The sequence below is a fragment of the Sebastes umbrosus genome, chromosome 13, assembly GCF_015220745.1.
Source record: "Sebastes umbrosus isolate fSebUmb1 chromosome 13, fSebUmb1.pri, whole genome shotgun sequence".
Classification (NCBI taxonomy): Eukaryota; Metazoa; Chordata; class Actinopteri; order Perciformes; family Sebastidae; genus Sebastes; species Sebastes umbrosus.
The window spans coordinates 15,736,119-15,861,555 of record NC_051281.1 but is presented as its reverse complement, the minus strand read 5'-3'; the positions used below and the strand labels follow the sequence as shown (position 1 = coordinate 15,861,555).

Sequence of the window (125,437 nt, the reverse complement as noted above, 5' to 3'; positions counted from 1 at the left end):
CACAGAGGAGTAAAGAAACCAGAAAATATTCACATGTAAGAAGGTGGAATCGGAGAATTTTTTACTTTTTTTCCCTTAAAAAATTACTCAAATGATTAATTGATTATCAAAATAGTTGGCAATTAATTTAATAGTTGACAACTAATTGATTAATTGCTGCAGCTTTAAATCATTCAAATAAAAGAAACATATAGCATAGGTTAAGGGTTTTTATACAACATCAGCAATTGATCAATTACGTACATTAAAGATTGTAATGTAAAATAAGCTTTGTTAGTAAATCAAACATAACAGACTGTCCCATTGTGGAGCATCAAACATTAACCTTACATCTGTTATGAGCTCAAAACTGAACACTTCCTTTCAATTGTTATCCTCTACCCGTGCTCGTCATTAAAGCCTTTGTTGTTAAAAATAACTTCTCCTCAGAGGAAAAGCCGTGACTAATTCTTAGGAAACACATGCTCAATCATGAACACCACGGCGAGGGTTTCCACCTTCAGCTCCACTCATGTCCGCAGCCATGCAGCACAGGCTCAACCTTTCAGACGGAGAGGTCAAGAAACACTTGGTAAATCATTTCCATGTTTGCAAAGAAGCACATGAGGTGGACGTGCACACCTCATATATGCTGACTCTGTGTCTTGGAAACAATGGATAAACCCTCCTACTGTTACTTGTTTAAAAGCATTTCATGGAGGTATTTAAACTTTTAAGCCAAAGCTGAAAAACTTGCAGTTATGTGATTTGACTAAAAGGGTGAGTTGCCAAGGTGATGAATGCTCCAGTAGACCCAGCAGGAGATCAGCGAAGAGAAACCACCAACAGCCAAATCACTCTGCTGAGCTAGAAACCATTACTGCCCCTGTTCACCCCGAGTACAGTACATAACGGCAAACACCTTACATCTATTTACCATCATAAATATATATATATATATTCAAATATTATTATTATTATTATTATTATTATTATTATGTGTTATTTTTTATGTTATTCAAAATATTGAAACCACTTTAGTTGCACTTAGTATATTAAAAACTGTACTTAAAGCTGCAGTGGGCAGAATTGGAGCAAATATGATTGAAAAAAGTTATTTTTATAAAACGGGTCACTACATCCTGACAGTAGTGCATGAGACAGGTAAAAAAATCATGTGCATCTATGTCCTCCGGTGCTCCTAACGGCATCTGCAAGATTTCACAGACCGGAAGAAAACAACCAATCAGGGCTGAGCTGGAGCCTGCCGTCTATGAGCAGCTGTCAATCACTCACAAACTCCGATCAAACGGTCAAACTAGGCAGCGCTGATCAAATATGAATCAATATTCTGTTACTGTAATGCCTATTTCTCGCCTCAAATGTTTTCAGAAACATCTTGTAGTGTACTGTTTAGCTGTAAAACGAGAAAGTTTGTGAGTGAATAAATAAATAGGTTAATATTCAGTGCAACATCCGTTCTAGTTGGGAAGAGTTTTCCTCCGCCTCTCCTGTATTGCAAATTGTACCCAATGTCATTTTTGTACTGGACAATGCCATTACTATTGTAAACACAGAATACACTGTGGTCATGGAGCGCTCTGTTGATTTCTGCTACTCCTCTATTGAGCTCTGAGTTCTGTTAGTATTTCTGAAACGTCAACTCATGGTGTGCAAATTGTGTGTCATTGAAAAGATCTCAGCTTTTGTTTGCCTTTTGAGCTTCTGCAACACAAAAAAAAAAACAGATAACAGATGCTCAAGATCAATAACTCCCCAGAATGTCAGGGTTGTTATCTTTCACAATGACTTCCTGTTTTGTGCACTTTGATTCCTCAAGACAAAAATGTCAATATCAGCCAGCGTTGCCTTTTTATGAGCGCATGTTTTCTCTCTAATGGGAACACCGAGGTTGAAAAGACGTATGGGCTGTAATCCAAAACAGGCTACATTATAATCATATGGATTGTACTACATACTGTATATAGCAAGAATGTCTCCACTACGAGTATGAGATATTTTTTTCACTTGGTTGCAAATGTTGTGAGCTCTGTTCATACTTGTACTCACAGTATACTCATAACAGATGTACTAGAATCAGCAAGTACTGTCTTTGTCAAGCATGTTGAATTGAGTAATTAAAAACAAACTGACATTATACAATGATAATATTTAGGTTAATAATGTGTGGCAACTTGCCAACTTCCTCTAACAGTCAAGAAATATTAAATAATGGATAGTCATTTCAATAAGCATTAAGTTAAATTATTGATAGCAGAGCAAAAGACAAAGAGATGTGCTTCTATTATGTACAGTGTAGTTTTGTCCTTCTTTTACACCGTGAATAAACAAGAATATGAACTGGAAGAAAAAGAAGCTGAATACATATAAAAAGCTGTCTGGCTGGTGTGCTATAGTCCAAGTCAAGAGAAGCTCCTGTTTAATTGTGAATTTGAACTGCATGATAAAAGCCGCTTACATCTGTGTTCTGTCATTTGGCATCATGTTCATGTCATTGAACACTGGGAGGATCCACTACACCAGCTGCTCTGCAGCAGAGGATCTAAATTATAATCAAAGAAAACTGGGCGTGACTGTGAGGAACTTAAGCAGCAATAACAACATGAAAAGCTGAAAGACAGGGTATGATAAGAACTGTGTTGCACAACACCTGATGTTGACTGTGAAATCCTCCCTGACCACTGTCTAAAAATCTGATGACTTGTGTATTCTCCAGAGGGATCCTCCTGTTTTTCTCAATCAACTTCCAATCCTTTTACATTTCCCTGTGAAATATCTCAATTAAGGCCGTCACGATATCAGATTTTCACTACACAATTAACGTGGCCAAAAGAAGTGACAATAACGATATTATCGCGATGTCTATAGAAAATTAGAAAAAAATAAAACCTGAATCAGTTTTATTTGCCAAGCACATAAATACAAGGAATTTGACTCCAATTGTATGCATCTCTCTAAATGTACTACACAGAAATAGAAATAACAGCTAGGGACAAGGACAACAAAGCCGGACAAATAAAGGTAAGGAACAGAACGGACAGGACAAATCTAAAAATCTAAATAATGCTATCAGTCAAATTCATCTTTAACTTTGTTTATTGTGCGTTTTGTCTCTTTTTATGGCAAATTAATGACACTCAAATTACGAGTGTAGGGAGGTGGAGAGAGAGTCTGCAACCATAACTGTATATATAAAATGATTTCAGAGGCGCTGGATTATTTACACAATATTATCATGTGTATTATTAACATGATATCAATATTTCATTTTTAAATATCAACATGGTTATTGTCAATACAAAAAACAGTTTATTAAGATGGAAGGCACGTCTGCACTTCCTCCCACTGTACGCTGGGCTGCCATCTGGAGAATTTGACGTCATTTGGAGCTAGAGTCTGTGCAGTAGTGATCGGGTGGTGGAGCCGCGGTATCGAGGTCACCCACCCGAAGCATTCGCGCACAGCCACAGCTAGTCAGCGTGAGAGACTCAAAGCTGCCAATCATAGCGTCTCACCCTCTTTTATAGCATCAAATAACTAATTAAAACCAAACTTATCAGAAAAATGAACACTTGAACATATATCAGCGTGATAAGAACTACCTAAATTGACAGAAACCATCTTTGGGAAAAATGTATTCGACGTGTACTTTGACTATTTAGTTTGGCTCATGTCCCATCCGCTAACATGGAGGAGGTGGGATTTATGACCTATACCGCAGCCAGCCACCAGGGGGCAATCAGGATGTTTTGGCTTCATTATGGGGAACCGTCATGTCGTCCATCTTTATATACAGTCTATGGTCAATACCGGTTTATCGAGACACCCCTAATCTCAATATAACACAGGTCCTGTATGTGGCATAAGTTACATTGGTTTGGGGAAAAGGCCCTTTTTCCAGGATGCAAAAACATACCTATGCAAACAATATTGAGAAGTATGAAAAGCTATTAAAATGAAAAATGATTTGTATTTTTTATCCAGAAAAGCACCTCATCAACCGAACTTTGATGAAAAGAATCCTGAACAGAGAAGATAATTGCTCCCATGACTTCCATGGTTAACTATGAGAATAATTAATTAGAGAAACAGTCTTTTTCTGCTTCTACGTGACTCTGACTGGAGACCTTTTGCTCACCGTGGCTCTGAATACAGAGACTGTGCTCCACTAATGAGCAGTGACGTGCAGCCCCACTGGCCCATGGTGGGAGAGGATTGCTGGCCTTTCAGGAAAACAATGGGCACATAGAAGCCTCCCTGGACTGGATCTATGGGGTCTCGTCATGCCCTCACTGATGGGCAGGATAAAGGAAGATAACAACAATGTGTAAATAAATGGATCAAAAAGAATAATTATTCACTGAAAAAGAAAAAGAATAGCAACTGGTCAAAGAAATTAAAAGAGTTATTCCACCAATTTTATACAAGGATTAGTTTACCCATCATAGGGAGGACTGCACAGACTGGAAACAATCGTATAATGTTGGCTCTGGAGGAGTTTTCTTAAGTCTGAGAAAACTAGACATCATCCAGGTATCTTGTTTTTTTATAACAGATAGCCTGTGTTACAAACTGGGTGCATTGAGTTTGAAAGATGTGGGCGTGTACCAGGCTATATCTTGTAAATTACTATGGAGTTGCATTAGGATCCAGCATTTCCGGAACTTGACCCATAGGGACTAAAAGTCAGTGTATCTCGGCCTCTTTTAAATATATGTATGTCTTTTGCGAGTCTCCTACACTAAATTGCTGGAGTGCTCCTTTAATTAAGATTGTGTCAATTGGTTCTTTTATGTGCTTGAAATGGGTGATGTCCCACTGGTTTTGTGTTTTGTTAAGTAAGAGGGAAGAGATCAACTTTCATCTTCAGATTTAAGAAATGGGGAAATGTGAACCTCACACCCCATGGTCCATCAGAGTATGTCTAACCTTTATCTAAAAAAACTGGACAATACTCAATGGAACAGCCATGCCAACAAACCAGAATCAGAAACAGGTTTATTGCTAAGTAAATAGCAAATAGCCTATAGCTTTGTGAGAGTTATAATGTGACTTTGACTGTGGCGTTATTTTGTAATTGGTGTTATTTCAAATATTGGGGACAATACAACAACAAATTCAAAAACCTGTCTCTAACAGACAGAGAAGCTTCATAAAGACAGTACTGGGCTATTGTTTTGGTTTTCATTTCATTGTAAAAGCGTCATTTTGTCAATCCCTGTATATCCATGACACTGTCTGGAGTGCTTAGAGATACAATTTTAAAAAAGGAAAAAAAAGGAAAAACACTCTGATTCCAGCTGAATATGAATATGTTTTGGTTTCTTTAATCCTGTATGACAGTATAAGCTTAATATCTTTGAGTTGTTGTCTAAACAAGACATTTGAGGACGTCATCTTGGGCTTTGGGAAACACTGATCAACCATTTTTCACCATTTTCTGACACTTTACAGACTAAACAACTAATTGATTCATTAAGAAAATAATCGACAGATTAATCAACAATGAAAATAATCGTTAGTTGCAGCCCTAGTCTGATCCATACATGCAGTGGCATTACAGAAACCTGCTTAACTCTCTCCCAGTTGTGTTAATAAAAAAAACTATGCTGCCATCTTGTGGTGGTTAATACAGGCGCCTCAACAACTCTGTTATCACATAAACCTCTGCACTTCAAGAAAACTAAACACATCTGGACCCCATGTGAAGGTGTAGAGGTGAACCATAGTCCTGCAAACATCTTCACACAGAAAGGGAGTTTGTTTATAAGGTGGTTCATGTTTCTGTTCAATGCAGACAAAAAGACATGCAAAAGGAAAAGGGCTGTAAGTCAAATGTCCAACACGTGGAGGCGCTGTAGCTATCTCCTATAGTCACCACCTTCAGCATCATTCAGAGGGTTTAATCTTTATCAACACATTTAGATCTCCCTTTGACCTAGACCTACTCCCCAGTTCATCCCTTTCTCTGTGTGCTCCCAACTGGTTTTATAGGCTACTTGTCACTTAGTTTTCTCAGGGTTTTTTTTTTTTACAAAAATTATAACAAGTATAGTATATAGTATAATAATACTATACTATACTATATATATATAATATATATATATATATTGTAATTGTACGCATGTCAGTAGATTATAGTCTGTGATTCAGTACATTGTGTTAGATTTGGTGGAGCCACAGGCCTTTTTGATGCTTGTTATACTATATATACTATATACTATACATATACCATACCATACATATACATATACATATACATATACCATACCATACATATATATATATATATACTATACATTGTGTTAGCTTTGGTGGAGCCACAGGCCTTTTTGATGCTTGTTATACTATATATACTATATACTATACATATACCATACCATACATATACATATACATATACATATACATATACATATACCATACCATACATATATATATATACTATATACTATACATTGTGTTAGCTTTGGTGGAGCCACAGGCCTTTTTGATGCTTGTTATATAGTATAACAAGCATCAAAAAGGCCATACAAACTATAATCTGCTACTGACATGCGTAAAATTGAAATTAAGAGGGCTAACTGCAATGCCATTGAAAACTAATTTGCAGCACCAATTTAATGGTGCCTTTTTTTCTGTACATGTTATATGTTGAGGTCACATTATGGCACACAGAGATGAATTAAGTCTGTGTTATAGGAGCAGACCTGTTGGATTTGCAGGTTTGGTACCTTTCTCTGATTCTTCTGAGATGCTTTGATGGAAAACTCTCTGCAGATAACCAGGACAGACAGACCTGAACACATAATGGAGGGTGGACTTGGTGGGGTGTAGTCAGTGGTGCAGCTCTTATTACTCATTGGTTGCCTCAAACACAGCAGCTCTCCCTTTTCTCTCTCTCTCATAAATGCGCTCCCACCGTCGACCAGAGCAGATAATCACAGGCCACTGAGAGAGAGAGGACACACCTTCAGCTGATTTTTGCTCACAGTTTACTCGGGGGATGCGTTTCGTTTCACGAAAAGGTGTCATCAAGATTTGAGTCGTGTTTTCAGCTTCTCTATTTTTGCGCATAGGTTATCCTGAGGCTGCTTTGCTCCAAAGTCGAAGATGACTGGTGTTTTTGAGAACTTAAATACTGATATGCATACGAACCAGATTACCTCAAGCAATTACCACAGCTTGCACAAATCGCAGGAGAGCCCGACTCTGCCAGTGTCCACGGCCACGGACAGCAGCTATTACAACAGCCAGCAGCCTGGCCATTGCGCAGGCTCTCCGTTTGGCCAACTTGGCTCCTACCAGTACCACGCCAACGCCACGAGCACTGTGCCATACAACGCCAAGGCATACGACCTTGGTTTCAACTCAACGTATGGTGCATACAGCTCCTACGTCTCCAACTCCTCTCCTACTCCAGCAGATACAGGTAAGGAAGCTCTTAAACAGATTTTTTTTTTAAATACATTTTAATTAATTTCATGCTTTTGTATGTCAAATGTATGAGGAGCAATTTGAATCATGCATAACACATAATGAACTAGATAATTAGCCTATCATTGCACACTTTTGCACAGATGCGCACTAAACACTGATGGTGACTGTTCAGTTAATGTATAGGCATATTGTTAAACACAAAAATACATTTTAATTAATTTCATGGTTTATTTTAAACCTCAAAAGGATCTTATTGGCATTAAATGTATGAGGAGCAATTTGAATCATGCATAACACATAATGGACGAGATAATTAGCTTATTATGTGTTCAGACATCATTACACACTTTTTGCACAGATGCGCACAAAACACTGATGGTGACTGTTCAATTTATGTATTGTTAAACACAAATCTCAAGCAAACTTCTGATTTTTTTTGTAGGCATTATAATAAACAAATCTGATAAAAAAACAAACAAATTAATTATCAGGTGTTTCCCTACACATATCTGCTAAACACTAACAAATAAAAACGAACTTTTGCACAGATGCGCACAAAACATTGATGGTGACCGTTCAATTAATGTAGGTATATTATTAAACACAAATCTCAAGCAAACTTATGATTTTTTTATAGGCATTATAATATACAAATCTGATAAAAAAAAAATAATAATTATCAGATGTTTCCTATAGCCTACACATATCTGCTAAACACTAACAAATATAGTGGGATAGTTTATATATTATATTATATTAGCATTCTCTGATATATGAGTTATTAGAGGAGAAGTGAGAATGGGGTATAAGGAAATATAAGTTTTACTTCTACCTACTCCTTTTCGGACACTATTACTCTTGTTTTTTTTATTATTTTGTATCTGTTTTTATTTATTTTATGTTCGAAATAAAGTCTTTCATTCATTCAAATAAAAACTGATAAATGCGTAATAGTTTTATGCTGTGAATAATTTTTTGGATGTTCCCTCAGAGAAAGAAGAGCGTGAGCCAGAAGTCCGGATGGTTAATGGAAAACCAAAGAAGGTCAGAAAACCTCGAACCATTTACTCCAGCTTCCAACTGGCTGCACTTCAACGGAGGTTTCAGAAGACGCAGTATTTGGCTCTACCAGAGCGGGCTGAGCTGGCAGCCTCCATGGGCCTGACGCAAACACAGGTGGGTGCATGTAAAGACATGGATTCATGCAATGTCAAATAGACGATACGATACGATACAACTTTAGTTTGCACTGAAATTCATTTTGCATCCATAGGCAGCTCAGTTTGAGAAAAAGTACACATACAATAGACATACTGTTACCATAGACAGACAGACAAAAAACAAAACACATCACCATTATTCATACATAACCCATTACAACAATTACCATCTGTCCTCTGGATTTACACTTACTTTATACATCCTATATTCCACTTTATAGACTGCACATATGCACATATTACATTTATTTATTGCACATACTACATTTATTTATTGACGGACTGTACACACTATGTTCACCCATTCACTCTGTATCTTTTATATCTCTATTTATTGTTTTATAATTCTTGTATACCTTTACCTCTCCTGTGTTTCACTCTGTTTCCTGATGTTGCTGCTTTGACACCTGAATTTCCCTCCGGGGATTAATAAAGGTTCATTTTATCTTATCTTATCTTATCTTTAGCAGTATATTAATTATTATTTAGCAACAAGATGGACTGATGGACAAAAGCCTTCTTTAACCTGATGCAGGTTAAATGTAGGGACTCTGAATCTCCTCTTGGAGTTGCAGAAGTTGATATTTAAAACATGTCAGGGATCAGAAGAGATGCTGTTGGCAAGTCTGAGCATATACTCTTGTTGTGAGTTGCTTGAAAGGAGGCTGTCCCAGGTTGGCCAATGATCTTCGCACAGATTTTGATTTGGATATAAAGTTTAGTTTTACGTTTTAAAGATATACTACTGGACACTCTGAATCACTAAAATGAAAAATAGAAAACATAATCTGGCTACTGGCTCCAAATGATCTGCGAAGAAAGTAAATGCTGCTGCTGTATCTTCTTACAAGTAAATTCAATGTGAGGGGACCATGATAGGGTGGAGTCTATATCATAACTCCCAGGTATTTGTTTGAAGAGACCTGTTTAATTATAAATATCCACTAATGTGAAGAGAAATTAAAAACTGTGAGGGGATGATTTGAGCCGGAAAATAATGATTTTAGTCAATATCCTCAGTAAAATATGGGGCACCGAGCACCAAAAACAGCCATCCTCAATCAGAACCTGAGCTTATTGCTTGACAATCCATTGACAAATGGCACATCCGTGAAGAGGACCCACTCCCTATGTAGATATGAAGGGCTCATTCTAAGCTAACGAAAACACAATGATTTTCAGTTTCAGGTGATTATACACTAATGAAAACATAGTTATGAATATTATATTATATTTCTGCTAATAGATCCCCCAAAATGTTACACACTGTTCCATCATCATTATTCTGCACATGATTATGGCAGATTACGCAGAAACACACTATAATGAACATATTTTCAGGTTTATTTAGGGTTTCAGACTTTCCACTATGTCTTGAAATCAATGACAGTTTGTATCTGAATAAATAAATAGGTTAATATTCAGTGCCTCTGGCTCCTGTATTGCAAATTGTACCCATTGTCATTTTTGTACTGGACAATGCCATTACTATTGTAAACACAGTATACACTGTGGTCATGGTTCTGCACGTGATTATGGCAGATTATGCGGAAACACACTATATTGAACATATTTTCAGGCTTATTTATGGTTTCAGACTTCCCACTATGTCGTGAAACACAGTATACACTGTGGTCATGGAGCGCTCTGTTGATTTCTGCTACTCCTCTGCTGAGCTCTGAGTTCTGTTAGTATTTCTGAAACGTCAACTCGTGGTGTGCAAATGGTGTGTCATTGAAAAGATCTCAGCTTTTGTTTGCCTTTTGAGCTTCTGCAACACAAAAAAAAACAAGATAACAGATGCAGAAACAGACTATATTAAAAATAATGATTGTATTGTTCTTTCTCCAGGTCAAAATCTGGTTCCAAAACCGACGCTCCAAGTTCAAGAAGTTGTGGAAAAGTGGAGAACTCCCCCCAGACATGCTTGGTGCTTCCAGTGAATCTCCCCCCTGCACTCCGCCAACTACTGCCTGGGACTTTCCACAGACTCAAAGAATGAACAGTGTCAACTCCAGTTTACCTCAGAGCAGCAGCAGCAGCAGCCCTCCCAACACGACTGCAGCGCCTTCATCGTTTTTGGCCAACTACTCCTGGTACTCCACCACGAACTCTGCTGCGCATCTGCAGCCTCTCATCCAGCATCACCACAACAACGCCATAAGCGCTGGGACGATATTCTGAAACAAAACAAACAAAATCGGGTTAAAATCGGACAATACTGGTGAAAAAAAGCTAAAAAAAACCCTAATATCTTCATTTTACGGACCTCGAGTGTGTGCGTCATAACAACTTTACGCGCCATAAGAACTTTACGCGCCTTAAGAACTTTTACGCACAAGCATCTAGGAAGTTAATGGAGCCAGACAAGGCTTATGGATTTTGCCAGTTTTTGGTAAAATGGGTAGTCAGAGATTTCTACAGTTATTTTTGTATTTATTTATTTTGTTAATGTCGAGGGATGAGTGAACCACTATTACCCAAAGCAATCCACACAGTGTGGGCGCTATAAGCCTACTTTTACGTCACTTTTTTCTTCTTCTTTTTTTTGCCATTTTCTGCAAAAACAAAAACATTCATCTGCAGGACACGCTGTCACAAATGTAGCACAAGTTTAACTGTATCGTGCCTTTTTTCTCAATATGACCTCATTTTGTTGTGCGATAAAACAGTAATTAATACCTTTTATCAATTCCTTATTATGTCATTAGTTGATTTGAATATAGGCCTACTAAGTGTCTGAATCCACGTTTGTAAATATTTTACCACAGCTTTTTTGATAGCCCATGTCGCTTTGACTCTCTTTTTTTTTTTAGGCTATTTGGTGCAAATCCATTAACCCACCGTAAGCTACTGATTGTCCTACCCTCTGATTTAGGCTACTTGTATCACACTTAATTGTATTTTTGTCTTATTTATTTTAGCAGTGTTCCATATATGGCCAGACGTTATTTAAATAAAAATGTTTTCTGTGAATTTTGCATCCCTCAATTTCTTTAAAAATGGTTTCTGTGCATTTATTTTTCTTTTCCTAACAGGCATATGTATGACTGCCTTATTAGTTTTGCAATGAGCCTGCATAGGGATTTTTTGTTTGCATGCATTCTGTTTGTAGTTTATTTTAGCCTACTTTATTTTACAGCAATTCAGGCTTTTTTTTTTTTTTAAAGCATACAATTAATGCATGATTTTCCCACGTCAAAATAGCTTTAGCTATTTCAGAAAATGATAGCTTAATATTAAAAACTTAACCTGTTATGGGAATTTAATACAACCAGGATGACACAAACATGTTACAGTGATTTATTTAAACTAGTTACCTGCTTGTAATAAGGCAAGGCAAGGCAAGTCTATTTATATAGCACATTTCATTAATTTAAAGTGCTTTACATATATAAAAGCAAGATGAAAGAGCACAAAGTGCATAAGATAAAAAACGAATAAAAGAATATAAAAGTATAAGTTAAAAGAGAAAAAATTAAAAGGATATAATAAAAACAATCAAAATACAGTAAAGTGCAGCATTTGATCAATTAAGAAAAGTGTCTGAGAACACTTTTTGGTCTTGAGTCTAGATTTGAAAGTGGCCACTTGTTGGTGCATCTTTGATCTCATCTGGAAGTTTTGTGAATAAACTGAAACTCTTTAAAAAATGACCCTAGTGGGGAAATTTGCAGTGTACAGCAGCAAAGGGGATAGTGCAAAAAAACAAGATGCATCAGCTAACACAGTAAAAAAAAAGAGCTAAACAAAGTGTAACAAAATATGAACCATTTAAATAGAAGGAAGTATAAAAATAGGAGTAGTATATACAGTATTGACAATAAACAGACTATTAACCAAATTGCACAAGTGGAAAATGATATTGCACAGTGAGAATGAATGAATGAATGAATGAATGATTGAATGAAATTCCACCTGTAAATATCAGGTTATTGTCAGTTTTTTGGTGTGTATGTGGTCTACTAGCAGCAGTGCTGGTGGTGGAGTCTGACTGATTAATATTACAAAGTTAACCTGTCTTTAATATACAACCAGACTGACACAAACATGTTACAGTGATTTATTTAAACTAGTTACCTGCTTGGAATAAGCTGAAACTCGTTGAAAATTACCAAGTAAACGCACACCTGTAGCTGCGTTGCTAGGCGACAACCATTTTAAAGGTCCCATATTATGCTCATTTTCAGGTTCATACTTGCATTTTGTGTTTCTATTAGAACATTTTTACATGCTGTAATGTTAAAAAAACAACTTTATTTTCCTCATAGTGTCAGCTTGAATATACCTGTATTTACCGTCTGTCTGAAACGCTCTGTTTTAGCACATTTTGACGGAATTGCGACAGAATTGCGTTGCTAGGCAACAGCTTGTGTCCATGTGTACTTCCTGTCAGCTGATGACATTCACATACACTGCAACAGGAATAAACTGGGACACATTTATAATGTTTACGTTTAAATCTGTGTAAATGGTCTAAATATTGTATATTTGTGACATCACGAATGGGCAGAAATCCTGACAGCTTGTTTCAAATGCAGAGTTTCTGAATAGGGGCTGTGTGTATTTCCCTGTGGATTGAGTGTTTTGGTACTTTCACAGTATTTATATAGGACTTAAGCCTGCTTTATAATAATAAAAAACATGAAAATCTCACTTTTTTATAATATGGGACCTTTAAGCTAGTTAACTTTTAAGATAGCTAACGTTACACTGATTAAAAGCTATTTCTTATATACTAATATGTGGGTTTTAATTAGTTACTAGGTGCTATCACAAGTGTGGAGATTAGCGTACACAGCTGTTATTTTTACCCGGTTCAGTCAGCAAGATGATCAGCCGAACCGTGGCTCATTCAGGGCAGAGACAGGCCGAGGCAGGCAGACAGAGAAGCCCGGGGCTCAGCGCTCAGAGGACGGGGAGGCGACACAACAACACGCCCTGGCATGCGGAGAGGAGGGAAGACTTCCTCAGACTCTGTGGAGTCAGGGAGTCGCTCTCCAGACGTTTTATGAACTCAGACTAACAAGAGAAAAAGGAGAGGAACTAGGTCCAGAGACAGCCTGGAGCTACTACAACATCATGGAAACATTTCTCAACAAGTAGGCTGACGTTAAAGCCTCTGATCTCTGCAGACGAGCAGCTTGACCTACATTGTTTATGTGGCTCATGCAGGGCCTGCTGGCTAGGTATAGCTACATGCTTATGGAGGACTGAACCTGCCAAAATAAAAATAAATTAATTGATAAAATGTGACATGAATTGATATTTCTGTTTTAATTTGCTTCTTTATTTATCTTTGTTTTAATTCCTGTATTTATTTACTCTTCTGTTGATTTTTTCCCATAACATATTCACTTTATGTATTTATTTTTATAAATTCTTTAGTGTGTTTATTTTGCATTCATTTTTTTCTATTTATTTTTAAATGTGTATATTTATTTAATTTATGTTTTTAATTTTAATTTATTTATTTTCACATATATAAAACTGCACAAAATCCAGTCAATGAAAAAAAAAAAAAAAGTGTCAGTATAGGTCAAGAAGCCACAGGCTTATACAAAGGGCCTCCCCCCAACCCCAGGAGAAAAAAAATAATATCAAAAAAGGAAGAAAGGTCTAAAATAAAAAATTTTAAAAATACAACAAAAGTTAAACAAAAACAAGAAGTAAACAAAAAGTGCAAAAAAACAACCAAACAGTGGAAAGCAAATCAATAAAAACAATGAAATACATACAAAAAACAGTACAGAAAAAAAGAAAATGTATCTAAACATTTATTTATGCATGGTTTTCCCCTTTGCATTTCAGCCCCTATTTATTTCCCAAAACTTATTTGTCTGTATTCTTTTCTTTATACATTTCTTTATGCATTTCTGCCTCATAATGCAAATGAGGGGGCTGTCACTCTGGTGTCATTCATAAATAAATACAAAATAGTACAAGTAAATAAAAAAAATAAATGCAAAACTAAATTTTAAAAAGAATAAAAAATAAATACATAAATAAATAAAAAGAAAAATTAAACAGCAGAGTAATACATAAGGGAATCAATACAAAGATAAATAAATAAAGAAGCAAATTAAAACAGAAATATAAATTGATGTCACATTTTTATCAATCAATTAATGGCTACATTTATTTTCAATATTATTTTTACTGCATTTAATGACATTTATTTATTTATCGAGTCATTTATTTATATATTCATTTATTTTTTTATTTTGGCAGATTCCATCCTCCATACATGGCAAGGCACACGTCCAAAAACTAAATATATTGCTGCCAGGAAAACCTTTTTTTTTTTATTTTAGATATTTTATCAGAGCTATTTTGACTCAGAGGGGGGCTTATTATTAATACACAGTCCCATCACTTAGTTCTCATTCATGATCATCACTGTCTATCCCACACGCTTCCCTTCAAACAACCACGGGCCATAAAGTGGGATCGTTTCCTTGTAGCCTACAACATAATTAGGACTGTAGCTTGTCAGCGGTTTGCTATATCTCCATGATGGAGCTGACAGGAGCAGATCTCAGGCTCATGCTGCAGGTCTGTGCAGCGCACCAACACATTACATCTACACATATAGTTTGGATAGTGTGGATAGTTTGCTGCAGATTTAATTTGTCTATACTGTTGTAATTAAACAGAGAGTATAACATGCATGACAGACCTGCATGATCACTGCACCATTGACTGAAATAACAATATTAGCTGGTTTTCACTTATGTGTGGTTATGACAGCTGTGAAGTAATCAGCACAAATGTATGAATATGCTACTATTTATCGATTTTGTCCTAAAAAAATAATATAAATAAGTGATTTCTGGATGTTTTCTGTTGCTCCATATATATATATATATATATATATATATATTGTGTGGATGGTTTGCTGCAGATTTTATTTATCTATAATGTTATTGTACAGAGAGTATAACATGCATGCTGCATGATCACTGCACCCTTGACTGAAATAACAATATTAGTTGGTTTTCACTTATGTGTGGTTATGACAGCTGTGACGTAATCAGCACAAATTGATGAATATTACTACTATTTATCGATTTTGTCCTAAAAAAATACTATAAATAAATGATTTCTTGATGTTTTCTGTTGCACTATGTGACTTCCTTGGTGAATTACAGCCACTGTGGTTTTAAAGGCCTACTTTTGCATTTCTCCAGGCAACTTGTAAATGCCATACCCCCCTATCCTAATTTATACCCTGATCTGTAATTTCATCCACATTTGAGCATTCTGGCTTTCAAATCTGAAAGCCTGCAATTACTATATAATTCTTCGCAATTTTAGATGTCCTAATATGGGGTGTTATTTTTACACAAGACAATTTCCCGCTAGTTCAAGCATCAAAATTGTCAAAGTTGTATGTACATAATAAATGGGGAATATATCAATGCATATTTTTTTTTGTGCCTAACATCTTGACTCAACGATAATTATATCCGTGTGGAGCCTACGCAGAATTAGCCTGAATTGCATGGTAACTGCTGCTTTAAATTTTAAAAAATTACTCATAATTTACCCCAAAGATTACCAAGATCTCGAGTGCACAATGTCATCAGCGTAATGAGGAGTAAACATTTATGCTAATAATCCTACATTTTTTTCCCCTAACGGCTATAAAGAGGGGAAATAAAGCAGACATTTTCCAGTCATATTCTGAACTCTGCTGCTATAGCTTAGACACCAACACATGGGACACATTTAGTGGGATTTAAGCGCTTATCTTGTGTCTGCTGCTGCAGGATGCTGCAGGATGCTGCTGCTGCTCATCATGCTTTCATGCTGATTCCTGCAAAGACTGAGCTTGCCTCTTCATTTTCAAGCTGAAAGGTGTGTATTAAATGTTTATATCTTAAATATGCACTGGAAGTACGATTGAATGCATGTCAGATAAGAAGCAAAAAAAAACAGGAAGATTCATTAGGCATCCTTTTATTCATGCATTTATTTATCTTAATGCTTAGTCAAATCTGTGACTCTTTCATGATGTAAAACTAAAGATCTTGTAACTTTGATTTTAAAAATAATCCAGTGTATTTAATGTGCTGCTTTTGGTGAAAAAAGAAGTCCTATAGTAAAAGAAAGCTGTAGAGGATGTAAGGAAAAGGAGGCAACACATTTTCTCTCATCTCGTCGCTGCTCTCATTACTCTTACATTGTGCTTTGCTAATTTTGAAGCCTCTTCGCATTGACACAACTCCGTGATGTACACCTGCAAGCAATTTGCCAGCCTTACACATAAGGCTAAGTCTAAGGGAACAGTGACGAAATGGCAGCTCACCTATTTCGCTTTTTCTCCCCCCCTCTTCTCCTTCCTATTGCAGCAGCACATTTTCTTTCAGAGCACTATCTCTTTTGTCCAAGGCAGAAAGATCCTCCGTGCGAGAAGAGAAAAAAAAATGCTCATAATTACCTCAGAGATAGGAAACTGCATTAGAATAAATAAGGGGCGAAATTACTGTAATTATGCTGTGGTTTGATGGGCTCAGCTCGTATAATCAAGAGGAGAATACATGCGAAATAACGCTGACCCTCTTGGATGTGCAGCTGCGCCTTTCTGGGTCTAGGTAGGCAGATTTATGTTCACAGCAGCACAATTCATATTCTTTCTTAATGGTATCGAAATATAGGCCTATTCTACTTCTGTAGGCGTGTGCACAATGGACCGTATATGTTCTCAGTTTTACATTAAAATAACAATAGAGAGGGATGTTATACAAGGAGCAGACATTATAAACTAGGCCAGAGCTTATTTCTTCTTAGTCCCTCTGAAGATGAATATATATTTTTTTAAACTGATGGTGTTGCTGTATCAAAACTGTGCCAGCATAATAATAATAATAATAATAATAATAATAATAATAATAATAATAATAATAACAATAACAGCAATAATAATAATAATAATAATAACAATAGTTATAATAATAATAATAATAATAATAATAATGATGGTCTGATTTGCCATTTTAACATAAATGAATAAATGAAACAAATAAGAAAATAATTAAGTGCTGGGTTATGATGTGATGTATACAGGCTAATGCCTGTCTGGGTCGTGTTAAAGAGAAGCTTTGCAGGCCGCACAAATTGCATCAAATTTGTCAGTGCAACTGCAAAATATGTATTTATTCATAGATATATTGCAGCTGGAGGAGAGCGAGTATAGGCTACAATTGGCGCATCTGAATTTTTTTTATTTCATTCTTTGTTTCTTCTCAGGCATGAACATTGCCATTTCCAGATTCATCGTTTGTTCTGTTTTCTCGAATATTTTGCCTTATTTTTTTATATTCTTATTTTCTGTTATTTTATTTTTTTTCATTTTCTTATTTTTTTCATTAATGGGTGTTTTTGCTCAATGTATAACCAGTCCAGTGTTAATGGTGTTTGAATGGACAGGTTAATTCCACCATGTGTGAAAGGCAGTTTGGCATTTTCTAAAAAAAATCCTAATAAATAAAATGAACAAAACACATTTTTAAAAATTATATTTAACCAAACTAGTGGAATTTTAACAAATTTTACAATAATAAAAAAAAATAATTAAAAAGGCTTACTGCACGATTGCGTAACTAGAGTAAATGAATAAAGTGTGAAGGCCTTTGAACTTTTTCACTTTCACTGATCTCCATCTGATCCGCCCTCTGATCCAGTCTTTTTGCAGCACCTGCCTCTTGCGCAGATTATTCACTTAACACACACAGTTGATCTCTCCCATTCAGGGCAGAAAAGAGGGATTGTAGACAAATAGAAAAGAAGATTATCTTTAAGAAAAGCTGAAAAGAAATAAGCGATGTTGTTGAATGAATCCAGGTCTCCCGCACCGCCACGGTTTAATCCCAATAATAGAAATGATCTCGGCCAAATGAGGTTTCTGCCCTTTTTTTAAAATTCATGTTCTTTTTTGTATTTTCCATTTAATAAAATGCAGCAGTAAAAGACATTTTCGTGAGTCCGATTTTCTTAGATGCAACGTCAGATTTCTATAATTCTTATAGGTCACTCCAGATGTTTCACAACATCTGCAACCAGTGAGCAGCTCAGCAGGAAAAGCATGTAGGCTAAACGCTAAACACGACCATAAATCTAACCGACGAGCCTTTTGCAGCTCACACGGTGTCTGCTACAATAACCAACATGATACTGCTTTGTGTCAGCTCACATTAAACCTGCACCATGCTGAAGCCTTTTCTTTTCACATGAGAGGAGGAGGGTGGTGGAGGAGTGAATGGTGAAGGGTTGAATCAGACACCTTTTCTTGACATAATTTAAATCATTATTTTACTGCTTTTGGAAATTTTGCACATTATGTACATAAACTTCAGAAACAGATCAATAAATTAAAGTGATCAATACAAAACTAAATATTTTCTATGTTGACTAAACACATCTCGACGAATACAGAAAGCCTAAAACCCTTTTTCACAGCGTATCCAGTATACAGCACAAAAAAAACTGAAAATTATGTACAAAATACAGTGACAAAGGAGCTGCTCACCCTCGGGATATTTTTTTTTTCTTCTTCTAAAAGCAGCAAAATTGTCAGGCCTTTTACATTTTTCACATAACATTGGGGCATCACGGCATAGAAAAAGCTTTGCTTGCGTTAGTGCAGCATTAACAACACAGTGTTGTTATTTCAAAAAACACACTTACAAAAATGAACACAGACTGACCTCGACAGAAAAAACTAGTCTGAATAATTTAACTTAAATAACAAACACTTAAAACAACATAGTATAGCGATTTGAGGCTTTTTGCACAATATGGTTGAATGTGCTTTAAGCATAATTATGGAATTTATTAAGTATTATTTGGTTAAGGAAACACCCCTATATGGCCAGATTTTCACTTTCACTTTGGGCCCAACACATCTGGTGTAAACAAACACGTGTTTTTCTTATAATAAACAGAATAACTCACACAAATATGATTTCATACTAGCGATTTGAGGCTTTTTGCACAATATGGTTGAATGTGCATTTAAGCATAATGGTGGAATTTATTAAGTATTATTTGGTTAAAGAAACACCCCTATATATGGTCAGATTTTCATTTTCACTTTGGGCCTAACACATCTGGTGTAAACAAACACGTGTTTTTCTTATAATAAACAGAATAACTCACACAAATATGATTTAAAAAACAAACAAAATAGACACAAAAGGGATAAACAGCAGCCCCAAAAAAAGGATCCATTGGTCTACTATTTCCTCTGACTGTCACAGACTTGTTGCCCTTGGACACATTGCCTTTCAGTCTCTCAGCTTCTTCATCTTCCTCTTCTAGCTGCTTGCTGTCCTCCAGTATGAGGAGGAGGCCACTGTTGCAGCAAAACTCTGGGGTTGTTGTTGTTGTGTATTCTCAGTGCTGAGAACCCTTCACCATCCAGATACACTGAGCCATGGGTGTCTTTGAGGTCTCTGTTCACATGAGCTGTGACTGTTGCATAGACTCTTGGTGCGTGGTTGGGTACCATGAGGTGTAGCTGGGAATGTAAGATCCAGTCGTCCCCACCGAGGTCTTCACGGTGGTCGGAGAGGTCCACACCGGAGCCACCACCGAGGGAGAACCGCTCGACAGGCCGCGGCCGGTGGCCAAAGCGTTGGCGTCGATTGTGCCACCGCCTTGTTTCATCAGCTTCTTGAATTTAGAGCGTTTATTCTGAAACCAAATCTTCACCTGCAGGGAACAAAGGAAATCATTAGAAAATGGACTGTTATGGAATAATTACGCACGTTTTACGCTCGCATGCAGCAGGTTTTATCATACAAAGTCAAGAGTAAAAAAACAGGCCTATTATATATTGCCCTTAATTATGTTATTACTGTGTTATCATTGATATTAACACATGAATGACATGACAGGGTATAGGCTAATATTCAGACAAACAAAATAAATCCTTAATTTGGTGTCAAACGTTGAATATTATTGATTTGATATGTTGTGCCATATGAATTGTAGTAATTGAATAATAATAATAATAATGATAATATTAATAATAATAATGCATGTGAAAACAAATTACATTTAAAATGTGTAAAAAAAAAATGCGTGATGGTTTATTTGTTTAGCACAATTTAAGACTATACAACATAACAAAAAAATAAATGAATAATATAAAGTGCAGGAAAAGGTAAGAAAAAAACCCACTGGGCTTATCTGAAGCCTCCACCTTTAGAGACAAGATTAATATAAAGAAATAATATGACTACATAATAGTGATAACAAAACAATTAGGACAAGATATATATATAATAACAACAATAACAATAAAGTAAATATATATAAAAAAGATAAGGTGCTGCTGCAGAGTGGAGCTATTTCCATGGATATATTATTGTTTGATATGTTGTGCCATATGAATTGTAATAATAATGATAATAATAATGCATGTTGTGAAAACAAATGACATTTAAAATGTGTAAAAAATGCCTGATGGTGCAGCTGCAGAGTGGAGGTATTTTTCCATGGACTTGCCTGTGTCTGAGTGAGTCCCAGCGACGCTGCCAGCTCAGCTCTCTCCGGTAGCGCCAAATATTGAGTCTGTTGAAATCTCCTGTTCAGAGCTTGAAGTTGTAAACTGGAATAAATAGTCCTTGGTTTTCTAATCTTTTTCCCTTTCCCGTTGAATCGCACCTCTCCACCTTCCACCACTGTGTTTTTCTCTGCTTCTGGTGCTGAGAAACAAAACAGAAAAGAGCAAAGAGAGAAGAGAAGACGAAAAAATGAGGAGGTCGTTGAAGCCAACAGTGCTGCATGCTCAGCTATGAATACTCCAGCTCCAAGTTTTACAGCCTGTACTTTAGGTATAATTACCCTTAATTGCATACATTGTTTATAGCGTTACGCAATAAATAATTACCAGAGGCTAATTCCAACATCTGGGTCGTCTTTTTCTCTGCAGCAGAGGACTGTATATACAGATTTGGAAAGAGCCTGTGCCAACAAGTTCATAATTTAAGATGCAAAGATGCTGTTGCACACTTACCTGTCTCCTCTAGCCGCGTCTGTGTGAGCGCAGAGCTGTTTTGGTAGGTCTGTACTGTGCTGAGATATGGACTGGTGGAGTGGCTGCCGACGGAGTTCACGTATGGATAAGCCAGAGATCTTGGAAAAGACGAGGCTGGACTGTAGCTGTCGTGCTGGGTATGACCTGCAGAATGTAAACAGTGCATTGGGTAGTGTCCGTGAGACATGGAGGAAGGAGACATTTGTTGACTCGGGGGTCCAAACTCCATGAAAACGGTTTTTCCTGAGGCAGGGCTATTAAGACTTTCTGGGATTGTAGTCATTGTCATCTCTTCTGGCGGATCCCCTCGTCTCTCCTCTTTTGTTGTTTTCCTTCTATGATCTCAGTGAAGGATGGGTCCCAATTTAAAGCCGAACTGATTTTTTCTCTTTCCATTCATAAGAAAATGTAGTTTGTTGCATGTGAAAAGTCCTAGGTGTGATGCTGTGGGACCAAGACAAACTCAGCTCAAAAGGTTTGAATCTCGGACTCATGAATATTCATCAAAGACTGTCGCTGATTGGTCCACTCTCTCCAAGAGGGAAGCCGATTGGCGACGCTGGGGCTGGGTCCGAACAACCTGGGGAAGTCAAGGAAAAACCACCAAAACCTAAGATTCCTCTTGACATGGCAAGATTCACTATTATTGGTTTTATTATTATTATTATAATAGGAAAAGCACCAAAACCTAAGATTCCTCTTGACATGGCAAGATTCAGTGTTATTATTATAATAAAACACATTATTATTATTTACAATTCTTCAAATAAGAGCATCATAACATAAATATTAGGCACCAAATTTCCCTATTATTGTTATTATTATTATAATAATAATAGGAAATCCACCAAAACCTAAGATTCCTCTTGACATGGCAAGATTCATTATCATTATTATTATTATTATTATAATAGGAAAAACACCAAAACCTATAGATTCCTCTTGACATGGCAAGATTCATTATTATTGTTTTTTTTAATTATTATTATAATAATAGGAAAACCACCAAAACCTAAGATTCCTCTTGACATGGCAAGATTAATTTTTATTGTTATTATTATAATAATAATAATAATAATAATAATAATAATAATAGGAAAACCACCAAAACCTAAGATTCCTCCTGACATGTCAAGATTCATTATTATTGTTATTATTATTATTATAATAATAATAACAGGAAAACCACCAAAACATAAGATTCTTCTTGACATGTCAAGATTCATTATTATTGTTTTTATTATTATAATAATAAATATTATTATTATTTACAATTCGTCAAATAACAGCATCATAACATAAAAATTAGGCACCATTTTTTTTTTTATAATATTGCATACTATACCACAAGGTGATAACACCTGATCCATGTTGTCTCAGCACTATCCACATTTTTAATATTTAATAAAAAATAATGTCATCGGTGTAGCGCTGGGTAATACAGTACAATCGGGTTTTGTAATTGTATTAAAAAGGCCTTTATATGTTAAATAATATTTCCAGCCTCGTTAAAGCTGCTCTCTTTTCTGGCTGGCCAGTTTGATTAAAGCTCTTTTTTGATTAAAGCTCTATCTGGAGGAAGGTGTATATTAGCATAACACTAGTGTTCAATTTTCATAAGTAGGTCTGTAATTAGTCATGTATTTAACACTTGGGTCTCAGTTACACCTGGCAGCACGTGGGACGGTAAAAACAGCTCGTGCTCTGATGTCAAATGAGGTTTTGCTGGTTCAGGTATTAAAGGCCTAATGAGGCTTCATAACGCCTGGAAACATATATAGATCATCAAATAGCACAAAACAATATTTTCTGAATTAACAGACACGTTTTAAACAATTTCAAACAGTTTTAAATATGAATTATTTCATAACAATGTGATATATAATGGTGCAGAATTGTTGGTTATATATTTTCTAGCTTCTCTCAGAGCTGTTCCCTGTTTTATAACACAGCCACGAGTGCGCATAGGCCCTATTTTCTGATCACGTTTAAATGCTTTTCCAAACGACTTTACGCACCTTCTATCGCAATCAATTAATGGCCACAGTTTTGTTAAACACTGGCACCTTTGATTAGCATGAATCTAAGTGAGGATGGGGGGTGCGGCCAGCCTCCCACAGACCTAACAAGAATAATTATCCATGGCCATTTGATTTAATTGAACTGACGACTGACAGGAGACGTTTTCTTTCTTGAGCTGCAGGTTTAGACCAACTCAAAAAAAAAGCCTCAAGACAGGATCACTGTGTCTAAGTATAGAGTTTAAACCACAAATAAGATCTTTAATTTCAATCAGCATACTTACTTTAAAAAAAATCAAGTGATGGGAAAAGAAGAAGCAGATAAATCCAGAGAGTCTCCGCCTGGTGAAAGAAGAAGAAGAAGAAAGTGTCCAGGATGTCTTCATTTTATTAGGATTCATTTGCAGGCTGCAGCTCTTGTTCTGGTGTCTGATCCGAGTAGAAACACAGCCCATACTGCTCCACACACAGCTCCTCCATCTCCACCTGAATAACAAATTATAGGCAGTTAAATTCCGTCACTGTGATTATCAGTGTAATTGCATAATTAAACTCAAAACAGAGCTTTGCAAGTTGCACAAAATGTGTTATCAAAAAATGCAGGCGCGCGCTGACATCACTGCACGTGTTGCCACCGTGTGCCACGCGGCTGCTGCGGATGGATGCCTGGATTTAAAGATTTCTGTGCAATATTAAGCTGCTATAACGAAAAGCTGGTCCCTTGTTGTCCCCCCCTAAAATAGGCCAATTTGAAGTGATTTCTCTCCGGAATTACTTTGGAAAAAACGCTTCAAGATTTCCTCTATCAACAACGACAATGATAATGGTAGTACAACCAATAATTATCATCTTCCAGAACAGAGGACAGATTTTTTATGGGTACTTGGTGGGTGCGACTGATAACTGTCATTATTTTCCCACGATTATAGTATCTGCAAATTGACACGCGGCTGTGACCAAAACCATTAACTAGAATAGAGGCATGAAAAAGTGTAAAATAACACCACGAGTAATACTAATAATAGCAATAATAATTACAGTTTTTTTTTTGTTGGATTCATGGGGCTTCAGAGCAGACTCACCAAATATATGCCTGCATAAATCATCATTTTACCAACATTTACAAAGTGTTTATTTGATTGCAACCTCAAAGGATTAACTCTTTATTTGAGGAGATTTTCTCCAGTGTCATTAGGATGAGCATGGCGTGTGATAATATTACCACTTTAATTTATAATGTGACTGGTGCGTTCACTGCAGGAGGTGCAGGCCACACAGCAGTGCATCCTGCAGGCAGCATCCTGCAGCCAGCAGCAGCATCAGCAGCAGGGCTCTAACTAGCCACACTAAAAATAAAGTCCTCCATGCATGGATGGAGCTTGGAGGCAGCACTCATTAGGAGTGAGTAGCTCTGTGGCTGAGGGTGTTTTAACACCTGCTGCTCTTCACCTGAGGGTTAGTGCAGAGGTGGAGAGACAGAGAGAGGAGGGGTGGTGGTTGGTTGGGTGGGTGGAGGTGGTGGTGGAGGGGTAAACGGGCCAAGATGTCACAGACTTCATTTCAGTCCGGTGATCGAAAGCCCTCCTCAACTGCCATGCCAACCCACATTTTCACAGCCACCACCAAATATTATCCCGACCGCGGTGCATTGGTAAACTGTGCGTCCATGCTGTGTTGAAGGCACAGCTCCATGTGCAGCCCTGCAGACTCTGGATGGGAGCAGTGATTAATTATTGTCACTGGAGGTGCAGTTTTTTTTGTTTATTTGTCCCTTCCTTATAGAGGAGATAATGCAGGTGTTTTTATTATTGGATGGATTTATGTGATTTTTTCCCCCCCCTGATGACATCTAATAATTTCTGCAAATTAAAAAAGAGTGTAAAATTACAATTTCAATCATTTTCCACAACTATTTTTTTAAATGAACTCAACATCATGATGCAAAAATATATCCATCTCAAATATACTAATTCATAGCAACAAAAATAAACTTAATACAGTATAGCTCATCATGTTTACCACATGATCTCCAATGCAAATGTAATTTCTGTGAGTGACTTCCAGCAGAAATCATGTCACACTATATGAAGGTGTTATTTCACTTTTTAAAAGCGGTGGATCAAACAAGTGAAATTGCCTTTTGTTCTGCTCTTCCTCTCTGGCTTTGCTGCTCACTGCCATCCTGTAATTTGCAGCAGCAGCAGCGTCAATGAACGCAAACTAGATGCACTACAATTAACTCGATTCACTGTCTATTTTCATGTTCAATGTGGCATCAAAATGTGAATTGATTTTGTTTACTGAGTAACGTGTAAACAAAAAAATAAATCATAATATCTGAGAAACTAGATTGTTATATTGGTTAATTGATTGCATTATCATAAGGGCCAGGAGGGACACAGGGGGAAAATGAAATGATGTGAAGGTTTTTTTTTTATTGTTTTCAGAAAATACAGAGCAATAAAAATTATTTTGGACAGTAAAAAACAAGTTTACTGTCTCACAATAATTTGATGTGTTTAAACACATTATTGGCTACTTTACTTTTGTGTGATTATCAGATTTGAATACTTTATTTAATTAATTTTATTATTATTATCTGGTTTCTGAAATTAAATTACACAAAGAGTGATTGGTGCTTTTTTTTAAGGGCCATATAAATTAAGTATTTATTCAAATAATTTGACTTCTTAATAAAAATGTTTCTCATTTGATAATAATTGAGTGTTTATAAACATCAGGAATATTGAGTGATAGCAGGCTCAACTCCTGTTTCAAATATTGGGGTTGGGGGCTACTATTTTGTTTATATTTGGATCACATATTTTGCCTTTAATACCTACTAAAAAATAGAATAATTTCCCTTTGACTGACAAAATATTTTAAATGTTTTCTACAGCAATTAAATCATGAAAATGTTACTTTTTGTTGTTGTATTTTTTAAATGTGTGAAGGATAATAATGATAGTTTTGTTTGCTTTTAGGCATTGATGACTGTAAGGAATCTGCATCCTATCAGGTCGGGATGTACTGACCAAATGCTGCTGGGACTCCAAACTGGACTTGTTGCTCTGTAGACGACTTCCACCGTCATTGAGTCTTGAAGCCTGGTGATAATAGAAATAAGGAGGCATTCAATTAAATACTAATAAAAATAGTTTTTTTTATCTGACATTTTTTTCCCTCCTTCATACATTTTGTTCCTTATCACATACAGATTATTTTGAACTTAAGTGAACCTTTTATTCCCAGCAAATTAAATCTCTAACGGCAAAAACTTCTTCTGTGGATGAAAAGGACTCTATAATCAACACGTGAGTAATAGGACTTAAAGCTGGTCATTGCAGAGCTGAGAAGTCATATTTCAACTCCTTTTCTCCCCCCTTCAGTGTTCAGAGCAGCTCTCTCCTCAGAAAGCTGGGGGTCACGGTGTGGAAAAGCCCCCAACGAACTGGTAGAAATGCTGTCCCCATTACGGCAGCAGCAGGGGTCAGGCCATGGCAGCAAGCATCCAACCTGCCCCGAAATTGGCTGCAAAATGACCAATTACCTGAGTGAAGGCTGGGGAGAAAGGACTTGGAAAAATATGGCTTTTACTTAATTCAGCTAAACTGTAAAAGAAACTAGTGTCACATTGACGCTTTCGTTCTGGCTACATGTTACAGTTTCCTCACCTGTTAAGAGTGAAGATCAAATCGTCAACTAATCAGAAAATCAATTTTAAAGATGATCGAAATTTAATCAACTCTTAGTCGTGTAGTGATGGGAAAAGAGCCGGAGGAGTAGAATCCATATAACACAGCTATAAGCATGGGGAATTATTTCTCCAACACTAAAACAACGATTGATTAAACATCTTTACATGTAGGTCTTATTGAATTAATTTCCCCTGCAAATGGAAAACATGCAAATTCGCCAATTAAGTCATTTGCCCATGGAGAGCCGGGCTGCTTGACGTTCAGCTGCCACTGCGCCTTTAGTCTGAAACCCCTTTTTAGTTTTTGTTAAGAGTTAAGTCTCCAACAAAGACGGGAAGGAGGTCAGCACTCAGCCAACACCTGAATGCGCCTCTCTTTTTTGTGCTCCCCTTGATCCCCACAGTCTGTGCCTGTCATTAGTCTTAATGATGGAAAATTGTCATGTTGATACAAGTCTTGCTCTCCCCCTCTCTTCTTTGTATAAGTAGAAGGTGGAAGCTCCATTCGTAACAAAACCGTGGACACTGCATTTGTGCCGGGGGAGAAAAAAGGCTTTAGATGCTCTTTCCATAGCTGGGATAATTATTCCTACTGTGACCTTAATGATTCTCTCTGTTCATCCTGCATCTCATCCACGCGCCAGGCCCTCAGCGGAGCCCAGTGTCAGGGAATATGAAAAACCCATATAATGAAACCATTTTGGCTGATGGAAAAAAAGGGCTACTGAAGCTGCACTTGCTACAAAGACGGCTCAATTATATGAGTAATTGTGATAATTTTCCCTCCATTCACTGCTTTCTCTGAAAGGTAAAAAACACAGATGCTGAAAGGGAAATTACTTGGACAATATATAATCTGTGAAATGGTCACAACAGAAAAAAAAAAGATGACTGTAAGAAAGTGTAGGGACTATAAATAGGTATGTTAATGCAGGGCACATAAACACACCCTTAGAAGCTCAGAGCACTACGCTGTCCAAGCTCATGTGAATAGAAAAAAAACAACAAATGACCATTGAAAAAAAGCATGATAAAAGTAGATATGCAGCTGCCAGAAAATTAAACCTCCTTCTCCTTCCAATTGACAAATTTCAGCTCCTGAAAATGCACCCCCATAGTTGGCTATCATTTGTTGTTCTCTGACAGGAAAAGGATAATTACCTCTCTCAGAGGCAGGAGGACTGACATGCCCTTTAGACTTTGCCATGAATGCAGAAAGCTTGATAGAAAGCTTGAGGAATAATTTTCTTCTTTGCCTTTCCTTTATGTTCAAGAGCATGTTTTGTTCAGGAGAACTTGGAGATGGCAGTATTGTAGAGTGCATTAAACCATGGGTGTTCATACTGTAAATATGACATCCGCCGTGCCTATCAGCTTCTCCATTCGAGGGGAAAAACTCTGAAATGCATTAAAATTTCAATTTCATCTCGCCGGGAGACAGGCGAGATAGTGAGATATGCATTACTTTTTCCTTTCACAGTGGGTATTGGATTAAACATTTCCTCTTCCTTGCTGAAAAAAAGAGCTTTCTGTCAGACAGGAGTGAGGCCGCAAATTCAAGTTTTGTGGAGAAAGAAATTCATTGTATTCTACGAAGAAGTGTGCAACACATGTACATCTGCATGAAAGCAAATGCTAAATTAACTTGTCTTGTAAGAGATCTCTACGCTTTGTTTCTGCCGATACGATAGTTAGATAGATCGTTTTTCTCTTGCATGTTGTTTCATTAAGTCCACAACCTCTTCCCCCAAAAGTGCATTTTCTTCCCCAGAGAAACCTCCCACATGTACGGACGCCGACCCCTCAGGCCCTGCAATCTGGAATAAATCTTTCCAGACAAGCCGACCAACATTACAGCCTTTGCAGCTCAAATACTTGTATCACACTCAAATGATGAGTCTCTGTCACACACCATGTCATCTGTTTCACCCCAACCCTCCAATAACTTCCGTCCCATTGAGCAGCCTCGTGTGTTATGGGGGCCAAGACAGCCAGAGACCCCCTGGTCCTACCTGATTGTGCCTCCTGTAACACGGAGAAGCAGCCTGGGCCCAACACCAGCCTATACTGAGCATCGCTTTTTTGTGTAGCACACAAATACACGCTCACAAATACACACACACACACACAAACCACCAATCTCAATTCAGTGCACCCCACTGTGCACTTCCTGACAGCCTCCAGAAATGTTTTCAAGTTGTCAAGTCTCTGCAGTAATAGTAGTGGAGAATACAACAAAACAATAATCATGTGATCAGAAATTTAGCTTATGTAAAGACGGCGAGAATAAAACTGTTTGGGTTGCTTCTTACAGCCTCTTTCATTTGCTGTTGTCACTTTGCTTCACATTGAAATCTGCCATAATGTTTTCACTATTTGGTCACTTTGACACTGAACCAAATTGGCTCCTTAAATCAAAGTCTTTGAGTTGCAGCAGCTGATATTTGAGCACAAATTCATTTTTACAAACAGATTTATTTAGCTTGACAGAGGTAAGGGACTGTATAAAAATGATTAGGGAGAGGGGACGGCTATGTGTTTTTGTCTTTTTGCTGTAGGCTGGGAAACCGGACTTTTTTTGGGAGAGCGTTTTCTCAGCCCAGATTACTATTTCATATTTTATTTATTCTCACACATATCAGGCTACAACATCATCTGATATAACTTTCAACATTAGTGATAATAACGGTTCATTTAAAAGCTTTCGGTTTGAAAAAAGCTGTAATGTTCGTTTAACAGGATGCCTATGCTACGCTAACGTTGCCAAAAGCAAATTCTACTTGGTGGCTACGTGAAAGTTAACGCTCTGTTAACACATTAAGGTTTAAAAAGCAGTAGGCCATCTTAAAGGAACAGTGTGTAACATTTAGGGGGATCTTTTGGAAAAAATGGAATATATTAATCATAACTATGTTTTCTTTAGTGTTTAATCACCTGAAACTAAGAATAGTGTTTCCGTTAGCTTAGAATGAGCCCTTCATATCTATATAGGGAACGGGTCCTCTTCACTGAGTCCGCCATGTTGCTCCGCCATGTTTCTACTGTAGCCCAGAACAGAAAAACCAAACACTGGCTCTAGAGAGAGCCTTTTATGTTTTGCGTTACCTGAAGGCCACCGTAGTTCTCCGACACGCTCTTGAAACTGCGATAACGTGAGCCTACAGTAGTGTTATTATGGTAAGGATGGCCTCTGAGCGAGGCAAACGGTGTTAACATGGTTTTGCACTCGGCGGCTCCCGTTACCACAGTCTTTGAAAGGGAGGAGTGAGCGGAGGGGTACTCAGTTGGTTGCAATCTGCACACACCACTAGATGTTGCCAAATTCTACACACTGTAACTTTAATGCTCTGTTAACATATTAAGGTTTAAATAGAAGTTCACAATCATACATTATTTATGCCCTTTTAGTTTCTAATGGCAAACAAACAAATAGTTCCAACTTAATGATGCTGTATTATTTTAAGACACTGGAGAGAGGGTGTTGGAATAATTTTCTAAGTCAAGAAGGTGATCCAAAGAGAATATGAAAATCATCAGAGAGGGTTTTTACTTTTTAAAGATATGACTCAAGTTTCAGCTCCCCTCACCACCCCAATCATTTTTGTGTGCTGTGCATAATGAAACAACACTACACTAAAATAATAATAATAATGCTGCTGTGGTCCGGTGAAACCCTTAAAAGTCTAACAATCGTCATTTTCACATACTAGATAGTTATTTAATCTTTACATGCTCTTCGGTGGAGGGTCTAAAGATAGCATGTGTTGCATGCTGCACAAATTTTAAAGCCCTGTGATGAAAATATGCAATTTGTGATTTTATATAAATAAAACTGCAAACTCTGGCATAAAGAAAGCTTTTAAAACCCTTCAGTTAAATCCAAAATGCATGTTGGTCAAGCCAAAAGTGAAAGGGGGCTGCTTTCCTTAGGGGCTGTACGAAAATTATTAGGGTGGGGAGGGGGGATTGAACGTCATAGCTCACTTTTTTTAAACGTAAAAACTAAGACATTATTATTTTCTTTGGACCTTGTTCCTTGACCCAATATTCCAGTAATTCCTTACATGACGCTTATAACATTTTTTGACACATTAGCCATGTTTCCATTCAATGGTTAAGCGAATTTTAAGCACACTTTTGAAATGCTGCAAAAAAAGAAAGGTGAATTTGGCTTGTTTCCATCAACTGGTTTTGAGCGAATAAACTCGGCTACAGCATAATTTGGTCAGTAGTTTGGTGCTATAGGCTACGCATGGTTGTAATCCGCCAGTAAACAGATCTTAGAAGAAGTAGAGGCTGCGAACCAGAAACAAAACAAGTCGCCTTGGCTATCTAACCCATGTAGGAGAGAAAAATGGAAAAAGATCATCAGGAATTTGTTTCAGTATTGGTCATGTTTCATGTTGTCTGGAGACGAAGACAAGAACTTTCCGATTGTTGTCCTCATATGGAAAAATTGACCTTTAGGTGCACACTAAATCCATATTTTTGATGAAAATATTTGCTCACATTTGTTTTTTTTTAAATAAAACAAAATCTAACCCTCCCTTCAGCAAAAAGTAAAAATATCCCATCATTTTCATACTGTCCCTAACCTCACAGTTTGGAAATATGTTTTTTTTCCCCCTGACAGTGGCAGCATGAAAACTCCTGATCATACACGCGTGATTCATAGATTTATAGGCATAAATGTAGGGTCTATACTGCTGCACAGACACTGACCCTCAGAGAGAGGTTGCCTGATTTTGTTCTTCATCGCCAGCAGTCTGATATAAACCAGTCTGACCTACAGCTGTACCTCACCGATATTACTAGCCAGGAACAGAGAGCCTCGTCTTCCAATTACACCGCTGCACCGCTGCCTGAAGCTCAGCCATCTATGGAGAAAGCTAAGACAAGGCTGTCAGAGATTTTAATAAATGTAGGGAACACTGCATGGGAAAAGTGTTGCTGTCTCAATAGAGTGACACAGACAGGCCAAGGCTGTCAATGGAGCCCCTAATGACAGAGTAAGATAATGACAGACCCCAGTTAGAATCAGCAGGAAGAGGAAGATCAATCTGCAGCCAGAGAGGGAGGGATGTGAGGAGGGGGACCAAACTGTGGGCTCTTTCTTTTCTATTTTCTCAGTTTTAGCTCATCTCATACATATATCTCTGTGCTGCAGCTGGCTCCGCGTCGTGGCGGGGCAGCTCTGCATTAAGCGCACAGTGGATCAATAGCCATTACAACTCCCTCACAGCCTGACACATCGCAGGGCCACAGTTGACATTTCACTCAGGGCCGCATTGATCCCCAGTGCACAATATTCCAGCCCCCAGTTAGTGGCCGAGCCTGGGGTCTGGCTGGAATTGAAAAGCAACGGAGGGGGGTGTAAACGGCAGAGGGGCGGCTAACCAGCTGCACCGCGCTACAAGTAAACAGCACACCCCTTGATGCATTCCTCATTTTCAATCTACTGGTTTTCCTGCCACTACTGGCAATCCGAGAGGCTGTATCAGAGGATCAAAGCTTGACCTTATGTGAATTATTTATACACGCAGATCAGTGTATATGTGTGTGTGTGTGTGTGTATCAGGCAGAAATAGCCACACTGACATCATTGTTGATAGCATCTACAGCATTTTGCAGACCAGTGGAATCTGGTACAAAAAAACCATCTAAAATAAGCATCTAGTGTAATCAAAAAGTGGGAGTTTCCAAGAAACCTCAAAATAAACACGGAAAAATCGCAGACAACACAAAATTAGAGTTAATTTCTTTTTAATTGCCATCTGAGGCCTGAGATGCTATCTCTGTGGTCAGTTTTACTTCTGCAGAATAACCACTAAAGCTGGTACAGTGTTGAACTCATTCACTCATAGAGTAGCTGCAAAATGTGTAAATCCTTATCCAAAAATATAAATAAAAGTTCAACAATATCTAGTGTACGTCTACAGCCACATTAAAGATGTCAAGACGACCTTATAACAAAAATATATTACAAATTCATGCAATACTATTTCTGTATTGCATGTATAACCTGCCTCTCTGTCGTTTGTATTGTTTTTGCCACAATCACGTTTTTGAAAAGAAAACATCATCTATATCGTCATGAAAATGTTCCTTATCTAGTGCACAAAAGCTTGTGTGTTCACTGTGTGAGTTCTCGAAGCGTTGTAGTTAGATAGGGGGGAAAAAAAGGGATGTTCTCATAACTCCTCTGCCAGTGAACACCGCTCCCAGGTTTGATTTCTAAATTGCACTTCATAATTGTAAGAGAGGGGAATTCCCAGATAAAATGGCTACAAGAGATTAAATACCTGTCAGGTGTAGTGTGACTGCATTGTTCACTGTGAAGTATGATGGAGGGAAATTTCTGTGGAGAAGAAACATAAAAAAAAGTGTTATTTTCTTTTTTTCTGAACAGTTTATCTGAACGATTTCAGTCTTAATAAAAGATGCAGGTTGTTTTCTACTTGTTGTCTCTACTGTATATTTAATGTATGTGTGTGATCACTTGTTCAGAAAATCTATATTCAAACCGTGCGCCCTGCCTTAACATCAGATATTGAAAATCTCTCACACGTGAAACCTCTGCACCTCCTCCTAACATGTCTAAAAAAAAATCACATAAATAAGTTAAATTATAGGGATTCACACTATAAATATATCACAGTTTACACAGTCTACATGTGAAGGCATGAATGCATTAGATTACAGGTCTAATGCTGTAATTGAATTCTTGCTCTGGGCAAATTTGATTTAATCAATTGCTACCACCTGGCTCCGTGTTTGCAACAACACGGGAGACCGCACACACAGAATCAGAATATAAAAAGTGATTTAATAAACATTAAACCAAACAACAGATACACATATGTGCACACCTTAAATATCGCTGGACACAGTGACACCATAGGGCAGAAAAAGACCTGCAGCTGCCTCTGAATCAGATCTTTAATTTCTATGTGGTCGGATACAATGCCTGTCGTCACATAGTCTGGGGTCATTATGTACTGGGAGAGGGAGAAAAAAAGAAAGTGTACATGAAGATGAGAGCAGGTCTGCAGTCACAATGCTTCCATTTAACATGGCGGATTGATGGCGGGGGGTTGTGGAGCGGCGTCTCGCCCTCTCAGCCCAATCGTGCGACCCGGGACGGCCTGGCAGAGAGACACCGGAGCCCCGCGGGCTGACAGAGGACTCTCCCCATCAACACTCACATAATGCTGCTTTGGCACACACTCACAAGTAAGACAAGGCTTTACTCCGAGAGCTGCTGGCACGAGTCCATGTGGACGTTTGCCAGGGCAGAGGATACACCTAATGTTTAGAGTGTGCATATTGTTTGAATTGTTAACTGCCACACAGGATTAAATACAAATGTCAACCATTATATTGAATTTATAGGGTGAAAATCTGTAATTTATATATCAATTATGGATTTGACAAGCCAGTTTTAGCATTGGTGGAATGTAACTAAGTACATTAACTCAAGTAATGTACTTTAGTACAATTTTGCAGTTCTTGTACTGGAGTATTTCCATTTTTTGCTACTTCTGCTCCACTACAATTCAGAGGCAAATGTTGTATTTTTTTTTTACTTCAGTACATTTTTATTACAGTTTTAGTTACTAATTAAGATTATTAATACAAAATATAAATCCACTTATACATTATTATATATTATTTTAGGTTAAGTTACCCAGCAATATATAAAGTATGACTATGTAGGACATTGGAGCAGAACAAAGGAGACGGATGTCAAAGAAGACAGGAATCAGAATCAAGTTTCGCCTTGAGATTTCTGACAAAAAAATTTAATTTGAAATGTAGCGTGTACAAAATGTTTAAAACTCAGTGGTGGAAGACATAATATACAATATTTACTCACTTTTATTCATCTTTTACTTAAGTAAAAAGAGCAATACTACTACTACTAAAAAAAACATGCTAAACTCTTGCTAACTAGCTCAGCAGAGTAGCAGTAGGCTAACTGCCATCTCAGCTTTTGACTTCTAGTGAAGTTCATGCGATTTGTGGTTAAGCGACCATAATCACATATTTAATTGTGTTAAATAGCAGATTTGATCATTAAATTGATTTAAATATACTGTAAATATTAACAGCATATGGATAGACATACACAAAGTTGTTAAAATGAACAATAATGCTAACATTAATGCGACGTACACATAGTTATATAATATATATGATTTAGAAATGGGCCGTTCTGTAAAATTAATACTTTTACTTATTGTACTTTAGGCATATCTTGAGGTGACACTTGATTCTGACTCCTGTCTTCTTTGAGATCCGCCTTTTTTGTTCCGCTCCAAAGTCACTTGTTCGACTGGTCAATTACTATGTTTTTCTCTCTCGCATCCTCACAAAAGTCAAAATAGATGTTTTCGCAGCTCCATCTTATGACGATGTTTGTGTGAATTATTCAACTTTTGCTTTTTATCAAATAACAACTTGAAATACCTTTAATGCAAAAAATAACAATTGAGGGACAAGACTCAAACTCACTTTCCATACGTCTGTCATCTTTCTCAGAAAACTCCAACATCATTCACCTCCGTTGTATTGTGATGGAAGCACACAATGCTTTGATATACAGTAGCTAGTGATATATTGCATGTGTGTTTTATATTAAGAGCTTAAGGGTTGAGTTTCACATTGAAGATGACTGTTGAGAGTCACCTTTTGGACAGTGAAGGCAGCACTCTGCCCTGACTCTGCTCAACAGGAAACACCTGCAGAGAGCAACACATGTTGGTCTGCAGGGAAACCTCCGCTGTCTAATCTTTGCACTGATGAAATATCCCTGAGTAAAGAGAACTGTGACCTTGTTCTGATCATGTGTAGCTCTGGATAACGTTCAAACGCACCACCAGGGAAAGCCTGACGGAGAGGCATGTAGTGTTAGCGGAGCTTTTTTGAGCAGCTTGATGGAGGGCAACAAGCTGAAGCCTGGGAGGAGCTTTAGCTGTGCAGGAGCTCTGCTTCTTCAGGCTGTGTGAGAAAGTTTTCTCCCTCCATGCAGCCTGGTTAAATTAGCCCCAGAGCCAGAGTGTGGACAGCAGCTGGAGTGCAAGAGTCAGCTCTGGCAGTGGTGATAATCAGCAGGGAGGATGTGGAGAGAGAAACCCTCAGGGAGGAGGGGGATGGCAGAGAGGAGGGGTGGTGGTGGTGGTGGTGGCTGTGATCTTACAGGCCCAATCAGAACCCAAGTGGAGCCGAGGCCTCATGCAGTGTAACAGCACACCATCGCGCCGCAGCACTCAACATCCTGGACACAGAGCAGGTCTCCTCCCTAACCGGCTGCTTAACCCTTTCAGAGTGTGTGTGTGTGCGCAGCTCCCCCGGCCCTCATTCGCTCATCACCGCACTAATCAGCCTCAGAGACAGCAGCTGCAGGGAGCCCCACTCCTAACCTGGGCTGGAGAGGCTGTTATCCTCAGCAAGAGGACTGCAAATACAGAGCTTAGTGTTCTCAACAGGGACCGCAGAGCATCCACATGTCTGACACTGGCTGCTTCCTCTATTGTGTCACAGTCAACTCAATCGTCAGACAGGCTAAACAATGTCAGCAGATAATGTGGCTATTTATCAGACAGCAGGGGTGGAAGACATACTCAGAGGATCCTTTACTTAAGTAAAAGTAGCAATATTAAAATCGAAATCCATGTAATCACATGCAGAAATAAAAGCATGGCACAGAAAAACCTAACTAAACTAAACTAAACTAACAGCCAGCCACCAGCCGGTGATCAAGATGTTTTGGCTTCACTTTTTGGTATAGATATTATCTATAAAACCAATGTGTTTATGATTAAATTGAGAGCATAGAATTGTCTATTATTATCTAGTTCTTATTGTTGCTAATTTTGCTCTCGAAGTGCACCGGATTGAAGCATTTAACTTTAAAATGTAGCTAGCAAAGGGGTAGTGTGAATATTCCTGTGTTTTTTCATATTGCAATATATATATAGCAGAAAAAAAATATTGTAATGTCAGTTTTTTCCAACGTCGTTCGGCCCTAATTTGTACATTAACAGAGATGTAGCAGAGTATGGAAGTGAAAACAGTGCTCTGTTTATTTTAATGTGAAAATGCAATAAAAATAAGTTGTCGCTAAAATCAATGAATAATCGGGAAAATAATCGGGATCTCAATATTGATCAAAATAATCGGGATTATCATTTTGGCCATAATCGTGCAGCCCTACTAACACATATATAAAAACAAAAACTTCAACCTTCATTTCATATAACATAGCCTATGTTTATGTGCAAAACTTCAAGATGTTGCACCAAAAAGTAGAAGAAAGAAATGCTACAAGCCCCAGGTTTATTCTGATAAATCACTTTTGCCTAAACCATAGAAATGTATGATTTCCATGAAATCAGCAAGTAACATGAGCAGTAACTGATCTAAAAACCAGGAGTAGGCTTGTAACTGCACTTTGTCGCAGAGAAACAGCAAACTAGCCGGCTCCGCCACATAATGTGAAAGCTAACTGGTGAGGTCGTCATTGTCGTCATAGCTACCGTTAGCTAAAGCTCAACGTCACTCAGCTCTCTGCCTCTGTATGGTATGTATAATTGTATTATGATCATTGATGCAATGACGTATACACAGCATTTAAATGCTGTTATTGGTCCAGATGAGGCTAATTTTAACTACTTTATATATTGCTGGATAGTTTCGTCTACAACTATACATTATATTTTATTTGTTGATCTTCTTCTAAGTACAGTAACCACCTATAGCTTTCAGATAAATGCAGTAGAATAAAAAGTACAATATTTCACTGCAAAATGTAAAGGTGTAAAAGTAGAAATAGTCAAGTAAACTACAAGTACCTGAAAATTGTACTGAATTGTGTATTTATGATGTTCTTGTTTTCTGTCCATTTATTGCACTGCTCGAGTGACCACAGGTCAACATTAAATCAGTGTGAGTTTAAATAAAGCACTGATTAAAAAGAATAATGTACTGTAGTAGTAGTTCCTACAGTACTGGTAGTCGTGGCATATCCTCACTAAATCAGACTGCGGGTCAAACCAGCTCAGAGGTTACACGCGACCAGCGGTTCATCAGCGTGTGTATGACACATGGACATGACGGAGGGTGAGGAAGAACGTCCGGACAGGTAGGGTCAGAGCCAGGTCTGATTACACAGCTGCTGATCCTCCACAAAAACCCAGAGACAAACCAGCACCCCATTCCTGCTCCGGTCCTTGAATCCATCCATCCGCTGATGAAACAGAGCCAACCTCAGATACTCCACACTGCCTCGTGGTGAGGGATACAAAGTTTCGTAAGAAAACACTAACTTAGGTTGACTTTCTGCAGAACAGTTTGTTTTTGTGTCGCTGTGTAAAGGCAACAAATGTGTTCAGAGTTCACACAAATGAATTACTCACAGTCAACGTCTAGTCCAAGAAACACTTCTACCAAAGAATTGAGTGATACTGGCAGAGCCGATGCGATCTCCGAAGCCCAGCTTGACATGACATGAAGCAACGATTTTATGTTGTCTGTCAAATATACGGGGAAAGGAAAATCAATGCAACTTGACAGCATTACATAAAGAGCTTTTGTGCCTTGATATTTCTTTTCTGCCAGTGTACTTTTGTCTGGGGTGTACAGAGTCGTTCTCAAGGCCCAGGGGGAGCAGAGCTGGCGAGAACAATGTGGGAACCCGAGGAGGAAACTGCACATGTTGTCTTTTCTCTACAGTTTCTGCTGTGACTCCAAAAGAGGCTGCATCTTTACAGACCATTTCATACGGCAACATCATCCATCAATGCAGACAGCTACAACTGCACCTTCTGCACAACTTGACCCACCGAATTCTTCTGAGATGGAGACGTTCAAAATCAACAGCGCCATGGATGTGAAACCCTTCAAAATACGGGATTAATGTGCAGGATTGTGATCAAATCAATTTAACATTGTTTTTGGAAATGTTACACTCAACGTTTGTTTTCCTAATCTCTCTTCGTTATTTTCTGCGCTGCCAAGTGCATTTTGTGGCCTTGTAATGAGCATTTTTGTAAATGAACAGTGATACACTGTATAAATTGCTAAATTGACATTTAAGTGCACAATTGCATCAAAACACTCATTCAATATAACCAAATTAAGTGCATCCATCTGCACATCATTAACTACAGGAACAGTCCACATTTACAGTTTCATGGAATACGGGAAAAAAGGTTTGTGGGGAAACTGACCACTTACTGCAGCAGCGTCCATATAATCTGATTACGGCTAAAACCAGAGTTTAGTGCTGGTGACGAGGCTACGAGCGCTACTGACTGCCCAGGTGCAGCCAGGGAGAGCTGGGTGTGTCTGTGTGGCCCTGCATCACTCCAGGCTTCACCCTGCAGAGCCTCCGCCATGGCTGAATGCAACCGCCTGCCCACTCTCCCCTCTCGTCTAGAAGAGGATCAGCGGCGGCTTAGAGCTGCCCGGGCTGGGAGGTGAACAAGTGGGGCTTTGAGGAGCCCTCTGCCAGTCAGACGGAGAGCTCCAGGCCTCCAGCCCTCAGGGGTTAACCTCTCAGACTGCCAAGCAAAATACTGCAAGAGTCTCGCAATTACAGAGACAGTCAAAGGCCACACGCAATTTCCAGAGCTATTTACACAGTTAGACGGCCCCCCTCCAGAACTGCCAAAGAATAGGCAGAATTAAGACGGTAGAGAGGTACGCTAGGCTTTTAAATACACTTTGCCCTCCTATAGCTGCAATTCATTCACAAAGAAACTGATGGCTAACGCGAATAATAGAATATGTCTGCAACGCCTGACGCATGCAGCATATATATAGAATACAGATACATTCAAAAATATGTTTATAAATTCAGAGTTTACACGCTTACAGGAACACCTGTTACAATATAAGAGGGCTCAAATAAAGGTTTTATTAATGAACCTTTGGGAAGCTTAAAATGTTGGATCAGCTTAGTTGTAGGGGTTGGATGATATAGATTAAAAAAACAAACACAATATTGATATATAAAGTGAATGATATAATAAATTAGCTGAAAAATCAATGGAGAATTTGTTAATAGATTAAAAATTAGCCAGGAATGTTTGTTTTTGGCTAATTATATTGATTATATTATATTACATGATATATAAAAAAAATCCAATATTGCCATAAAACCATCCTGCTAATGATTTTCAACATTGCTCACCATGGTTTGAAATAGTAGTTCTCGACCTAGGGGTCAGGTCTGCAAATTAATCCAAAATAGATGAGGGGTAACCAGATGAAAAAAATCCAACTCGGTATCACGCCAAAGCGCCTGTTCACCAAAATATAGCGTGTCAGTGTCAGGTTTTCTCGCCGAGGCTTGATTATTACACACGTGTATGAAGGTGCAGTAACAGCAGGAGGCAACAAAATCACTCACTTAGGATTAGGCAACCAAACCACTTAGTTAGGTTTAGGAAAAACGTCATGGTTGGCCTTAAAATAAATACGTAAACTAAGTAAAATATGTATGGAAACAACGAAACAAACATACAGAAAATGCGTCACTAAAAAACACGTCACAAACGTCACTTATAAAACAAAACACCGGTTTCGAACACCAGTCTCCTGGTTGAAAGTCCTGTGTTTGTTGGACCCATCCACCTCGCCTTATTCTACATCACTTTTTATGTTCACACTAAGAAAATAACTTGTGATCAGTAGACACATCGCTTAATTTTAAGGGGTCACAGGCAGAGGTTGTGAACCAATGGTCTAAGTTATTCTCATGGTATATATAGTCTATAGTAGGGCTGTGTATTGGCAAGAATCTGGCATGATATAGTATCATGATACAGGGGTTACAGTTCAATATATTGCGATACTATAAGCAGGCGATATATTGCAATTTTTTAAATCTAATTTTAGGAAAACTGTCACAGTATAAAGAAAACCCCACCATATGCATCCAATTAGAGTAAAAAAAAAAACGTTTTTATGCGATCAGAACAGTGGGATCTGCATTTGCATTTACAACAGTACCTGTAGCATCCAACATCATAGCACTAGTTTGAGAGGACACATACACTGAGAGGGGGCATCTCTTTGCAGATAAAATAAAGTATTTACTGAGTTAATCTTTGCATGCAAACTATTAATTAAAAATCAATATAGTTTTTGAGAATCGATACAGTATCACATAACATAGTATCACAATATTCAATATTTTCTTGCATCCCTAGTCCATCGTGTCATTTATTGGATGTACTGTGTTATATTGTAAGCATCCACGTCCCCTGTATTAAACAGTGTATCCAGCCACCTGGCTTGGTCCTGCTGTGCAGCAGCCTATGAGGTGGTCTGTAGAAGAACTAGTTGTCGCTCCTGGCAGGCCAGTGCAGCGGTGCTCTCGGTGGACCGCAGGGGCCCCGGCAGCCTCTAACCCGCACAGCTGTTCTCCAGGTCTAGAGCCTCTCCAGAGCCCGGCAGTTCCTCCTGCTTTGGGGACCGCCCGCCCAGGGGGCACGGAGCACTAATAATAACAACATCCAACATGCAGGCCCGGGGTCAGACGCAAAGCGTGACCCTCCCCATCACAGCACCAGAACCTGGACAGGAGCCAGGACACAGAGCCACGCTGCAGCCTGGGAGAGCTGGGTGAGGAGCGGGGAGGGGTGGGTCTGTGGGTGGCTGGAGCTTTCAGGTCTCCTTTCACTTCCTGCTTAGTGCCCCAGCACCACCACCACCATTTTGGGGGTGGAGGAGGGTTTGCAGAGAGGATCATTATGCAGGAGGGAGGGACAGGTCTTTGGATATGGGTGGATTATATTTGGAAGCTTGTAGGCGGTATGGTGGCTTAGATTTGAAAACGTGGAGACTAGATGATAAACGATGAATGTCATACCTGAAAAGGATAATGTGCCGATGGCAAACTGCTGAAAATAGCAACGAGGCGAAAGCATTTCGCTTCTCGGCACCTGCGTTTTGCTGTGGCTCACCCACACAGGCAGCACTGAACTGCAAGAACGTAAGTATCTTAAATGACAGAGTGGAGAGGCAGAGCAATATCTGCTCATGCATCTAACTGGAGCTTCTGGGAGATCCTGCTGGATTTAACACTCATGTTTATAAGTAAAATACATTGTAAATTGTTTATTTGGCTTCCAAATCAACAGATTAATCAAAAAATTGTGACTTAAATCAAAGAACCCATGTGCTTCTCCTTGTATGAAAACTGAAACAACAAATTCCTGCTCTGAATAACAATCCTGAGTTTGTTATGTTCAAGCGTTCAGAGTACAAACACAAGAGCTCCTCCCCAGTCAGGTCTTACAGGTCGGCCAGCGGTGCACTTGTGGTTTCTCACACACTCCATATGAGGGGGAATGCTTGGCCCTAATTAGCACCGAGCATCTGGCAAATGTCAGTGTGTGTCTGTGTGCAGCATTCCTATTTACTTAGTAAGCTCGCTGGAAAAAAAACACGGTGAGAGCGTCGCAGTGTTTCAGACCGGGGTCCTGGGAGTGTTTTGTTATCATATTGTGAGTGACATATGTGTAATTTAATAGCAGTCTTCTCACTATCCCCTGATTCTTGTGTACGGTTAAGGTTTACTGGGCATTTCTCATTCTACTGTAGGTCACACCCCACCAGCATATCCATTACTGTGTTAGCTTAGGACACTTGTATAAATCTTCTGAATGGCCTTCGCTACTGAATTTGATTTTGTCATCTCACTCCTCTTTAGCAGATCTGTTACTTAAACCGTTCAGTATGAAATGGATAATGTTGCCTGTCTGTTTGCCCTGCAGCCAAATAATATTTTAATCGCTTGTGATTGTGGGGAAGCAGTTGAAACTGAGAACATCACATATGAAGAGAAAGTTTAAAACGGCACATAATCTGACTGGATTTTGGTTCCCATGAACGCAGCAGAGAAACAACCTGTCTTCACATGTTTAGCTTCTACTGGTGTTATTCAGCCCGTTCGCACGAAAAGGCGTATGAATGACACAATAATGTGCAAGGCATTTAGTGTGCTGTGATGGTCAGCACAAAATCACTTCGTATGTAATCCACGTAATTGTAAACTGGGAAGTATAGAGACCGGCAAACCCCGCATAGGGAGGAGGTCGGTGTGGAGGGGTGGGTCAAAAAACACAGGACTTTCGCCCAGGAGACCGGTGTTCATGTCCCGTGTGAAACCACAAGTCAACATTGATTCATTTGTCACGTAACTTCCTTACTTAAGTTACACCACTTCCGATGTTATTTTGACCCAAACCGCGATCTTTTCCTAAACCTAACTAGGTAGTTTTGTTGCCTAAACCTAACCAAGTCGATCTATTCCTAAACTTAACCAAGTAGTTTTATTTTGAAAAAACGGGAGCAGAAATTGAGACGTGCATCATGTGTTGCTAGGAAGACACATGAAAAATACATTGTTGAAAGGCGTGCCGAAGTGTCTATGCACACAAATTAAATAGATTCAATTTCGTAACTATTTCACAAACTGCCGTGAAACTGTGTTGTTTGTACGCCATGTAGTCTGTACTGACTGCAATGTAAATACATCCGCGAACATATGCTACACTCAGAGCTAGTGATGTAGAATAAAAAGCGAGAGACCACTTATAGCGGGCGGGTCCAACAAACACATGACTTTTAACCAAGAGACCACAGTTCGAGAACGGTGTTTTGATTTGTAAGTTACGTTAGTCACATGTTTTTTAGTGACGGGTTTTCCATACTTATGTTAGAGCGTTTACGTGCGTATTTTACTTAGTTTATGTATTAATTTTAAGCCCAACCGTGACGTTTTTCCTAAACCTAAACTAAGTGGTTTTCTTGCCTAAACCTAAATGAGTGGTTTTGTCAATCTAACTGCGGACGTTACCATAGATTTGATGCGTGGCGTACAAATCACAAGCGAAAAGTGGCGTACAAATGACACGCAAAATGTCCCTGTAATTTCGTGTTATTTATACGCCTTCCTGTGAGACCGGGCTGTGTTATTCTACCTCCTGACTTTTAACATAAACTAACCACATACACACTCAAATACTCTTTGTACACACTGATCACAACCATAACACTCTACTTGCCTTTTATACAAAGTTGAAAATATTCCAACATGTAAACACCCAGGTGAAACAACAAAGATAAGAGTTCACAGTAGTTCAGTGGACTGGCTCTGAAAGCTACAGTACAGAAGCAGACAAGTAGAGTTCAGTCGAGTCGGCTTGATCGCAGCCGCGATCTCCAACCTGACAAGATTACACAGAGGCTTCCTGTCTCCTCGGCCCCCGATACCATCTCAGTCTGACTTCTCGCTCCCCTCCCATGCGGCTCCGTCCCAGCCTCAGATAGCACCAATTACAGCCTAATGGGACGGTTTTAATTAGAAAACTACATCTAGGAGAGCACATGTTCGTCCAACTCCACATCACGGCTCATTTGAGAGATTAATACGGAGGCAAGGTCGCGCAGTACAAGAAAAGTCAATGCTGAAAAATAACAGCAAGTCAAGGAGGCCATTCATGTGCAGATCAAAACTAAAAGCCCACCCTTTGAGTTTTCTGTTGATTTTTTTTTACAGAAATAACTTCACAATTAAACCCTCCATGCTGCGCAGCACATTGGCACATGAATGTTCTTCCAACTAATAACTAATTTTCTTTTAAAGCACACATTGAAAATTAGTCCTCCATGGCTTTAGACCAAACTTCCTGGTAGATGTTAATATGCCATATTTTAGTACTACACATGGAGTAAATGAAAACCAAATGCCACAGCAGGTTCCAGTCATTGATGATTATATGTAGCATGATGACTCAAAACTCACAGGGCCATTTGCATTTGTTCAAGTCAATTAAAAAAGCACAACAGGAAGAAAGGTTTTCAGTAAGCTACATCATCTTCATCGGGCTGTAATGAAGGACAGGATTATTTCTGCAAACACGCATCACTTGTGACAAAAATAACACGTCTCGTCACGCAGCTGCTCGCTCACTGTCAATCACGATAACAAAATCCAGCGCTTTATGTGCACTAACTGGTCTATTTGTATGTTATCTAAATAGAAATCTGGCTTAATACACACTCGATTTCGAAGTGCACCATAAACCCAAATCATTTAGCCGACAGATGCAATCATAACCACGAGCTCTGGTCGTACACAGATGGAAATCAATTATCGTGAATATTGCAAAAAAATTAAATAAAAACACTGGCATATTCAGGACTTATTCATTTCATGCACATCTGCCATTTATTCTTCATCATAATGAACATTTGCATCTGTTTATTGCAGGAGATTAAAATGTCCTATGTAAAAACAAACCCTAATTTTTGCTGCTATTTTTAGATTTGCCGTCACTTAAGGAGATTTACAGAAACAAATACTGTTTAAATATGCACTGCCAGAGGAATCGTGTCATGTTTATGGAGAGGGGAACTATCAGACTGGACGAGGGAGTTCTAAACTATCAACACCACCACTTTCATCACATCCTTCACTTGAGCAAATTACCATATCAGCAACGTGATCTGAAAGCAGTCCAACAAACCACAATCTCTGCCTTCTAACGCACAATTAAAAGATGTCAAACTCGGTTTCTTTTACACTGTTTTGGTTCTGGCTGTCAGCGCATCAAACATTATCTTAAAGAGGACTCATTTAGCAGAGAAAAGGGACCGGGCCAGGTTCACTGACGGTGAAGAGGGGGCTCGGTAGCCTCGGGGTATGTGGGTAAGCAAGGAGCACAAAAGAAATGTGAACACGATAAGAAAAGCAGTGATGGTGGGAGGGGTGGTGGGGGGGTGGCTGGCTCTCTCCTGGGAACCTGGGGGCTAAGACGCTGGAGCTCCTCCACACAGGTATCATATTCAGCAGGTCCCTCAGTACAGCTGGGCTCCGGTCCAAAACTCCCTCACTGTCTGTCTCAGTGGAGAGATGTGGAGGCGCCATAAGGTAACAGTAGCAGAAAACGCCAACAGGTGAAACCAAATATTCAAGTCAAGCTTGATACTGTTGTTGTGTCATTTCACAGAATAATGGCCTTTCTGCCTGCTTTAATGTAAGTTACATGGAATTATTTGCATGATTAAACTTGCTAGGGAAAAGCGAGGAAACGCGAGCATTAATGGATGTTCCTCCCCTTTTTTTTCTTGTGAAATAATAAAAGTGAGAGAGGGTAGATTGAAACCCATGACAGTTTCAGACATAAATCAACCTCCCACATCTCCACTCTGACACAACATAATAGACAGACTGTGTCCCCCCTTACAAAAGCGCAGTGACTGAGGGCCCACTGCTGGATCCACTGTAATAGCCTCGACTCCAGAAGAAAGTGCACTGCCTTCTTTAGATTTCAATCCACCGCACCTGAATGGCTGATAGACTGCAGAGGGGGAATAAGCTGAAATAGATGTGTTGAATATTGCACTTTTCAGCCTGGATGTAGCTTTGTTTTTTAGACATATAGACACTTCTATGACATCTTAAACACTAGAAGACAGAAATGTTCTTCATGATCAAGACAGGTGATGCAACAGCTTCGTAGTGTATTTCATGACTACAGCACATGGTATTCAGTTTGGATTGAAAATAAAGCTGCCTTCACATTACACAAAAATTATAATTTTGATCAATATTGAGATCACGATTATTTATCACGATTATTCATAGATTTTAACAACAAAATATTTGTATTACACTTTCACATTAAAATAAACAGAGCAGTGCTTTCACTTCCATGCTGTGCTACATTTCTGCTAGTATACAAATTAGGGCTGCATGATGTTGGAAAATACTGACATTGCAATATACTTTTTTTCTGCAATGTATATTGCAATATGATAAAATACAGAAATATTCCCCCTAAATTTTGTAGGCTACATTTTAAAGTTAATTGCATCAATCTGGTGCACTTCGAGGGCAAAATTAGCAACATTAACAGGCTAGATAAACAATTTTATGCTCTCAATTTAATCATAAACATATTGGTTGCATAGATAATATCTATCCCCAAAAGTGAAGCCAAAACCTCTGGATCGCTGGCTGTTAGTTTAGGAAGCACTTCATTTGATATGCAGAGTTTTCTATGAGCAGAGCACGCATCAATATCGCAGGCGATCATGTTCTTTTAATTGTGGGAAGCCAAAATCGTGATCACGATTAATATTCGATTAATTGTGCAGCCCTACTTCACAAGATTTGCTCTACACTCAGCGCGAGGTGTGGTGCAGAGACTTGCAGAGGCAGCAGGTAAAATATCTCCCCAAAAAGAGTGTAAGGAATGCCATTCACTGTTTCTAGGCAACAACAACAGTTGCACATGATTTCATTGGGTGAGCTTTGAAAGGTCAGCGGCAACCAAGGTCAGAGTTGAAATAATTTGAACTTCGAGCGCCGAGTGTAGCGCTTCCCTCTAGTCGGGCGGCATCACTCTCTCCATAGGAAGACAATGGCAGAGTCAGCGCAGAACGATTTCATCGCTGATCATGTGTAGACAGCTTAAAGGGAATACAATTTAAAAAGTCTACAGAGAGAAAACTGTTGCTGATTGTTTACTAAAAAAAGGTATTTTCAAAAACACCACTTGTGATGTATCAGAAGTAGTGCTGTAAGTAACGATTCATTTAATTATCGATTAGTCTGCCAATCAACTATTGGTCCGACCAACAGTCCAAAACCCAAAGATTTTCAATTTACTGTAATGTAATGAAGAAAAGCAGCATATATTCACATTCACACAGAAGTTGGAACAATAGCATGTTTACTATTTTTTGCTTGAAATTACTATCTAAATCGCTCCAAATTACAATAAATTTTTGGTCTATTAATCGACTACTCGTTTAAGCTCTAATCAGAAGTGCATACTCCATACTGAACCGAGGGGCACTGCTTTTAAAGTAAGACAAAAATCAAGCACAGTAACAACATGTTTCAGGTAAGATCACAATTTTGGTTGTTAAAAATTACTAAATATTATGTGCAGGGTGATTGCTGCTTTATGAGCGGTTATGTGCCGGACTATTCCTTGGTTAGGACTCAGCTGGTTGCTGGGCCACTGTTCATCTAACTCTGTGCAAGAAAGCGGATGTGCATATTGGTGCCTTCAAATGACACTTGTGAGCTCATGTTTACAACATGAGAAGTCGTGTACACTATATGCTCGGCGTTCAAGTGCTTAAGTCGTGAGAAAACCGCTGCTAAGCAACGGCAATATTAACGTTACTGTCGGCGTCTCGAAGCCACAGAGGCTAACAATTAAGCAAGCGGGTAACATAATGTAAATGCAAATACATAATGACAAGATGAGGCCGGAATATCAACTTTTTCCTTAGACATATTATAAAATTACAAAGAAAAACAATAAACGATGAAAATTACAATATATTAACTTATTATGCACCGAAAAATTAACTTCCATGGCCTCCGCCATTTCTGACAACGTTGACAAACACGTCACAACTCGTAACCTCTGAGCTTTCAGAAACTTTCCACTTACGAGGTCATGAATACCACAAGAGGGGGGCGTTCATATGGACTCCTCTCATAAACACGGTAAACACGATCCCATTTGAAGGCACCATATTTCCCAAAATGCCGAGCTTTTCCTTTAAATAAAACAATCTCCTTTATGCTTTGAGTATTTGCAGACAGGTGCAATGTGACATGAGGGCCAAGGATAGACTTAGTGTGTGAACTGTGGGGGTAATAATTAAGCTTCTGTAAACTCCACTGTGTGGTCTGAAGGAGCAAAAGGGGTTTCACAACCTTCTGACAACTACACAGAGGCCTGCAGATCGTCCAAACAATCCACATCTACACCAGTTTGCTCACCAGATACAGTATGTAAGGACTGGAGTAGGGGCATCGACATGCTGCATAAAAACCTGACGATGATGGCTCTATTAAACAGTCGTGTACTGCTGGTGGAATTAATGAGATAGCACATGTACCTACTAAACAATAATGTCACTTCCCACTAGCAGGTCAGTCGGCTGAGCTTGTGCAGTGCAATGTGAAATGTGCACTCACAGCAGAAAAAAGCAGAGAGAACTACAGTGAGATGAGGCCCCTTGTGGCCACGAGTGGATTCAATCAATCTGAATTAGAGATGTGAAGGGTTCCAAGGTTTTGTCTTGTTTCATGTGAAGAGGGGGAAAAAATTGAAAATTGACCCGGCAGCCTTCATTTAGTGACAATGTGCTAAAGTATCATAAAGTATGATGGGTATTCATCACAGTGATCTGCACAAGCGGGGGCAATACAGTGGCCCAAAGGTTTTCAATTGAAAACCATAATACTCATTAGTGTAACACTCAACATCAGCGGCAATCAGAAGTTGCATTAGCCGTGAGAGGGTGCCTGGACAAAATTACATCTCTCAAACGGCTCAAATATATAAAACACATACTGGAAAATCCATTAATCAGGCTAGCTGGGATCTATAGCATAGGGTTATGCACTGATATTTCAAATCCTATATGAATGTCTATAGATTGTCTCCTTAGGCCTCATTTAGGTGACACTCAAGTGTTGAACTTTTCAGTTTCTACGGCCCCTGACAAGCTGACCAAATAATGTTTTCTTTGCAATTTCACGTTATTCATCATATAAGGGAGGATGTGATAATTCCCTCAAATATAACGATACGATACTTTATTGTCAGACAGATCTGAAATGTGTTCTGCATCACAGCAGCTCCATTTGCAACATCACAAAAAGGACAAAGACAAGAAACAAGGATACGTACAATTAAACATTACAATCACAGAAGACGATATTCAGGGCCCTTCAACGTACATTTGATCTGGGATTAGGCTCCATATTTAGTTTTAGGATTGACTGGTGTACGAAAGAGTGCTTCAGTCTAACCTTATTAAATCGTGGAACCCTGTATCTAAGATTTGATGGTAACAATTCATATTCACTGTTCAAAACATGGTTGGGGTTAGAGACGATGGTGTTAGCCAACCTTAATATATTATTATGATAGGCTGATTCATAGATTTTCTCAAGGGGTTGACCTACAATCTTTGAGCAGATTTTCATTTGGTGGAGCAGTTTTGAATGCTAAAGAATGCCGCAAACAGAATAAAGGAAATAAGTGAATCATTAATACAACATCATGATTTTCAAGCAACAATAAAGCAATAAGTCAAATATCCTGAAGTGTTTGAGGAACTGAAATAACAATTTATTCAACTGATAAAGGGAACATTTGGAAATATTTACAGCTAAGGACCATAGTGTGGTCTGTCATTGGGTTTAAATTAAATTATATTTAATTCTGCATCAGTAGCCTATTTTATTAAATAACTTATTTAATACTCACACTATGTTATGCAAATGCCTGAGATTAATATGGAAATTAATAAGATATATAGAGTGAGATGACTGAATTGTACACTGATTTTTTTTAATTGACTATATGTATATGTGTTTTTGTATGTGTATATACTGTGTGTGCGTACATGTGTATGTATGTATACAGGATATATATATGTATATAAATAGATTTTATTTTATTTTATTGTTTTTACTTATTTATCTATTTTTTGTATATAATATGTTTTTCCTGTATCTACACTGGCTTATTTTATATTAATATTAGGTTTGTTAAATTTCTTTGTACTGAGAATAGATAGATAGATAGTAACTTTATTGATCCCGAGGGAAATTCAAGTTTCCAGCATCACAGTTCCATAGTGCAAAAACATGTTAGTAAAAAGGCAGTAAAAAAGTTAGTAGTACACAGTACAAACCACAAAACAATATACCAGATATAAAAATACAAAGAGATGAAGAAAACTGTTAAAAGTGAATATAGTGCAGGGTAACAGCTGCGATACACGACTATTAAAAAAGTGAATATAGTGCAGAAGAGACTGTTAAAAATGAGTATTGTGAATGTTATTATTGGGGACGTTTGTGAATGTTTGTTCTATTGTTTCAAAACAAAAAAACAATAAATAAAATATGGAAAAAAAAACATATATAGAGTGAGATTGGGGAAGAGCTATGGATGAAAGAAGTTAAGTCTACTAGCATCTCTGAAGTCCCTCTAAGGTAAACCAGGTAGAGTTCTGGCTAGCAGTAACAGGTTTTACTGCAGCAGCCAGGCTAATTGTATAACTACTGTAACTACGTATATGTGACAAAAGTTGTATAAAGACACTTGTGACTCCAGAAGGAGCTGCACTACAAGTGTGGAAATACATTTAATATTCAGTTTCCGTTAGAAAGAGTAAGTGAGCTTACCAGACCTTTGTAGCTGCTCGTCTCTGCTCGAGGCTACTAGCCGCTACTAGCATAACCATGGTAACGAACCAGAACCTCACAGGTGTTGGAGTTGCATTGTGGGTAATGTAGGCGCCATGTTTTGACAGGGAAGAAGAATGGGCCAACCATAATAAAACATATCTAGGGCTCTGCTGCATCAAGTTTAGTAATGTTTTAGCCATGTTAGCTAGACCTTTTTACTTTTTTTTAAAACTTTTTTCATTTTTTCTTCGACATACCATACTATAAATTTATTTTCTCGTACTATACCATGACTTTTTTTTCGACTTACTATACTATGACTTTTTAAAAAAACTTTTTTCACTTTTTCTTCGACATACTATAAATTTATTTTCGACACAATATACCATGACTTTTCATTACTTGATATACTATACTATAACTTTTTTCTTACTTTATTACACATTACTTTTTTTTACCTTTTTGACATACTACACTATGACTTTTTTTCGACATGACTATTTTTTTAACTTTTTTCGTCATTCTGTACAGACTTTTTTTTGACATAGTGTAGTATAGTATGTTTTTTTTAGACATATTATACTATGGCTTTTTAAAAAAAAAAAAATCTTTGACATACTATAAATTTCTTTTAAAAGTTTTTTCTCGTACTATACCATGACTTTTTTTTTTTTTAACTTTTCGACACAATATACCATGACTTTTCATTACTTTTTTATTACTTTATTTAGTTACTTTTTGACCTTTTTGATAAACTATAGTATAATTTTTTTATTACTTTATTACACATAACTTTTTTGACTTTTTTTCGACCTTTTTTTTTTCTTTTTTGTCATTCTCTACTGACTTTTTTTTTAAATAGTATAGTAAGATTTTTTTATACATATTATACTATGACGTTTTTATGACTTTTTTTGAATTATACTATGACTTTTCTAAAAAACTTTTTTCACTTTTTCTTAGACATGCTATAAATTTCTTTTAAAACTTTTTTCTCGTACTATACCATGACTTTTTTTTTTTTTTTACTTTTTTGATTATTCTGTACGGACTTTTCTGACATAGTATAGTATCTTTTCTTTAGACATATTATACTATGACGTTTTTATGACTTTTTTTCGACATACTATACTATGGCTTTTCGATATACTGTACTACTATACTATACTATGACTCCTACGCAAACTTGACAACATAAACCATAGAAATAAATTAAGGACACTTCTATTTTGTTTCTATGACAAAAACATTCTAAATGGGCCCTTTTGTATTCCTGTTGCAATGTTTGCTAATGCAGTAGATGACAGGAAGTAAACTTGGACCAAAGCTGTTGCCCTAGGCAACAGAATGGCAATGAGGTTTATATTCTGTGAAATATCTCAGCATCTTCTTGAAGGGATGGCACCATTTTGTACAGATATTCATGGTTCCCAAATGATGTATTCTATTAACCTAACTGAGTTAGGTCATTAGATGGATTCCCATATGTCATTTGGTACAGAACGTCTTGGTTCCCACGATGAATTGTAAAAACGTTGATCCCCTGACCTTTTGTCTTGCACCATCATGGAATTGCATTGCTGGACAACAGCTTCGGTTCATGTCCTTCCTGTTAGCTGATGTCATTCACATACACTGCAACAGGAAATAAACTGAGACACATCTGGAATGTTTACGTTTACCAGTGAAAGGTCTATACTTTGGTTTATGACAAAACACATGAAAAACTGACATTCCCATCGTCCTCATCTTTATGTTTTGTGCTAATTAGCAAAATATTAGCATGCTAATACTATACCATTATACCTGCTAAACATCAACATGCTAGTATTATCATTATGACCAAGTTAGCAGGCTAATCTGAGCATTTCAAATTATTATTTGGCTACAGTGTGGCTGTAGACTCTTAATCTGTCATTCGTGAGTAAAACTATTATAGAGATGTTATGGAGTACTTTTATTGTGCAACATCCTAAAGATATGGAGTATTAGTTAGCAGCATACATCTGGGTGACAGGGTTGTTCTAATTGACTGCCTATTATGTTTAGTTATTACTTTATCTGTTGTCTTTATTCTTTGTTTGCTTGTCTCCTTGTGTCCAAATTAAATTCAAGCAAGTTTGTATTTGTTTTATGTTGTACGGTGTCAAAATGTTCAAATAAAAACCTAAATGAAAAAAGATACAGAATTGCTATTTTTTATTTTTTTAATCTACAATAACAATCACACCATTTGAGCAATATACAAAACGTATTTTTTTTATTTTCAGTATGAAGTGCTTCAAAACACACATTGGGAACTGTTTTGACAAAAGATCTTAAAAAATTGTCTACTGATGGAGAAGAAGCAGGGTAGTGGACCTCCTATCACCTGTGAAAAATTACACATCAGTTAATCCCACACAATGTGATTACACTCATGGGACAAACAGGAAGTCTCAACCCTCCAGCTGCACCATTCTCCTCTACTGTATCAACATCAGCTGGGAAACAGACAGATCTTCTCCACTGCAATCTATCCAACGACTCAGCCACAATAAACCTGTAACACTCTTTAATTAAAACAGCGATTTTGTTACATCAAGTTTCCTCTTGGTTGCAGCTAAAGTCTGTGTTGTTGTGGGCTTTGTACAGACAGGGCAGACCACCTGTATGATTGAGAGGGGTGGGCTCCAGGCCGGCAGCATCTCAGAGTCTGATCAGGCCTGCGCCGCAATCCTCTCAATGATTCTCCTGTAGTCTTCCACAACGACCTGATAACTCTTCTCCAGCTCCTCGTGCTGCGTCTGAGTGTCCATCTGATCCATGTGGGACACCAGCTCCTCCGGCCGCAGGCACTTCCTCATCTTCGTCAGCTCCCTCTGGTTCTTCTGCACATCAACGGCACAAAATGCACACAGGTGAGGTGTTAATTCAGTTTGGTCACCTCCTCCAATGGTATATAAACTTGCTCAGTAATTCATCAGCATTTAGGTACTACTTTCTCATAAGGAATATGTTATAAAGGATTTATAAGTAGGGCTGGATGATATGGCCAAAGTCTTCTATCACAATATAGGTAATTCCATATCTCGATAACGATATATATCACGATATAGCATGTTTTCTGGTAGTTCAATAAATAAATAAATAGTCTATATGAAATAACCACGTGGTAAAGCCTATTTTTTGTATATACTCCTGTGTGAATTAAATTCTTGACAAATGAAAAGTATGGAGTATTTGTAAGAGTATTTTCTCATTAAATTAAAAACTTTATTGCAAAATGACCATAACCGCTTCAAGAGAAATTATAGAGAAAAAATTAATATTTCCAGCTATACACCGACTATGTTTACATGCATGCACACAAAAACAGAGTAATTAGACTAAGACAATAGTAAGATTTAACGTTTGATCAGATTTTCTGAGAAATCTGAGTTTGTATGTGCTTGTTATTATCAATTTAGATGACGTGATTGTATATCAAGATATCAATATTATATTTCATCACGATACGATTCCATTGAAAGACAATAAATTATCATATCGAAATATCGCCCAGCCCTATTTATAACTACAACTAAGCTAAACTACTATAACTAGGCTACAACTAATTTGAGAGATATGGATAAGATGTCAGAACCGAGACTGATGTATATTGCACCATATTGATAGTGGTTATGGTGGCGATAATCATCATTACCAATGGATGTATCTGATCTGATCACTAACTTCTGCTTTTGGATCATATTCGGCCTGTTACTAATAGCCTAATATGAACTCTTCACTGAAAAACTGTTTTCTGCATCAAAACAGGAAGGAAGTGGTAAAGTAGTAAAGCCTGCCTCTTGCTTGATTTCCTTGGCTGCCTGAGTCAAGTGTGACACTGACGAGAGGTGTGACTCCGCGCCTGGCACTGAAAACTTGAGAAAATGTTTGACTTTTATGCACATCTAAAAAAAAAAAATCGGTAGAAAAACACAGCGCAAGAGAGGAACGCACGGCAGGAACGCACGGCAGACGCGCTGTACCATAGGAAAACAATGGTTTTGCGGGCAATGCATTTCTAGCGACGTGTCCCAGTGTGATCAGCACCTAAGTGGTTGAGATGTCCATTGAGGGATCTTTCTGCATGATGAATTAAAGACAAAGTATGTTATGCAAGATAAGGATATAGACCAGGCAATGTACCTGGCAAACAAAATGGTATTAATGGCTTATTGCTGATCTTGAAAACATTAGCAACTTATTTATTAACAATTAAGGAATCCATTAGTTACAGTTTATAAAGTATGCATTATTAGAAAGTGGTACAAACAGTGGAAGTTCTGAAAGGTGCTGGATATGGACGAACAAAGTACACATTCACTCAGTCGAGTGCAATCTGCTGCTTGAAAAATCCTGCACGCACATGTATGCAGACGTGCTCCCTGGGGAATTGGGGGTAAGAGCAGAAATGTATAATCCCCCTCACATTCACAGAGCAGCGGCTTCTGCCATTCGACTAACTACATGCTAAATCTCCTCAGGGAAGGAAAAAACGCTCTGCATCTGGCCACCAGATCTTTTCTTGCCACTCTCCCAAGGAATTCCTACTTCCCGCTTCACCACATAGGTCATTTCCACGTCAGACTCTGCCTTTTTTTGGAGACATGTGGTTACTTCGCTGACAGCAAATTCTCTAATGGCTGGTATGCAAAGTCTCAGCGAGCAGCTCAAACATAAAATGTCTCAAGCAAAACAGGATGTAGGGTGTTACATGTTGGTGCACACAGATCTGCTCAGTATTTCCTACTGTCAAGTCTGGTGAAACAGAATCAGAGAAGCTTATGATATTCTGTTCGCCAGGCTTAAGTGTGTTACACTAAATCTCTGAAACTCACATAAAACTTGGCCAGAAGAACATGAGAAAATAACAAAAGCGATTTCATAAAATTGCACTGTTTTCCTGATGAAGTTCGAAAAAGCGCTGCCAGAGCAAAGCTACAGAAGTCTGAATAGAGGCAGCTTTCTGACAAAGTGCTTCAAACACACTTTCATGAAAATTATTTCTCCCAAAGAAATGCAAATCCTGACTAATGACATGTGCCTGAATAGAAAAAAGCTCCAGCAGCAGCAAAACCTCAGATGCCTGGTGCGCCCTATTGTGGCTGCAACAATACGGCACTAGTAATCTATCAATTTTAACGGGACTGAAGATCAATTTTTCCGCTGTTTTAAAAGGTAACATAATAAACAGTGACAATACGGAGCTGTAAGCCGATCAAGTGTATGCCACACACTTGGCTTCCTGCACCGAACAGCTGTAATGTTATGCTAACAAAAGGTAGAGGACAGCACACTGGATTCTTGTTTGATAGCAACAGAGTTGACATTCAGATTTATTTCTGAATAAATCAGGAAATCACTTAATCAGAAAGTCATTCTGCATGCACTTTTTTAACCCCTCTTCACACTGGCATGTGAGCCACTCTGAAGCTGTGATGATTAAAAGCTCACCCTGTATGGTCCAAATAGCCTCTTCTTCACCTCCAAACGGTATTCTCTTGCTTTTTCTTCATCACTCATGTCTGTTGCTCTCAGACGCAGGATTTCATACACCCGCCTTGCATGTTTCTGTAGAAAAGGAGGAAAAATTATATGTAGAAAACTGGTATGCCTCATTGTGCACAGCACAATAGCTACAGGAGGTTCTAAGCTATTCAGGGCTTATGATAAATCAGGCCTCTAGTTATCTGTTCTGAGGAGAGCAACGTTTTCTCAAGAAAAGCCACCGCGTAGTCCATTTACATCACAGTTTCCACGCTATGATAACCAGTGACATGAAACAAAATAGAATCAAATAGTAGTTTTAGCAATACTCTGATCAAGGCCACCGTTCTCTAGTCTCAGAAGGATGTGATTGATACAATTCATGAGTTTATTTGATGGATACAGGTGAGTGTAATGATCAGTGAAGGTCTCCATCTGCTGCAGACCTGGTAATCCTCATGACCAGCTACGTTTACACTCAAACATAATGTAAAGCTTAAAGCTAGAGTCTTAATGTTGAAGCGGTTGCATTTGGGATTAACGGTCAATTAATGGATTAGTTGACAGACAACAATTTTGATAATCCATAAGTCATTTATCAATACAAACATAATGTGGTTCCAACATCTCAAATGTGAAGATTTGCTACTCTTCTCTGTTTTATGTAATCACTGTACAATGAAAATTTTGGAGTTTTGGACTTTTTATCTGGACAAAACACGAACTAAATTGGGGTTCTACAAAATTGTGATGGGCTTTTTCCACTATTTTCTGACATTTTATAGACAAAACTATTTATTGAACACAAACAAAAAGAATCATCTGTTGCAGCCTCATACAGCACCTTGTTAATCTTCAACTTCTCTTGAGCCTCTTTGGCCATGTCGGCTGAGAAGCCGAGGTGCAGCTTGTCCGCAGCGAAGGACGGCAGGCCTTGACAAAACTTGACCAGCACGTAGTCTCTCAGCTTCACGTAGCTCTCAGAGGGATCCTCAGCTGATAACAAACACAATTAAACTCACTTAACAGTTTTCAAATCATTTACAATATACCTCATAGCTTGGGTCAACACAGTTTATATAGTGGTCAGAGGGGAAAGGATTTTTTGGTCTACAAAACAAGACAAAAACTGACATTTCAAATCTTTTCATAACTTTTTCAAGAAGCTAATTATAACTAACAACGAATAAATATTACTCGAGGCCGGACAAACTTTTAACAGGAATGTTGTGCCTATTCAGCTGCTAAATGTTAAGTTCTTTCTTGAAAAGGATTCCTCTCTCAAAGGACGCCTCTTTAGTATTCATCCTCTGTCTCCATGCAAAGAAACTATTTCGATCCAACTAGTTTCAATAGAGCCTCGGCACATTCTGGTATACATGCCAGCCCTCCAAATGAACTCAACCCCTGGATCCACCGACTGCAGAGAGAAATCATTTTAACTGTTTGTGGGAGACGTGAGGATCTTAGATTAAATGTTCATCCTTCCACGCCTTCTTCAACGCCGTAAATGTTCAAAAAAAAAAAATCAAGAAGCTCACCTGTGATGTCTTGCACTTTGGGCAGGCTGCAGTAAAATCTGTGCACTGCCTCCAGAAGCTGAGCTCCATGACCTTCTCCTTGGAACGGAGGCAGGATCAACATTTGGCTGTTTAGTTAAAAGTGCAGACGCAAACACAGAGCCAATGAGGAAACAGGTTTGTTCAAAATTAGTCACAAAAACAAATTTATGTGGTAATTCTGAGCAGGAAATAATAGATTTGTTATCCTGATCCACCAATGCAACAAATCAAATCACATCAAAGGCTTATCTATAAAGTTGTTTTCAGATACAAATCACCCTGGTTTGGTAATGAAACAAAATCTGGTTGAATGGTTGGCTATATAAGCCAGTAATTTGGGCTCTTTGGGAAGAGGATAAAGAAATGTATAATTTTCCACTCCTTTTCCATACAAAAGAATGGGAAGGCACGTGCTGCCCCGGCAATTACCTTACACGTGGTCGGGTTTTGTCTGGGTACACGTAGTAATTATAAACTGTCATGTAGCCAACAGTTGCGTAGAGAGTCTCCCCATCTTTATTGTACTTTTCAAATCTGCAGATAAAACACAAAGGCAAACAGGTCAATTACAGGCACACTCCCATGCAGTGTCCATTTTAGCCTCTCTGTTCTCGTGCCCACCCCTCGCCCCCCGCCTCCCCTAACGTCAGCATGTTAGAGCAGCCAGGCCCCGATTGGTACACCTGCTACAACCTGAATACATTATGCACTTAATTGGAGTACTGCAACTTAGAGGAAGAGAAGGGGTTGGAGGAGGGACTGAGCTCCTCAACATCACTTCAGTCCATTTTCCCCATTGTCAGTATTAATAGTTGCCAGGGTAAAGAAAACACTGGCAGAGGCTCTTTTTACTGTTAAGACATTGTTCAGTGTTTCAAAAGACAACAGTATTCAATTCAGCTCTTGCCCCTGAAAAATCTGAAAAGGGCTTTTGGCACAAAGGAAGCTCTTGCCTGATCAACAATTCTCCTACAGGGGAAATATAATCAAACTGGCCTGGTAATTGGTCACAAGCGCCACAAAGGGGGGCTTTGTTTTTCAATGACACAATAAAGGCTTTAGGGTAGGGGTGGGCGTAGAGGAGGGTGTGTGTGGGGGGGTATGATGTCAATTAAGGAGGGCACTCACACAAGAAAGAAGTCCCAACGATCGTCGTCTGCATCGATGTAACTGGCAGTCTCTATGAACCACATGAGGAAGGTCTGCAGGCGCTCGTGGTACTCTTGGAATCCCGGGCAGGTGATGTCAGCCTGGGGGCGAATACGGCAAAAACAGATATGGTTTATGACTTACCCAAAACTGCATGGGATTATCATAAAGTGGGCATGTCTGTAAAGGGGAGACTCATAGAACCCATTTTCATTCACATATCTTGAGGTCAGAGGTCAAGGGACCCCTTTGAAAATGGCCATGCCAGTTTTTCCTCGCCAAACTTTAGCATAACTTTGGAGCGTTATTTAACCTCCTTTGTGACAAGCTAGTGTGACATCGTTGGTACCAATGGATTCCTTATGCTTCATAGTGTCATATCATGCCAGTATCTTCACTCTAGCTTTAAAACGGAGCCCGCTAAAACCTAAAAATCACACATTGTGTTTAGTGGTGTTAAAACAAATTTGCCTTAACGTGTTATTGTCGCGTTTACTTTGACAGCCCTAAAATGAATATGATCGACGGTGTTATTGACGTTTAACAACAGCCAGCCAACAGGGGGCGGTCAAGATGTTTTGGCTTCACTTTTGGGGAGCTGTCATGCCCATGCGCGCGTACCCTATACTGTGGAAACCTGTGAACAACTTTCCTGAATGCTGTGGCTGCAGTCCAGACTAGAAGAGTAATATAATGTATATTTCTCTGTCATAAAACAGAGAGCAGATGGCAAAATGAAAATGCACTGAATTCAGGTGAAAGGGAACTTTATTTTAAGTCTTATTTTGATGCAAAAAGATTTGTAAATTAGCAGGAATGTTTGCACAACATGAAAGTGAAAGCAGTGCTCTGTTGATTTCATTTTGGGTAAAAAGTTTTGATACAATTTTAGTTATATTTTGCTTATAGTGAATAAGGACCAGTTTTATTTTGATTCAAAGATTTGTAGGCTACATTAGCAGGAATGTAGCATAACATTGAAGTGAAAGCAGTGCTAATGTGAAAGATCTCAATATTGATCAAAATAATCCTGATTATAATTTTGGCCATATCGTGCAGCACTAGTTTAGAGTTTAATCTCATCCCTGCCTTTAAATCAAAAGAGTAACGGCAACTATAAAAAGTTACAGACTGATATCAAAAGCTTGGTGAGGCAGTGAGTGATGCTTGTACCTTGTGAATCTGGTACGTGAGGTCTCCTGCCTCCTCGCTGTGGACTGTGTACGTGTGAAGCAGGGTGCCGAAGGGCTTGAAATTGGCGTCCTTCTCCAGCAGCGAGATGAAGTCGTCAGCGTTGCAGGTGAACCCAGCGGGGACGATTTCCCGGATTTTCCCTTCGATATCATCTGGCTGGAAAACACAATGTGCATGAATTTAGTCAATCTAGCATAAGTTTGTAAGACTTGTTTTCATAAATGTCACCAGTGAGGTGTTTTTAAACATAGCCTTTGTCTTGTAAACAGATTGTATGTTCATAGAGGTGGAACAAGTGCAATAAATGCTATAAAATAAAACTGGAAGCATACAAGTTTTGTGCCAATGAAAAGAAAACCATTAGGCAATTAAAACTGTCAGCTGAGCAGAGACCACAGCACCCCCCATTCCCCCTCCCTCCCTGCTGAAAAGACCACTTAAATCAGTACATTTACTACTTATGTTAAACCATGAATATGTGATGAAGTTGCCACAATAAACGCATTTCTGCTTCTCACTGGGAAATAAAATCGTATGAATTGATCTCAACTTAACAAACCTTTGGGGCATCCATAATAGAGGCCTCTCCTCTAATCCTGCCAAGTGAACCCAATCAAATGAATTTGCCCCCGCGCTTTTCAAAGAGCCTCGGAGACAAAGGGGCCCTACCCTTGGACTTTTTACTCAGTGCAACCTGTGGTTAGTTCAGCTGTAATGTTTGCATTGTATCCATTTCCACAAGGATTGACATGAGAACACTTTGCTGAGCAGCCCTTTCACACCATTTACATGTGTGATGGGCATTATTTCAGCACAGAGACCCTTGCTGCTCGGCATTGAAAACTGGGAAATGAAGAAGGTCTGAGCAAAATGCACTACAAAAGGCTAATACAACATACTGCTAATTCCCCCTCCTTTCAGACATCAGCTAATATCTAACTGGAAGTAATGCACCTGCAGCTGAATGCCTCTTAACCATTGTAATTGTTCAGCCACATTTCTAAGGAACAAGGAGCATACTTAAAAGGCCATGGACAAACAAGTCCCTTTGTCCCGAGCACTCTCCTACATACTAGACACTAAATTGCACAGCCTTCCAGAATAGATGCCTTAGTTTGGCATGAATATAACTTAACAAAGTACCTTTAGAACATTTTGTTAATGTCTTTGATTTCTAACAATAAGCACAAAGGGAGTACAAACTATCTAATTTGTTGTGTTGGTGTTATTTCATCGCATTAATCTACTCCAAAGACCGTACTACATTCAAAATTTGCAGTCATTTTTTCTGCTTAGAATTATTTGTAAAGTATTGGCTTCATTTTTTTGTAAGTTACACATCCATATTGATTATGAATGTAATAGAAATAATGACATAACTACTATGAGCATTCAGCAGTTTCCAGCCCATGCGCACAAAAGGCCTGGCACTAAAAATCAGCATTTTCTGTGAGAGGTCCAGCGCCACGGTGTTTTTGGCTGATTTAAAGGGGAGAAGGTGATGCGATGATGAGAGTCTTGTATCAACGTGGCAGCTGCATAAACTCCATCTCTACCTCCCTCTCGTCTCTCGCGCTCTTCTCTCACCAGCTGCACCGCACCCCGACCGTCCACATGCACTCAGAGACAAACACTCTTCAGATGCAGCCTGAACTCTGCTGCTCCCCTCGCTCGCTCTACCTCTACACCAGCTGCACTCAAACCCTTAACAAGGTGAACACTCAGGGGTCAACGCTCAACACTAAAGTAGTGGCACACAGACAGACAGTAAGCCAGCCATCACATTTCAGCCTGAATATCAGCTTCAAACTATGTTCCCAAAAGTCTAATGGCTCTCTTTAGCTTTAAAAACAGTCAATTGGTTGCCATGGAAGTTTTTTTTTTTTCCGGAGTTACCAGAGATAAAAGTAATGCCTATCGGAAGGAAACATGGCTGTCACCATGGGGTTATTTATAGGGATGCACCGATACCGGACCAGATATTGGTCTGATACTGACTTGAATAGCTGGATCGGGTATCGGTGACAATGGAGCCGATATATTCAATTCAATTCGATGTTTATATACTATATACATTATATACTGGAATTTTGATTCCTGTTTAAGTTTTGACTAATTTGTTGCAATTTGTAATTAATGTAAATAATTCCTGTTAATTTTGAAGATTCTTTACCAAGTTGCTGGCGTGCGATTTATTATTCTAATAATAAATAACAATTCGGTAAATGTATATCTAGGTTATGTATTTATTTGTTACTAGGGCAGTCAGTCGATTAAAATATTTAATCACGATTAATCGCATGATTGCCCATAGTTAATCGTGATTAATTACAACTTAATCACACATTTTTATCTGTTCAAAATGTACCTTAAAAGGGAGATTTGTCAAGTATTTAATACTTTTATCAACATGGGAGTGGGCAAATATGCTTGCTTTATGCAAATGTATATATATATATTTATTATTGGAAATCAATTAACAACACAAAATAATGACAAATATTGTCCAGAAACCCTCACAGGTACTGCATTTGGCATAAACAATATATGCTCAAATCATAGCATGGCAAACTCAAACCCAACAAGCAACAACAGCTGTCAGTGTGTTCACTTGACTATGAATTGCCCCAAAACTGCATGTGATTATCATAAAGTGGGCATATCTGTAAAGGGGAGACTCGTGGGTACCCATAGAACCCATTTACATTCACTTATCCTGAGGTCAGAGGTCAAGGGACCCCTTTAAAAATGGCAATGCCAGCTTTTCCTTGCCAAAATTTAACCTAAGTTTGGAGCGTTATTTACTCTCCTTCGCTACAAGCTAGTATGACATGGTTGGTACCAATGGATTCCTATGGTGTTATAGTTTCATATGATAGCAGTATCTTCACTCTAGCTTTAAAACTGAGTCCGCTACAACCTAAAAATCTCAAGATGCTTTAATGCGTTACAGAAATTAGTGCGTTAAAACAAATATGCGTTAACGCGTAATAATCGCGTTAAATTTGACAGCCCTATTTGTTACATTTAGTTTTACAAAGTTAGGAAAGCAATGTTTAAGTCAAGCCATATGTTGCCTTACACATAAAAGAATGATCCCAGTCACTTCCACACAGTGAGGCATACAGCTTATTAATTAAACACTGGTATCAGATCGGTACTCGGTATCGGCCGATACCCAAAGCCCAGGTATCGCTATCGGGACTGAAAAAGTCTGACTGGTGCATCCCTATTTATTTATAATCTGAGTGCATCCACAGAAACACCAAATCCTGGTGAGTTTATAAGTTGCTCCCACTACCACCAGTTGAAGGCCACATTGTCCAGGGGGGGAGCCCCTGCTGTTCCCAGACAGGACAGATGTCCCAGAGTTGAATCATCTGACCTCAATAGGGGCCCGGGCTACTTCTTGTATTCGTTTTGCGTGTTTGTCGCATTGACAGCTTCAGGAAATAGTCAAAGCTGCCAGTGGCCTTTTGTGAAGTCTCAGAGAAGGAGCTACCAGGACATTAAAGCATTTCAATTTACTGTCCGTTTTTGTCCAAATACTGGCTGTTGATATGTAAATTATTATGTGTGGCAATTAAAAAAAGCAGAAACTTTTACATACTAAGCAGCGCAACTCTCAGAGGAACATTAAAACCAAGTGTCAAGTCATTAACAGAGTAATAAAGTTCCATCATTACATAAAAAGGGTTGTCTCGCATTAAAAACCTGAATATCATAAACCTACTGAAGATATTCTACCTCAACAATTTTGATTGTTGATGACTTGAGCAACAATTCGCTCAGTGGAAATATATATACAAGATATCCAACCGTGTCACATTACTCCTCCCGCTGATTCAATCACACAAACCTCTAAAAAAAATCAATGCCTCACGTTAGACCCCATGTACAAAACCTTTTTAAAAACCTCCTCTTCCGACAGGGAGGAGTAGGATTAGTGTGCTGGCATGGGGGGGGCCGCGGTGGGCTCAGATTTAGTCTAACAAAACAGGAGATCTCTTACAGGAATAATGCCACCACCCAGAGAGCCTCTGAGTTACTTCAGTACGTGAAGAAACAACATTATGGTGACAAAAAAAAGAGCACCTTAGGTCCATCTACTCGCTGTAAAAAATAATTGATAGCACAATCCTTCTGTCATACAATAACTATTTCACAATATTATGACACATAAAAAATGAAATCCTGTTCCATTTTCATTTTTGCTGTCGCCTGCTGTTAGTTTTTCCAAAACACAAATTATATGTGACACGGGGTATCAAAACTAACATTTTCACAACTACACGCAAAATACGCCAAATGTCTTTTTCTTCATTTTACCAACATCCTACAGTGCTTTATAACAGCCTCCCCTTGTTTTGTTTTTTTATGTTTTACTGTTTCGCAATACTGAATTTTAGAGGTCATCAGAAAAACCTCTTTAATGGTAAAGTAAAAACAAATCTTTATATTAATAATATCAATAGTTTGTCTATTCTTATCGATTATAAATGTAAATAAATGAGTAAGTGCAATAAATGTAAATATTAGAAACATTCATTATAATTAGATTAGATTCAACTTTATTGTCATTGCACATAGTACAAGTACAAGGAAATGCAGTTTTGCATCTAACCATAGTGCAAACTAGTAAAGTGCTGATAAGACAGTATATACAAATGAGGATGTATTGGTGTATGTGTACATATGCATATACTTAAAGTGTAAGTGATCGACATGTGTTATATTCTGATGAATAATGCAATACAATGAAACTGAAACTGAACATTATAACCTTCATGAAGGTAGCATTTACTGCAGGGTCCACATTAGTTTCAGTCAATAACTGTCTAATGCACGGTGTCTCTCAGCCCTGGCACCCTGTAGCTCCTTCAGAGACTCCAGAGACCATTTGGTGGCCTCCCTCATCAGTGTCTTCCTCAAGCAAATGGCATGAGTCAGATTACAGCTGTGCCATATTTTTTCAGTTTGTCTTAAATTATTTACCTCTCTGACGTTTTGCTTGCCACCTTACCCTGATTTAACCTCATCATGGATTTGTTTACAATGGTGCGTGTTTAATGCCTGCAATGCTGGAGCAAACATTTCTCATATTCGGGCATACTTGTAGCAAACAGGTGCCTTCTTATGCCAAGTTCACACCAGAGCAACGGCCTGCAGCGAGCTGCCATGCAATGTCTACGGAATGAGCTGCGACTCTTTAATTCTGCGGCGAAGTACGGCCAAACTAAAAGTTGGGGAAAGTTGAACTTTTATTGGTGAAGTGTGGCCAGAGAGGACCTGCAGCCAATCAGGAAACAGACCCTGTGACATGTTGACCTTTGTTACAAAGAATTTCTTCCCGCCTGAAACACATGAACGCACCTCCAAGCCGCAGAAAAATGTGATTATCACTTTGCCGCTGCCTGGTGTGAATTCTGTTTAACATCCAGCAGACACAGAGTAACATACTGTAACATCCCATTGGATTCCTGTTATTAGCCACCTCATGACTGGAAGCCCAACATTCACCCGCCATTAAGCTTTGGTAACATTTTGGCAAAATCTCTTGGTCTTCAGCTGCTGGATGCTTGACTTTGGTTATCAGTCATCAACTAAACTAAAAAAAAAACTTCCAACTAAAAATAATGTTTTCCAGTTAGTGACATCACACAATCATCACCTCAAAAATTTGGTGAAAGACTGAGTTAGTACCAACTTCATGATTCAACAGCACGTCAAAATCCCCCCAAGACCAGACAATTGTGTTAAAGCATGTTGGAGCAGCTTTGATAAAAACGTGTTTAGATCACACCTTGATTCTTGTGCATGTTTAAGGGATATGTTGTTTATACTGGTAGACAATAAGCACCACACATGGCTTTGTTGAATACTCAATTCATTGGTCAATTACAGCATTTTACGGTCTGTTATTTCTGAGTAGCAGACCGCTGCTAGGGCAGTTCTGATCATAGACTCTGGAGGACAATTTTTAAATCAACATTTTGTGTCAAATTATTGAGTTCTTTTGTAAGTAGCCATGTAATAAGCAGGATAATGTACAGCGAGCGGGTCATTATGGGTGGTGATGCTGGACCCCGATGTGCTGTACATTATCCCTTGCACAGTTACCCATCATCATTGCAATAACACAAGAAAATGGCTCTCACAAGTATAATAAGCAGTGATCCCGCCACAGCACTAATAGTCACATTTAAGGGTGCTAGAACGTCTAAATTAAAAGGGATAAAGAAATGCATGTCCTACCTCCACACAATCAAACACCTCGGTGACTTTTGAGGCATATTTCACTTTGAAGAGGGTGCTCAGGTTCCCAGCTGTGTAGAAGAGCTGTATCTGAAGACCTTTGTATCCAAAAGCGACCTCACTGCAGACAAAGTGATTAGAATCAATAAAAAGGTTACCGATTTAAAAAAATAAATAAAACAGTGGCTTGCAAACAGAAAATAATAAAACAGCCAACACTTTATGCTTTGTGCAGTCTAGGATGAATTCATATCACGGGGGCAATTAATAACATCTGATTATTTCTATTTAATGACATTTATTAAATATACACCTGGAGTAAACTTACTGTAGGTCCGTCTGGCATTGCATTGCATTGTTTCTTTCACCACTACATCACTGGCAGTTTATAGCAAAATAGATTTCATCATTATGCAACTGTGTGATTGAGCTTTACTAGCAATTACGCTTGCTGAAATAATTAATGCCCCAATTACCGAGTTCCCTTTGAGCTGATTGCAGCAAGTGCAAAAATAACCAATCCTAGTTTTGACTAATTTGGAAATGCAATTTAGAGCATAACGACACGCGACTGTAAGCCTACACACAGACACAGGTGTCACTGCCAATAATGTAGTGAGCAGCAATGCCTCTTTGTGCATCACATTAGGGTTATAATGGGACTAAAATAACATGCAAGACAGATCTTTGTTCATGTTCACATGATTTAACCTTTGCAGAAAACATCAAATCTGTAGCGGCACAGTTTTCTGTAAATACTCAAAGGGATCAGCAGGTTACAGGGAAAGGCAGGTGCTTAAAGGTCAGAGAAAGTGGTTTGGTTAGGTAAGGTTACTGAATCAAATCCCTGGCTTCACCAAGCCAACCCACGTTTATTGATTCACGATGTGATAATGATGCGATTCAACACTGGAGAACATGCCAAATCCAAAATAAGTATGCTGGAGCCCTCGCTGTTATCTCACTGCTAAGCTTTTATTCTTTGAAAATGATCCCTATTTTCTTGTATCGTGTGTGACACACATAAAGCTGGAAGCTTGGATTCCACAATCTGTGAATTTAAAGCCAATGTTACAAATGTGGCAACAAATAGAAAGTGAATCAGGGGTGTTTCCGTCAGCTGGGTAAATAAAGTGTCTACCTGATTATAAGGTTCCAATGTCAGGGGAAAAAAACCTGGAAAGAGAGCTTGGCTGTCCAGATCTTACTGCTGTTGGGTAGGTTCTTCTGTTCTGGCTCATATGAGAGAGTATTTGCTGCTATCCGAAGCAACACAATGACAGAGAGGTGCCGATAACGGTTCTCTTGATTTATAGCAGAGAGTCTCCCCTATGGATGCAGCTGTGCGTTTGACAGTGCTGGGGAAAGTTATGCTGGAGTCGTCATTTCCATCCAGCTTTTCTAATTAGATAATTCACATAAAAAAGTTTTGATGGAAACGTGTTATAAGAGTAAGGTGGGTGCGATCAGAGCAGACAGATGTTGCCGATCAGAACAGAAGAGAAATTAGCAGTAAAGTTGTCAAGTAGTAGTGATGTACACTACAGTTAAGGTTTCAGTTTCTCTCCCCCGTTGCATCCTTCTACATTAATTAATGGTCTTGAACCACCTTTTCAATACTATATTAGGTCGGCCTACACAACAGTTTTAGAACAAGCTATCTAAAATAAATCTATGTGCAGCAGAGTCAGAGGTGAAAGATTATTTCAGCAAATTATCTGAAGATGAATCGACACTCCTTTGCCAACGATCGCACCATTTTAATAAGCAGGAATTGAAATTACCAACAATTGAATCGTTAATTGCAACTATTTGTATGACAATTAATCGTCAATTAAAATTTCATAATTGTGACAGCCCTTTACCCGAAACCAAAACATTTCTCAAATACCTCTCAAGAAACCACTCTTGTCATTTTCCGGCTCACGTTTGATTGTATATGACCACATATTTTCACTGAGGTTTGCAGCACCTTTCACAAATCAGCTACTATTTTATTAGTTTGAATTCATGCTACAATTACAAATAGTTTTTAGATACTTCCATTTCACATGTTATGACTGAGGGAGGATTTTTCTACTAGCACTACACTAGCTTATTTAAAGTCAACCTTTGATAAAAGAATTGTGAGTTTATCGAACTATGAGCCACGTATTACATATTAAACTGAATTGTGAACCGTCATTATACCCCAATTCCAGACACATTTTAGTGTGAACAGGGCCACAGGATTCGTTTCAGCCAAATTTACATTAAAAACCTATCATCAAGGTGCCCTTGGGCAAAGCACATTGGCCCATTATTGCTCCTCGGTGTCTGCTAAAAGTCAAATGGTTAAACAAGTTGTTCGTGGCAGTTCACAGGTGTGAATATAATATTTGGATTGATGTAAAGCGAGGCATGGCCTTCTTTGCTCAGGGAAAACTATGTGAAATGTCTGTATCATTATAACAAGTAGGGAAAAATAACAATGACAAAAAAATACTCACTCGTCCCCATAAATTTGGTGGCTGTACTCAGGGTGGAAAGTAGTGCCATCATCCTCAATATCCTCCGGAAAGCGAACTGGGAGAAGACGGGGTTCAATCAGTTTAAGTCACAAAACATTGTGACTGCACACAAATTAATCATATTCATTTACAAAACATATACAATAAAGCAAAAATAAACCTACCCAGCTTCAAGCATATAGCTTCATTGGTGTCACACTTGTATTCAGCCAGTTTCTTCTCCATGGTATTTACGGCTGAGGAAACACATAAACACACAAACCATGTGGAAAATTAAGAGTTTTCTTGTCAGTTTTTAACATTAGTTGTTTTTCTAAAGAACCATTCTCTACTTCTCCATTTAATCTTGAGAGTTTAATGATTTAATCTGTTTCTCGCTGCACAATAACAAGCGGTGCAGGTTTCTTAAAAAGAAAAGCAAATCTCCAATGATCACTGAAACGTTACCAGCGGATTGATACATCAGAAATGTTTAGCAAGCTGGGTATCACTCTGAAACAAATGTGATAAAATAAAACTATTTAGATTCGAATTTAAATCAAAACACGGATCAAAAGCAGACAGCTAAGGACCCAGCAACCATGTTGGAGGCTCTGTGGCAATCTGGAGGCCAACCATACCCATGTTTTCTGGAGCTGCACTAAACTAAAGCCTTTCTGGAATGATGTAAATGTAACTATTAATGACATTATGGGATATGCTATTCCAAACAATTGTGCTGTAATGTACCTAGGGAACATTGAAGAGGTTGTGCATAGAGCAGATAGATATCTGGCAAAAATTCTGCTTAAAGCCAGCAAAAAAGCTATAAATGAAACCGGTATAAAGCAGAACCTCCAGAGAAAGATCACTGGTTTGAGATTGTCTGTGATATTTTTTCAATGGAAAAACTGACGTACCAACTAAAAATTAAAAGCAATATCTTTGACAAGAACTGGGAAAAAATGATCATTTACATGGAACATTAAACATGATGCATGTGTTGTTGGAGAATATATTCATGTTTGACTGCCCCTGACAACTGTTTTTGTTAAATGTTGTACTGTTAGCCTTTTTTGTTAAGTGTTGTATTGTTTGTTGAATTCTGTATGGATGCTCATGATGTTCAACCCAGAGCTGAAAATGCAAAATAAATATCAAAGTTAAACAAAAAATAAAAAATAAAATAAATCAAAACACGGAGATGAAGACACTGTTGACACTTGAGTACCTCTTATATAGGAAATTATTTATGTGACAGCTTCAACTTGATTTTAACAGATGCTCCTATGCCTGCCTGATGTTATCAACACTTCTTCTGTCATCAGAAACATGCAGGATAAAAACACAAGCAGCCCATGCTGACCAATCACAGTACTTGTGGACTCTATAATAATCCCCTTAATCCATTCCCAACTTGTAGGTACATTAGCTTCATCTAAGCACTCCATGGAGTAACATAGAAAGGTCATAAATGGCTTGAAAAGGTATAGAGCTAGATTCAGTGTCCTGTGTTTAATATTAGCTGCTCTACAAGGATAACGTAAGCAGGTTTGTGTAAGTTATGGCATGTGGGAAAAGGTATAGAATAGAAAGCTTTATTGTCATTGTATTAAATACAACGAGATTCACAGTTGCCACTTCTGGTCAGTGCTTTAAAACAAATACTTAACAAGACTAAACGAGGCAGATAAAACATATAACAGGTAAAACACACAGTTATATAAAGCAAATAAAACAGGTAAAGTAGATGTAATAAATACATAGAAACAGAAGTGTTACACTAGAAGTATAAAATATAAAAATAAATGTAATGTAAACAGAGGTAATTGCAATTGTAAAATAGGTAGGGTGGATGTAATAGATAAAATGTAAACAAAGGTAGTTGCACTTGAGGTGTATATTGCATCAAGGATATATTGCACATTTATTTTACACACATTATTGTCACAGTTTTGATATTGTTGTTGTTTTTTAAACTTTGATATTTATTTTTCATAAAGTCTATATTTTATATATTTTTTTTATTTTGCATAAAGTCTTGATACAATATATTGCATGACTGAGTCAAAACGTATAAACACATTATTGTCACAGTTTTGATATTGTTTTTTTTGTTGTTTTTTAAACTTTGATATTTATTTTGCAGTCTATATTTTTATTTTATATTTTTATATTTTTTTTTTATTCTGCATAAAGTCTAGATACAATAAAAAAATAGATGTAATGTAAACAGAGGTAACTGCACTTGTAAAATAGGTAGGGTAGATGTAATAAATCAAATGTAAACAAAGGTAGTTGCACTTGAGGTGTATATTGCATCAAGGATGTGTTGCACAGACAAATGTATTTCACATTCAGTGCATTAACATTGCACAGATGTATTGTTTGTTCAGTGTCCGTATGTCCCAGGGAAAGAAACTGTACTACCTACTCAAAGTAAGTATTTCAGCATCCATCCATATACTCTAGGCACGCATTCAACTGGATATCCAGGCGTTACATAAACACACAAACACACTGCATGCTATGACAGCCTGATAACATGCTGCTAGCAGGCCCTTCCTGCTGCTATACAATGTACCTGTTAGCTTAGCCAGCTATTGTTGTGAACACATCACACAGGCTCAGTTTACAACTCCAGCGGGCTTCAAGCGGGACGTGCATGTGTCGGTGAATACGCATTAAAACGAAGACAACAGTATGAAAGCATGAAAGCGTTTTAGCCACTTACCCGCCATTTCTGCACCCTGATGTGTGTTGTAGCTGTGTTGTCCCAAAAGACCCGCGGAATCACGAGCACTTCCGGGTCCGGGTGCTTCCGGTTAAAACCGGATGTAGTTGTTTTTGTTTTCTTAATGCTCCTGTTAGATTTTAATAAAATTTACCGAAAAAAAGCCTAATTTCTTTGTATTTATGAAAGAAATGGAATTGTATGTGTCAACAATTTCTTTCTCACATAACAAAAAAGCAATGAAAACAATGAATGTATGCAAGACCTTTAATGTTTTTAAGTGACATTATTGTCATACTCTCACGTGGTCTTTTTTATTATTATTATCTACTTATTTATTTATTTTTATTGTGTGTTTTTTTTTTTTTATTATTTCTGTCATCCTTTTGTGTTTGACCCAGCCCTTTGTTTATGTTTTCGCAATGCTTCTTTTGTATGTAAATGTTTTTAATGTTTTCTGCTGTTACTATGTATACTGTAATTTTGAAATAAAAAAAAGATTTTAATAAAACAACTGTTAAAGTTTTTATTAAAATCAGTATCTTTAAAAGTATGAAAGGAGGGTACCTTTTACACTTTTAAAGATACTGATTTAAAAAAATAATTGACTATGATTGAAAACTTAAAACTCAAATTCTTAATTGGCAAAAACTATTAGATTGTTTAGACATTTCACAAATGTATTCCAATTGTTTAACCAACAGACCATCTATTGTTTGTTTTGTTTTTATTTATCTTTTCCTTTCCCTCCATTTTATTTGTGGTATTGTTTATTTTTATATTATTTTTATACTGTAAAATATATTTGCTGATTTTTTTTTGTAATAAAAAATCTGAACATGTTTATGTAACTACTGCCTTGAACTTTAGAAATAAAGTATGAAACAAAGGGAACAGCTATCAAGCTAAACTAATAGAACAAATCGAAAATGTATATATATAAACATATATATATATACATTTATATAGTCATAACTATGTTAGCAAATCAATTTAAGAATCCTGAGATATCATTTTCTTCTTTTCTGGTATTTTATAAAGTGAACAATTAGCTGGCTTAAAAGAACACCCTCCTTTTATACTTTTAAAGATACTGATTTTAAAATATAATTGACTGTGATTGAAAACCTTAAACTCAAATTCTAGATTGGCAAAAACTACTAGATTGTTTTTAGACATTTCACAAATGTATTTCCAATTGTTTAACAGACCATCTATTGTTTCTTTTGTTTGTATTAATCTTTTCCTTTCCTCACATTTTATTTGTTGCATAGTGTATTTTATTTTTATATTATTTTTATACTGTAAAATATATATATTTTTTGTAATAAAAAAAACTACTTCCGGTGGAAACCGGATGTAGTTTTTGTTTTCTTACCGGCTCCTATAGATTTATATAAAACAAACTGTTAAAGTTGTAACTTTACTACTATTATAACTCCGTAATGTGAATAAACATGAACAAAGAATTACTGGAAGACAGTGAGGTGAGTTCAACGGGAAAAACGCCCTGTTACAGACAGAAATGAGTTATATAGTATTTATTTTAGTTATGGATTGATTTCAATTTAGCATAACGCTAATTGTTTTGTTTTTTCGATTAGCTTACCTAACTAGCTGTTCACTTTTTTCCATACTTTATTTCAAAAGTTCAACGCAGTTTTTTTTAATTTTTTATTTGCACATATATAAAACTGCACAAAATCCAGTCAATGAAAAAAAAACAAGAAATATGTCAGGAGAGGTGAAGAAGCCACAGACTTATACAAAGGACCTCCCCCCAACCCCAGGAGAAAAAAAACAATAACAAAAAAGGAAGAAAAATCTAAACTAACAATTTTAAAAATACAACAAAAGTTAAACAACAACAAGAAGTACACAAAATGTGCAGAAAAACCTTACCAAACAGTGGAAAACAATCCAATAAAAACAATGAAATATATACAAAAAAAACAGTACAGTAGTTACATAAACATGTTCAGATTTTTTATTACAAAAAAAATCAGCAAATATATTTTACAGTATAAAATTACATAAAAAATAAAATAAACTATACAACAAATAAAATGTAAGGAAAGGAAAAGATGAATAAAAACAAACAATCGGGGTCTGTTAAACAATTGGAAATACATTTGAAATGTCTAAACAATCTAATAGTTTTTGCCAATTTAGAATTTGAGTTTTAAGTTTTCAATCGTAGTCAAATATGTTTTAAAATCAGTATCTTTAAAAGTATAAAAGGAGGGTATTCTTTTAAGCCAGCTAACTGTTCACTCTATAAAATACCAGAAAATGATATCTCAGGATTCTTAAATTGATTTGCTAACATAGTTATGACAATATATGTATAGATATATACTGTATATACTAGAATTTATATATTAGCTTTGCTATCATATCAAGTTTTACACATACATGAAACAGAGAGCAACTGTATACAACACCACATAACACCAACACGTCCAATATGACCCCCTTGGAACACTCTTAAAAACTTTTACTCCATTTATTAAAACACACATTAAAACTACATTAAAACTACAAAATATTGGGTAATTACAAAAGCCAAGCAGTTGTGTTATCCTTACAAATGTAATCCTATAGTTTCATTTAGTGTCATTACTCAGACCAATTATATTATTGGTAGTATAAAGCTAATTACATTACTCTATGTAAAATACTTGGTAAATACAATACAACCATGAAATGTCTATATTGAACAATGTTCACTGCCAGCATTTCTTTTCTGATAACTAATGCCTCATTAAAGGATTTTATGCTTTAGAGCCCAACAAGTTTTGCTCTGACCAGACAAAGCCTGATTCAAGTTTTGAGAGCACTTACAAGTTTATATTTATTACTATAAAAAGTCTCAGTACACATCTTGGTAACAATTCTTTAATAACCAAATTTAACATTTCTCAAATATCGGACTCAAAAAAACCTTATTAGTGTGGCTATATAATGTTTAGGCAACAAATAAACCTTAAGGCTCGGGATATATTGTGGTCATGGAAAGAAATGTATAGTTAAGATACAGTTAAGTTTGGTGCCTAAAATACATAATTAGAACTTTGAAAACCATTTTGTTGTTTGTCATTTTATTGTATTGTGTTTGCTTGATGCAGCACAGAACACCTATAGCGAAAATCAGTTTTTGCTGAGTCAGGGCAGTGATTTGTTGTGTTTTCTTCCTGATACCATTCAAAAAAAATCCAGTGAAATGGAAATGGAGTTTGTATTGTTGTACAAATGTGGGATAAACAGCACATTTTGGATACAATCTCACCTCATTTGGACAAGTTAGTGAGAATAAAGAAACTCTTCATTCAGAAAGTGGTTAAATTAGACTACAGCGACATCTCAATAAAATAAAAACAGAAATTGACTCTCCAGGGGAAAGTGCAATTGCGAACATCCCTCTGAGCCCAGGTAATGCTGGGCTATCATCCTAGCCTCAGCAATTCTGTCCTCCAGCTGCACCAATGAATGACCTACCGTACCCAGTCATGTTTAAGCCACTGTAATTTTACCTCTGCTACAGCACTAGATTATCCCTTTCCTGAACAATACCATAGCAAGGCAACAAATTGTGTCTGCATGGAGGCAATACATGCTGCTTGATCTCTGAACTTCAACCTACAGTCGTTTGGACCTTTTTTTTCTCTGCAAATGCAGTGAGGAGATCCCACAATAGAGGAAGGAAATACAATGCTTTATTGTTAAACAATAGATATTTTCTACAAAATTCAAGAGTGTTTGTCTGAATTGGCTCGATTAGTGGCATGGATGTGTTAACAGAAGCAACAGTAGCTTAGCGGTTTGGCCATATATCATATGGTGGGTGTTTTTGAATGTTATATTGTCTAATGTCGACTCAACACAGAAGTCACTTCCACATTTAAGTGAGCACATGATGTGTACAATAAGTGTTGTAGGGTTAACTCTAACAGCCAAAATGTGTATGAAGAGGTGGAAAGTAGACTACATTCACTTAACAGTATTTTTATTTTATTGTTTTACACTTGAATTTTTGTTTCACATTTGGTTACTTGAGTTAAGATTATTGCTTCAGCAGGATAAGTTTTACTAATAATGCTAATCCTTAAGATTTCAGTCCTGGTGAATTTGGCGACACCCCAGAAGTCAGTGCTAACTTCCGTGATGGAGAATAAACAGTCAACAGCGAGGCTGCTATCACTGAGATCAAATAAAAAACTGTACTGCTGAATTGCATGCTGCAGTCTCCTATGAATCCCCTGTAGGCAAGTAACAGAATATTGATTCATATTTAATCAGCGCTGCCTAGTTTGACCGTTTGATCGGAGTTCACGAGTGATTGACAGCTGCTCAGAGACGGCAGGCTCCAGCTCGGGTCTGATTGGTTGTTTTCCTCCGGTCTGTGAAGTCTTTCAGATGCCATTAGGAGCATCGGACAGAGTTGCCAAGTCCGCTTATTATAGGCGACTTTGGGCTGGTTTTCCTGAAATGTCGCTTACAAATATTGGTAGTCGTTGCTTATTTGGGCTTGCTCCTGTCTCTCTCCGACGATTCGCATGGCAGCTTGCCGTAATTGTAAGTGTGATATACAAGCACATCATGCCGATCTGGTTCAAAATTTTAGCACTGAAAAACATAAAAGAAATGCAGCACCGTTCTCTTTAATGAGGATTATCAACATTGGATTCACGGTCTTTGCAAAAATGAAACGAAATGCAAAAATTAAATTAAATAACATCGTCAACCCTGCCTTTAAGTTTAGTTGACAAGAAAAATTTAAAGTTACAAGCTAAAAATGTATACAAAAAAATGAAATATTATATTCGACTACTTTAAGTTCAGTTGACAAGAAAAATTAAAAGTTACAAGCTAAAAAAATATACAAAAATGAAATAAAATGTTCTACTACTTTAAGTTTAGTTGACAAGAAAAATTTAAAGTAAAAATATATACAAAAATGAAATAAATAAAATGTTCTACAAGAAAAATGTAAAGTAAAAATGCATACAAAAATGATATAAAATGTTCTACTACTTCAAGTGTAATTGACAAGAAAAATGTAAAGTTACAAGCTAAAAATTGATGCAAAAATGCAATGCAATGCATGTAATCCAAAATAAATGTATACATATATATGAAGTGATCAAGTGGTAGGTAGGTACGGTTGCTTTTTTGGGCTTGTTTCAATAGACCTGGTTGCTTGTTTCTCTTGCAAGATCTGGCACAGAGACAGATTATTTTTTCTCAGATTACCTGTCTCATGCACTACTATCAGGACATAGTGACCGTTTTATAAAAATAACTTTTTAAAATCACATTTGCTCCAATTTCTACCCACTGCAGCTTTAAACCCCTTGTTTTCCATCCCTCCTCCTTGGTCAGTGAACGCATCCCTTGCAGCCTACACTGTGCTGTCCTGTTTATTGTCTGCAGGAACAGTGAACCGTGTCCTCGTGTGACCCGAGCAGACCGGAAATGCTGTAACACACACACATCTCCTGGACCAGAGTCTCTCTCTGTCCGGAGCCGACACACCGACACACACCGCCCTGCAGACAGAGAGGGACAATACTCTGCTAAATATACATGTGGTGTCTCAGACCTCGGCGGTCCTGTCATGCTCTCCTCTCTCCCAGCGCCTGCGCTAGTTCACTGCAGCTGACGTCACACCCAGCATGGCGGTCAAGGTGACTCTGTCAATATTTCTTATTCAGATATTAATTTTTAAAAGGCAGTAAAGCGGCCGTCGGATACAGCATGGAGGACAGCATGTCAGTGCGGACGCGTGGGTTTAAAGCTCTTGTCACAAATGCAGCGAGGTCCCTCACTCCTGTATTATTTCTGCAGCTTTACATTGATGCATCTCTGCCGGCCTCGCAGAGATAACTGTAATTCCTCTTTTGCATGTCCAATATGAGAGAGATTTGGCTTGAAGGGGGCTTTATTTACGGTTATTGTCACATGCATGGTGTTGTGGTTGTTCTTACAGTCGTCTGTGATGGATATGCTAAAATAAATCAAAGCTAAACAGTGACAGCCTGAACTTAGTGATTAACATGTTGAACATTATAGGTACAGTATCCTTAATTGTATAGGCACCACTGTGATAATCTGAATTTTCTTTATAGCAAATTCCAATTTGTGTGTTATAGGTGCAATCAACAAAAAGAGCTGACCCACATGACTTGAAGACTATTTTCTTGAAGGTAAGAAAACCACAGAAACAAAATCACTTGGAGCTTTAACCTACAGGGCAACAACACAAATACATATAGAAACTGTCTTAAGTCTAGTACATGTGGAGCTTTAACCTACTTGTCAACAACACAAATACATATAGAAACTGTGTGTTACAAGTCTACTAAATGTGGAGTTTTAACCTACAAGGCAACAACACAAATACATATAGAAACTGTGTATTACAAGTCTACTACATGTGGAGCTTTAACCTACATGTCAACAACACAAATACATATAGAAACTGTGTATTACAAGTCTACTACATGTGGAGCTTTAACCTACATGTCAACAACACAAATACATATAGAAACTGTGTGTTAAGTCTATTACATGTGGAGCCTTAAACTACATGTCAACAACACAAATACATATAGAAACTGTGTGTTAAAAGTCTACTAACGTGTTGTAGTCAGTGACTAGTTTCTCCGTGGTGTCCATTGGGATAAATAGTTCACAAAAGGTCACGCTTAGACTAATTTTGGATCTGCTTCAACAGAGAATCTTCCACTCGCTTTGACTTCATGTGTGCTTTGATCTCCAGCTTGTCATTGGATTTTCTCATCACGCTCCGTTCGCTACCATTAGTGTGTAGGCTTGTTTACCCCCACATGTCTTGTTTGGAGTATAAACTTGTTCCTGAAAGTAGGGACTCTGTTTGAGGTACAAGTCGCCCTCCACATCTCTTGACTCCACTATAAGAGGGCTGCTTAATTTGTAATGCATATTCAGGTGGAAGAGTTAATTACTGGAAGCTCATTCTGACTGCCTGTATAATTTGATTAAGAACTACTTGAGGCCTACTGTGAGGGTAAATGGATACACAATCATGTGATGGAGTAATGTGGCAATAAATTGCTTGGAATTAATATTTTCACTTAAAACATTAATTCAGCAGAGTGCATTGAATTGTAGCCCTGAAAACACTTGGCGTGAAGGTCTCCTCCCACACTCTTTCTCTGTTTATCCCATGCTTTCTCTATCTGAGCTTGGCTCAGACTCATGAGCGTGGCCTTTCTCTTGCCAGTTCATGTGGCGCTTGTGTTTCCAGATCTATCTCTGTTCCAACTTGAAACCCAACCCAGGCTCTATAAATGACCTTACGTCTTAAAGCCCGACTGAGATCTCAGGTTCAGCACAGCGCTGGGCTGGCTGTGCATGTTTTCGCTTCAGTCAAGTGAAACAGTCGCAACACAACGCTTGCAAGGCGATAGTTATTGATTATATCATGTGTGCAGTGCATTTTATCAATTCAAATTTGATTTGGGTGTTATGACAAAATATATCGTGAGACAACTGAAGTTTGTCAACTGTCAGAAATGTTTCTGTACCATTTATACCGAGGTATTCCTTTAAGACAGGAGCTACAGTCTCTGGAAGTCCCTCCCTCCACACATCCGACAGTATGACACTATCACAACATTCAAATCCCACCTCACCTGTTCACACTGGCCTACTCACTGTAGCGTCCATCATTCTGTGTCCTTCCCTTAACATTGGTCTGTTTTATTCCCCCCTCATATATGTCTGTCTAAATGTCTCATGTTATGTTTGCTCTACTGGTGTTTGGCTGTTTTTATCCTGAAAGGCGCCACCAAATATCATGTATTATTATTATTATTATTATTATATTACAGTCTTTGGTTGTTTCAGGTCATTATGAATCAATGAGCAGGACAGATTTACGTAAATAATAGACTCACAGGAGTTTTACATTTATGTGATGAAGCACCTTGATTTTTCAGGCATTTAAATCACTAGATTAGCCAAAAATAATCATTCTCATCGGCATACAGTATTCATAAATGGGTAATAAGTTAATTTCCAGAAAATGTAGTATATCACAATTTATGTCATTATGGCATGATCGAAGATTTTATACATATCGCTCACTCGATTTTCGTTAGTGGTGGCCTTAAGGTTAGAGAATTGGAAGGTCCCGGTTTAACCCCCAGACCGACAGGATACAATTTGGGTGGAGAAACCTAAAGAGCAACTCCAGACCATAAACCCCAAAATGCTCCAGTGGAGCCAGCAGATTGTACTGAGCAGCTTGAGGTTTGGGGTTTATTTGTTCGCATAATAAAACAAAGCAGCAGAAATACAGCAACAAAAGAAAAGTTGTGCAAAAGAAAAGGGACTTCTAGAACAAATTACCTCAATAAGCCTCATAAGCAAATACAAAAGTCATATAATCAACAAAAGTTAACAAATGAGCAAACCTAAAATCCAAATGTAAAGTAAGCAACATAAATATAGCAGAAACATAAAATTTTCCAGGTGTGAATGTGTGCAACTGTGTGAGTGTGAACAGGGTGTTCTTGAACCTGGCTCTGAGCAGTACTTCCCTGACTAAATAAAGGTTAAAACACAGTTATACACTGTCACCAAAACACTTATCATGCAATATATTGCAGGACAGCACAGCATGTACCATCTCTGTTGAATGTTAAGTTGTGTATCTGATATTTTTCTTTTTAAATGTAATTGTTGAAATTGTCTCCATCTGTTAATAAGATGGATATGGTCATATTAGGGGACGTGTCTCTGCCCTTCATTAAGTCAAAGGATGACAATGATTTGAAAGAGACTGATGCTTTTCAATGCATTTTATCATGATGTGATGCAGGGAAGCATTGTATAAATTTAAAATACTGTGTACCGCCAGTAAACCACGTGTGCTGGTATAGAAAACTGTACACAAACACCTTATTGTCACAAAGAAAAACAATTGAGCGACCTGCAGTAAAAACAGACTTGTTTTTCTCTCTCTCTCTCAGTGCTCCACATCATTGTCTTTCTATGCACACAATGGAAAATTCGACCCTACCGCGTCCTAATCTAAACTCACATTATGTACATTATATCCATGTTGTTTACAGCTTTTCCTGTGTCTCCTCTGCAGTATGCCAGTGTGGTGGAGGATGGAGAGCGTTACATGACCCCCGGGGACTTTGTGCAGAGTTACCTGGGTCTGCATGCACAGCCTCAGCATAATCCCAAAACAGTGGCGCTGATAGCTGGAGTGGCTGACACTACTAAAGATGGGTGAGTGCCTACAGTGATGTAAGGAACGTTGCAGTAGAAGTTGATGCAGAGATTATGTTAATACATGTTTGTGTCTGTATTTCCTCAGAAAATGTTTTGTAGACCTCGTTTCTTTTTTTTTTCATTTTCGGAGTGCAGGTTTCCTCACACTTAAATTCCCAGTGTCAGCTGTAATAAATTGTTTTGGTCTAAAATAGCCTCTTGGTATTTCTTTATACATTAACCGTCAATTTTAAAAAAAAAATCTCCTTTGGTAAACAACATGATTTTTCCATTATCTTGACATTTCTCCAGCAGTCGTGACAGTTTTGCTGGTGGAGACCACCGCTGCTACTTAAATGTATATAAAAGTAAATATTACATGTCATAGTTTGTTATCCTGAGTGAGCATTGCAGATTACATGCTGTCAGCACAGTACTGCTGTACATGAGTGTGTATTATTTCACAAGACCAAAGCACAGCAGTAGCTGTTATGTGAGGATCATGTTGTGTTTAATGTACTTATATAATGTCAGTACAGGTTCTGTTGATTTCTGAACTTGTGTCACAAATACCTGTGCATGTATTGCTGCAATAAACCGGTGCCTTGGCCAAAATCTCATTTGCCCCCCTTGACTTCCATCCATTTAGAACCAGATAAATGTCGTTTTTATGTGTGTTTACCACAAAGCAAAGCATGTATTCCTGTTTCACCAGGTTCTTAAGGCACTTTCAAGTCAACAAACCATCTGGATATCACATGATTAAGCAGCAATTAACCTTTAAGGCCACTTTGACACCCAATTTTCATAATCTGTGTATAATCTTCTCAGTGCCTCACCTGTTTCGCTCTGTTGATTCTTCAGATTCACCGAGGCAGTGTGCCACCAACATGTGTAGTTATGTGTCAAAGAGCCTGTTAATGATTTATCTCAATGATGTTTGCAGAGTAAATAAGTATCTTATCAGTCAGTTTTACACCACAGCTGATCGATTTAAAATCCAGTGATGAGATAAGCCATTCTAGCTGCACGTGTATTCACCTTTAATGAAGAGTGCAGCGCAGCAGTTAGACCTCATAAACAAAATTAAAAAAGGTCCATAGATGTTCAAATCCCCCTTTTTTTGAGCACATTAAGGACTTCTCATCCTTGTTGGCTTAAAAGTTGAACTCCGAAGTTCATTCTAATTTATTGTTAATAGTAATACATGTATATAGTTTATAATGAACTCTAATGAAGCTCAACATGGATGAGAAAGTGCTCTTAAAAAATGGAAATTTGAACACCTACAATTGGGCAAACTCCTTTTGCTGATGAAGAGCTTGTGATATGATTGAAAGCTCCAGAAAAGCTGCTAAATGGACCTTGTTGGTGATATTGTTTTGTCAAATGCAATTTCCAAGGTCAAGAATTAACTTTGAAGCTTAGCGGAACAATAGGTTTCGGATCACATTCCTGCATTTGCTTGCTGTCCATGTGTTTAATGTTTTTTTTGGGGTAATTTTGTCAAAGATGCTTTGTTCAGATAGCACTCTTTCTTTCTTGTCCAAACAGACTGATCTCTTTCCAGGAGTTTCTGGCCTTTGAATCAGTTCTGTGTGCCCCGGATGCCCTGTTCATAGTTGCCTTTCAGTTGTTTGACAAGACCGGCACAGGGAACATCTCATTTGGTATGTACATGGTAGTGAACGCTGGTGTGGGGGTGTCCGTCATGCTTGTCTACAAGGGACTACACATCATGTTATGTACACACAGTGTAATTTAAACACCATCATATTAGAACGACTTGACTAAAGATGTTGACACCACGTAGGTAATAAAAGGTATTTAAAGGGATAGTTTGGGTGTTTTGAAGTAGGGTTGTATGATGTACTTATCCAAAGTCAGTGTATTACCTACAGTAGATGACGGTCGGCACGTTTCCAACTTGGAGAAACAGACAGGAGAACCAAAGCAATGTACTACTGTTGACGGGGCTGGCAGAAAACATGACGGCAAGGTATAGCGGTGAAAATATTCTAAATATAGTACACTTAAACTGATGTTGATTTTTTTTCAGGTGGGCCTTTCTTTTAGGTGTCTAAAATATGTTTTGCTGCCGGCCCCGTCCACAGCAGTATATTGCTTTGGTCTCGGTGCGGTAACTCCTGTCTGTTTCTCCAAACTGGGGATGTGCCGACCGTCATCTACTGTAGGTAATACACTGACTATGGATAAGTACCTCATACAACCCCATTTCAAAACACCTGAACTATCCCTCTAATGTATTTTTGTTGTAGTTTAAATGAATAAGTAATAGAAAACAGTGATGATAGAAAATCCCCAAAACAACTGCAAGAGGGGGGTTCAAGGTGCGTTTGAGTGTGACATTGAACGTTGTGGGTTGCACGTGCTATTCTCACTAAAGCATGTGTTGTTAATAAATGTAGCAGCAGCATTATATATGCTAGCAGCAAGTCTCATCTCAGGGCGGTACAGCAAGCGAGCTGTGTGGAACATCACATTATAACCAGCTCCATCTGACAAGCAGAGAAATGAATCCAGCATGTCATAAACCAAGAGATACAGAGTCTCACAAAGAAGCTGCTGCTACACTCCGTCTGTGCAATGAGCCTCCATAAAGGCGACTGAAATTGAGGGCAGTGCTTATGCAGACAATTTCCTGGATGGACTCAAAACCCTCAAAATGTAAAAGGAGTGAGACTGTCAAGCAGCCTATTCAGCTTCGCCCGTCCAAATGGACTCCTTCCTCTACTTTAACGAGGTTCTCTTCAAATGGAATGAGGACGTGAGATGGATGTTACAATTGCATCTTGCATGTTTTCTGCTCTGTCTCTTGTTATTACTCACTCGTCTTTCACTCTTTACAGAGAATGTACGCGACATCTTCAGCCAGACCACAGTTCATCACCACATCCCCTTCAACTGGGAGTGTGAGTTCATCAGGCTACACTTTGGCCATGGAAGGAACAAGAATCTCAGCTACACAGAGTTCACCCAGTTTCTGCAGGTATACATTTGATCTATACCGTCGTCGGTTTTATTTTAGAACCGATGAGCTGCTTTACAAACTTAAGCCAAGTGTCGCAGACAAGCAGTCTAATATGCTTATTCGCTTTCCTGCCGAGAGTTAGATTGATTCTTCGACTCTCATGTCCAGGCCCCACCCAAGGAGGGTGAAAAGAGGAGATGTCACGTTTCATCATCTTGTCATATCTTTGGGGTAGAACACATGCACACTAAAATCTGGTCTGCACTCGCTGAAATTGAGCCAATAGCAACGCACGACCGCAGCTCCAGTTACACTGCGCATGTGTTATACCCCATAGCTCAAGATCGTGTCCCAGCCTCTTTCAATAAGCCTTGGCCCCACCAGCAGCCAGTTAGCTTAGCTTAGCATAGTGACTGGAAACAGTGGGAAACAGCTAGCCTGGCTCTGTCCAAGGTATTGAAAAAAAGAATCTGCCTACCAGCACCGTTAAAGCTCACTAATTAGCAGATTTTATCAGTCAATCAACAGAAAATTATTTGGCTACTATTTTTTTAATCGTTTCATTTTTAAGTAGAAAATTTTAACATTTTTCAACAAGTGTGAAAATTTGCTGCTTTTATTGCAGAGGGTGTCTTCCTTTCAGTCTGGACCTTCATTTACATCAATTACATTCAATGAAAGTGAGGATAGGTGCATTTCTTTTGTTTATATTGCTTAAATCTAGCCTTTAATTTGAATGAGAAAAATTGTAAAATTGTATTTCTGTGTTTAAAAGTTGAATAGTCTGAGAACGGTGTAACTTCATTGACCTCAGCAGCTCATAAGAAGAGCTTCAGCTAAACAGTTCTGTAAGTAAATGCGAAATGACAAAACATATTGACAACACACAGAATGCATTTTTCACTTATTTTTCCAACATCTTAGAAAGTGCGCGTCATTATATGTGAAACCATTCATAATGATCACCTTCATCCTGTGTCGAGGTGTTTTCATCCTGCTGATGGACAAATGGAAAAGACGTGACGTGAACTACATGCCATACATTATATGATCTCTTAAGATAATGGAGTTGTGGTGTGGAGTTGCATCTTTAGTGTTTCATCTCTTCATCTGTTCTGGTGGTTTGCGGTAGCCCAGTGTGCCATTAAGACACTTAGCGTTGTTGTTGTGCTTTATTGGTTGTTGCCTGTATCTCACTGAGACCTCTGTGTTGTTAAATCAGCAGCAGTACGGTCATGGAGGACCTTGGTTTGGAGTCGAGGGCTGTGGTCTCAGGCAGAAGCTGGGTGGTCCCAGAGCTAGACAGGCTGCGCTGCAGTGTGGGATCCCTCAGAGCACTTTGTGGTTTATCATACTTGACTAGGGCTTCCCACCGCTACACCAAAGACTTGTGTGCGCAGGATTTAATTTGCATCAATCATTATTACTGTCTTGTTTTTCTGTCATGTCCAAGCACATTTCATTTCTTGTAACCGAGTATCACTTGAAATGCAAAACAGTGCAGATCTATGTGTAGATTTGATTGTTTGTTTTTCAAACAGCCTTGGCTCTGCCACCTTGTGGTTGTTGCAGTATCTGTACTTGAAACTTCAATGAGGTAGAGCATTTGTAAGAATGAAAAAGTATAATGTTTGTGAGGCGACAAAGCATCATCATGAGTTTTCAACAATATAATCAGCAAACATTGTGAGAATTAATCTGCAGCAACAATCCACTGATTAGGTTATCAGAACCCGAGTGTAAAGATGAAGTAACAGCTGAATATTGCGGTGACGTTTCTCTGTGATCCTCTGGTTGTACGCGATGAGCTCTGACAGCAGACATTGACCCGGGGTCAACCTCCCCCTGCATCCCCATTTGATTGCGTGGTTGTCATATTGAATCATCTTCCTGCGGACACACCTGCCGGCCGCCTCACCAAAAACGCACGGCTCGGCTCCGGGATCAGACTTCTCGGGGCATGGTTTCCATTAGTCTCCAGAGAGACGGTGGTGATTACAAAAGCCAGTGTCTGACACCGTCACATCTGATGACTTTCACATCTGTCCAACGCTGACATTATTACACTTTCATCCTCTAAACTTCTATTTCGCTGTTCCCTGTAATGCGATGCTCCTCATCACGGGAACACATTCTTTGCCTCTTTTGTCAGCTAACAGCTTGACCTCCTCTCTTTGTGTGCGTTGCTGTAGGAGCTGCAGTTGGAGCATGCCCGCCAGGCGTTTGCACAAAAGGACAAGAACAAAAGTGGCACCATCACTGCCTTGGACTTCAGCGACATCATGGCCACCATCAGACACCACATGCTGACTCCATTTGTAGAGGAGAACCTGGTTTCAGTGAGTTTAAGACCTACACCAGTTGTTAAACATTTAAAGCAGCTATATCAATATTTTTATAATACAGAAGTTTCAGCTTATTGTTTAGCTCTCCGGCCCGCAACTTTACTGTTTTGGTTCACTCTCACCGCTCTCATAACATCTTTTTTCAGCTCAAAAGCTCTAAAAACCCACAGTGCACTATGTGTTTAGCAGCAGACAGACACAGTTGGCGTCTAGCTGGAGAACATTGTGGAGCATTTAGCAGCTAAAGAACCAGATATTTCCCTCAGGAGTTGGTAGAGACCAAAAACAGAGCTAAAAGGAGAGTGAATATTAGGCCTCTTTAGGGCTGGGCAATATATCAATATTAAATTTTAATCTTTAATCTTAAATTTTCTATGCATTTTGGGCTTTCGTCCACACCCAAACGCTGTTTTAGGTCACTGAATACTGAGCTTTTGTAAAACTCTGGCCAGGATGAAGATTTACAGGAACTGAGTTTTTGGCTTGTAGCATCAGAGCGTGGGCCGTTATTTCCTTAGTGAGGCGTCACTAATGAGGCGTCATGTCGTGCAACGGCAGCATAAATACATCCATGAACGGCGGATGTGGCCAAATAACCTTGCTATCAGGACTTTTCACATATTTACACATAAATATAAGCTACAGTTACTCCTCCACTATATTGAGGAACAGAGGCGTCAGAGTGCGTTACGCAGGTCACTGCTACTTATCCAATGCAACACTCCCACGACACAGACCCCATCGCCGGTGTGTGTGTGTGTGTGTGTGTGTCTGTGTGTGTGTGTGTGTGTGTGGCCCAATCTGCCCACTGGCCTTGACAGCGCTTCAATTGTGTTTCTGCGTTTGTGTTTTTAAAACTGTGCTTGTGTGGATGGGATTTTTTTAAGAACGGAGGAAAAACATTGTTTACAAAAATACCCGTCTACGTGTGGACTAGCCCTTTGACTTACATTCACCATGTGTGGAGAAACACAACTCCAAATGAATGAAAGACAATGTTGCTCTGCAACTGCTGGATGTATAAATAAGCAACTGTTTGCTCACAAATTCGCCATATGAACCTAATAAGTAATATGTCAATGTTGTGTTCATAAATTGTTTCTGCTCCCCCCACATGGCCAAATTATATAGAAAATATTTACAGGAAAGTAAAAGATTTAGCCAAGTTGATTTTATTTTTATAGCCCAATGTTACAAATTTGCCTCAAGGGGCTTTTATTAGGATCCAGTGAGTCAGTTAGCTTGGACATCCATGTTAGTAATTTATATTTTCAAGTACTTCCCACACAGAAGCAATGACAGACTTTGGATGTTTCTCCAGGTTGCAGGAGGCAGCACCTCCCACATGGTGAGCTTCTCCTACTTCAATGCCTTCAATGCCCTCCTCAACAACATGGAGCTGGTCCGCAAGATTTACAGCACCCTCGCCGGCACTTACAGAGACACGCTCGTTACCAAAGGTACACCTGAGATGCTCCCCGCATCACTGAAATGAGTCATGTTTCACATGTGATATGAAATGTAGCTGTGCGATGATGTCTTAACTTTCTTGACAGAGTGGTGTGAGCGAACACACAGGGAGCATTTACTGTAGCGATAAATTACGAAGGTAAATGAACATTTTTAACCTGGCAATCAGATCACCTCCTACATGTAGACCTGTGTAACTGATAGTGGTACTGTCAGTCACATCTGCTCCTAATTGTGTTTTCCCATTGAGATGTAGACTGTTCCTCTACTTTCTCCCCGTGGTTTTCCTCCTTCTAGAAAAAGATTTTGGGCAAATAGTATTTGCAAATAATTCTTGTTATTTGTATTACCAAACAGATTGAGTGTAAAGCAAACACTCACATGTCATCTGTGGCAGAAAAATGTGTCATTGCAGTACTTGAGATCAGAGAAGCAGGCTCGTAACCGGAGGTTGCAATCCTTGGACCTGACAGGAAGGTCTTTGTGGAGGGAAGTGAATAACTAACTCTTTTCCCTCCTTCAACAGCTACCATTAGGTTTCCTTTGAGAAAGACCACCTGATGGTAATGGAGCTTCTCAGCAGGCAACAGTGAAGAACTGAATTTAAAGCACATATAAAAGAGTGATGCAGGGTGCTGCTGAGAGAATGCATGCTCAGTTAGTGTACTCCAGGCACATACACAATTTGGTTAATGGTTTATATTAAATAGACCATCCTCCCTCCAAAAACGGCCATATAGGTCGTCTGACCGTTTCAGAATGTGCGCCTGTTGCCGGTAATCTCAAGCAGTCACGCATGTTGTTTTGGAAGTCATTGGCAAACGACATATTCTGTCGTTTAGGTATGAGGATGTGTTGACAATAACACTAAAACAAGCAAGGAACAGTATTTGCAGATACCATTTGCTGTATAGAAAATCCCTGCCGTGGCTAACCCCTCAGCTTCCTGAAATCCTGTTTGCATCATTTAATTTCCTCTTCTCTTTATTGCGTTGTAGAGGAGTTTGTTCATGCTGCAAATAAGTTTGGTCAAATCACTCCGATGGAGATCGACATCCTGTACCAACTCGTTGGTCTCCACTCTCACTCCGGGTAAGAATCACTCTGGAGTCCATCTATGCTTGTCTGTGAATACACTGAACATGTTTTATTTACCGTAACATAGCTTTATTCATATATCAGTTTAAAGTGGGGCTTTCACGCAGTAACTCATTATGTCTGTAGACCATGAAACATTTGAAAGGAATCTTTAAAACTGTGAATTATTTATATTTATACAAGCATACGCAGACTTTCATTAAAAAAAGGCACAAAAACGAGTTTGAATAAAAATCACTTTACATGTAAATAGGCTGCATTATAGTTTTATTTCTTACATTTGTCGGCTGTATTTGTTAGGGCTGCCCCCTCTTAGTCATTTAGTCAACTAATTGGACGTTTTGACCTTTGTCGACTAAGATTTCTTTAGTCGATTAGTCATTTTTTTTTAATCCTTTTTCATGCTGAATGACTCATTTCTAAGGAACTTATGAGCACATCTCTGGTAAACACAAGATTTAAAGTGGCGCTTTTATGTGATTCTTTGTGGAGAAACTCAGTTTTGCAGATCCGTCGATTAAATCAACTAATCGATTAGTCGACAAAGGATTTATTTGGTCGAGGACAGCCCTAGTATTTATGTGTATAAATAGTGAAATAATATTTTTTTACAACCTAGTACTGTTCTATAATATTAGTTTGAGTGACTAAAGATTTGTAAGTCTTTACAGGCATGTGCCATTTGGGGTCATTTGGGGTCCCTGGCTGCTTAATAAAGGTGTTATAAATCAGACTTATAGCTGAGTTTGTGCTGAAAAGAAGGATATCATGCACGTGGGGTAAGGTTTCAAAATGAATGCTTACAAAGTCAGTAAAAATGAACCAAAATCAACCTGGAAATTGAACCTATCTTTCCACTTTAATCCATGCAATCACCCTGGTAGGTTCTGCTGAGAGTATTCAAAACATTTATACAAAACCGTGTTATTTTTTTATTCCGCCATGAATGGAATAAATATGTTGCAGGTCTGTTTATTGGTTGTAAAGATAAAGTTATTGCTCATTCAGTTTAACAACAGTGGCTCCAGTGGCTGATTTACAAGACAAACATAAAACATGGATGCAGACTTTATGATGCGTCAGGCCAGTGGGGAATATTTGTGTCTCAAAAACATTTAGTAACAAAACACTTTGTTGGGCCACGGGCACTCATCCAGCTTTGTTTGTCTGTTGTTTATATAAGCTTAAATTAAAGTTGCAGTAACTTCAGGTTATATGCCAGTAAAAGGTCTGTGGAAAATCTTACATCACTGGAGACGCAGGGCTTTCAGCTTTTTCCTGGCCTAACTCCCTCCCTCCCCTGCTGTTGTGTGTTAAGGCGGCTGAACCATGCAGACATTGAGAGGATAGCCCCGTTGGAGGAAGGAGCCATGCCATACCACCTAGCAGAGGCCCAGAAACAGGTAGCCTGATTGACTCCTCTAATACACCTCACATCCTCCTGCCTTTTATCAAAGCCTTTCCCTCTTCTCACTCGGCTTCCTTCTCAGAAAGGAGCTAAAAAGGGAGAATGTTCTCGCTGAATTAGCAGAGTGCCCATGTTTTTCTTCCCTTGTGAAGTGCATTACTTTAACTCCCAGATAAAAGTACACCAATTATAGTTATAGAAGAGGAATGGATTGTTGCGTTGCACCTCGCCATGAAAGGCTTCTCCCCCCCCTTTTATTCAGTATAGCTGCACATACACATGAGCTGCAATCACACATCTGAGAAGCTAATAAGAGGCTTTTATCAGTGTGGGGCTTGAGGAGTTTTAGGAGCCTTTAGAAAAAGTCTGCTAATGGCGGGAGGGGAGTGGGAGTCAAGGTGGATGTGGGAGAACAAAATAGTTCCTGCCTTCACCGGATAACACGGCTCTATATCAGGCTGTGGTCAGAGCTTTCAGGCCACTCATGCTCCTGGGACTCACACTCAGAGGTCTGGAATTTGATTCCTTTGGGGGGGGATGCTGCAATTCTCAGGCCTGCCCTTTAGTGGAAGTAGGCTAATTGTTTAAACCCTTTGATCAAGACCTCGATCTTGTTAGCATGCAACCCTCGGTGGAAGCATCTGGGAAGAGGAAAACCCTGATCTGCTCTACTCCCTTTGCATCTGGTCTGGGAGAAGTTGATCACCGCCTCAACCTGCAGTCCTGCACACACACACACACACACACACACATGCTTTAACAGAGTCTCACTCCAACTGTGTGATATTCATGTAGATGCTTATCTGTACATGGAAAAGGCTTGTGGGGCTAATCTGTTCCCCTTGCACCACAGTGAAAACAAAGCGGCTCCGCTTTCAACATCAAATGCCGATCCAGAGATCAAGTAGATAAGAGAGAAATTATACTTTGTTGTAAAAATAAAAGAAGACCTTTAACTTGTAGCCTCCCACATGCAGCATGTGTGGAAACTTCAGGGTTCACACAGTCATTGACTGTATCAGAGCAGGTCCGTCTATGACATTTAATACATGTCCGCATTCCATCGCCTTCCTCCGTTGTTGAGTACTCCATAGCATTTTTTCTTTCCACAATGTATCTGGTTTGCTATAGTTTAATAGCCAGCCGGTTCATGGTTAGCGTTCTGATCCCCCCCCCCCTCCCGTCTTTCTCCAGATTCATTTGACCACCGGTGTCTTTTTCTCCCATACAGCACGCTCACGAAACGTCTCGGCCCGTCTGGCTCCAGGCTGCAGAGTCTGCCTACAGGTTCGGTCTGGGCTCAATCGCTGGAGGTGAGTGACATGTCTGCGCCGGAGCCCCCGGCCCGCCCGAGGGGTAACCTTAGCCGGCCAGACTGGCGCGCTGAGGCCCCGGGGCCGGCCATTGTGCTGCATGGGAGAGGGGTTGTGATGTGAGGCTCCGGCATTGTGCTGCCGTGCCACCGGTGGCTCCAGGCTGTCGTTGGGGTCAGAGCTTTGGAATGACACAAATCTTCCGGAACCGCACTCCCTGGAATCTCCGTCTAATTACACTGGAAGGAACCGATACAAGGAACGTCTGACATTACTGCACCTCAGATAGCAACACACTCTGACCCTGTGTGTGTGTGTGTGTGTGTGTGTGTGCTCTCCCCAGACACACAAAGACTTATCAATCCTCATTCATTCACTCACTCAGGCAGGGTCAAAAAGAGATATATATCATGGAGCCGATGGTGAAACTGCCGATAGATAATGAGCTGTTTCTCACCCGGCCTTCTGTGCTGACCGAGCTGTTTGCATGTTTGAGAGAAGAGTCATTACAGCAGCCTTTGATGTCAGACAAGACAAGGCAAGTTTAGAGTAACTTGCTGCAGCGTTGCCTCCCCAAACAGTTACCAGACTTCCTACTCTGTGCGCAGTAATAGTTTATACACAAACACACTTCTGTTCATTTCTCAGCGACCATTCAACGACCCCTCTCCAAGCATATCTGCTGAATTACTATTGTACAACACTATTGTGTAAGACAGCAAATGACTTAGGGTGACAACATGGCTTATATGCACCAAGAGAACTGTCCAAAATTATATTTTAGAGCTAAAAAAGATTAGTAAATCTATTATTTGAGCAAAAGAAAATGTATTTATTAATTAAAAAATCAACTTGGCAGTCATTCTTCAAGAGAAAAGTCCAAATATTCACCAGTTTCAGCTTCTCAAATGTGAGGATTTGTTGCTTTCTTTGTCATATATGACAATAAATAGATTAGCTTTAGTGTTTGGACTGTTGGTCGGACAAAACAAGGAATTTAAAGATGCCACCTTGGGCTCTGTGAAATTAGCATTTTTCTGTCTTTTCTGACATTTAACAGACAAAACAATTAATCGATAATGTAAAGAATTATTAGTTGCAGACCTAATCCTCACAGTATGTGTCTGAGAAAAAACATACGAGCTAATGAATTTGCAGTAATATAATTTGTAACATGTTGAGATGCTCAGAAACGCTACCGAAAAACAATCGTTTCTAGAAAAACACAATGATTTCAACCAGTGACTGTGTGTGTTTTGCAGCGACCGGTGCCACGGCTGTGTACCCCATCGACCTGGTGAAGACGCGCATGCAGAACCAACGCTCCACGAGCTCCTTCGTAGGAGAGCTGATGTACAAGAATAGCTTCGACTGTGCGAAGAAAGTGCTCCGTTACGAGGGCTTCTTCGGATTCTACAGAGGTAATCCTTTACAGATTTTATAAAAAAGGAAAATCTGTGCGCAGGTCTAACATGTGGCTCTCGTGCAAAACAAACCGTCTGATGGGAAAGCATTAGGATTTGTCAGTGTGCTAATTGATACCAGAAACCTTTGCCCTCCCTGTTCGGCAGTGAATAAAGCAACACCCAGGGGTCGCGTTTTCATTATCTCGATACCTGGGAGAGCTCCCCGAGGAAAATGACCAGCAGAATTCATGTAGTAGTGCTGTCTGATCTGCCTCTGCCCGGCTGTGTGATAATGGTGCTGAAGGCTTGTGATATACAACACTTCTACCCTCAGGCTGCTCATATGAAGGAAGTCAAGACTGCCATCTACTGCTACCTCCACCACTGCAGCTCTTTTGTTGCTCTGATCCCTCTGCCTTCCTTCCTCCTCTCTTGCACCTGATAAGAGGCTGATTGATTCAGAGACAGACACGCTCGGCTGTTTTCTGGCCGCATACCAGCAGCAGTCACTCAGCAGCTCCTTCAGAAGTTTATCTGGCTCGATGAAGGACAGACGGTGAAACAGTATGGTGGTTATCGCCACCGTAGCACCCAGCCCCCCCCCGGTCTTGTCCGTTGACCACACAGCTCTCTCTGTTCCCCACCAACAGTGGGATCAGGCCTCAACAATGCTGATCCCATACGCACCAGCAGTGTCATATTTTTGGACTTTTGTTCACTTTCAATAGGACCTTTGTGTCGTGGTGCATCAGATGTATCAGCCACATCTGTAAATATTTATGGGTTTGTTTTACGCACACAAGGACCCTGCAGCTTACATTGTTCTAGCTGTCAGTGGATGTATTCATTCAGCAGAGATAAAAATGTGCATTCATTTGGAGCCAGGCGTTGTCTCTCTCTCTCTCTCTCTCTCTCTCTCTCTCTCTCTCTCTCTCTGTCAGGTATTCTAATGGTATCTATGAATAATATTTTGCAGGTCTGCTCCCGCAGCTCATCGGCGTCGCCCCGGAGAAAGCTATCAAACTCACGGCAAGTCATTCCACTGTGTAGCTCAGAGTGTTCAAAAAAAGTTGCTCCAAATGATTCACCTGTGAATGAAAAACATGCATAGAGCACAGAAGAAAACGCACTCCCTCTCGCAATCAAGATGTGACTGCAACCACAAGTTAACATTAATGCCCCGCTATCAAGATTGGGATTGTGTCTCATCTGCCTTTTTATCTTCATGTCTTCTTTCCTCTTTTTTTTTTTTTTTCAGGTGAATGATTTTGTCAGGGACAAGTTCACCACAGACGATAATGCCATCGTTCTGCCTGCAGAGATTCTCGCTGGTGGATGTGTAAGCATTACTTTTAAATTCAGTCTCTAGATGAACTCGAAAACAAGTAAAGGAACACCTAAAAGACACACAAAATATACACAATATAAGTATTAATGTGGGTAAAAATCAGAAATTATTTTCCTCCAATTTAACTAATTTAACTCTTACATTTTAATTGTAATTTTTGTGTATATTCAACTTGCTTGTTTGCTTATTTATTTATTTTATTTATTTAAAAAGGATCCCCATTAGCTGATACCAATGGCACCAGCTACTCTTATAAGATAGATCAATATTTTAGTTCATCAGTAAGTACAGGATGCATATTAAATACTGCATATTGAATATTGGATGTTCAACATGATGATATAAATGTTGTACCTGCTACATAGCTGTTTGTTAACAGGCACGGTCTAATGACTATATACAGTAGTGGATGATGTATTCAGATCCTTTATTGAAGTAAATGTAGCATTACTGCAACATAAAAATACTCCATTACAAATAAATGTTCTGCATTGAGAATGTCACTTAAGTACTAAGTATTATTAGCAAAAAGTACTCTTAACTTAGAAACATATCCCCTGTGAGTGTTAGAATATTATATATTATGTTATTGGATTATTATTACTGATGCATTAATGTGTAGGTAGCATTGGTCGAGGTTTACACTATTTCACGTACTGTTGGGTAGTTTAATCTATAACAATATCCATCATATTTTATAAGCTCTTCATATGTTATGTATGTGACTAGTAACTAAAACTGTAGGATAAGTGTAGTGGAGTAAAAAGTATATTTCCTTCTGAACTGTAGTGGAGTAGAATCATAACGTAGCATGAATTGGAAATACTCAAGTACCTCATATTGAGTAATTGAGTGGATGTACTTAGCTACACTCCACCACTGACTATTTTCATCCTGATATCATACCAGTCAGTTGAACTGAACTAATTTATTTTTTTACGTTTCAACCAAGGACACATTTTACCAGATTATTTTGTGGTAATTTATTTAAAATTTGAGATTTCTGTCACATGATTCTCATTTAAAAAGTCCATGTGTAATCACACATTTATTTAGTTTGTGTGAGAGATTATAATAACGTAGCTTCTTATGTCAGATAATCTTCCTGACATCCTACATGAATACAGAAGTTAACTTTCATCCCTTAATCATCTAAATTGGGACTTTTCAAAAAAAAAAATCTTGGCCAAATTACAACATAATAACATCTTTTGAGTGCATCACTAGATTACAGATGTAATTCCTTCACTCTGCGTCTCCACTGGCTGTGGTGAAGTGAAACAGGCCGGGCCTGGCAGCAGAGCCCGCAGGTTGCTCACAGAGAAGCGGGGTCTGCGGGGTCGTGACCCCTGTCAGGGTGTAATTGTAGGAAGAGGCCCCGGAGGGTCCTGGATGAAGCTGGCTCTGGCTCAGTGTGATTGAGTTTGACAACGCGGTGCATACCTGAGGTGTGTTCACAGTGCAGGTCCCCACACACAGGACAACAGGGATGTTTCCAATACACAATCAGGATACATCCCATCTATGGCCTGCATGCTCATTTAGATTTATATTTGTTTATATGAATTGGACTTTATTTTACGAAAGTTAAAAGTCTGGTTAATCTGACGTCTTGTTAAATTATCGCTCCCATCGGACTGGAGAAGATAAAAGAGGTGCATCAATCTTCAGAGCAGCGGATATTCCCCCCTCCACTTTGAAAATGACTAAATGTGCCAGAGCTTTTTTTAGCCCTTTGCTCGGATGTTTACAGATAAGACCCCTGCCCTGAATGTCACCAGCAGCCATCCTGGGGCCTGATTAGATTCGGGGAGGGTGATAAATGTGCCCGAGTCAGAGGGTGTCATGCCTTCAGGGCAGTGCGAGCCGTCCGGGTGATTCAGCGCTCTCTCCCCTGGGAATGGGGGTGAATTGGGGAAGTGTGTGCGAGGCCAGGCCAGGCCGGGCCGCTCACCCTGCCACAGGAGGTGCCTCAGGGGAGGCGAGGGGGCAGAGGGCTGGTGCCAGGGTCAGAGCCTCCCGACCATGAGCCGGGGCTTCTCTTCACCCTACGCCTGCTCTGCTCTGACCCCGGTTGTTCCTCTATCAATGCTTGCTTTTTCCTCCTCCTGTCAAGGCCACTCTCTTACTTCATGAAATCAGGGGGGAAAAAAGCGCCTTTTGTGCTGAAGTTTACTGAGATAATTAGAAAACTCTGCTTACACATCATTACATTTTCACCCAAAGTTCACCCCTCAGATGTGTAAACTCACTCAATCTCGGTGTGCATATAAAACCACACTCATCAGTTATTTCTTTATCCTGCAGGCCGGAGCTTCCCAGGTGATTTTCACCAATCCTCTGGAGATCGTTAAGATCCGTCTGCAGGTGGCTGGAGAGATCACCACAGGCCCCAAGGTCAAAGCCCTCAGTGTTGTGAGGGACCTGGGCTTCTTTGGCCTCTACAAGGTAGGTCAGCACCTCTGCAGCACCGTGACGTCTGCAGCGTCAACCTCTGTTATACAAGGGCAGGGAAAGGTGCTCTCATGTTCCTGAGATACAACACTCAAAACACAGGGAGTTTATTTATTGTTCACTTCAGTTCATACAGTAACAATGGAAGACATGTTCAGACGTTAATCTACCAATAATTAAAATTGAAAAATCAGGTGTTTTGTTTTGTCCACTATTCAAAAAGAGATTCAATTTACTTTCACATAAAACAAAGAACAACAGCAAATCCTCACAAATAAGGTGGAAAAACCATAAACCATTAATTGCAGATTCATTTGATTGTGATTAATCAAATAAACATTTCAGCTCTACTTTGAAGTAATAGTTGTAATACTACAATGTAACAGCACTTAATCGCAGGTAAAGTTCCTCCATGCAAAATACTACCTTAAACAAGTATAAAAATATTACCAGAATAATGTACTTAAGTATCACAAGTAAAAGTACTTATTTTGCAAAGTGTAATATAAAGTGGTGCAGGAATGAGTCCTAAAACCTGGAAATGAGTTCGCATTTTAGCACTTCCGGTTCCCTCATCTGGAAGTCAATGTTTTTTTTACTGGGTTTTTAGTTAGATGCCAGAAATAAGGTCTGTGGTTAACACAAGTTTAAGAGATTTTAACATTTTGTTCTACGACATAAAATACATTAATAAATACCTCACTCGTGAATTTGAAGCCTTTATGTGTCTTTAAAAAGGCGTTTGCTAACAAGTGGCTAAATGAGACTACTCAACGTCATCACGCTTTACAGCTTCGTTGTGTATAGCTGTGTTCATTCGACCGTGTTGTAGTTTGTTTATAGCCTAACGTTAGCTTTTTACTTCTGCCGATTGCATTCATGCTTCAAAAATCATAGAAGTGGTGTTCATTTGTGGAGATTATCTTGCTGAACAAAACGTGCAAGTATCATAAACGTGTGTTTGCCACAGAGCTTATTTTCTGCAATAATCCAAAACTCAAAGGAAAAATCCCATTGGCTTTTTGTCGAGGGAACCAGGGCGATGCTAACCTCCTGGTTGGCTTACAAAAATACGTCATCCCTGGAGCACTCTATCATGTTCAACGCTGTTTTGGAAAATTGCAAACAGTCAGCAAAAGGACAGTTTGATATTCAAATTTGCGATCCTGACCTCCATTATGTCTGTATACACACCCACATGTTTGTATCATTACAGGAAAGAACATTGTGTTAATAAACAACTCAAGTACTGTATTTCACTTGAGTATGTCCTTTTATGTTACTTTATTGTACTAATATTGTACTTTTTAATCCACTATATGTACTGTATTTGACAGCTACAGTGATTTGTTGTTCTGTAGATTTAGATTTTTCACAAAAAAAAATATGGTTCGGTAGAGTACGGTCTTGACCTGCTCTATATGAAAACCGTCTGACAATATATAAAAATAAAAATAAATTATAAATGATTTTATTGGATTGTTATTAATAGTGCATTCACTTTTAAAAAGCTTTTTAATCCGGTAGTAGGTTATGGTAGAGTTACTTTTAGCTGTATTGTTTGGTACTTTAATCTTTAACAACGCGTCTGTTTTTAGGAGAACCATATTTTTTGCGTTAAAAATCAGAATCTACAGAACAACAAATCACTGTAGCTGTCAAATACAGTACATGTAGTGAAGTAAAAAGTACAATATTAGTACAATAAAGTAACATTAAAGGACATACTCAAGTAAAATACAGTACTTGAGTTGTATATTAACATGTTTTTTCCTGTAATGATACACAGATGAAATACTACTGTATTTGAACAAACATTTGTGTGTGTGTATACAGACATAATGGAGGTCAGGATCACAAATTTGAAGATCAAACAGTCCTTTTGCTGACTGTTTGCAATTTTCCAAAACAGCGTTGCAACATGCAGAAAGGAGCTGTGGCCGACAACCAACAGCAAATTAGTGAGAGATTATGCTTTGCTACTGCTCCTTTTCCAGATCCTTGTGGGTTTACTTACAGCTCATAGAGTCATGTGCTCATACTCCATATTTTAATGAGTAGCAGACAGTGTGTGGCTTGTTAAAAAAAAAAAAAGCTGACTTCCTCTTGGCAGAAGGACCGAGCACACCGGGGTCCATGGCAGTGATGTGTGTGTGTGTGTGTGTGTGTGTGTGTGTGTGTGTGTGTGTGTGTGTGTGTGTGTGTGTGTGTGCGTGTGTGCGTGATGGATCTCTCTCTGGAGGCCCCGTGCTGCAGCTCTGCCTGGGGGCTCTTTGGCTCCATCATCAGCACTAAAGCCCCCTGTAGGTTGAACAAGACGGCTCCCAGACCACTTAATCCTCAAGACAAACCTCCTCAACCGCCGCCTCTGACTGTGGCCATGATGTGTATTTAAATTGATCTTTTTTTTTTTTTTTTTTTTCTGTCAGGGAGCCAAAGCGTGCTTCCTGCGCGACATCCCCTTCTCCGCCATCTACTTTCCTGTTTATGCCCACACCAAGGCGAAACTGGCGGATGAGGACGGAAGCCTGGGGGCGCTACAGCTGCTCACTGCTGGAGCTATTGCAGGTAACAAACATCTGGAAAACTCAGTGACATGCGGGATTAATTCAGGGATTTGTCACAATTTCTGTTCCAAGAACTGCAATTTGGTTTGTGCTTTCCTGTTTGAATCACACAATACCCTGGCTGTATACCTATCCATCTATCTATCTATCTATCTATCTATCTGTCTATCTATCTCTATATCTATATTTATATCTATATACTGTATATCTATCTATATATCTATCTATCTATCTATCTATATCTACAGTATCTATCTATCTCTCTCTACTGTATATATTCACCGATCATCCATAACATTATGACAGCATGGGCACCCTGACCGGTCTGCGGCTACGCAGCCCCATACGCAACACACTGCAATGCACTGTGTGTCCTAGACCTTTCTATCGGAAACCAGCATTAACTTTTTCAGCAATTTGAGCTACAGTAGCTCTTCTATTGGATCGGACAACACGGGCATCAATGAGCCTTGGGTTTGGGTCTGACCCTGTCGCCGGTTCACTGGTTTTCCTTCGTTGGACCACTTTTGGCAGGTCCTGACCACTGCAGACCGGGAACATCCCACAAGAGCTGCAGTTCTGGAGATGCTCTGACCCAGTCGTCTAACCATCACAATTTGGCCCTCGTCAAAGTCGCTCACATTCTTACGCTTGCCCAGTTTTTCTGCTTACAACACAAAGTTCAAAATGTTCACTTGCTGTCTAATATACCCCCCCCACTGCCAGATGCCACTGTAACGAGATAATCAATGTTATTCACTTCCCCTCTCTGTGGTCTTAATGTCATGGCTGATCGGTGTATATATATATATCTATATCTGTATATACGTATATACAGTACTTTTGTCATATACTATACAGCTCTAACCATTTCAGGCCCTGCATGATGCTGCTGCGGGGATGTGAGGATGAGACATCCATCCGTACATAGTGAAAGCGCTACATTATGTCTGTTGTGAAACGTCTCTGAAGGTATACCGGCGGCTTCGCTGGTGACCCCTGCTGATGTCATCAAGACCAGGCTCCAGGTGGCGGCCCGAGCCGGCCAGACGTCATACAGCGGAGTTATCGACTGCTTTAGGAAGATCCTCAAGGAGGAAGGGTTCAGGGCGTTTTGGAAGGGCGCGGGAGGTAAACGCACACACTCAACAGTCCTATGAGTGGTTTCATGACTGGGAAATGAGGCTCGCCGTGGCGGCTGTAATTGTCTAGAAGGCACCGCAAGAATATTAAAAACCCTCATTGTAATTTTCAAACTATTTTCCATTAGCTCGCGTGTGCAGATCATCACCGCAGTTTGGTGTGACCCTGGTGACCTATGAACTGTTACAGAGGTGGTTGTACGTTGACTTCGGAGGACAGTAAGTACTTTTAACCCCGTTTGCGCAGGTACGTACCTCTCGTCAGTGTCAAGAAGTACGTCTCACCCTGATCTGACTCTCTCCTCAGTCGTCCTGCCGGCTCGGAGCCCAGTCCCGTACCCACCATGAAGGACCTACCCTCTGTGACCGCAGACCATGTAGGCGGCTACCATCTGGCTGCCGCAACCTTCGCCGGCGTGGAGAGAAAGTTTGGTCTGCACCTGCCCAAGTTCAAGCCTTCTGAAGAGCCGACAATCAAACCAGCGGAGGCTTCATAAAGCTGCATGCTCCAGAACGGTTTTATTGAGCCACGTTTATCTTAAACACATCTGAGCGGTTGTCTTACTTTAAATGCTGCATGGGTATGGCTTTATTGCGTTTTTCTTTTACATAGCTTGCACAACTTTATTGTACATATTGTACTTCTCTACAGAGGGACATTATGGGCATGACGAAGGATTGTAACTGCGTTTTCTGAGTGTGCAATAGCTTTGGTGTGCATGTGTGAAGTTAAAAACTTCAGAGACACAAGGATGTACAGATGTTTTCAAAAGTGTATATTTTGAAATCATGACCAGGCACTCTGGAAATAATTTAAATGTATTTATTGTATTTTATTGAAATAAATCATTCAAAGTGTTTGCTTCTACAGTGTGAAAAGTACATTCTCAGTTTTTGACACCAAGCTTTGAGATTCTTCATTAAACAAACGATCTTTGACACATCACTGTGCAGTTACAGCATACATGATCATCGTCTTAGGCATTGAGGATATTCCACTATGTCCAGTCTAACCAGCTGCACTGATTTAAGTGGAAACTCGTGCAGTATAGAACAATATAGAAAGTAGAAAGACATCTGGGTTTTGGACATTTCAGTATTTTTACAAACAAGTGAATATTGAGGTTATCAAATCTGAGAGGAACGGAGATGACAACATGGTTCTATAGTTATAGGAAGTTTTAAAGATGTGATTGCTTTACTACGACTTTGGTGGAAATGGAACTCAACTACGAGTGTTACCTATTTGGATTGACAAACTAAAAATTAAGGCTCATGTATGTTAACATGCCCTAAATGAAGACATGTAAGATTTTACAATCAAAATTAAAGTTTAAGGCATCTGGCTGAAGAAAGGACGACCGGTTTTGTGAATATGGCTTCATGTTAGTGTCTGAGGTCGATAGCCCTGTCGGCCGTGTTAATCCAAGGAAGACTGGTAGAAGACGGTCCAGCTAACTGAGAAGGCAGAGTTGTCCAAATAAAGAAGGTGTAAGAAATCAAAAGATGTCCATACTTCTCTCTCTCTGATTCATCCTTTTTCCTTCCATCAAAAAACAAGGCTGATATTAACAAGCGCGCCACTGGTCCCTTAAACATCGCCTCCGTGGCGAGTAGATCAGGCAGCCAGGCGCTGAGCTGCCAGCTCCTCTGCGTCGTCTCTGTTCTCGTTGATCTCTGCCAGCGTGCGAACAAAACGGGTCCACTCGTCGTTTCGTGGAACCGCAGTTTGCTGGGTGGGGAGGGGTAGAACAGAGACATGACTTAAATCTCAAAAACAGGCTTCTGTGGTGGCACAAGATCACAGGTAATGCTCTATATGCTTATTTACGTACTTATGGAGAATTACATACTCATACCATCAAGAAACATTTGAGTTAAATCTGCGAGACGCTGCGCAATCAATCACTAAAGCTGAATCATGTGATTATGAATAAAAAACAGAACACTCAAGAGAAACTTGATGGTAAAAAGTCATGAGTCATGTCTGCTCACCTCTCCAATATCGTACACAAGAACTCGTCCATCAGAGTCTCCCACGGCAATTTCTCTGCCAGAATGAGCCCATCTGACCCTGTTGAGAGCCGGGTTACCGTCCACTGTGACGCTGGCGGTAGGAACCTACAACAACAACATTAAATACCAATTAGAAGAATGGAAACATGCTCTGCAACTTCTATTCTGCTACCACAAGTTAAAAAAAAGTAGATAAACGTCTGAGATTTGAGTGTGGCTCTGCTACAAAGATGTAAAGGAAAACTAAAAATCAAAGTGGTGAAATGCGTGTGTACTGTTAGTAGGACTGTAATACCTCGGTGTCGTTGTTGAGGTTCCACAGGTCGAGATGACCCACGCCGTCCACACAAGCAAACAGAGCGGGGTGAGTCGGAGACCACATGACGTCATACACGTAATCAGAGTTGTCTTCGAATGAGTAGAGCGGCTTGTTGTTCTGCAGACACATTTGAGGGGAGAGAAAGATTAAAAAATAACATGATTTTAAACTTTGCTGTATGGGTGTGTATCTATGCATCTATTTATACAAAGATATTACAGACCGTTGCTATGTACTTTATCACAGACTTTTGCTATGGAAAAAAACTGCTGTTTGCAGTGTTAAACTAAGATGGTAAACATCAGGAGTGCAGGTATCAGCCTCGCAGAGCTTTTAGTGTCTGTGAGACTCTTATGCTTGTTAAATTAGAGGGAACAAATGAGTTATTTTGGCTGAACAGGGTCTAAAATCAACATAACAAGAAACATAATTACCCTGAACTATACAGCAGTTGAAAATGAACAAAAGCTGGATTATAGAGACACAAAACACACAAGAGGGAGGAAACTTTTTCCTACACACAGACGTGTCTTTTCAGCCAAATCAAATAATCCTGGGGTTTCCTAGATGTGCTCTAACCTTGGTGCTCCACAGCTTGACGGTCCAGTCGAAGGAGGAGGTGACAAACAGGTGGGAGAAGTCCAGCGGCCCTGCAGCTGTGTGGCAGTGGATCCCTGTGATGGGCCCGTGGTGGCCCTCGAACATCTCACTGATGCCCGCTTTGCTGTGAAGCACACCACAAAATGAAGTGTTGAGTTGAGTGCTGACGGATTAAATCGAGCACGAGAAATTTTAATTTTCCAAAAAAGCAGCACATGTTGAGCGACAAACTCCAGTCGTGATCATGTCTGAATATACATTTCTGTGCACTGCATGAAGGGGAACAAACAAAGAAAAACAGTTAACACTCCTGCGTTTGTGTATTACATTAAGCATGAAAGAAATCAACAGGCGCAGACGGACCTCTGATGGATTCACATTAATCATTTACTTATATCATGTGATTACCAGCAGGGTGGCAAAAGTGCCTGCAACCCCTCAACCACATGTTGCAGAGCTGTTACCCGACGGAGGCTCTGATAATTAACGTAGAGAGGTAAATACTCAGCATGAGTGATGCTTATGCATTATTAACTGCGATGAGAGTATCATACCATTGTAAATGAGGTGGAAAATTATTCCCCCAATTACAGAGGTGATGCTGCAGTGCAAAGCCTAGCAGCTATCCCCTCTCTGCGGTCTCTGGGCTTACTGCAGGACATTTACACGCTACTCAGTGGCAGCTCTGATTTAAGCCACGTCTCTTTGCTTCTTCACCAGAGGACCAACCGCCATGAAAGAGAGGAGCCCCGGTGTCTTAAATGAGAACATTGTGGGATGAAGTGCAGTTTTAATTCTCCCCGGGAAGACCGACTGTAAACAAACTCTCTCACCCAAAGAAACATACTGAGACGAAGAAGAAGAAAAAAAAAAGCACAGGGGAAAAAATGATTTGTTTCCCCTGCATGTGTGCCCTGTTTATGTTGAGCGACCTTTACAAACACAACTGACAAGCGGAAAAGAAAAACAGGATGACTGGGCAGGAGTGAAACCTCAAACAGCAGGCGATCAAGTGTTGGATTTGCGTTGCACTGGGAAGTGAGTGGGCTATATTTATTTGACACTCGGTCCGAGGTGGGCCTTAACAAGCCGCCTCAGTTTCCTGGCGGTGTTTTCGGGAGGGACGTCGGGGGAACGGCGGTTTTGCTTTGCGAACACACCTTCCATGACGACACGACATGTAGACGGAGCCGTCCTCGCTGCCCACCGCGAAATTGTTGACATCTCCGAGAGGGAAAGACATGGAGGTGACAGCTACGGCTTTGGACTGCTTGAACACCAGCTCCATGCTGTCCTGCGGGAGGGGAAGGCGACATGGAACAACATGTTTAACAAGCTCCCTGCTCGGGGCTCTATGTTAAACACACACGCTGCCAAGCACAACCTATAAAAATCACTTGACAGTTTATTAATGTATAATCTAAATTCAACTAGCACTTTATAAAAAATGGAAGTTTGACATTGAGGGTCTTGGCAGTGCCAAGTGAAATGACACAGCTAGCAAAGTTAATTTCCTTGAAAGTGAAAAATGAGTTGTAGAAAAAAAAATACCAAACTGGAATGTTCAAAAGAAGGAGTCCGGCCAAAATGTTTGACATTAAGCATGAAAAGGAGGGACAGAAAGTGTGAGGAATGTGAGACTAAAGAGACAGAAAATACATCAAATGTAAAAACTAAGCTCTAATCTTTAAAATGATTAACACTGCTATTAAAAGTTATGGTTAAATCTTTAACCCTGAGTCTTTTATGTACTTCAGAAATATACCTCTGACCACCCATGGGAGAAAAATAACACACACGTGCATGTACAGTATATACAGTATAGGTTACCTGCGGCTGAGAGAGCATGTCCAGACTCCAGGAGCAAATCTTGCCATCAGTGGAGATGCTAATGAGGTTGTGGGCGTTCTGGGTGCCAACCACGTTCACACAGTACACTGGGTGCTGCAAAGAGAGCGAGAGAGGAATGTTAGTCTTCTGCTGTATTAGAATAACAGAAGTATAAGCCCGCTGTGTCGGTTGATTCGTGTACCGTGTGTGCTGCTGCTGACAGGGGAGTCCTCTGCACCGGGGTCCTCTTGTTGCTCCTGTTGTCCCACAGCACAATCTGCCCAGAGTACGTGCCCCCCACCACCACGTTGGGGTGGAACTTGGCAAACGCAGCCGACATAACAGCAGACTGTCAGAAAGAGGGAAAAAATAGAAAGAAAAGGCAATGTTTAGCTTCTCTAGTGATGAAAAAGTAAATGTTTATAGTGAGACAGGTCTCTAGAAATACCATCATGTCCAATCAAAAAAGCAAGACTGCATCCAGAGGTGTTGATTCAACCTCATGATCATTCTGGAGTATGTAGTTTGTGATGATGTTGAACTGTATTGTGTTTTACTTGCAGGTGTTTCTATTATTTTGTCCACCCCATTTATATTAACTAGTGCAGTGCCTGTTCGGAGCGGGCAGACAGCTTTACCTCCCCGAAGTGCTGCTTGCAGCGTTGTCGAGAACCGATTATTGACTGCAGGGACGCAAAGTTGGTTGTAATGTTTGTATATCCAGCATCAAAAGAAGTCAATGAGCCGCGGTCTGCCCGCTGCAGACGACATGCTCGAGTCTGCAGAGCCCTGAAGCCCCGCCCCCACCCCGCTGCTGCACAGAGCGCTGTTCGCTTGTTTATTCAAAGTTTGTGAATATTGAATATGTCGCATGTCCAAATTACACCAAATTCGACACGGCACTCCCTTGGGTCCCCAGCAATACTGCCGCCTAGTGTGAAGTAGATCGAATGAGTGGTTCTCGAGATATGAGAAGGACAGACAGACAGACAGAGATTCATTGCTTTATAGTTAGATGAGGGTGGGCTCAACTGTCTAAAACAGTTTTAACAAAAACTGAACATTATAACCATCATCTATAACAGCTGCATTAGACTGCATTAGTTTTAGCTACGTGTACCTAATAAACTGACAGCTGAGCGTAATAATGCAGAACATAAATAAATCTAGAGTCAAAATAACTATTAATAATAGCTTAAATGTTCCACTGAGGTAGCTGACCACAAGGCAAACCTGTATAAAATCAGGTTTCGGCTAGATAGATAGATGCAAAATACTGCTTCATAAGTAATAATTAAGCTTAATTAAGCTTCATAACGGCAATAATCAGAACGTGGAAAACATCAAACTTGAACCTGCTTCATCTCAAAGTTATAGAACTTTTCTGTGCAAAACAAATCTCAACACTGGTCAATGGGACTATTTATTTTTGTATTGTGATTTTTGTTGGTTTAAAAGTGGCCTACACACTCATCACTTCTCCTGTCACAATCTTACCTCAATATTTTTTCTAAAGGGACTTTCCTTGACAAAAATTGTGATGCACAGTTCAGGAAAATCTCACTATGAGCCGACTTTGAGGGACACAGAGAAAACTGCGTTCACACTTCTGTTCAGTTTTATTCATCTGAGCAATACGCCTGCATCTACATCCGCTCTGTCGGCAACAACATGTGGTTCTACTCAACTCGTCTTGGCGAAGGAGCCTCGGGGCAGGCATTATAATAAGGCAAAGCAGAGGAGCTATGCTGCTCGTCTGAACACAGGGCCCTTGTTTGGATGCACATGATAACCAGCCCTGCCCCGCACACTTAATCCGGCTGCAGCGCTCGGATTCCATTCAACTCCCCGCACCACAGGTCTTCTCCGGCGCCTCACGAACATGTGTTTGCGGATAGATGTGGTGGAGGTGGATGCCAGTACGGTGAACTCACAATGTGGATGAAGGCGGAGGAAAGAGGGGGGGGTTGGTTGGCGGCGTTCCACGCTTGTCATGGAAGAAGCCACCCGTGAGGATGTGGGGGAGAGAGGTGGGAGAAAGAAGCAGAGAGGCTTTTGGGTACCTGACAGTGGAAGACGTACTCCGGTGTGGGCTTCTTGTACTTCATGTTCCACACTAAGGCCACGCCGTCTGGCTCGTGTGGAGCGTCCTCGTTGTTGTTGTATGAGGCAAGCAGGAGTTCAGGATACTGGTGACAGAAAGAAAAAAAAAAATCAGCCCAAATGAATGTCGGGGGGGGAGGCAGACATGCCCCCCAGGCTTGGCTCCATGTGGAAAAGCCTCGCCTGCCCTGTGTGGTGCTTCTGAATGCCTTAAAGAATGAGTAACCTTTCCTCAAGATTTATGGTTTGTTTAATTAGCCCTAACCCCCCCTTAAGAACTTTTGCGTTTTTATTTCCTTTCATAATTTTCACCAAAAGCTACGGTTCTGTAAAGCGCTCAGAGGAACAGCGGCGGACTAAAACAGAGCAGCTCATTGAGAATCTAAAACCCAACAGAGTCAGAAAACGACTACAGAAACACCACTCAGATGTAAACAAACCGTTAACCTCTGCTGCTTCTAAATACTTGATCTGAGATTTACAGTTTGTTAATTAACAATTTCAAAATGACAAGGATGTGGATGGATCTCGCTCTGAGCTGGTAAATACCGTGAACAAAGGGTTTGTGTTCAATCACTGTCAGAAGTCGTTGCAGAATCAGGCATTAAATGACCTCAGACACCAGAGGAAACAAATCATTACGGCCCCCGACTGAGTGACAATGTGTGGGACATAACTTACTTCTCCTGGGGGACTTGTGGCGAAAAGCAAATCCTGTCAAACTCAAGCTATGTAATCATAAAGCATTATGGCTGTGCAAAGTTAAGTTGTTTCAACAGCCAATTAGCAACACGGATGCACATATTCTATTTTACCTCGGGCTGTCAATCAATTAAAAATATTTAATTGTGATTAATCGCATGACTGTCCGTAGTTAATCGTGATTAATCGCTAATCTTTTATCTGTTCAAAATGAACCTTAAAGGGAGATTTGTCAAGTATTTAATACTCTTACCAACATGGGAGTGTGCAAATATGCTGCTTTATGCAAATGTGTGTATATATTTATTATTGGAAATCAATTAACAACACAAAACAATGACAAATATTGTCCAGGAACCCTCACAGGTACTGCATTTAGCATAAAAAATATGATCAAATCATAACATGGCAAACTGCAGCCCAACAGGCAACAACAGCTGTCAGTGTGCTGACTTGACTATGACTTGCCCCAAACTGCATGTGATTATCATAAAGTGGGCATGTCTGTAAAGGGGAGACTCGTGGGTACCCATAGAACCCATTTTCATTCACATATCTTGAGGTCAGAGGTCAAGGGACCCCTTTGAAAATGGCCATGCCAGATTTTCCTCGCCAAAATTTAGTGCAAGTTTGGAGCGTTATTTATCCTCCTTTGCGCTTCACAAGCTAGTATGACAAGATATCAATTGATTTCTTAGGTCTTCTAGTTTCATATGATGCCAATATCTTCAGCCTAGCTTTAAAACTGTGCCCGCCATAACCTAAAAATCGCAAGTTGCGTAAATGCGTTAAGAAACTAGTGGCGCTAAAATGAATTTGCGTTAACGCGTTATTATCGCGTTAACTTTAACAGCACTAATTTTAACACAATAAATCAATTCTTATTTCGACTTCCAAATGCTGCTCTGGAAAATGTGCTCAACTGTTGGTTTAATTACAAAAAGCTGTTTTAAAGAAAATGACCTGGAGGGACCAGTCCAGGCAGGTGACGACGCGATGCTTGGACCAGCGCTCATCCATGAACTGCCTGTTGAGAGAGAGCTTTGTTCCAGCCTGGATTTCACTGGGGGAAAACAAAGAAACACGGATCAATAAAAACACTTCTTCAAAAACCAATTACCGTGTTTTTTTTATTGTTTTTTTTAACACTAGTTGTCCAATTATTACCCCTCCTTCTCCTCCAGGTCACGACCGCTGTAGTCGAAGAAGAGGTCCACATGCTCCGATAGAGCCCGCTCAATAATGCGTGTGCTGTGGTCGAAGAAATCCACAAACTCTTCGGAGTGCAGGATCTGGAGTTTTTCCTCCTCTGTCAGCTCGTGGGGGAGTGCTGCACAGAGGAATACAAACTGAAATGTGGTAGGGATCCCTGCTGCTCGTTGCCATTACGCTATAGCATGTGATGCACTGCTTTACAGGAATAGAAACCTCTTTGCATGCTGCAGCAACTATTATAAAAATCCCTAGAAGAACTGAAGGGGCTCAATTTGTGTTGCAAGTATGCATCATCAGTGGTAGTGAAGTACCTTCCTCCTCCTCCTTCTGGTCCAGTTTCTCAATCTGATTCTCCACTACTGGTTGAGCTGGAGCACTTTCTTCCTCTTCTTCTTCCTCTGTTGATCAGAAAGTGAAACTATGTGAAACACTGGAAAATACACACAGTTAGGTTGCATACACCATGGTTGCGACCAAGGTTCCTACTAAAATCCTATTTAGTACGCTAAAACAGTATAAATATCCCAAAATGCAATGCGGTAGTGACAACAACAGACGTTGATTGACAGCTCTGTAACGTCAATAACGCTTCAATTTAAGTTAGTAAGCATAGTGTCCTTTCAAAATAAACTTCCATTTGCATAGGAAGTTAGGTTTAGGCAACACAACCACTTAGTTAGGGTTAGGTTAACTTCACTGACTAACGACTGACGTGACTGGCGATACTAACGAGTCACGTGACTAACGATTGACAAAATAAGTCAACGTGACTTTTAGTTTTACACGGGACACAAACAGCGGTCTCCTGGTTGGAAGTCTTGTGTTCGTTTGTTTGGAGTTAGTTGAAAGCCCGGTTCGTTACATACTGACGCTAAAGGGTGCGATGTTTCAGATGCCGAGGGCCGCTGCCCGATCCCCGGTATTTGACGAGTCGGGAGTGAGACCGGGTTGAATCAACATCATTCCTACGCAAGAAATCATAAATAAATTTTGTTTACGATATCAATTTTGTCAAAACTTCAAAAGGTAAACAGGGAACAAAAATAAATTCTAAGTAACAACGTTCACACAACCGGCCTCCATACAGACGTTTCACACCTTTTGGTCACTACGTCTTTCACCTCCATTATTTCCTTTTTTCAATAAAAGCTCCACCCAGTGATTATGGGCACGGCAAAAGACTGATTTTGTATCTGTGCCTTGCATTTGTTTGGTTTGTCAGCACAATGTCGCCTTTCAAAAAGGGAACCTGCTCCTCTAAAGCGGGGAAGTTTGTCATTTGTGTTAAAGGGACACAGCGCAGCGGGTGTCTTGTTGTCATAGGGACCCCTGTCCTTCCCAACTGTTAATGAGACTCTATCCATTCAATAGAAAGTGTAGCTGTCAGTGTAGCCGTTTCCTCTGTGTCCCAGTAGCAGGTTGCCCCCTTCTAGGCCACGGGGCAGCGGGGCAGAGGGTGTGGAGCAGCTGCCCCGAGCCCGTCCCATTGGTCCGGCCAGATGACGGCATGGTGCAAAAGCAGATGGTGATGCTGGGATTGTCTTGTGCTCTTCAGAGGTGGCATGGGGATGGCACAGAGGTTTTCCGCCTGGCTGCCCCGAGACAAGCTTCTCCCTGAACAGCAAGCCTGTGCAATTACCGTCCTAGCAGGAGGTCCTGCAACTCCTATTCAACCTCAGAGAATGTACAACAAAATACAGGCCGGACCAGCTGGCAAACTGCACACCGGGTCTACCTCAAAGAAGATTTCAAAACACATCTCCTAGAGACGGTATATAGCCTATGCTTTCAATGTAAAAATAAGAGCAAAAGCAGGACAAAACAGATTCATGAGGAGAGGGGAAATACTCGCCTGGTTCCTACAAGCATTTATCTTGGTATGAGCCTTATAGTTAATCTAAGACGACAGCACCGCATGCCAGAATTTCCTTCCTACGGAGATAATCTAAATGATAATGTCATCTGTCACGTTGTCCATAAAGTGATTTATCCCCTTTCTCAGATGGAGGTTTGGGGGAAGAGGGTTACCGGGTACACTGATGAGTTTACAGAACTGGGTTGATGACACAAGCCATTTCGATGTACGGCCATACTCTGCAACCAACAGGAGAAGGTTAAAATTTTTCCTTTCAAGGGCCTCAATCAGGCTTAAAGGAAAACAGTAATCACTGTCTTTCAGCTAGTCCCGGCCGTGCTCGTCAGCCCTTTCCCCGGTGAGGCAGCCAGAGCAATCAACCTGCCATGCATTAGGAGCGGATAGACAATCTGAAAATAAAGGGTATAATGCACCTGCCAGCCAAAATGGCCATTTGGAGAAAAGCTAGTGATCCTGGTGACCCCGCTGGGGATGTGTAGGGGGGTAGGAGCGCCTAGCGCTGCTGGGTGGTGGAGGAAGGGGAGGAACTGGAGGGGAGGGGGGGGTTGCATTTAACAGAATTCACCCGGATCACCAATGTCCCATACACTGACACCTCCTCTCAAAGCAGGCTCAATTATGGCTTTTGTACCACTTAAGAAATAAAAGCTTTTTTGGGGGGGGGGGAGCTCTGGACAGGAAGGGAGGGGGCTAATCACAGGTCTCAGTCAATGGACAATATATTAATGCAAACACGGTATGTACAAAGTCTAATACGAAATGACCTTTGCTCTCCGCTGCAGGTGTCTTCCACTTTCTATATGTCCCTCCACAATAAGGGTCTGACTTCAGCACGTGCAACTGTTAGTTTTTTTTTTTTTTCCTTCCTGCTTGTATAAAGGCCACAGAAAACACAACTGCCAATACATTCACAAACACACACAAACATGTGCACTATCATTTCTTGTTTTTTAAAATAGAGTACCTCTAGCCCCAGTTTACAAAATGCACTTCAAAAAACTGCGATCAACTATTTTGCATATGGCGCAACATCAACATTTGTGGTTGTGTGTGCAGCAATTTTAAAATGGCTGCAAGGCGAATAAAAACGAAGACATCTGCAGTCAGACTTCTGTCAATCTGATAACACTCTTTAAGACTTAGTCATCCGTGAAACAGGAGGCTATTGTTTTCAACTTGTTCAACACGGTTACGCATGTCTCTAATGACACCGAGGTCTAAAGATCACACAACAGGCCGACGGGGAGCAGAAATCCAAAACCAGCACTCTCCTCCTTAAGAAAAACGTCTGTCATAGATCATATACATACCCATAATATTGTCAAATGAGATTAAGAACAAAAAAACAGGTTGTAAAGGTGCAAATACTCACTCAGAAAAAAAAGGAGAATATGCCAGATTCTCCATTCAAAATGAATGACAGAGGGATACAATAGATATTTAACAGTACTAATCATCAAGTGCATAAAAGCTGACCACAATTACAAGTGGCACTTCGAACAAGAAGGCCATTAAGGGCTTTTGTGATGAAAAAGTTGTGACCTGCCTCTGAATTCAGAGTGATTAAAACAATCACATTCAATTAAATATTAGATTTACTAAACTGCTCTACATACTCATATTCCTGACGAGCCTTTTTAAAACGCTGCACCAGACCAACCACTCCACACACACACACACACACACCACCACCACCACCCAACCTCCAACAATATCTTACTCCATAATTACAGCCTCTTGTTGAGGAGTGCATACTGATGCTGCATATTACCTACTAGTACAGTGTGAGCGGCGGCGGCACAGAAATTCACCAATCTGATGGCTTAAATCAACAAATTTTGTCTGACACTAAATAGAGATGGAATTCAAGTCTAAAAGAAATGCATCTATGCTGTAACATCAGGTCACAAACTTGGCAATTAAAGATTAATTAATATCATTCAGACATGGACATCTGAGAGGAGATTTCAGGGCACATTGGGCTTAAAAAGACCAATTCATGACGCCATACTGAACGCATTAATAAACAAATCATGTAACCCGATGATGCGTTCTCCTTGTCTGTTCAGGGGCTTTTCTTTGGGTCAACAGGGCAGGTGATGTTAAATCTTTTACTCCTTTCTCCGAGATGTCTTGCACACACCGTGGGGAACCCTCGGTTTGCAGCAGCCGGGGCACGCCAGCCGCTCCCTCTAATGCCACCGCCTGCTGACCTTGAGAGTGCTGCGCCGTTGCCTCCTTTTGACAACATGATAAATCGCTCAATCAGAGAACAGGCCCGACGCCACCCCACACATCAAAAATGCGCCGAGGGGAGCAAAGCCGGGGAAGGGGATGCCGTCTCATCGAGTGCCAGAAGTGATGGTGTGAAAATGCACAATGTCACTGAGTGTGTTTTGTTATGTGCCTGTTCGGTGAAGGGAGAAGACAGGGAAGCGAGGGAGTTGATGAAATGATTACATAGTGGCGAAGAGGGGAAGGGGGCCTCGTGTTGAACAGCTGGCAGAAACCACCGTTGTTTAACACAGTTTTACAATGCCCAGTAGAGTCCGGAGTAAAGAGCGACGAGGAACACGGGGATGCTCTTCATCCTTCACTAGCTCTGCTCATAGTTTTCCACAAAATCACACAATTTCATTGCGTGCTCGTGCTGCACGCCACCTCAGGATTTACTGCACATCACCTGATGGGACAACAACCGACAATCCGCACACTGTTTAAAACCCTAACCAGGCTTTCAAGGATGCTTAAAAAGGCGTGTTAGCTGATGCAAATAAATGGAGCAAACGGCTAAAAAAAGACTCCAAGAGTTGCAAATGGATGTTTTGTAGAATAGTTCTGATATTTCTTTGAAAAAAGCGAAAACAGAGACACGAAACAAAAATCAGGATTTCAGTCAAGCGCATTATTCGCCATCTGTCATTAAAAGAACAAGCAGCACACCCACAAGTATTGCATATTTTATGGAACATGTGTTCAACATGTGGTGTCAGTAAGTAGCAAATATTCTCTTTTTTGCCGACCGCATGAGAGCTCCAGTGCAGCAATTACATACATATCGACATGCTTCAGAGGCAGTGAGCAGTCGTACGCGCAGAGCTTCATATCTTCCCCCTCGATCGCATTTCTCCTTCCCGTCACTGCTTTTCTCATCCTGCTCATTAATTACACCGAAGCGGAGTTGGTTGTGAGGTTGAGAGGAGCGGGGCTTGTCTGAATTTAATCTCTCCTTTGACTTCTTGTGTTTCCTGGGCCTCATTTTATCTTTACTTTCATCTCAAATCAAATCTTTTCCACTTGTGTTTCACTTCCGGTACGCACTTGTCCGCTCATACAGCACCACAACACCCGTTATGAATACAAGTGGTGCACCATTCTTGCAGCAAATTAAAACATTTGTTAGCAAGGAAGTTACACATCTTAGACCAATACGTTCTTTATGCATCCACATATTCAATCAGTTAGGTTGATATACCCTAGAGATGTTCCAATATCATGTTTTCCTTCCCGGTAGCGATTCCGATACTTGAACTTGCAGTATCAGCCGATACCGAGTACAGATCTGATGCCCGCGTGATAAAAAATATATAGTTATTATTATTATTTAACAGCTGTTTACTACTGACCATGTATGGATGTGATTGCTATCTTTGTTATATGACCTGGCTCAGGTTAAACCCTTTGTAAAACATGAACAAATACATAAAGTGAACGCAATAGAACTTTCTTTTATTATTCAGTTCGTCGGTTACAAAGAACATGATTAAATGAAGCTAGGAATAAATAACAATTCCACTGCGAAGAAGAATTGATTTACTGTTAAACAAGTTGATTTTTTTCTGGGTTAATAAATCATGGTATCGGATCAGTGCATAGACAGGCGTACTCGCCAATGACCAATCCTGAATTTTGGGCAGTATCGGACGCATTTCGGATACTGGTATCGGAACAACTCTAATATACACACAGGTTTTGTCCATTTTTCAAGGTTAAAGCTAGAGTTGGTAATCTTCTTCAAAAACATTTTTGTTATATTTGTTGAAATTCTCATTAGATCCCGACAGCAATCAATAAATCAAATGCTCTGACAAAAAAAAAAAAAAAAAATCTAGTATCTGTGGCTGTTGCAGGACTGTAATAAACCTACTTACCTGTATGCACTCTGCTCGTGCACTCATTGCGCGTCACCGGAGTCTTACACAAGTTGTTAGCTTGACAGCTGTGAGTACTAACAATAGCCATGTTCGTTGTTTACATTCATTATGATAATTTGGGGGCGTGGCTTTGGAGGGAGACCGGAAGCGACGGACTGTCAGCGTTGCCAACTTGGCAAATTTCTTGCTAGATTTATGGACTTTTGGAGCTAGTGCTGCTGGCTAATTTCATTGGTAAATGGTATTTATATAGTGCTTTTCTAGTCTTCCGACCACTCAAAGCACTTTACACTACATGTCAGAACTACATGTCATTGGAAAAGAGTGGGCAACACTGGGCTGGGTTTTTCGGTGGGATTTTAAAAATCTAGAGTACTCTTGCTAGTTTCTTAAGATTACCAAACCTAGCTTTAACATATGTAATAATATGCGAGAATCACCTTCTTTTTGCTGAGTCACGACAGGTGTCTGGGTCTCTTTTGTGTAGGACACAGTCTCACGTGGAGGGAAGTCCACTTGTGTGACTTTGGCCATCGCCAGTTTTGGAGTTCCACGCCTAGAAGCACAAAACAACTCAAACTTTGCACAGCTCAATATTACCACAATGATATTAACAAGAGTCAGTCATTCTGCTAATCACTGTTCTCATCTGCTTTTGTAGCAATTTTCATCTCTTTGCAAGTGGAATCAAAGTAAGTCAGTAAATGAGTGTTTCATGGGATGGCAGAGAGACTTCCGATTAGTGTAGCAATCAGTGTGAATCATTAAAAAGGTTGTTGTCTGACCACTCTTTCATGCACGACTTGACTGTTTTCCTGGACTGCATTAAACGAATAATGACTTTGGAAGACAGCAATCATGCCAAAGATTGAGAGAAGGGAAAATGACCAGGAAAGGAGAGAAGAGAGTGTCCAGTACCCCAGCTCAGAATCAGAGTGAAGTTGAAGAGTGGACGGGTCAGAGTCCCAGTGCAGAGTCCTGGTTAGTGTCACAGCAACAAGGCGGCATTAGTGAGAGAGAGAGACAAGCGGGCACAAATGAGGAGAGGAAATAAAGTTAGCATTATGGCACACAACATGCTGATTGGTCACAAATCAGTTATCAAAACACACTTAAAACTGGATATGTTTTTTTCAGTTCAAGCTTAGAATCTGCCTGCACAACGCTCAGAGAATGTATCTGCTTAAAATGCATGGACACACAGCCTCCCAGAGTGAGATGACACAGGGTGTAATGTGCAGCCTGCGGGGCTGATACAGCCTGAACTGTGTCACACCAAAGACTCGGAGTGTTGTGCAGACAGAGAGGAGAGGAGAGAGAGGGAGAGAGAGGGGGAGAGAGAGAGAGAGAGAGAGAGAGAGAGAGAGAGAGAGAGAGGGAGAACCCTGAGGGAGAAAACATGACCTCCATGTGTGTAGGAAATGGCCATGCTGGTGAGGGAAATGAGTCAACACGTAGGGGGAACAGCTCCCTGGGCCTGATGGGACACTGGGGGAGCTTGAGTTTCAGCCCAGGGAAGGGACTCTAATTAGGGGTTAAGAAGTCCCCCAGGCATCACAGCAGCCTGCTGTTTTATTGTTAATTTAGGATCGTCCTAATTCAACGGCACACAAATTAAATAAACATGCACTCAGTTGGCATAAACTTGTCATTATTCACTGTAATGGTATGAGACTTTCCAAAAGATTTTTTACCTCAGTTGTGCTTAGTGTAATCATGCTTTAAATACATTCACAGCCTTTGTCTGGAGTTGATGCAAAGCGTATATAAAGCAAAAATAGACCTACATTTTTCTAAGCATTATTCAGAATACTTCAGAACTAATCTGCTTGAGAGGCTGTGAGTGAGAAGGACGCTGAAATCACATTCTTGCAGGCATAAGCATAGCTGAGCACATAAAAAGCACAAAAATCACTTTTTGAGATGACATATAAAGCTCAATAAAGCATTTAAACACGTTGCCTCAGGTGGAGAAATAGCCATGAATTCTTGATGAATAGGGATGTTGGCATTGTTTCCACGCTTGTAATGTACTGTACTAGAAGCGGGGGGAAACAATGTTGTTATTCAATCTGTTACTGAGGAGTGTATGTGTGTGTGTGTGTGTGTGTGTACCTGGGTCCCACGGCTCCATCAGAGTCTTGGCTCCCCGCCTCACTCGGTGTGCCCGCCGATTTGGGAGTTGGGGAGACGGGAAGAGGGACTGCACACAGCGAGACAGACAAGAATCATCTGTTACAGTGTGAAGACACTCAGCTATGCACAACAGAGTGCAAAATGCATCCAAAATGTATCATTATTAGTAAGCTAGTTAAATCAGTGTATACATAACAAACTTGTGCTATGGCAAGATCAGCACATATTAGGAAATAATCTTTAATAACACAATTACTTCCTTTGTCTTTATTAAATGAGGTTTTTTTCATTTCTGTTTCTAGCTTGTTTGCATTCTGAGAGACTTGTGAAGATTTTCTTATGGATCTCTTCTGCCACCTGCTGTTTGCAACACGTCAGTGCTCTAACAATCCTGCTCCGGATGAACTCCAATGTTAATACAGTCTATACTGGTATTATTTTACAAATATTTGTCTTTTTTTATCAGTGCTTCCCCTTCTACAGCACAGGTGTTCATGTACATTTTTATGAAATCTATAGGAAATATTAGAAAACTGAGAAATCTAAAGTAAGACTCATGTTTGAAAGGTTATTTAACCCATTTGTGTCTGCAACTGAAATTTTTAATTTTTAAAAAAAGTGTTCTCTGGGCTTGTCTAAGCACAAATGTGAAGAAACATTCAAAATCTGTCAAACCATTAGGCTGAAGAGGTCTTATTAACTGACTATGGGGTTAAAGTGCTGGCTTTCAGCTGAGGCTGTTTGCATCAACACCAGATGAACAGTATGAATATGCCTTTAATATAAACATGAATCCATTTTTTAGGGGACAGAATGTAATAGCACAAGTAAACACAAAGTTATTATATCTAATATTACGCTGCATATACATTGAAGTCAATGACTGTCCAAAGGTTACCATAGCCATATTCACCTCTTGCTTGTTTCTGAGCTTTTTGCCTTCAGTTTAGTCGAACACATGATCAGCTTTACTGAGCTCTGGTGATTGAGTCAGCCTGTAAAGAACAGTCCACTGTTTGGCCACTAAAATCTGTATGTTTTATTTCAATATCCTACTGCTTAGATCTGCTTTGGGGCACATAAAATAATAAATGCAATGATTTGAACGCTGCTCACCCAGAATGAATGTTAACACCCTCAAACCCTAGTCAAAGAGCCAAAACACTGAATGAAAATACTGACTGTACTAATACAATGATTGCAATGTATGTGAAATATAATGTCAAATCAGCGACTGTACTTGTTTCGTTTATGAACAGGTATTTACGGGAATATATGAAACAATATGTATGAAAATGAAATATCTAGGAACCCTGTGGATGTGCCTGTTTTTCCCCTAGTGTCACAGAATTTAAAAGCAGACATCACAGAAGTTAAGTATGTACTGTTAATATAAAACATACCAGCAGGAGTATCTGGGGTTATGCCCATACTCTGTAGCAGAGCCTCAGCCTCACGTCTTTTTTTATCCAGGTCAGAATCATCCTGGTGATGTGCAGTCTCTTTCAATTGGTCCGCCTGGAAACATACAATATCCATATTACATTGCTATTTCCAGACCAAGAAAAGGTTTAATAAAGCATTCAACTCTCAAAGACATTATTCCTGCTGGTATCTGCACAAACAAAATGAGATATAAGACTGGACTATCAGGACTTATTTTCTTATCTTGGGTACAAACAGTACTGTCAATCATTGTGGTACGTTTAAAAAAACACCTTATAGACATCTAAAAAATGGACCCAGTCAGATATTACATGACAGTAAACAAGGACTCCTTTCGTTATTATTGGATTAAGCCCAAATTGAGCATTTTCATACACTTTACTTATTGTCAAAAAACAATCCTTGATAAAGATTTTCTTTTGCTAGATTTATTTTGACATATTAGATCATCAATGTTCAAATGTATTTGCTACACAAATCACAGACATATATAAACAGCACAAATCTGAAATCCTTGATGACACAATTGTGATATAGAGAACGTAATAAACTACTAGGTTACTTTGCATCTCAACTCGCACATAATCTGGGCCATTAGAACGATTTTTACATTTCGTATACATCTCACAGCCAGTTCTGTAATAAAATATCAACTTTAGTAACTGAGCGGCATCTCATTCGCTAAGGAGTTTAACAAATACAAACCAGTTATTGTTATTAGGGCTGTCACGAATACCATTTTTTGGGCTTCGAAGCTTCAGTGAGAAATATTCGAAGGTATTCGAAACTTCACAAAGCGGAGTAGCACAGCAGGCTGACATGTTTTTCTGTCTGTCTGTCTGTCTGTCTGTCTGTCTGTCTCCTCCATTACAGCACCGCTGCCGCACTACTGTACGCACACGCACTTCTACACATAACAAACAGCAATATCATTCTGAGAATAACTAATAATTAATGTTGAATAATGGATAATGTGGGATTATTCTGTATTTCATGGGCTATTTCTGAATTTATACTTTATTATTGCATACTTATATATAAAAAATGTAAGTAAGTAAGTAAGTAAGTAAACCTTTATTTATATAGCACCTTTTAAAACTCACCGTTACAAAGTGCTTCACACACAAAATGAAACATGAAAAATTACAATATGACACACAGAAACAATGAGAAACAGATCAAACAAAAACAGACAAACACACATGTGGATGAGGCCTATAGAAAAGCTTGCCTATAGAGATGGGATTTTAGAAGCTGCTTAAAACAGTCCAGAGATTCAGCAGCTGTAATAGATTGGGGGAGGTGATTCCAGAGAGTTGGGGCTAAAACAGAAAAGGCCCGATCACCTTTTGTTTTGCAGTTTGAGCGGGGGATGGATAAAAGGCCGAGATTAGAGGATCGAAGTGCTCGACAGGTCGTTTAAAAACGAAGCATTCGAATAGTGATTTGAAGGACGGATACCATGGGCAAGGGTCGAAGCTTCAAAGCATTCAGGTCAGCCCTCATTGTTATGAATGGTATTATTATTTTTAAACAATGCCTCTTATTGAAAGATCAACCTGCAGAACTTTCTCAGAAGGACCCTAAATCTTTCTAAGAAGCCTTGGAGCCTGTTGTGTATGTCTGTCAACATAACCATCAGTCGTCTTAAGCTCTTAACTGCATTTGACTCAAATGCAGATAGTGGCCATCAGTGATTTCTTGCAGCATCTTGAATATCAAAACTGAAAAAATATTGCAATGCTCACACTGAGACATTTCTGGTTTTGATGCTGTTCATTCTCCATTTAAATTTTTTGCATTCAATATCAGAGAAAAATTCAAAGCATTGCAAATTGTTACACATACCGCTAGCTTCTTGCGCTCCTCCTCCTTCCTCTTCTTCTCCTCTCTGATTTGTGCCAGGCGTTGCTTCTTCCTCTCAAGCTCTGCTTTCAGCTCACTTTTGTCAGACATGATGCCACAGCTGTATACAAACAACACATTTTTGTTTGTCTTCCATTGAGAATACACTATAAAAATAATGCACTTTGAGTTTACGTGTAATGAAATGTGCTATATAATAAAATTGCCATTACATTGTTTAAACCTGCAATAGGCAGAATGTTTTTGGCATCATTGAGCAAAAAAAGACTTGAAACTTGACTTGGACTTGAAAAAAATGACTTGTGAGCATCTCTGCTTTTTAGTTCATGAAAGTATACATTGTATACTTTCACTTTAAGTATGCTTGTCAGTATGAGCCAAGTATACTTAGATTTTTCTTTATACTTGTCTGTATACTTGTCCTCATGAGCCAAGTATACATAGACTTTTAAGTATACTTGTCAGTATAAGCCAAGTATATCAGATAAAAAAACAAGCATCAAGGGTTTGTGTTTGTACTGTCTACTGATAAACAAAGACTTTAAAATAAATAAAAATAATTAATACAAATCCAAGCATCTCCTGACAACTGATGCTCTCAGCTTCAGCACCATCTTGCACAGCAGTGGAGACAGCTAAACCTCACCTAGCTGTTAAAATGACCATCCAACAGTATTTTTCTGACTTCTCTGCAGCTGAGTGAGTTAAACATCTTGACTGATTGGAGACAAATACTCTCAGCTACATGTACTTCCTGCAGCTGTCGGACTCCACCACCAGCACTGCTCCCAGTAGACCACTTACACACCAAAACACTGACAATAACCTGATATTTTCAGGTGGAATTTCATTCATTCATTCATTCATTCTCACTGTGCAATATTATTTTCCACTTGTGCAATTTTGTTAATAGTTTGTTTATTATCAATACTGTATATACTGCTCCTATTTTTATACTTCCTTCTATTTAAATGGTTCATATTTTGTTACACTTTGTTTAGCTCTTTTTTTACTGTGTTAGCTGATGCATCTTGTTTTTTTTCCACTATCCCCTTTGCTGATGTACACTGCAAATTTCCCCACTGCAGGACTAATAAAGGAATATCTTATCTTATATATAGTGTAGACCACTTACACTTACACACCAAAAAACTGACAAGAACTGCACTTTACTGTACACCAACTGTCTATCAGTACTACTCAGGTGTAATTCATACTGTGCAATATCATTTTCCACTTGTGCAATTTTGTTAACAGTCTGTTTATTGTCAATACTGTATATACTGCTCCTATTGTTATACTTCCTTCTATTTAAATGGTTCATATTTTGTTACACTTTGTTTAGCTCTTTTTTTTTTTACTGTTAGCTAATGCATCTTGTTTTTTGCACTATCCCCTTTGCTGCTGTACACTGCAAAAGTCCCCACTGTGAGACTAATAAAGGAATATCTTATCTTATCAGCTGATGCTCTCAGCTTCAGCACCACCTTGCACAGCGATGGAAACAGCTAGACCTCACCTAGCTGTTAAAATGACCATCCAACAGTATTTTCTGACTTCTCTGCAGCTGAGTGAGTTAAACGTCTTGACTGATTGGAGACAAATACTCTCAGCCACATGTACTTCCTGCAGCTGTCGGACTCCACAACCAGCACTGCTCCCAGTAGACCACTTACACACCAAAACACTGACAATAACCTGATATTTTCAGGTGGAATTTCATTCATTCATTCATTCTCACTGTGCAATATAATTTTCCACTTGTGCAATTTTGTTAACAGTCTGTTTATTGTCAATACTGTATATACTGCTCCTATTTTTATACTTCCTTCTATTTAAATGGTTCATATTTTGTTACACTTTGTTTAGCTCTTTTTTTACTGTGTTAGCTGATGCATCTTATTTTATTGCACTATCCCCTTTGCTGCTGTACACTGCAAATTTCCCCACTGCAGGACTAATAAAGGAATATCTTATCTTATATATAGCGTAGACCACTTACACTTACACACCAAAAAACTGACAAGAACTGCACTTTACTGTACACCAACTGTCTATCAGTACTACTCAGGTGTAATTCATACTGTGCAATATCATTTTCCACTTGTGCAATTTTGTTAACAGTCTGTTTATTGTCAATACTGTATATACTGCTCCTATTGTTATACTTCCTTCTATTTAAATGGTTCATATTTTGTTACACTTTGTTTAGCTCTTTTTTTTTTTACTGTTAGCTAATGCATCTTGTTTTTTTGCACTATCCCCTTTGCTGCTGTACACTGCAAAAGTCCCCACTGTGAGACTAATAAAGGAATATCTTATCTTATCAGCTGATGCTCTCAGCTTCAGCACCACCTTGCACAGCGATGGAAACAGCTAGACCTCACCTAGCTGTTAAAATGACCATCCAACAGTATTTTCTGACTTCTCTGCAGCTGAGTGAGTTAAACGTCTTGACTGATTGGAGACAAATACTCTCAGCCACATGTACTTCCTGCAGCTGTCGGACTCCACAACCAGCACTGCTCCCAGTAGACCACTTATACACCTACACACTGACAATAACCTGATATTTTCAGGTGGAATTTCATTCATTCATTCTCACTGTGCAATATAATTTTCCACTTGTGCAATTTTGTTAATAGTCTGTTTATTGTCAATACTGTATATACTGCTCCTATTTTTATACTTCCTTCTATTTAAATGGTTCATATTTTGTTACACTTTGTTTAGCTCTTTTTTTTTTTTTTTACTGTGTTAGCTGATGCATCTTGTTTTTTGCACTATCCCCTTTGCTGCTGTACACTGCAAATGTCCCCACTGCAGGACTAATAAAGTCATATCTGATCTTATCAGCTGATGCTCTCAGCTTCAGCACCACCTTGCACAGCAGTGGACACAGCTAGACCTCACCTAGCTGTTAAAATGAGTATTTTTCTGACTTCTCCTGCAGCTGAGTGAGTTAAACATCTTGACTCATTGGAGACAAATACTCTCAGCTGCATGCAACACTAATAAAACCATCAGTCATTGTCAGCTAACAGAGAGCCCCACCCTACCATGTTGGTACAGCCGGTTAGCTTAGCATAGCTTAGCTTGTCCGTCTCTGTCACTTGTTTCTGGTTCTTATCAGCTTGTTTTACACGCCTTCACACAACACACCTGCTCCATGTTAATATGAGGTGTTATTTTGCTAATAACACCGTAGTTTCATTGATAAAAACCCCACAACGTTAGCATCAAGTCGGCCTTCCTTGTTGCCACTAGCTACAGAGCTAGCTCAGCCTTCACTGTTACACAATGAATGAAGCAGGTTGAGCTACAAACAGCGACGAATACACAATACATGTTACAAGTGTGTACTTCTACAGCTAACATGGTATTGATGTGTGAGATTACAAACCTTTAAAGCAGGTTTTCGGACCTGACACCAAATCAAAATGACTACAACAACCAGCCACAACAAACGAGCTGCCAACACAACTACCTACAGGAGCCTGGAGGAGACAAAGAGGAGCGCTTCGCGTTTTGACGTCACTCTGCTGCTGTCAACTGAGGTCAAAGATGGAGAGAGTTATGAGTTTGATTGAAACTCAAAAAGGCACCGATAAAGTGTGAAGACATTAGTTATTAATGTTAGTGGTTCATATTGTGAATTAATGTTACAATATTATCTTTGAAAGGTATTAATAGAGCAGGAACCCAGAGCACTAAAGGTTAAAAGGTCCCACATTGTAAAAAGTGAGATTTTCATGTCTTTTATATCATAAAACAGGTTTAAAGGGACTATTTGT

At 39.3% G+C, this 125,437-nt stretch overlaps 5 protein-coding genes across 17 annotated transcripts; 2 read left to right on the top strand and 3 right to left on the bottom strand.

The window, feature by feature from the left end:
• The first annotated feature begins 6,932 nt into the window (after positions 1 to 6,932).
• On the top strand, positions 6,933 to 11,636 carry dlx2a (distal-less homeobox 2a). Its single transcript, XM_037789416.1, has 3 exons — positions 6,933 to 7,432; positions 8,432 to 8,616; positions 10,512 to 11,636. Exons 1-3 carry the CDS (start codon positions 7,114 to 7,116, stop codon positions 10,842 to 10,844), a joined length of 837 nt encoding a protein of 278 aa, XP_037645344.1. The 5' UTR covers positions 6,933 to 7,113; the 3' UTR covers positions 10,845 to 11,636.
• Positions 11,637 to 18,957: 7,321 nt separating this feature from the next.
• dlx1a (distal-less homeobox 1a) lies at positions 18,958 to 51,762 on the bottom strand. Of its 8 annotated transcripts, XM_037789424.1 has the most exons (10): positions 51,671 to 51,753; positions 34,293 to 34,421; positions 33,989 to 34,020; positions 33,726 to 33,781; positions 26,762 to 26,833; positions 25,176 to 25,435; positions 24,011 to 24,212; positions 21,685 to 22,285; positions 21,174 to 21,373; positions 18,958 to 20,375 (listed from the first exon to the last, which is right to left on the bottom strand). In XM_037789424.1, exons 8-10 carry the CDS (start codon positions 21,992 to 21,994, stop codon positions 20,121 to 20,123), a joined length of 765 nt encoding a protein of 254 aa, XP_037645352.1. In that variant the 5' UTR covers positions 21,995 to 22,285; positions 24,011 to 24,212; positions 25,176 to 25,435; positions 26,762 to 26,833; positions 33,726 to 33,781; positions 33,989 to 34,020; positions 34,293 to 34,421; positions 51,671 to 51,753; the 3' UTR covers positions 18,958 to 20,120. The 8 variants fall into 8 exon arrangements, with proteins under 8 accessions (XP_037645352.1, XP_037645347.1, XP_037645349.1 ...); XM_037789419.1 differs by lacking the exon at positions 25,176 to 25,435 and having other exon boundaries at positions 33,948 to 34,020; XM_037789421.1 differs by lacking the exon at positions 25,176 to 25,435 and having other exon boundaries at positions 33,991 to 34,020.
• Positions 51,763 to 53,862: 2,100 nt separating this feature from the next.
• Positions 53,863 to 72,677, bottom strand: hat1 (histone acetyltransferase 1). Of its 5 annotated transcripts, XR_005209501.1 has the most exons (12): positions 70,305 to 70,335; positions 70,022 to 70,093; positions 69,837 to 69,912; positions 67,348 to 67,468; positions 61,072 to 61,248; positions 59,878 to 59,999; positions 59,179 to 59,283; positions 58,729 to 58,835; positions 58,032 to 58,183; positions 57,155 to 57,271; positions 54,322 to 54,543; positions 53,863 to 54,044 (listed from the first exon to the last, which is right to left on the bottom strand). XR_005209501.1 is itself a non-coding variant. In XM_037789412.1 (11 exons), exons 1-11 carry the CDS (start codon positions 72,575 to 72,577, stop codon positions 54,373 to 54,375), a joined length of 1,227 nt encoding a protein of 408 aa, XP_037645340.1. In that variant the 5' UTR covers positions 72,578 to 72,677; the 3' UTR covers positions 53,863 to 54,372. The 5 variants fall into 5 exon arrangements, 4 of the variants coding, with proteins under 4 accessions (XP_037645340.1, XP_037645342.1, XP_037645339.1 ...); XM_037789412.1 differs by lacking the exon at positions 70,305 to 70,335 and adding an exon at positions 72,571 to 72,677 and having other exon boundaries at positions 53,863 to 54,543; XM_037789414.1 differs by lacking the exon at positions 70,305 to 70,335 and adding an exon at positions 72,421 to 72,543 and having other exon boundaries at positions 53,863 to 54,543.
• A 5,332-nt stretch (positions 72,678 to 78,009) lies between these two features.
• On the top strand, positions 78,010 to 102,238 carry LOC119500020 (calcium-binding mitochondrial carrier protein Aralar1-like). The gene is made up of 18 exons (XM_037789406.1): positions 78,010 to 78,257; positions 78,723 to 78,776; positions 81,713 to 81,855; positions 83,392 to 83,507; positions 84,708 to 84,847; positions 87,022 to 87,168; positions 88,496 to 88,634; positions 89,643 to 89,736; positions 91,061 to 91,145; positions 92,382 to 92,463; positions 93,726 to 93,884; positions 94,846 to 94,898; positions 95,128 to 95,208; positions 97,525 to 97,665; positions 100,101 to 100,239; positions 101,211 to 101,369; positions 101,509 to 101,599; positions 101,688 to 102,238. Exons 1-18 carry the CDS (start codon positions 78,246 to 78,248, stop codon positions 101,875 to 101,877), a joined length of 2,025 nt encoding a protein of 674 aa, XP_037645334.1. The 5' UTR covers positions 78,010 to 78,245; the 3' UTR covers positions 101,878 to 102,238.
• On the bottom strand, positions 102,190 to 125,200 carry dync1i2a (dynein, cytoplasmic 1, intermediate chain 2a). 2 transcript variants are annotated; one of them, XM_037789407.1, is made up of 17 exons: positions 125,047 to 125,200; positions 121,626 to 121,743; positions 119,735 to 119,849; positions 118,311 to 118,398; positions 117,114 to 117,173; positions 116,636 to 116,751; positions 110,477 to 110,563; positions 110,118 to 110,280; positions 109,914 to 110,013; positions 108,209 to 108,334; positions 106,348 to 106,494; positions 106,146 to 106,259; positions 105,476 to 105,609; positions 104,295 to 104,439; positions 103,692 to 103,832; positions 103,376 to 103,501; positions 102,190 to 103,112 (listed from the first exon to the last, which is right to left on the bottom strand). In XM_037789407.1, exons 2-17 carry the CDS (start codon positions 121,731 to 121,733, stop codon positions 102,999 to 103,001), a joined length of 1,884 nt encoding a protein of 627 aa, XP_037645335.1. In that variant the 5' UTR covers positions 121,734 to 121,743; positions 125,047 to 125,200; the 3' UTR covers positions 102,190 to 102,998. The 2 variants fall into 2 exon arrangements, with proteins under 2 accessions (XP_037645335.1, XP_037645336.1); XM_037789408.1 differs by lacking the exon at positions 117,114 to 117,173 and having other exon boundaries at positions 125,047 to 125,199.
• Between the last annotated feature and the right edge of the window lie 237 nt (positions 125,201 to 125,437).

Bases quoted from the DNA above. Each gene is read 5' to 3' on its own strand.
- dync1i2a (XM_037789407.1), bottom strand. From the start codon at position 121,733: ATGTCTGACAAAAGTGAGCTGAAAGCAGAGCTTGAGAGGAAGAAGCAA. The intron at 119,850-121,625 runs GTATGTGTAACA...GTATGTTTCCAG, and splicing joins AGGAGCGCAAGAAGCTAGCG to GCGGACCAATTGAAAGAGAC. The intron at 118,399-119,734 runs GTATGTTTTATA...CGCTGTGTGCAG, and splicing joins AACCCCAGATACTCCTGCTG to TCCCTCTTCCCGTCTCCCCA.
- dlx2a (XM_037789416.1), top strand. From the start codon at position 7,114: ATGACTGGTGTTTTTGAGAACTTAAATACTGATATGCATACGAACCAG. The intron at 7,433-8,431 runs GTAAGGAAGCTC...ATGTTCCCTCAG, and splicing joins TCCTACTCCAGCAGATACAG to AGAAAGAAGAGCGTGAGCCA. The intron at 8,617-10,511 runs GTGGGTGCATGT...TTCTTTCTCCAG, and splicing joins TGGGCCTGACGCAAACACAG to GTCAAAATCTGGTTCCAAAA.
- hat1 (XM_037789411.1), bottom strand. The intron at 67,469-69,836 runs GTGAGTATTTTT...CTTTGTCTGCAG, and splicing joins CACCAAATTTATGGGGACGA to TGAGGTCGCTTTTGGATACA. The intron at 61,249-67,347 runs GTAGGACATGCA...TGTGTTTTCCAG, and splicing joins AGGTGTTTGATTGTGTGGAG to CCAGATGATATCGAAGGGAA.
- dlx1a (XM_037789422.1), bottom strand. From the start codon at position 21,994: ATGACAATGACTACAATCCCAGAAAGTCTTAATAGCCCTGCCTCAGGA. The intron at 21,374-21,684 runs GTAAGTGTGCAA...TTTGTTTCTCAG, and splicing joins GACGCGGCTAGAGGAGACAG to CACCAGAAGCAGAGAAAAAC. The intron at 20,376-21,173 runs GCAAGTCCATGG...TGTTCCCTGCAG, and splicing joins TGGGACTCACTCAGACACAG to GTGAAGATTTGGTTTCAGAA.
- LOC119500020 (XM_037789406.1), top strand. The intron at 83,508-84,707 runs GTATGTACATGG...CACTCTTTACAG, and splicing joins CACAGGGAACATCTCATTTG to AGAATGTACGCGACATCTTC. The intron at 93,885-94,845 runs GTAATCCTTTAC...AATATTTTGCAG, and splicing joins CTTCTTCGGATTCTACAGAG to GTCTGCTCCCGCAGCTCATC.